Here is a 141,931-nt window from a genome sequence, read left to right as displayed (position 1 = left end):
AAATGCAAATATGGTCAGAAGCAGGAAGAATGCTTGAGTGCTAGCCTGGGTAATATAGCAAGATAGGAGCGGGGGAGGAGGAAGAGAATAAGGAGAAAGAGGAAGAAAATTAATAAAAAAAGAGGGGGGGGATCTGCTTAAAGCCTTTCAAAGGACAAAAAGTACTAATCTATAGTAGCAGAAAGTATATCTGTGCTGGATAGGATGGCACACACCTGTAATCCTAGTGACTCCAGAGGCTGAGAAAGAGGACTGCAAGTTCTAAGCCAGCCTCAGGACTTAGCAAGGCTCTCAACAACTTAGAAAGATCCTTTCTCAAAATAAAAATAAATAAATAAAAAGGGCTGGGGATGTAGCTCAGTGGTGAAGTGCCCCTGGGTTCAATCCCCAGTACCAAAAGAATTTTTAAAAATATATGTTTAAAGCATATTCATAGGAATAGGAGTGAAAGTTTGGGAACTGAATATAAGGAAGCATGAGGTAAATTTCTGGAGATGAAAAATGTTCCATATCTTGATTGTGGTATTTAGGTATGTGGGTATATACCCAATGGGTATATACATTTGTCAAAATGCATGAAACTGTACACTTAAAATTGGTGCGTTTTATTATATGTAAAGTATACCTCAATAAACTTTATTTGTAAAAGGTACCCTTCTATGGCACCAATGGCCTGATGGACAAAATTCAAATTTCATATCCTAGCATATACAATCATATGGCTCCTCTTCTTTCTACTCTCCTCACGTCCCCTAAACACCTTTTATATTAATAGTTTACTGCAGACTACAATGGGCCTCTTCCTTGCCTGCCAGTTCAACTTGTGTCAGCCTCTGTGAACTTATCCCCCACCCCCAAATAACCATTCTTTTGGGCTCGCTGCACTGGCTCTAAATAAATATTTACCATAGAAAGTTTTTGGTTTCACTCCAGTTATGTGTCTCCCTTCCTTCACCAGACCATGTGTGTGATGGCTGGACCTTGTTATTTCATACTTATATCTCCGCTCCTATCACAATCTTTGTGATTGAGCAGCTGCTCAATCTTTGTTAAAGGAACCTGGGCTTCATTATTGCAGTCCAACCCAGGGGGCAACCGGAGAGACGCTGCCCCTCCACTCCTGCAGGAGGCGCTGTGGCAAACGCCATCCGTCGGCCTGCTCTTGACTTCCTTGGGCTACACGCTGGGGGCTCCGCCCCCTCCCTCGTAACATCCCTCTTGCCCATTGGACGAGCGCGGTCGAAGCTGTCCAACGGAGCAAGGCGTTGGTGCGAGGAGGCACCACCATCTTTGAGCAGCTGGGACTCCTACGTTGGTCGGCTACCGCAGGTTGTAGGTAGATAGGTGGGCCAGGCAGTGCCGCCTCCGGTCCCTTAGGCTTGCTTCTCATTCCCATTCCATCCCAGGCCACGATGCCGCAGTACCAGACCTGGGAGGAGTTTAGCCGCGCGGCCGAAAAGCTCTACCTCGCTGACCCTATGAAGGTAAATAGTTGGGCCTCTGCCTCGGGTCCCAACCCGGGATCAGGATGTCTTCCCTGCCGTCCGCTCGAGCTCAGGGGTTTCTTTAGTATTCCCAGGAGGTGGTGGGAGGGAGCCGAGATGGACCCCGCAAAATCTAATTGTACCTGCTGTCCTCTCCCTATCCCCGACTCGAGTGGCCCAGTGAGGTCCTGATGACATCAGTTAGGATCGTTTCATTCATAACCGTCAGTGCAGACGCTTCCAGCCTCTGAACTTCCTCTATGGCTTTGATGGATTTACGTGTCTCTAAGGCCAGGGCTCCTCCCTCTGCAGCTCCGGATTCCTGTACGTAAGGTGTCTTGGTGCCGGTTTCCCCTACTACCAAGATGTAAATAAATGTACCTCGGATATATAAAACAGTGATGTTAATTCTTTTGACAGCCCAGGCTTTCTTTAAAGAAATCTGTTTGGAAGCAGATATGTCCCTGCCCAAAGGGGGTTCTTAATGTTTTGAGGGTCCGTGACCTTTTTTGGGAATGTTTGCACCCTGTTCCAGGAAAACGCACTTATGCATAAATGTTTGCAAAAGGTTTCATTCCCCACCTCAGCATGCCAGATTTACTTCTGTGGGAAACACAAAGGGAAAATGCAGCCTATCCCTTAAGGAGCTGGTATTTTTGGAAGGTACTATGGATAAATGTGAATATATCCTTTGGAGAAGAAAGAAAAAGAAAAGCGGTTATTCTCAAGAAACGGGGCTCAGATTTTACTGAGTGAGATTTTCATTGATCAGTAAATAATATGAACTGTGTTTTAAAGGTATATATTGGGCTGGTAACCTGTAACTCCCACGCCACATGTTGTTATATTGAGCATCATTTAAATGGGGCAGCAAAATGTGTTGATACTATAATTAAAAATAGTATTAGACCCATGGAAAGACCTAAATAACCAAAATACTAAAACATTTTCAGTGCCATTTTTAAACTGATATAACAATACTTTATTAGTTTCATTTGTAAAATATTAAGGTTCTTCATAAAGTGATATAATAAATAATGAAGTGAATTAGATATTTTTGAAATCAAGTACTTACTTGTGACACTAGTGAGTGCTGACTGTTCCATTTCTATGGTTTTCCTTTCCCCTGGTCACAGGGTCAATCTATATACCATGAGATAGTATAAGATTTTTGTCCAAAAGCACCCACAGATGTATATATTCAAATATTTTTGTATTTGAATATATAAATATTCAAATATTTTGAATAAAAATATTCAAAATATTTGAATATTTTGAAAATATTCAAATATTTTCATAAAATATTTGAAAAGACAGTAAAGAATATACAGAGTCACCTCAAGAGGGGCTATATTTCAAGAATGTGGCAGTAGTTACAGGGCAAATGAAAATTAAAATAGTAATTGGAGAACATCACTGTGCAAAAGCATTTCTAGACTAGACAAGAGGGAGAACCTTTCAGTTCTTCACCCAGCTGAATAATTTCAGTGGCCTAAAAACTCCTGCATCCTCATGATGGCTTTCTACTGCCTTTTAACTGACTTTTGGATGGAGAGGATGAAAAGAGTTTTATTGAGTGCGTTCTATGTGACAGGCATCTTTCATATATATGTATAGTTTAGGGCTAGAGATGTGGTTCAGTGGAGAGTACTTGCCTGGTAAGCATGAAGCCTGGGGTTCAAAAGAAAAAACAAAAACAGCAGAATGTATAATTGGAATGTGTATGTATAATTTATTTGAACAACTGCAGCAACTGTGTTAGTTAGCTTTGAGTCATTCGTGTCCATAATACTTAACAAAAGCAGTTTAGAAGAGGGAAAGTTTATGGGTTCAGAGGTCCATGGTAGGCCGATGCCATTTCTCTGAGTGAGGCAGAAGATCATGCCAATGGTGTGGTGGAAGAGAGCTTCTTAGCTCAGGGCAACCAGGAAACAGAGAAGAGGCCAGGGACAGATATAGCCCCTAAGGTCGTGCTTCCAGTGACCCACTTCCTCTAGCTGTGCCCTCCCTGCATATAGTTAGCACCTAGAAGGCCATTCAGATTATTAATTCATCAAATGGATGAGTCTACTGATGAGGTCAGAGCCCTCATGAATCATCATTGCTGCATTGCCCACAACATGAGCTTCTGGGGAAACATTTAAGATCCAAATTATGATAGCAACCCATTGAGGTGGATATTAAACAGTCTTAGATTCCATAAATTGTTTGCCTAATATCTAAGAGATTAAGCTGAAATACAGATTTAGGCTCTGAACTCCAAGTCCATTCTGCTCTTACCAGGGATAAAGAAAAAATTTTGGCCAGGTGCAGTGACACACCCCTGATATCTCAGTGACTTAGAATGCTGAGGCAAGAAGATCACAAGTTCAAAGTCAGCCTCAGCAACTTAGGGAGATTGTCTCAAAAAATAAAAAAGACTGGGGATATAGCTCAGTTGGTAGAGTGCTTGACTCTCATGCACAAGGTCCTGAGTTCAATCCCCAGCACCACAAAAAAAGTAAATTAAAAAAAAAAAAAGGGTTGAGGATATGGCTCAGTGCTTCTGGGTTCAATTCCTGGTACTAAAAGAAAAAGAAAGAAAGAAAGTTGTTTTTTTTTTTTTTTTCAGGACTCTGGAGTCTATTTTCCAAAATCTCTGTCCTCTCATACCAGCAAAATATGCTGGTTGATGATTAGGTTGATGATTGTATCTGTCATCTTTTACCACTTTTACCACTCTCAACATAGCTCTAATTGAAATTGGTATTACTGATAGACTGTATAATAACTTCTTAGTTACTCTGTCTGCCCTTTTTAGTCTCTCCTTCATACCTGCTACAGCTGTCTAAAAAACAAAAATTGAATTGTTCCCTGCTTTAAAAACTTCATTAAACTTCACTAACTCTCAGTCTCTGTCTGACCCTCTTTCCAGTCAGGCATTGTTTACCCCCATTTCCACCATCTTCAACTATAGACTCAATGAAACTACAGAATTCATCAGATCATTATTCAGAATACTTATCCTTTCTCCAACCTTCTTTCTTAGAGGGGGGAAAAATGCATTTTTCTTTTAGTCAACTTTTTGTCCCCCTGACCAAAATACCTGACAAGAACAGATTAGACAAGGAAAGGTTTATTTTGACTTGCTGATGCAGAGATCTCCGTCCATGGTTAGTTGATCCATTGCTTTGGACCTGAAGTGAGTCAGAAGAAAGCTGTGGTGAAAAAAGCTGCTTAGCTCAGGGCAGCCTGGAAGCAGAGCAGAGAGTGAGAAGCCAGGGACAAAATATAATTTCCAAGGTGTACCCCCAGTGACCTCCTTACTCCAGCCTCATCCCACCTGTCTACAGTTACCACCCAGTAATCCATTGAAATTATAAATCCAGTAAATGGACTAATTTCCTTATTAGGTGATAGTTCTCATAACCTAATTATTTCACCTCTGAATGTTCCTGAATTAATTGAGCTTTTTGGGAGGCATCTCATATCTAAACTATAAGACATTTTCAAGGATAGCTCCTAAAAGAAGTGACTCTTTCCCTTCTCCCAATGTAAATTGTTTTCTCTTTTTAGTGGTTTACCTATGTATGCCTTTATAGGACTTAATTAATTCTGTTTTATGTTTTGGTTATTTTGGTTGGTTGAATTCAAAGATCCTAAGAGGGCAAAAATCTTGACTTTTTTCCTCTCCTTTCCTGGCACATGCGTGACACAGTGGCTCAGGTGCCCCTTAAGCTACAAAACAGAACCCTATCTTACAGAACCATATGCCCTTTAACTCTCATTTCTTCTAGTGAAACCAGTGAGTATTCTCTTAACTGAGAGTTAAAACTTTATATAGTTGTCATGCTTAGTATATTTTTAAGTTTTGGTTTCTTTTGTTTTTAAAATTAAATTTTTAAAAATAAGTAAAACAGTTTAATAGTTCAATAAATATTTCACAAACATTCTGGTTATTATTTCTCTCTACTTAAATGCGAGTGAGTTCCTTTTCCTTTATCAAGACACATCTCCAAGAGATGTAACTTTTTTTTTTTTTTTTTTTTTTTTGGCAATCCCAGGAGTACAGAGAGCATAATGGGAAAAGTTGTAGGTTATAGGTGTATTATTAGCCCTTTTTAGTTTCCAGAATTGTTTTGACACTTTTTGTGCTACATTGTAAGCATTTTAAAACTATATTCCTGTTTTGGCTTGTAGATTCTTAGCAGTTTTTGAAACAGCTAGCTAAGCAAGAGTTACTGGTATTGTATAGCAAAAAAAAAAAAAGACCCTGACTGCTGATTATGCTTGCTTGCATCCATCAGTAAAAGAACAAAAAAAAGTTCACAGAATCTGGAAGTTACTGGATATTGTCTTATATTCTAATATCTGAACAATATCTTGGCTACTTAACTAGAATACTGAACAACATCAATGTAGGTTTTTTTGTTTGTTTGTTTTTTACTGCTCTGCTGTAAAATTTTTTTTCTTTTTTTTTTTATTGGTTGTTCAAAACATTACAAAGCTCATGACATATCATCTTTCATACATTTGATTCAAGTGGGTTATGAACTCCCATTTTTACCCCAAATACAAGTTGCAGAATCACATCGGTTACACATCCACATTTTTACATAATGCCATATTAGTGACTGTTGTATTCTGCTACCTTTCCTATCCCCTACTATCCCCCCTCCCCTTCCCTCTCATCTTCCCTCTCTACCCCATCTGCTGTTATTCAATTCTCTCCCTTGTTTTTTTTTTCCCCTTTCCCCTCACAAACTCTTATATGTAATTTTGTGTAACAATGAGGGTCTCCTTCCATTTCCATACAGTTTCCCTTCTCTCTCCCTTTCTCTCCCCCCACTTGTCTCTGTTTAATGTTAATCTTTTCCTCATGCTCTTCCTCCCTGTTCTGTTTTTAGTTGCTCTCTTTATATCAAAGAAGACATTTGGCATTTGTTTTTTAAGGATTGGCTAGCTTCACTTAGCATAATCTGCTCTAATGCCATCCATTTCCCTGCAAATTCCATGATTTTCTCGTTTTTTAGTGCTGCGTAATACTCCATTGTGTATAAATGCCACATTTTTTCAGTGTAGGTTTTTGGAAAAGTTGTTGCTAAGAGACTTCTTTTTGAATCTGCCTTCTGACAGCCATGGAAGGATAGAAACTCTGTCCAGCACTGAAGCACTGTTTCCCTGAAAAATGAATTTGAGCTTTTTGTTTGTTTTTATTTTTGTGGTGGTGGGGATTAAACCCAGGGCTTCAGGCATGCTAGGCAAGTGCTCTACCACTGAGCTATATCTCCAGCACTATAATTGAACTTATTAACCAGCCATTTCTGCTTATTTGTTTTCCTTTTCCTGTTATTTCTCCATGACTAGGTGTGCTGGCATATATTCTCACTGGGGAAAAAAACCAAACTATCTTATAGTCTCACAGACATTCCCTGAGTATGAATATGCTTTGGGAGTTTTCTTTAGACTGGCTGCAATTATAATATCCAAGTTTTTTTAAAAATATATTTATTTTTAATAAAAATAAATAGTGTTGAGGATTGAACCCAATGCCTCACATGTGCAAGGCAAGCGCTCTACCACTGAGCTACAGCCCCAGCCTTCCCACCTTTTTTTTTTTTTTTCAAGTATTTAAAGTGTAGCACAAAGATTGAACTAAAATGACTTCTTTTTTTGAAACTTATAATTTCAGTAATGACAAGACTACAATAAAGATGCCTTTAGATGTTTTGGGTGTTTATTCTAAAAGGATCCTTTCAGCCTACCTGAAGACTAAATTATTTAGAGAAATGACATCTGTTTTTACTATTTCTAAATATGTGTTTTTATTTCAGGCACGTGTCGTTCTCAAATATAGGCATTCTGATGGGAGTCTGTGTATTAAAGTAACAGATGATTTAGTTGTAAGTATACATTTTTATTTGTTGCATACTTTCAGATTTTTCTGAGTTGATCACTTGAAATTATTTATATAGAATTTAAGCAGATTACCCATTAGGATGCTTCTTTTGCCTTTTATTCCAAAATGATGAGCCTCATTCTAGAAGCTACTTTTATAGACATTCAAGAAATAATTTTACTTGCCTCATCATTGCAGCTTGTCAGGTATGGCTTAACAGTTGCTTTCTCTGGACCTTAAGCAAAAGAAACATAGAGACCAAAATTGAATATAGGAGAGGAAAGGTTTCATTTTTGTTTGTGAGAGAAATAAACAATGGGGCTGGGTATATAGGTCAGTGCTAGAGCACTTGCCTCACCTGCATGAGGCCCTGGATTCAGTCCACAGCACCACAAAAAATAAAACAAGTAGTAGTAAACAATGTATTTGAACACAAGTTATAGACTTTGTTATTGTATCTTTCTTCTTTCTTGATGTTCTCACTCTTCTTACTTCCTCCCATCCCATTCCTTCCTTGGCCCTCTGTCATCTGGTTTGTACCACTCACACTGCTCTTGGTGAGAGCTCATGAGCAGCATCTTTTTTTCAAACCCAGTAGTCTCAAAACTTCATATTTTGTTTGATCCTTGCTCATTTTGATACAAAGACTGCTCTCTCATGGAAATTATTATTTTGACACATGTGGCTAAATTTTATCTTGGCTTTCTTTGTTTCTGTCTCATTCTTTGATAATTATTTCTTTGCTGTGTCTCCATAAATATTTGTTTCCCTAGAATTCTCTCCTTTGTTGTCTTTTTCATATTATGACATCTGGAGCAATTCCTTCAGTTGAGTCCAATATTGCTTATATCTGTGTCTCCTTGCAAGTTTGCGTGTTTAGTTCCCATTTTTCTTCTGATGTCCTGATTTAACTCTTAAGTATCTTTGCCTCAAATACTATTCAAAGTAAGTCCCTCCAGAGTGGAGCTTATCAGCTCATTTCTGTCTGGCTCCCTCTCTTCCTACTTGATTGCATTGCCATCCACCTGGTCAGAAACCTTGGGATCATTTCCCTCATTCTCCTGTCCACTCATTGTTTATTTGAAACCTGTTTTGATCTCCTCATAAATCACACACACTTTGCTAGGCATTTGGAGTTACTGATTCAAGAGCTCCTTCCTCATTTTTCCTGCACAGACTCTCCATCTTTGCACTTACTCTCTTTATGTTTAGGATTTTATCTCTTGTCTGGCCTGTTAGAATAGACTTCCAACTATATCCTTTCTTCTTTTGTTCACTCTTTATTGCTGCCACAATCTATCTTTCTTCAATTTCATATTCCCCTATTCTCTATTTTCTATTTTACTTAAGAGCTCCTTTAACATACTGTGATTAGGCCTCTGCTTTTGAACATTTTGTTTCTTCCTTTGCAATATTGAATCCCACCCCCATTCCCAATGTGGGAAGACTTATCATCTTTCAAAATCAGACTCATGAGGATTGTTTCATTTCTTTTTGATTTCTCTTGTGCTGTATCACAATTATCTTTTTAATAGACTTATTGCTGGGCTAGGGTTGTGGCTCAGTAGTAGAGGACTTGCTTCGTGTGTGTGAGGCACTGGGTTCAATTCTCAGCACCACACATAAATAAATGAATAAAATAAAGGTCCATCAACAACTAAAAAACTTTTTTAAAAATAGACTTATTGCTTCAAGATAATAGAGGTAGATGAGTAATATTCTTACCTGTATTCTTACCCTTAGTCTATCTTGATCCAGAGAGTACTCAGTAAACATTTTAAAAATAGATTAATTCTTCTAAAAAATCACTTTTGGTCATATATCATATTTGTGTCTAGGGTTCTATTATGAGGTTGCATGAAGTCAGAACTTTTAATGATTACCATGTTTCCTAAGGACCAGTTGAATCTGGTGGAGTAACTAAAAATGTGGAAAAGGAAGAAAAAATTGAGATGATTCAAGAGGTCTGAACCCTAGCTTAACCATTTATTAGCATTTTGACCTTGGAAAAATTTGCCCTTCTGGATCTCAGTTTCCTCATCTATAAAATGCCATAATAATAGTCTGTTTACCTGATTGTGATGTTATGGAAAGCAAACAAATATGTGAACGTATCTAGCATTAGTGCTTGTGACTTGTTAGATTAAATAAATGTATTCTTGAATCTTGAGCATTCCACATTGAGAAAAATTTTAATTGTGATTATCCCAGAGTGGTTAAGATATACCTGCTGAAGAGAAACAGATATGCCTTGTTTTAAAAACGGGAAGGGGAAATGCAGAATAAATTTTAATACAAAGGCTTTATCTCAAGGTGATTTTTTTGTATGTGTGCCCCTCTGGTCTCAGTTTTGGCCAGAGGGATATCAAAGTCACCAAGAATAATTTGGAGGTTGCCAAGGACTTGTTTAAAAGTTTTTTCAAGTCTGACCGAGAACTCTGACATTTAGAAATAGAAAAGAAGGGCTGGGGATATAGCTCAGTTGGTAGAGTGCTTGCTTAGCATGCACAAGACCCTGGGTTCAATCCCCAGCAACATACACACACACACACACAAAAAAAAAAAAAAAAAAAAAAGAAAGAAAAGAAATAGATAAGGAGAAGTGAATTTTTTTTAAAAAAAAGTCTTTATCTCCAAGTAATAGCTTTTTTTGCCCCTCGTAATTTAAGGATCCATGTTAAGCAATATCAGAAATAATTTATTTGGCATTTTTTTATTCCATTTCCTAAAACTACTAAGAATTAAACCATATCTAGAAATATCCAGAAGGAACTAAAAAAAGTTTGTATACTGCCTTCACTAATTTTAAAAGCTAGTAATTTCATCAGAAAACTTGGTCTTAAACTTTATTCATCATTATCACCACATAGCTTTGATATTTTTTATGATTGCATGTATGTATCATTTTTTCCCTCTAATCCCCCAAATGATTTATAATTTTCTCTTTCTTGGGCACTGGGTATTGAACCCCGGGGTGTTTTATCATTGAGCTATATATTCCCAGTCCTTTTTATTTTGAGACAAGGGCTTTTTAAGTTGCTGAGGCTGACCTCACTTAGGATCCTTTGCTTTATAGCCTCCCAAGTTTCTGGGTTTAATGTAGGCATGTACCACCATGTCTGCTTTAGTATGGCCTTATTACAAGGTTTCCATACAAATTTGTACAGTGTGGGTAATTTTTTTAATTAATTAATTTTTTTTTTAGTTTTAGGTGAACACAATATCTTTATTTTTATTTTTATGTGGTGCTGAGGATTGAACCCAGTGCCTCACGCATGCCAGATGAGCACGCTACCACTTGAGCCACATCCCCAGCCCTAAATTTTTTTTTTAAGTGAGTTCTTTAAAGACTACATGAATTCAGATCAGTTGGGCATGGTGAGGTTGAATTTCCAAGTTATTTAAGTTAATGACTTATTATAGGATCATTAGTTCCTGTTGTATAAAACTCATGTGGACCTTTAGGTGGGTTAAAGAAAAATGGACCTAATTACAAAATGAGAAAAGGCTGCCAACTCAAAGTTGGTGTGTTTGAAGATTTTAGAACAAATGGTTTTATGATTAACTATAAGCATATCTAAGGTTTTGGTTGGTTTAAAAATTATAATAAATACCTTCAGAAAATCAAGATTGGACAGGCTTAGTTGGTTTGATTTAATTATGCACCAGCTAGAAGCAGGGAATTCTAGACTTTGAAGAAAAATATTGTTAAACCCATAATTTCACAGATAGGGAACGGGATCCTAAGATTTTTTTGGCTTTTTTTCCCACTGTAACTCAGTTATTAATGACTGTGTTCCAGGAGAGAATATCTAATTTAAGCCTTGAATTCTTCTCATCAGCCCACAACAGGATTTAATACATTACTAACTGATCATTTTTTAGAAGTTTCTGGTAGATATTGAATAATTTTGAATCCTCAGAAGTGGTATTCAAAATGCCATTCCTAAAGCCAGATATGGTGGTACATTCCTGTAGTCCCACTGACTTGGAAGGCTGAGACAGGAGGATCACTAGTTTGATGCCTGCCCGGCAATTTAGCAAGGCCCTAAGCAACCTAGCAAGCATTCTATCTCAAAATAAAAAATAAAAAGGGCTGTGGAATGTTTCTCAGTGGTAAAGTGACCCTGGGTCCAATCCCCTGTACCAAAATAAATAAATAAATAAATAAAATACCATAACAATGACAAAAAATACCATTCTTAAGGAATGTAATTGCTGGAAGCTTGTGAACTTGAGTACAGTTTGTCCTTTGACTGTAGAGAGAATAGAGCAAAACAATAGTAGGAAGGACTCTCAGAGTTTTTCCTAATTACTGTTTCACAGTGCCAGTATCTGGTTTTATTTAGTTAATGTATAATTTTAAAATTTCTGACAGTGTTTGGTGTATAGAACAGATCAAGCTCAAGATGTAAAGAAGATTGAGAAATTCCACAGTCAACTAATGCGACTTATGGTAGCCAAGGAATCCCGCAGTGTTGCCATGGAAACGGACTGACTGGTTTGAAATGAAGACTCTTTTTGTCATGTTCTTAGGAAGTAAATATCTTTTGAATTTGAGGAAGTGTTGACAAAAAATACTTTATGTAACTAAGTGAGCTATTCAAAAGCTGAAAGATCTTTTTTTTGTATTTTATTTTTAATGTTTACTTTAGAGAGCTAGGAATATAAATGCTTTCTGTTAGAAAGCCATTATTTATCTTTGAAAATTAAATAAGAAATGCATCTGTCTCAGAAACTTTTTGCAGATTATTTGATGTTGGCCAAAATATACAATTATTTCTCTGGTAAATTTATATTAGTAATTTAAAATGAAATACCAAAAAAAGCCAGTTCTTCCTTAAATTTAGTTTGTCTGTCTTTAAGAGAAAATTAAATGTAACCATTGTGCTGGATCATTATATTTCTTTTGGAACATAAAATTTGTGTTATTAATAACCAATAAACTTATAGTAACTGGAATTAACTATACAAAATAGTATGGCTGATTATGTCTCAGTTATATCTAAAAGTAGTTAAGAATAATATATTCTTTACTTTAAGCTTTTCCAATTTAAACTACCTTTTTTTTTTTTGCTAATAAGGATTGGACCCAAGGGTGCTTAACCACTGAGCCACATCCCCAGTCCTCTTTTTATGTTTTATTTTGAGATAGGATCTCACTAAATTGCTTAGAGCGTCGCTCAGTTGCTGAGACTGACTTTGAACTTGCAGTCCTCCTGCCTCAGCCTCCTGAGTCACTGGGTTTATAGGCATGCACCACTGTGCCCAATTAAACTACATAGGGGATTTATAGTATCAGTATCAGCTTGTTAAGCAATGAATGACTGTGATAAAAACAACAGCAGTTATTTGAATACATGATCACTATAATGGACCGGAACCACTGTATTACAGAATATTTGCTACATATTTCCCATGAGAAATATTTCTCAGAAGGGCTAAGGATTATATGAATTGTTTAATATTTGCATACCTCCATGATACCCCTGCCCATTTTCTTTTCTTACCTAAGCTGTTAAACATTGTCATGCTGTTATATGTCTAACCAGAAATATGACATTATTTCATATTTATATTTGTAATTTGATTTTACTATCTAAATGTAATGTTCTTATGTTGATTCCTTGGGTGAAGTGAAGGCACTATATTAAAATACATATATTTTTGTAGTAATTGTCATGTTGAACAACATTTTAGTTTGGAAGGTTCCATTAGCCATAAGAATTTTGGATTGTTTTAGAGGTCAGTAAATAAAAAGCATTACATAGATTTATGTTGTTTTGGTTGAAGTTTTTAACTTCTCAAAAATTATTGATTTCTTGACTATATACTGTATTCACTTAGTCTAAAGTAAGCCTCTAATGATACTGAAAGCATTTTTTGTTATTTTTCTCAGCACTTTTTTATTACATGACTTTTTAAAACTGTATGTTGATGGTTGGATTATTCTCCTGAATTAGAAAAGTAGCATCAAATAATATAGAGGTTTTTAGATTTCCAGTTTTTTCCCTCAAAATTAATGGGGCAATGATGGGGTTTGGCTTTTTTCCTTCTCATTTACAATTTTTCACTTTAACACTACTTTATAGAGACAGACCTGAAAGGGAGGGACTAGTTGCAGTTTATAGATGTTCAAGAGCAGAGGTTTAAAGTTACACAGCCCAAGTTGCAATATTGGCTCTGCTAGCTCCTAACTGTTCCACACAGGATACTTCTCTAAGTCTTTATTTTCTTCTCTGGAAATTGAGCTATCAACAATGCCTTCCTCATTGGTCTTTATGAGGATTAAATGGCATGATCCATTTTAAGATTTTGAGCACAGTGTCTAGAACACAGTAAAGAACAATAAACTGTACTATTTTTATTAGGATGATTATTTTTGAGGAGGAGAAGAAAGAGTATAAGTAACCAGCTCTTTAAGTTTTCTCATGAGGATTTTTGCTCTTTTTGTTCTGTTTTGTTTTGTTTCAGTGATGGTGGTTCAACCTAGGGCCTCACACATGCTAGGCAAGCACTCTGCCCGTGATCCTTTGCCCATTTTATTTTTATTCTGAGACAGGGTCTTGCTAAGTTGCACAGGCTGACTTCAAATTTATGATCTTCCTGCCTCAGCCTCCTGAGTACCTAGTATTACAGGCATGTGCTGCCATGTCCACATTTCTCATAAGTACTAGTTGGTAAGTACTAGATGGGCTGATTCCAGATAAAGATGGAGTAAGTGTGTCCTACTGTATGTCTCCTGCTGTTAATGCATAAGCTATCTCTGGAAAAAAAATAGTAGCAGGTAGATTGGGGAAGACAAGAATTTGAAGTAATACTGACACAGTGGCAAGTCTTCCATTTTCCCCCCCTCTGCTGTCCTGCAGCTTGAACTCAGCACATTAGAAACTAGCATTCAGAGAGTGCCAGGAGCTCTCTAGATCTGGCTCAAGGAGTAGAAAGGGAAATTCTAATATTCAAAGAGAGTGCAGAAACCCTTTTGTTTCATTTTCCTTTCTGTTTTTTACATCCTGTCTTCCATATAGTCCAGTGGTAGTGACACTGTTGACTATTGGCAGTGGGAATCTACAAAAGCCAGCTCTGAGACCAAGGACCCCTTCTTCGGTAGAGTTATGTTTCTGAGAGGATTAAATGGCATGATCCATTTTAAGATTTTTAGCACAGTGTCTGAAAAGCCAGTCCCCATTGTTTTTCCTCTCTGTCCTCCATCCATGTGTCCTTGGACGCAAACACAGTGGCAAAAGTGCACAGTGGCAAAAGTACACAGCCTCAGTCTTTTTGCCAAAGAACAAATAAAAGGAACCAGGAAGTATTGGGAAGATTACAGAGAGGAAGGAACTCTGCCACAGAAAATTGATCCCATTAAGTTGTTTATGAACTCTTCAGTTCACCCCGCCCCCAAAACTATTCATGGATCTTATCTCATGCAGTATACCAGACTTGAAGAGCTGCGCTTAGGAAGACCACCACTCAGATCCCAGGCTAGAAAATGGAATTGGCCCAAATAGCCTTGCCAGAGTTTTAAAAGTTTAACTGATTCTGGAATCACAGCCCATATAAGGTAGGTTGAGCTGGAACCTAGCCAGAGTGCCTTCAGAATCAAACTGAAATTCAATATTCTTTACAGGATTTAAACAAGACCCAGAGCTTAATAACATTATTCAAAATCTTGGAATATAATCCAGAATTACTCAGGACACCAGGAAATGGGAAGATCTCAACTGTTATGGGAAAAGACAACAGATGCCAGCACTGAGATGTCACAGATGTTGAAATGATCTGATAAAGACATTAAAGCAGCTATTTAAAAAGTGTTCCAGCAAGGGCTGGGTTTGTAGCTCAGCGATAGAGCGCTTGTCTCGCATGAGTGAGGCACTGGGTTCGATCCGCAGCACCACATAAAAATAAATATAAATAAATAAATAAACAAATAAAAACAAAATAAAGATATTGTGTCTGTCTACAATTAAAAAAAAAAAATACACACACACCCACACACATGTGCTCCAGCAAGTAATCATGAAAATTTGAAACCAGTGGGATGGGGGGTGGTACATAATCTCAGCAAAGAAAAGATACAAAAAATATCCAAGTGGAAATTTTGAAAAACACAACAACCAAAATTTAAAACTCACTAACTGGTCTCAGAATGGAGGAAAGTCCATGAAAAGTAAAATAAACCAGTTCAACTTACCTAATCTGAAGAGAGAAAAAGATTGGGGGAAAAAAACAACCATGATTTTTTTGAACAGAGCTTTGGAGACCTGTGGGACAGTAATAAAAGATCTAAAATTACACCATCAGGGTTTCAAAAAGAGGAGAAAATGTAGTGCTGAAAAAAAAATTGAAGAAATATTAACTAGAAACTTTGCAAATTTTGTGAGAAACCTTTGTACTCAAGCTCCTGTCCATACCCAGATACATGATAATGAAACTGGGGAAAACTAAAGTGATACAGAAAGCATCCAGATAAAATAACTTATTACCTATAGGGAATCAATGATCTGAATGACTGGATTTCTTAGCAGAAATCATGAAGGCAAAAAAGAAGTAGCACATTTCTAAAATGCTGAGAGAACTGTCGACTCGGGCTTCTTTCTATATCCAGTGAAACCAGCCTTCAGGAATAAAAATTAAATAGAGCCAAATATGGATCAAAGAAAACACAGATAAATCATTATCAGGAGACATTACCTAAAACAAATTATTACAGGGAGTTTCTCCAACAGAAGGGAAATGACACAGAAAAACTGGAATAAAGGAATAACAACAGAAATGGTAATTATCTGGCTTGAAATAGATTTAATTCTTGAGTTCTTAAAATATGTTGAGGACATTCATCCCAACTATTCTGGTGGGGCTGAGGTAGAAGGATCACTTGAGCCCAGGAGTTCATGGTCACCCTGGGTAACACAGGAAGACATGATCTCAAAATAAACAAACATAAAGTAGGTAGGCAAAGAGACTAATACTTTCCAGCATTCCACTGGAAGTGGTGAAATTTATTTTAAGTAGACTGAAAACTCAAGTATATTCAAATCCCTCAACCAACCATGGAAAGAACTATGCAAAAAAGATGTTTAATAAAAAGCCAGAGATGAAATAAAATGGAATGATAAAATGTGTTTAATTCAAAGGGAAACAAGAAACAAACACAAAAATGATTCAATGGTAGACCTAAATGCAAATATATCAGTACTTACATGAAATGCATATAGCCTGAGCAAACAAAGGTGATCACAAAGGATTTTTAAAAATACTGAGCCAAATATATCTTCAGTATAAAAAAATTACTTAAAAAAAAAAAAGATACCAGATAGGTTAAACCTCCAGGAAAAGAGATGACCATGCAAATATGCTAGTCAGAAGAAAACTAGCATGACTGTATTAATATTAGACAAAGTAGAACTCAGAGTAAAGAAACTTTGCAGGGAGAAAAAGGGACAGAATATATTTATAAAAAGGTCAGTTCACCAAGAAGACATAATAATCATGAACGTGATCACACATAAACACCTTCAAAATGCATGGAACAAAGCTGAGACAACCGAAAGAAACAAAAATCCACAATAGCAGCACCACATTTTCTCCTCTTTTTGGAATGGTGGCACACGCCTGTAATCCCAGAGACTCTGGCTGAGGCAGGAGGATCAAACTTCGAGGCCAACCTCAGCAATTTAGTGAGGTCCTAAGCAATTTCGTTAAGATCCTGTCTCAAAATAAAAAAGGGCTGGGAATGTGGCTCAGTGGTTAAGCACCCCTGAATTCAACCTCAGTACAAAAAAAAAAAAAAAAGTTCCACAATAACATTTGAAAGCCAATGTCATTCTGACACTGTAAAGTTAGTCTGGAGTTAACACAGACTTTATAGATTAAGAGCAAAAATTTCAGGACTAGGGATATAGCTCAGTTGGCAGAGTGCTTGCCTTACATGCATGAGGCCCTGGATTCTAATCCCCAGCTCCACAAAAAAAAAAAAAAAAAAAAAAAAAAATTCCATGAGACTCCCTCATTCTACAAGTTATAATCTCTGGTATTCCCAGAAGAAATACATAGTGTAAGGTTTGCAAGGGTCCCAGATGGTGAGTGGCAGTGTTACAGGAACATAATAATAATGTTTTATATCCTCAGCTCAAGTTACTCTCCCAAAGCTCTGATGTGGGATTATCAACCAGGAACCTTCACCCAAGCTTCAGGTACCCAGAGTTCCATTATGTATGAAGGATTGAATCATTGGCTATGTGATTAAATTCAGTCTCCATTCCCCGCTTTTCCTGCTCAGAGGATGGGATGATATCACTTGGTTTAAAACCCCAAGTCTTTAATTTACATGGCTGATCTTTTTGTCATGGCCAGCCCCTATTCTGAGTTATCTCATTAGGTTAAATTCAGACAGTCCCAGGGGCCCACCATGAGTAATAAAGGCACTTTCTATTACTCAAATTCTAAATAAAGATTTAAAGATTGTCTCCTAGAAAACATGGACAAAGACCAGAAAATTCTTTATGTACAATAAATACCTCAACACCCCTTTCAATAACAGTGCTAACAACTAGAAAATTAACAAGGATATAGAAGAATTGAACAATATCATCAACCAACTGAATTGAATACACATTGTCTTCAGTGCTTGTGAAATAGTTTCATCATACGGAAACTAGCCAATGCAACAAGGCAAGAAAAATAAAAGACATTTACTTTGGAAGGGAAAAAAAAAACTGTCTATATTGATAGATAACTGATCACATACATAAAGAATACTATGGGATCCACAAAAAGAACTACTAGAACTAGTGAATCTCTCAAGGTTGCAATTACAATATCAACATATACAACATGTACAGTTTTATTTGTATGATCAACAAACAGTTGGACACTGAAATAAAGAGAAGTACATTTTTAATAATATTGAAAGATATGCAAGACCTGTCAATGAAAGCTATAAGATGTTGATGAGTTCTTTTTTACCATCTGGGACCCTTGCAGACCTTACACTATGTATTTCTTTTGGGAATACCAGAGCTTATAACTTGTAGAATGAGGAAGCCTCATGGAAATTTTTTTTTTTTTTTTTTTTTTTTTTTTTTTTTTTTTTTTTTTTTTGGTGCTGGGGATTAGAACCCACGGCCTCGTGCATGATCCTCAGCAGGATCTTTTTTTTTTTTTTTTTGAAATTGACATGCTGACTGAAATTCATATGGAAAAGCAAAGGACCCTGAATAGCTAAAACAACTTTGCTAGTAGAATTAAAGTTGAAAGACCAACATTACCTCTTTTCAAGTCTTTTTTTTTTTAAAGAGAGAATGAGAGAGGAGAGAGAGAGAGAGAATTTTTTTTAATATTTATTTATTTTTTTTTTTTAGTTATCGGCGGATACAACATCTTTGTTTGTATGTGGTGCTGAGGATTAAACCCAGGCCACGCATGCCAAGCGAGCGCGCTACCGCTTTAGCCACATCCCCAGCCCCTCTTTTCAAGTCTTATTATCAAGCTACAGTTGTTCAAGAGAGCATCAAGATAAACAAATAGATCAGTGGAAAAGAATAAGAGTCCACAAACAGACCCACATGTATATAGAGAGCTAATTTTTTTTTTTAATTGTGCTGGGGATTGAACCCAGGGACTTATGCAAGTTAGGCAAATGCTCTACCACTGAACCACATCACCAGTACTTATATAAATAGCTTTTAACAAAGATTCAAAGACAATTGAATGGAGGAAAGGATAGTCTATTCAATAAATAGTACTGAAGCAATTAGATATCCATCTGTTTTTAAAAAGTGAACTTTTTGATGTCTACCTTGCATTATGGACAGAGATTAACTTAAAAAGATCAGAGTTCTTTTCTAATTGTAAAACCACAGAAAGATGGGGGGGGGGATGTTGAAAAAATGGTTTTTTTAATGTCTATTTTGGGGGGCAAAGGGAACTGAGGCTCAGAGAGGTGATGTCATTTAAAAAATTTTTTAAGACTTAATTAGGTATAGCACCAGAAATACAGTCTATAAAGGGAAAAGAATTAGTAAACTGGACTTCAAAATTAAAATCATCTGCTCTCCTAAAAATACTGCTGAGAGAATGAAACAAGCCACATATTAGAACAAATTATTTGTGAAGCATATATCTGAAATGTTATTTATATCCAGAATTATATAAAGAATTTTTTAAAACTCAATAAGAAAACAACTCTATTAAAAATACCTCAAAAAATTTTATCAGAAATCACTGAATATGTACGTACAGATGTCAAATAAGCATGTGAAAGATATGCAGCACCATTAGTTGTTAGAGAAATGCAAATACAAATCACAAGGTACAGCACACCTATTAGAATGACTAAAATAAAAAAGATTGACCATACTAAGTGTTGACAATGATATAAAACAAAAAATTTTCATACACTGGTGGAACTATAAAACAGTACAACCATTTTGCAAAACAATGAGCAGTTTCTTTAAGTTATACATGGAGGCTGGGGTTGTGGTTCGGTGGTAGAGTGCCCGCCTAGCGCGTTTGAGGCCCTGGGTTCAATCCTCAGCACCACATAAAAATAAACAAATAAAATAAAGGGTTTTTTTTAAAAAAAAGTTATACATAAATCTGCCATATGATACAGCCATTTTCTCCTAGGTATTTATCCCAAAGAAAATTTGTGTCCATACAAAGAATGGATGTAGTGTTTATTTGCAATAGCCCCAAACTGGAGATAACCTCAAAGTTCATGAAGAGATTTTTTTGGGGGGGTAAATATATCGTAGTATATCCATACATAGGAATACTACTCAGCAATGAAAAGTAATGGGCTATTTATTAAACATGACAAGGTAGTCGAAACTCAAAATAAGTATACTTATAAGGGAGCCAAACATAAAAGAATATATGCTGAATGATTTAAGTTATGCAAAATTCTAAAAAGTGCAAACTAATCTATGGTATAGTGACAGCAGATTACTGGCTTCTTTAGGGAAGGGAAATGGAGCTGTGAGGTATTATAGTGGGACCTGAAACTATTGGGGTTATGGATATTTTGATGTTTTAATTATGGTGACAGTCTCATGGGTATACACATATATTAATACATTGTACATTCTGCCATTCACTTTTTAAAGAGGGAAGGAGAACCTGCTGTGATAGCTGCCTTTAGCCAACAACCTGCAGGCCATACCTGTGCAATTTACTGTAGCTCATGCTAAGGTCATGCTTCTCCTGGGCTGCTCCCAGCCAATAACTGATTGTGGCAGGGGCACTTGACCTGGCCCAGACTCAGAGCTGCACTGCAGTTTGAAGCTCTTGGGGTCTTCCTTCCCCATTCTCATTTGAAGGTGTCAGATCTGCATGTGGTCTGAGGGCCTCTCCTACTACTCCTTCCCCTTCTTCTTGCTGTCCATAAATCTCTCACACTCATTCCATCTTGGTATCTACTTTCTGGAAGGTTTTATCATGGTAGTATATCTTCAAGTATTTGTTGCCCATTTGAATTTAAAACTTTTAGCATTTTCTGTTGGGTCACAAGGATCCTGGGACCTTGGACAAGTTATTTAACCTAAGTGCCTCAATTTCCTCAGATGTATTATGGGAAGACTAATAGTATTTATCTCATGGAGTATTTATGAGAATTAAATGAATTAATATTTGTAACGCATTTAGAACAGTGCTTGGCAAACAGTAATTCTATATGTTTATTAAAATTTAAAAATAGCAGTTCTTGGGCTGGGGATGTAACTCAGTGGTAGACCTCTTGCCGAGCATGTGGAAGGCCCTGGGTTCTATTTCCTTATGTATTCAGAATATCCTTTGTTATTATATAATATTATTATATAATATAAGTATATTGCAAACATTTTCTCCTTTCCTGGTACTTATAATTTATCTTTGTGTAAAAATACTTGTTTTGGCTTTCTGGAAACTGTTTCCTATTATAGCCATTTTGCAATTTATTTAATAATAAGTTGCCTCAAATTTAGTGGTTTAAAACAGCACAAGTTTTATTCTCTGATGGGGCCGGATATTTGAAATGAGTGTGACATGGCTAATATCAAGGTGTTCACAGGACTGGTTCCTTTTGGAGTTTTTTTTTGGGGGGGGGGCTGATTCTTGTGTTCTCCAGCCACCCTCATTCCTTGGCTTAGGATTTCATGTGACACCGCCTTTCTTCACTGCATCCTTTGGCTCTCTCGCTGCACTGTCTTCTTCATAGTTTGGTCTTGCCACTCTCTTATCCAGACCCTTTTGATTACATTTAGTGTCAACTAAGGATAATCACCCCATCTTAATCTGCAAAGTTCTTTTTGCCATATAAGTACCGGAACTAGATGATCATGGAGCAATGCCTTCAAGATTCTGAAGGAAACTTCTTCTATCTTGGTATTTTATATCCAGCCAAACTATTCATTAATGGTAAACATTGGATAAAAACATTTTACAAACATTTAAAATTTTACTGAGTCAACAACCCCCAAATCTCACTAAGTCAACAAAAAGATTATTTTTCCACTCAAAGTCCTGCTTCTGCTCCAGTGTTATTCCAGGATCCAAGCTGAAAGATCAGAACTTGAAACAGCTCTGGGTCTGCTTGGATATCACATCATATTCTATTGATGAAAGCAACTCACATGGCCAAGCCTGATGTCAGCTGCAGCAGGAATTATGTGCATCCACAGGGAGGCGCTGGAGGTCCCATGGCAAAGGGCAGGACTATATAAGCAGTGGATCCCTGGACACAGTAATCTACATAATGCTTCAAAAAAATTACAAAGAAGTTATTCAAGGATATGTTCCTTTAAAATAAAGGAGTGAAGTTAGAAAGAATAATTGTGGGAGGAAGTAGGACACCAACGGCAGAGAGTGGAAGGGATCCTCGAGGATGCCAAGAGAAAGTTCAGCATATAGCTCTGCGTCAGGTGGGGCACACCCCAACCAGAACTAGGCAGGTCAGAAGACTCCAGACACAGTCTTTAGGGAAATGAGATTGCTGGGTGCAGTGGCACACTCCTGTAATCCCAGCATTTAGGCTGAGGCATGAGAATTGCAAGTTTGAGGCCAGTCTGAACAACTTAGTGGGACCCTGTCTCAAAATAAAAAATGAAAGAGCTGGGGATGTAGCAGCTGTGGTAAAGCACCCCTGGGTTCAATACCCAGTACCAAAAAGAAAAGAAAAAGTGAAATTGAAGAAAATCAGATGTCACTGAATTTATTATGAAGGGAAAAATTAAACAACTGGTAAAGAAGTTGGTGTTGAGGTAGTGTAGAAAACCAAGAAAAAAAATTTTAAATATTAATTCTAGGGAAAACAAAATATCAGAAAGAAAAATAAACCATAGTTTACTGTGTAGTTCAGTCCTAAATTGCCTTCATTATAATAACACTGAATATTCATATGACTGAAATGAACTATTTTGAGAATATGGAAGAGTATGGGAAATCTAGGTATTAAGGTCAATTGAAGAAAGAGCTGATCTCCAAATTTGTTGAGGCCTTCCATATATAGTGCCTAAAATGAGGTTTTAACAAAACGATGTTTTTGTTTTTGTTTTGCAGTAGAATGCTTGTTAGCATGTGCAAGACTCTGGGTTCAATCCCTAGCACTGCAAAAAATCAAAAAGTAAAAAAAAAAAAAAAAAAAAAAAAAAAACACACAAAAAAAACAACACTACAAGCATGTTATTTAGAGATATGGAGGGAGATGTCAAAAGAATCAGCTAAAGGGCTGGGGTTGTGGCTCAGCAGTAGAGCACTCACTAGCACATGCAAAGCCCTGGGTTCAATACTCAGTACCACATAAAAATAAATAAATAAAATGAAGGGTATTGTGTGCAACTGCAACTAAAAAATAAATATTAAAAATAAAATAAAAAGAGTACAAAGACACTCATTGTGATGTTGTTTAAAAAAAAGAAACAGTTAAAAGGGTTAAATGTGGTTTTTGCTTTTCAAAAAAGGGAATGGGGGTGGGGAGATAAGAATTGTCCTTATTTGATTTGTTTATTTTTATGTGGTGCTGCCTCACGCATGCTAGGCAAGCACTCTACCACTAAGCCACAACCCCAGCCTTAAGAATTATCTTTAAAACTTTGTAGAGCTAGTTGATACTTTGAACAATTGACTCTGATTAAAATATGAAGCTTAAATAACAGTACCCCATCCTCTGCAAACCAAGAACAAGCACATGATTCTCTTAGGGCACAGTCAATGCAGTGCCCAATGCAGGTCCATAGGGGGCTCAAGAGGGCCTTTATTTATTGTGACAAATTGCCACAATTTGCTGCTGTGTTTACAAACTACCAACTACTTCACTTTCTTCAATTGACTTTGATCTTCACATTATTACATTGTTGATCATTGTCCTTGAATTCCTGAGAAGATAATACAGTCAGGGATCTCAAAATTATTATCTATTTGGAGTGATTATATATGGGATACATTATTTTACTTCATCATTTCTGATATCTCCCAAAAGTCTGTGTAACTTATGTAACCCATTTTACATGGGTAAGTTTCTAGGAACTATAGATTCTGCTTAATTTGTGTTTTGGTTGATTGGTTAGCACCATAGGAACACAGGCAGTTGGTAACCACACTTGATCACAGAAATGATGAGCAAACACAGATTTGAGACAATTTTATGCAACTGACATTTTTACAAAATGCTCGTTCCTTAGGACATTTGGTAAAACGCCCATTGGGTATCCCAACCATTTGGTACCCATTCAATCTCCCTGTGGATTTTCAATCTGTTCATTTTAAAGTAGATAGTACTTTTGTAATAAGTAGTAGCTATAGCTGTGCCCTTTTGAGAATCTAAGTTAAAGTCTGGTATAATCCTTGATCTGTTATGTTTCTGTGGTGATAAGGATTGAACCCAGGGCCTCACACAAGCTAGACATGTGCTCTACTACTAATCTTACACCCCTGACTCTCAATGATCTTTAAATTGTCATCTGGTAAGAAATTTATTGGCACATATGGAATGTTTCCAGAAAGGAGAAAATGCAGGCTCAAGCGGTAGCGCGCTTGCCTGGCATGCGTGCGGCCCGGGTTCGATCCTCAGCACCACATACAAACAAAGATGTTGTGTCCGCCGATAACTAAGGGATGAATATTAAAATTCTCTCTCTCTCTCTCCCTTTCTCACTCTCTCTTAAAAAAAATAATACTATTTGAATATGAAATTAATCTTTGAGATCCTGCTTTCAATTCTTTTGGTAAGCATCCAGAAGTGAAATTTCTAGGTCAGATCATAATTCTGTTTAATTTTTTGAGAAAAGGGTCCTACTGTTTTCCACGGTAGCTGCACTGTTTTTACCTTCCCACCAACAATGCACAAGGGCTCCAGTTTCTTTACATTCTCACCTACACTTGATATTTTCCACTGTTTTGATAGTAGCCATCCTACTAAGTATGAGGTGGTAGCTCATGGTTCTCATTTGCATTTCCCTAATGACTAGTGATATTAAGCATCTTTTTAAATGGGTTTAATGACCATTTTTATATCTTCTTTGGAAAATGTCTATTCAAATGTCTATCCTTTGCCCATTTTTAAATCAGGTTGTTTGACTTTTTTTGTTTTAATCCTCCTGTTTTTATCCCCATTATCAAGACCAGTGTCTGGAGATTTTAGTTTATGTCCAAACTAATAAGCCTAGCCTGTTACTGTTGCATGGATAACAGCAGAAGATAAGAGACTCCTAGGTCAGAGACAAAGAACTTTATCATTCATGGAAAAGCAGTAGCCAAAGCTTCATGTTCCTGTTAGTTCTCTTGCCACAAGTCCCACAGGAACAAAGGCCCCCAAATAGATACCTGTACACATAGTGAGTTCTGTTACAGAAGATATCCACTCTTTTTTTGAGGAGATGGGTAGGTTGGCATTGCTCCAACTTCAATGTTGCTTTCTGCAAATACAAGACTAAGAAGAGGTCTGGGTAGGAGTCAGAGAATGCAAGTCAGATTCTTGCATTCTTCAAATGAATACCCAGCATTAATAAGCACGGACCCTTAAGGCCTAAGGCAGATTCCCACTTTCAAACATCTCCCTGCCCCTTGCCTTCACAGCTTCCTGATACCTCTAGTTTCTAAAAATTTTCAGGGCTCTAAAGCAGAAGTTGGTAAGCTTTTTCTGCAAAGAGACAGATAATAAAGATTCTTGAGCTTCAGCGTCAACTACTCATCTCTGCTGTTTTAGTTTGAAAGGCGCCATAGGCAGTATATAAACATGTAAGTGTGAACACAGTGTGTTCCAATAAGACTTTATTTATAAAATAGCCTGTGAGTTGAATTTAGCTCAAGAGTTGTAGTTTGCTGATCCCTACAAGTCTAACATAAGAATCTGCTTGCTTTAACCATAGTAAGTTTTTAGCTTTGTTACGCTAAATTAATCATTCTATCCATCTCCAAAAAATGTGTTGACATCTCTCCTTTTGTCCTAATTACTTTCTGCTAGTAAAATTGATAATGTCCCCACTACCACCTATAATTATTTTCATGGGGTTTTCCTTAGGAAACTAAAATAAATAAATTTTTGATCTGCCAGTATTTAAAACTTCTTACACACACATACACACAGAACCATATCCAAGTAAATTTCAGTCATGATATCCTATCATTCAATATTTAAGTGTATATTTTCTAAGATCAGCAATATTCATATAGGAAACAACTCAAAATCAGGACATTTAAATTAATATAATAATATTGTTTAATCTATAGAACTTCTTAAAATTTTTATAATTGTTTCAATAATTTTATTTATTTATTTATTTTGCAATACTGGGGATTGAACCCAGGCTTCACAAATGCTAGGCAAGTGCTCTCGCACTGAGCTCCTGCCCACATTTTTTTTTTTTTAACAGTACTGGGGATGAATCCAGGAGTCATCTACCACTGAGCACATCTCCATCCCTTTTTATTTATTTTTATTTTTAGTACCGGGGATTGACCTCAGGGGCACTTAACCACTGAGCCACATCCCCAGCCCTTTTTTGTATTTTGTTTAGAGACAGGGTCTCTAAACTCTCACTGAGTTTCTTCAAGCTTCACTTAATTGTTGAGGCTAGCTTTGAACTCCAGATCCTCCTGCCTCAGCCTCCCAAGCCACTGAGATTACAGGCATGCACCACTGCGCCTGGCCCCTTCTTATATTTAAGGCAGGGTCTTGCTAAATTGCCCAGGCTAGCTTCAAACTTGAGATCCTTCTGCCTCAGCCTCCTGAGTACCTGGGATTCTAAGGGTATGCCTCTGCACCCAGACCAATAATATTCTTTTTTTTTTTTTAGATATTTATTTTTTAGTTGTAGTTGGACACAATACCTTTATTTGTTTATTTTTATGTGGTGCTGAAGATCAAACCCAGAGCCTCACTCGTGCTAGGCAAATGCTCTACCACTGAGCCACAACCCCAGCCCCCAATAATATTCTTTATAGAAACGTTTTTTCTGGTCCAGGATTCAGTGTAGAAGAGTATCACTATTAGTTTTCATGATGCTTCAGTCTCTTTCTTTTTTCTTCTTTTTTAGTATTAAGGATTAAACCCAGGGCTTCACACATGCTCTGCAAGTGCTCTGCCACTGAGTCACGTCTTCAGCACTTTTTATTTTGTTTTGAAACAGGGTCTCGCTAAGTTGCTCGGGCTGGCCTTGACCTTGTGATCCTCTTGCTTCAGCCTCAGAAGTAGCTGATATTACAGGTGTGTACCACTGCACCTGGCCTTCAGTCAGGAAGTTTTTCAACTTTCCCTTATCTTTCCTGACACTAACTTTTCTTTTATTGGCAGTGCTGGGGATGGAACCCAGGGCCTCACGTGTGCTAAGCAGACACTCTACTTCTGAGTTACATCCCAACCCGTGACATTGACATTTTTGAAGAGTGCAGGCCAGCTATTTGGTAGAATGTTTCTTAATTTCTTCATGATTAGATTCTTATTGTACATTTTTTGCATAAACAAATTATAATTTCCTTTTTGGTGAATCAGGGGTGAATCTACAATCTTTGTCCAAAATTGTCCCCCACAAGATATATTTTGGCTCATAGTTTTAGAGGTTTCAGTTTGTGATCAGTTTGTCCCACTGCTTTGGACCTGAGTTGGCACATAATGGTGGGCCTGTATATAGAACAAAACTGCTCACCTTATGGTCAGAGACTTTGAAGGAGAGGAAGAAGGCACTGAGGCCCACATCCATTTAAGTGCATGCACCAAAGATCTGAAGACCTCACTGGTTTCTACCACTTCCCAACAGCCTCACGCTGGGGAGCAATCCTTTAATGGGCTTTTAGGGTATGCTCAGGATCCAAACTATAGCACCTGGAAACTCTCTAGAAGTTTATACGGAGGAACAGTCTTTGTTTGGATTGTTTAAAAATGTAACTTATTCTAGAGCTCATGCTATACCTACTCTTGGTCCATAAACCTTTCAATGGCTTTTCACCAAAAATGGGGAAGGCTATCTGGCTTGGTGGCACATGCCTGTTATTCCAGCAGCTCAGGAGGCTGAGACAGGAGGATCATGAGTTCAAAGCCAGCCTCAGCCAAAGCAAGGTGCTAAGCAACTCAGTGAGATCCTGTCTCTAAATAAAATATTATTTATCAATGGCCAATATGTAAGTTGAACTTGGAGATATCTTGAACTATTTTAAATTTTATAGCCTATGCCAAATGGATGGTTAACCAAGGAGGGGGATACTGAAGTGAGAAGTGAGGTTGCCATGTGATGACAGTTTTGTTTTTAAATAAAATAACAGCTTTCTTGAAATGTAATTTACATACCATAAAATTCAGTCTTTTAGCTGGGCACAGTGGCACACACCTGTAATCCCAGCAGCACAGGAGGCTGAGGCAGGAGGATTACAAGTTCAAAGCCAGCCTCAGCAAAAGCAAGACACTAAGCAACTCAATGAGACCCTGTTTCTAAATAAAACACAAAAAAATAGGGCTGGGGATGTGGATCAGTGGTCAAGTGTCCCTGAGTTCAATCACCAGTGTCAAAAAAAAAAAAAAAAAAAAATTCACTCTCTTTATCTATTTATGCAGTGCTAGAGATCTTTGTAGGCCAAGTATTCCACCAATGAGCTACATTCCCAGCCCCAAATTCACCTTCTTAGTTTGTACAATTCTGTGTTTTAGTATATTCACAGTTGTGGTGATGCATCCATCGCCTGCATCTACTTTTAGAATATTTTCATCATCACTTCAGTTTTACTAGTAACAAATTTGAGTTCTTCGGTGAAATGGTCAGAGGCAGAGCTGTCCAAATTGAACAATTTGGAGGGCTGGAAGGAAATTCTCCCAGACTGCAAGATTTGAAGGAATACAGAGATGCCAGAGACTGCAGGTGCAAGAGAAGGCGTATGTGGGAGGGTGTGGAACTAAATCACAGGAGATTCCATGTTTGGATGGAGGAGGGTATCCTGCCCTGAGGCACCATATGAGCAAAGATTGTGGGTAGGAATGAGTTGAATGTATTTGATGGCCCCAAACTGCCTATATTAATTTAAAATGGAGAGTTCTTGGGCTAGGATGAGCAGGAAGGTTGGGGACCAAGGGTGGGTGGCTGCTGGTGGTGGTAAGCTTTATTCTGAAGTTATTTGTGCTGAAGATCAAAGCTTAAAATTGATCACAGGCCCTGTACAAGGCATCCTAGGGGACTGGTTTGTCTGATGAGATCTTGAGAATCTCTGGTTGAAACAACTGTACTTCTGAGTACGTGAGGGTGTTGGCAGGGTATTCAGGAGATATTGAGAGAGGTGAATGGACAAGTTTTCTAACAGTGTCCATCTGGAGATTAAACCAAAGCCAAAGGAGTCCCAAGTCTGGGCCCCGACCTCCTTCTGTCTGGAAGCTGATTCACTCCCAGTTGCTCTCCTATCGCGCAGTGTCCTCACCATCAAGCCCTCAGAGTGGGTCAGACTAGTGCTTCTCAGACTGTGTTGAAAGTCAGACTTGCTTTTATATTCATCACAGACCAGTACCTTTGTAAAATACAAACAACAATGAATTGCTAGAAAGATGAAAGTGCTTACCTAGCATGTAAATAAATAAAATAACTGTCCATCGACAACTTAAATTTTAAATAAATAAATAAATAAGCATTTGTCTCCAGTTCTGTATCGGGTCCCCGGACAGCCCCTTTGAGAAGAGTTTTTCCCAAGCGCAGATGGATGGTCGGGGAGGTGAGACTTCCTGGCGTCGCTCAGGTAACCCGGCGGGGCGGGACAGAACCAGGGTAGGCCTGGCTAGGGAACGCCCCCCTGTGTCAGAGGCCGAGTCTGGGCGGAGACTGTACCCCGGAGGCCAGCCGACAGGCCCAGGAGGAGCTGGGGAGTCGGAGGGACCACACGCTTGCTGCCTCCGGAGCCCGCAATCCGAGACCGTAAGCTCCCGGGACAGCCAGGGCCCGCGCTCCTAGGACGCAGATGCGGATGCCGGTCCGCGCGCGCGCGGGAACCGCAACGGGGGCGGAGGGCGGAGGGCGGAGGGCGGAGGGCGGAGGGCTGGGAATCGCGGTCCGCTTACGCCTTCGCGCCAAGAGTGCAGTAGGACTTGCAGGTCACTTCATACTTCTGGGGCCAGCCACCCCGGCTACCTCCCAGAACCGAAGGGCTTTGCTTGGCGCCCCTCGCACACAGCCATCCGGAGTCTGGCCCGCAAGTGCACGCATCCCGGGGGAAGAGGCCTCAGCCGGTTTGGGACTTTGGGTTAGGAATTCCAGGGCCGGGACGGAGGGTGGCCATCCTAGGGCTGCTGACAGAGGAATGCACACGGGTCCCCTTGCTTCCAGGGGTGCGTCACGCTTCCACAGTGAAATGAACTTGTCACTCAAGTCCTAATACTGATCACATTGAAAGATGTCTAATTGTCATCGCTGTCCAGCACCCGCTCCTCTCCACTTCCCTCGGGAGAGCAGCACAGCGCGCGGCGCAAGCAAGAGGAGACCCGCCGGAGGTTAAGAGTTCTAGTGTCCTAGAAGACAGGGGCTGTGAGCCATCTGTGGAAAGCGCGGCAGAGACCCGAGTTGGGTCTGCCTCCCTCTCTGGCAAGTTCAGGTTTATTCCTAGCCATCCTGCTCAAACTTCTGGCTCGCCCCGCCTCTTCCCCACTCCCCACCTCCGTTGTTTACACTTGAGGCTCCACAAGGCCTAGATCCGCCCCTGAACACTCCCGTCCCCGCTTGCACTAAAGGATCTGGGGGCTCAGCAGGCGGGGTGTGGGTGTGAGAGAAGGGGTACCCAAGCTTCTGGCACATAACCTCAGGGCAGTGCCTCTGTTGCAATTTATGACCTGTACTATGGGAAATTGTTGAGCACGACATTTGAGGATTTATGGTTTTTGTTTTTTTTTCCTGTGCTGCTCTGCAGCCTCCTCGGATTTCTGCAAAATCGAAAATAAACAGTTTCAGGAAGCCACACCACCCCAGAGAGTAACATTGTTTTCTGGTGTGATGGTTGCTTTTTTCAGAGAGGAGGAGCCTTTACTGGCCCCACTTGGGCTGATTTAGTCGGGGGGGGGGGGGGGGGGGGGGGGGGGGACTGTGTGTGTTCAGCAAAATTTTTCTTTCCTAAATTTCAATTTTGAGGAAGGTCATGTGATGATTTCATGTTTTCTTGGGAATTGTGGACAATGCTTAGAAACTGGAGCACAGCAGGGAATGTGCCCTCATTGAGTCTGTAGTGTTTTTGTTTGTTTTGGTGGGGGCAGTAAATAAAATTGTAAGATATAAATTATACTAGAAGATGAAATGTGCTATGGAAAAAAAAATAAAGCATTAAAGATAAAGGGAGTGTTAGGTGAAAAGAGGGCCTTATGTTCCATTATATCTGGGGAGCTAGGGATCTGGGCTGGCTGCAGAAAGCCAAGAGAAGAGTAAGACCCATGAGACACGAGTGTGCCTGGCATGGATGATTTTATGTCCAGGTTTGTAGCATAGCGTATGGGCCAAGCTGGTCTGAATCACCCACGGGATAAACTAGCCCAGCCTGTAAGTGAGGACTCCAAGCTACTACTGCACCCCTCTTTCCAGAAAAAGAAGACCTTCCACAGAAAATAACTGCTCCACAAGGGAGTGAAACCCAACACCATCCACAACAAACTACTTCCATGCTCCCTGGGTGATCCCACTGCCTCTCAGCTATGCCTTAAGCAGGCTGGCTGCAGGCTTACAGATGTGGGGATGTCGTGGTGAGCCCTGAGTGAGGGCTCTGTGGGCAGAGGGACCTTTAGAGAAAGGGCATCCTGACAATGGGAGGAAGTGGAGTGCCTCTCCCGAGCCTCGGGTGGTGCTAGGTTCCTGCCTTACATCCACATTCACGCAAGTGGGACCCACAGGGAGCTCCTCCATCACCATGTGAGTGTTTCTTCACCCATCCATTGAAGAGCAAACATGCCCAGGCATGGTCACTGCTCACCTCTCACCTTGATTCTTTTTTTTCCCTGGTATCTTGGCCCAGGTTCAGATAAGTGAACAATAGAGGCTGTCCTCAGACTATTTCTCAGTTCTCCTGCAGAGAGACTCAAAAGCATGAGCACAGCTGAGTGTAAAAATAAGAGTGGGCAGTATGTGCTGGCCACCGCTGCTGAGGACAGAGCACAGAGCACAGCCACTTGGGACTGGAGTGAGCACTGCTGTGGAGGGCATGCTCTTTGAGGGGCCTCTAGAATCTTGTGCTCAAAGCCCAGCTCTGCTAAGGTCACAGATCCTACCAATCAGTTCAATCCTTTGAGAAGTAACAGAGTGATGGTGATGTTAAAAGAGGAAGGGCCTAGGAAGAAGACTCAGCTCAAGTCTCAGCTCAACAATTAAAATGGGTCCTCTCCCTGGACCTCCTTGGTAAAATGAGGGAGTCAGCCCTGACAATTGGCAAGTTTCCTTGCAGCTGTATTATGGGATGATTCTGTGGTTAAGAAGCCCAAAAGGATAGGAAATGTGTAGGCGGGGAGTGGTCAGTTTGGTTAAGGGCTTTGTGGTCCAACAACCTATTGCACTAAGGACGGCTGCAAATAAAGACCTTGGCTCCGAGTTGGGGTGAGGGACAACAAGCCTGAGACAGAGGTCAAGGGCTCTGGGTAGAGAGAGACAGGAGGGTCACTGCCCAGCCCAGCTGGCTATCCAAGGTCACTGGTTGGTGGTTGTGCAGTCAAGCCTAAGGGCTTTAGCAGAGACTCCTGTGGGCTGCGTGGTAGAGGGGAGGCAGCAACAGGAAGTAGTTCCCCAGCAGTTCCCCCTAAAGGGAACCAAAGCTTTGCCTAGAATTCAGCCATACCCTCTCCTGAGGGGGTGTTGGTGGGTGCCCCAGGAAAAGCTGTATAGTCCTATCCTTGGTTATATAACTAAAAACAGGATTGTGAAATCAGGCTCTCTGCTTCCTCTGCCATCATGGTTTATTTACTTTCTTGGGGGAGGGTCATCCTTTCTCCCTACAGAGATCAGTGTTAACTCTCTCACAGTCTGGCCCTAACCATTCCTTCAGCCAGATCTGGAGGCCCACTGACCCCCTGCCTGTGTCTCTCCTTTTGTTGAATGGCAGGGTAGCCCTTTTTAGTGCATAATCCAGCCATTGCAAAGCCACAAGTTAGGTTGTCCCATGACTAATTGAGGGGGCTCACATTAAGGAAAAAAAAATTAATATTCCTCTATGAGGGGTTAAAAGACTTTCTAGAAAATGCTCTAGTTAACCTACAACTGAGACCATGAATCTTATTCAGGTCAGAAGCAGGCATTTTTGCTGCATTTAGCAATTGGGAAGGTTGATGAACAGACAGAATATGAATGTCTTTTTGGATCTTACTAGCTGGGATAACTGGAACAAACAAAAACTCTCTGAGCTTCATTTTTAATTCTCTTTAAAATAGAAAAAGCTATCTCTTACTTCTGGGCAATTGTATTACACGAAACAATGAGGTAAGGGTCTTCCTCCCCCCGGTGTCACAGTCCAGGGCTTCTCTGGTCTTCCTCACAGAGGTGGTGGCTGTCCAGACACATATCAAAGCCCTGGAAGGGTCGAGTGTCCCTGTGTTGTGCTTGGATATCTGGCTTAGCTGGGCCTTGGGCTCCGCCCCATGACCTGTGAAGGCTGTGAGAAGCCATGACCAGGAGCAGAAGGTTCCTGTGCCTTCATAGAGCATCAGAGAACCATGAAGTACACTTCAGAGAGGCTGGGAGTGGACAGCCTCCAGCCCTCCACCCAACTGAGGAGGTTAGTCCTCTGCAGCTCAGGCTGAGCTTGGCTTTCCCTGTGGAGGAGCAGCCTGGGCTGCACTGGGGCTGATTTTGCAGTCACACGTGTTACTACCTGCTTCTATTAGGGCTGAAGAGACTTAGAGCTTTTGGAAAGTATGAGAAATACTTTGGGCCCAGTGCATATACTTTCCCATTTTTCCAGATAGCATTGAGTTTCCCATTTCCAGAGTTAGCATTGAGGGAAAAGCAGACTTGCCCCCTTCCCTTTATGTGCCCCACAGAACAGGACTTCCAGACTGTCTCTGGAAGGCTGTTCTCAGGGACACAGTGGAACATCTTTATTTCAGAGTTGCCTCAAGAGTTTTTTATTGCGATGCTGGGGATTGAACGAACCCAGGGCCACATAGATGCTTGGCAAATGCTGTACCACTGAGGCACATCACCAGCCTACCTTCAAACTAACCCCCACCAGGATAGCAACAACCCAGAGGGCATTCCTGGGGACTCTGACCCTAGTCCTGAGGGCTGCTGGCCATAAAGCACAGCTAGCACTCTCAATACTGTTCCAGACAAGAAAGCCTGCTCAGGTTGCTCCGTGAGGCCCAGTTACAATAGCTATCTCGTTACACGCTATTGAGGAAGTTTTCAGACCAGCAAGCACATTGTGGGGGGGAAAACCAGCTAGGGCAGAGAGGTGCAGAGTGTGGCTAATGGTGGGAAGGAAATCAAGTAGGTGTATTAGATGGCCCACTCCTATTATCCACAGAAATAGGAGTCTCTGCTCAGAGAGTGCCAAGGATTGAAAGTCCACAGAAAGGAATGCTTTTCCCTGATGGGTCATGAACTTGCTCCACTTGGTTCCCCACCCCACCCCCTGGTAATTTAAAACCGGTGGAAAACAGAGTAGCTCATATTTTAATTGGCAGTATGAGATGAGACAGGGCTTCAAATGAAACTCCAGAGCATTCACACATGAACCTTACAAGTTGGAGTCTCTTACCCTTCTTGCATTATAGGACTTAAAACCTGCATGGAAGTATCAAGGGGAAGAAAATAAAAATGGGGTTTAGGTGTAGCTCAGAGGTAGTGTGCCTAGCATGCATGAGGTCCTGGGTTCTAGCCAAAAAATAATTTTTTTTTTAATGGAGTACTTTGAGGAGCTGGGGTAGTAGCTCAGTGGTAGAGCGCTTGTCTAGTACATGTGAGGCGCTGGATTTGATCCTCAGCACCACATAAAAATAAATAAATAAAATACAGATACTGTGTCTATCTAGAACTAAAAATTTGTGTACAAAAATTGAGTAGTTTTGGTTCAGGCCCTTAAAACAGAGTTGGGAGGCCATTATTAATCAGATCTCAGACACATCTGCAACTAAGCCTTTGAACTAAGCCACAGATATGACCATGTCTGAGTGCCAATTGATCTTTGAAACATTGTTAAACTTTGCTGACCTTCTATACAACAGACACACCCCACCCAGGCACCCACAGATCCAGCCCACACCACTTTGTACATAACAGTTTAACTTCTGACAGCACCAATCCTAATTCCTGACTATCAAATCCTCTAATTTCCAGGCTCCTGTGGTTTAAAGCTATAAATACAGCCACTATTTTATAAAACCCCAAAGCATATTTTCAAGACCTCTTGAATCTATTTTCCTGGATCACAATCCTAATTAGCTCCCAATAAATGTAATCTGTTTCCCCGCCAGGTTGACTTTATCTTAGGTTGTATAAATGAATTTGAGTGGCCTTTAAACACTGTGAAAGTATCTGTCCCCTCTGTAGATGCTGCAGGGCCAGCCAGCCCACCCACGTGGTCCTCCCCTTCCTCCAGCCAGACCCTTCACTTCAGGTGATGGAGACTGAGGCCTGGAGAAGCAGAGTCACTGTCTTGGGGTACCATGGCTGGCAAGTGGCAGGGCTGGGATTCAGAGCAGGCTGTGAAGACCTGGTCACCAGCTATGCTGGCTCCTGATGCCCCACCCATCTTCATCACTGTGCAGTACCAAATTGCGTGCCTTCTATCTGTCCCTCCTGACATGTAGAAGTCAGGGGCACGGGGAGACCCTCCAGAGGAGATGGCAATGTTCCCTTCCCTGAGTCCTCCCTCCCCCAGGAGGTTGTCCCCCACAATGTTTTCACTCTTTTTCACTCCTGTTTGGTTTTGCCTACAAACTTATTTGCACTTTCTCTCCTTTGCTAGCTCTAAGCTGTTCTCCAGGCTTGGCTCCCAGTCCTGCATGGAGATAAACAAGGCCTTTGGCTAGTGCAGAACAATTTCCATGGCCCAGCCACCAAGGTTCAGGGGCAGTGGCTGAGAGGGGAGAGGCTGTTCCCTGGCTGGGTTCTACAGAGTTCCAGGAAGGTCCCCACAGGGTTTGCCTCACCCCTCCTGGGCCAGCTTGTAGCTGGAGCCAGCAGGGCTGTTCTATCAGGAAGTCCCCAGGAGCCCGAGGCTTGGGCAGCTGCTAACAGGGAGTCAGCTGTGGAAACAGTCCTGTTCTGGGTTGTCTTGGCAGGCCAGCCTGGAATGAAGGAGAAGCCATCTGTTTCCCTCTTTTCACTGGGTGTTCCTCTCCTTCCCCCAGGGAGAAGAGGACAGGCTGGGGGGCCAGGGAGGATTGGGAGGAGACAGGCTTGGGGCCTGGGTGAGGAAGCTTTGTAGACCCTCTGAGCCCCACCTTTCTGGCATGGCATCTGAGGGGCATGAGGCGCCACGGATTTTCCTAGCCTCCTTCTGCCCCCACAGTTTCCTACCCCAAAGTGGCAGACATCTCCCAGGAGGAGCACAAGGTTCTGACACTACTGTGAATCTGAGTCACCATCAGAAAATGTCACACCGCTGTACAGAGAGAGGAATCCTCACATGTAGATAGAGCCAGAGCCTGGCCCTGCTCAGCGGTGGCAGGGCTGTGCACCCTCTTGGCCTTTGTTCTGGAAAAACAATTGGGCAGTCAGCCCTGTAAGGTGCTTAGCCAAGACCACATATGTGCTGAGTCATGGTCAGCTAGTACTTTATTAAGATTTTAGGAGCATTTTCCAACTCGTGCCTTGAGGGAGGGGAGTCTCCCTCAGAGGGCAGCTGAGTCTGATCCTCATCTTTTTAGATCAAACCCTGAAATTGGCAGTGGGTCTCCAACACTGGCTGTCTAGTCTTCTTGGGGGAAAACTTGCCACATGCTATCCACTCAAGCTTTTCCTGCATCTTATGATCCTTCTCTATAAAATATACTGAAAAGCAAGCTGTCTATTACTCTTCAAGGAAAATTCAGCCATTTTTTTTTGTACAGAAGTTCTTATAATTTTCTACATTGCTATCCAAAGAAATTTTATATTCATTCAATAAATATTTACTGAGCATCCAAAAAATGCCAGGCCTTGGGGATCCAGAGGGGAGCCAAAGCAGACATGGTCAGTACCCCAATGGCACTTCAGTGTAGTAGGGGAGGCTATATTAGTTACACAGTCACAAAGACAAGTGTGGCAGTGACAACGGCCAGAAATTACAGGTGCATCATGTTGGAATAGGTCAGGAGAAATTGTTCAGAAGGAGAGATGCTTGGTCTGAAATCCGAAGGATGAGTAGAAATTAAGGAGGTTGAGAGGGAACAATCTTTCAGGTGCCCTGTGGTAGGAGGGAGGGAAAAAGCTGAAGGACCTGGGCTGGGGCTGTAGCTCAGTGGCAGAGCTTGCCTAGCATGTGTGAAGCACTGGGTCCGATCCTTAGCACCACATAAAATAAATAAATGAAGGCACACTGTCCATCTACAACTATAAAAAATAAAAAGCCCAAAAACTAAAGGTGCAGTGGTGCAGAGGGGGGTGGCTGGGCCCAGGCCTTGAAGGTCATTTACCAGTATTGCTTCGTCTCAAGGAGATTGGGGAGCTCTCCAAGGATTTTAACTGGGGTGTGACAAGGTCAAGTCCAAAATATGACTCTGGCTGCAGAGTGTTCGAAGGACAAAGCCAGGGTAAGGGGACCAGGCAGGGGGCTTTACAGTAGTCCAGGGGAGAGGCCACAGGCACCTGGATTGGGGTGTGGTGGCAGAGATGAATTCGAGATGTATTTTGGAAATAGAGCTGCAGGAACTTGCTGGTGATATGTGATATATGTGGATGGCATGAAGGAGAAGGGTTTCAAGGATCTCTCCTTGGTCTTGGGCTTGGCACTTGGAGAGAGTCCCAATTGCTGTGAGAGAGAACCCTGAAAGGAAGTACAGTTTAGGGGACAAACGCACAATGCAACTTCAGATGCACCGCAGGTTTGGAGACACTGAGAAAGTCAAGTTAGCAGGTGGGTGTACAGGTGTAAAACTCAAAGGAGGTCCAGGATAGAAACACAAACACTGTCATCTGCAGAGGTGAAAGCAGGAGATTATGGCTTCCACATGGATACTAGTTCTCTGGCGGCCACTGTTTCCCAACAGCCCAGATGGCTTAGTTTACCCAGTTACACATTTTTTTCTGGACTTTTGGTCATCAGGTGGCATGGATTTCTGGATTAACCTTTGTCCCACAGGCTTCTTGGGCGGAAGAAAGTCATGCAGCAGCCGTCCCAGTCTTGGTTGCTGGAGCATGTTCTGTGAGGCTCTGGTGTTGTGAAGTGTCTGAATCACTGAGGAAATGGACTCACAGGAAAAACCCTGTCACCCTTATGATTTTTCATGTTTTAAAAATGTAGAATTATTTGTGCTTGAATAGATTGTTTTTCCACTGGGCAGCTCAGGAGGCTGCGGCAGAAGGATCACAAGTTCAAAGCCAGCCTCAGCAACTTCATGAGGCCCTAAGCAACTTAGCGAGACCCTGTCTCTAAATAAAATATAAAAAGGGCTGGGGATGTGGCTCAGTTGTTAAGTGCCCCTGGGTTCAATTTCCTAGTACAAAAAAACAAAACAACAACAACAAAAAACTAGTTTTCCCAAGGTACAAAAGTTAACTTAACACATTTCCTCCTCTGCAGTGCTAGCGAGGCAACCCAGGGCCTGACATGCTAGGCAAATGCTCTACCATTGAGCTGCACCCCCCACCCCTATTCAGTGCAATTTTGCTCTTACCCTCTCCTTTGTTGCCTGGTTTCCTCTTTGCAGGGGCCACTGTTACCAGTGTCTCAGGTGAACTTCCAGAGATAATCTTCACTGTGGATGTTTGTATTCTTTGCTCCACACAAATGACACCTGTTAACTCTATACATTTTTCTGCACTTGCTTTTTTTCACTTATCTACCATGGTACTCAATGCCTGTGACTTGTCAGGTACCTTTTTATAGAAAGATACAGTGAAGACTTAAGGTTGAAAAGGACATCACCCCTGCCACACAGTTTCACTGCACAGAGAAACCTTCCCCAAGTAACAGAGCATAAAGACTAGAGGTAGCCTAGGGAAGGGTACAGAGTGTGGGTTGTGGCATCTGGCTGGCTAGATTTGAAAGCCTCCCTCACTTATTGGCTATTTGACCTTGAACAAGTGACTCAGCCTTAGTTTTCTCATCTGTAAAATGGGAATGTTTTAAAGATGAAATCAGTTAAACGATACAAAATGCTCAGAGTGGTACCAGAGGAAGCTCTATCCCCTCAGACTCTGCCCACCAAAGCAAAAGGCCTCTGGGTCACAACCCAGAGGAGGATGTAAATACATTCAGCTCAAAGGGTGAGATTTTGCTGGCTACTGAAGAAGTAAGAACAGGACTTTGAGAGGTGGGAAATGAAGGGGATCCTAGGCTTCAGTGGTCTGTTTTGAGGGGACAGAAGGTTGCCCAATGAGGCTTCAGGTTTCAGAGCAGGGCTGCTCCATGTTTCTGACTGAGAGTTTAAATTACAGCATGCAAGCTGTGAGAGAGGGTTAGGGGGTTTATTTGGAGGCTCCTCCTTAGAAAAGAGAGTTGGCAAAAATTGAGGGTTGAGTTGCTAAGCCTTTCACAGTCCTGGCCAGGGGACGAGCAGCAGGTAGCTCTGAAGCTATAGCATTTATTTCACATTTCTGGTGGTATCATAGTGTCGGTGGATCCAGAACCATTGGATCCATCTCCCCAGAGGCTCTGGGATTCTCTACTCTCTGTTACCTGGAGATGGTTTTTCTCTTGCTCCTGCAAAGAAGCCATGTCTTCCCACCTCAGGCACAAATATTCATTCAACAATGGTCAGTGGGATCCTTGCATCTGCCTGAAGTGAGCTGCAGGACAGGTAACCTGGTCTTCTTAAGGCTCATACTCTAATCTAGAGCAGGAATCTCAAAGCGTGGTCCCTAGACCATAGCTCCAATGGCCACTAAGAACTTGTTAAAGCCAGAGCTTCTCCAGCTCCACCCTAGGCCTCCTAAATCAGAAACTTTGGGTTTAATAAGTTCCCTAGGTGATTCTGATGCATCCCAAACTTGAACCATCCATCAAGAACACTGGTACTCAGCTGAGAACAACCTCCACCCCCCAACCCCAATTCCAGGGTCAGTTGGCAATGTCTAGGGAGAGGAAACCACTGGTATCTTAGTGAATAGAGGTCAGAATGCTTGCTAACCACTGTACAAGGCATAGGACGCCCATAGGCAAAGAATTACCTAGTCCCTGGGCCTAAACTGCAGAGGTTGAAAATCCCTGCTCTGGAGCAGTTATACAAGAATGCAAGGATTATGGTGTGATTCTTTTCTCCCTTTATTCCAAATGTGCCACTGCCTGGCCACATGACCTAGAATGACTCCCTAGTTTCTGAACTATGAAGTGAGAGGATTAAACTGGATGCTTATGGCATGACCTTAGCTCCTGGTCAGCTCGGTGGAGCTGGAGGGCTCTGTCATCTGCCTAGTGCCAGCCCCGTGGCTAACCAGAATGGCTTCTAGTTCCCTGTGAACAGTCCCTCTCTTCATATTGGGCGATGTTTGCTTCCACCCACCCCACCTCAAACTGCGCTCTGAGTGTGGTCTACTCTGGACACCTGACCTTCCTAATCGCTCTGGCCCTGGCCTGTGGACATCTGGGGAGCTCAGTCTGGCATAGGGGCGTGTGGGCGGAGCTAGGCAGATTAGGGTAAGAGCTTGACTCTGATTGGTCGGGCTCCAGAGCTCCACCCCTTCTCTTGGCTCATTGAGGGGGAAAAGGTGTTGAGGCCTGGGAGACAGGTTGGAGCCGATGGACGCAGCTCCGGTGCAGTCGTGGCTCACCTGTGCTCTGGGGACGGGGTTCCCAGAGAGCTTATATGAAGGCTCCAGATCCTGCACAGAGTTAAATAAACCAAGGGTGGGAGGAAAGGGGGGAGGGGGGACGAACAACACGTTCAGTGACAACCGAGAAAGCATTCGGCCACAAATCTAATCCTCACAGTTGACTTGGGACAAGGCCTTTGCCTACTCTGATTCATGCCTTAAATGAGTGAAAAGGAAAGTCGAGTTTCATAAGTCGTGGCTCCTTGGCGAATTTGCTTGTACCATGGTTTATCTCATCCTTTGAAATCCCACCAGCAGACAATGCCTGATTTTACTGTGGGCTAATCCGGAACACCTTTCTTTGTGCTCATTCAATACCTGCTATTAAATAAAAGGGCTGTTCCTGGATGGTTAATTAACACACTGCAGTTATGCCTGTTTTATAATCCAAGATCTGTGACTCTAAGGTACAGTCCCAGAGCAAAGTACTAATATTCTTGTTATCTTAATTAGAATGCAAGAGATAGAGCTTTTAATTTTTTTTAATCTATTACTTTGCACTTGACCCGAGCTATACAACAATCTCCCCTTATCTGAGGAGAATGCAGTCCTAGCTCCCTACTCCATGAATGCCTCAAATCAGGGACAGTATTGAACCCTGTATATACTGTTTTTTTTCCTATGTGTACATACTTATGATAAAGTTTATAAATTAGACAGTGAAAGATTAACAGCAATAACTAATAATATAATTTAGCATTTGTAACACAGCAACATAATAAAGTTTCCAGCATCTCTACCTCAGCTTTAGTGTCATTATGAAATGAAATAAGGATTTTTTTTTTTTTGGTGTGTGTGTGTGAGTGTGTGTGTGTGTGTGTGTGTGTGTCACTGAGGATCTGAGGATTGAACTCAAGGGTACACTACCAGTGAGCTACATTCCCATCCCTCCTTTGACTCTTCTTTTTTTAAAAAATATTTATTTATTTATTTTAGTTATACATGAAAAAACAGTACAGTCTATTTTGACATATTTCTACAAACATGGAGTATATCTTATTCTAATTAGGCTACCAGTCTTGTGGGTGTGCATGATGGTGAGATTCACTGTGGTATACTCGTATATCTACATAGGTAATTTATGTCACATTCATTCCACTGTCTTTCCTATTCCTGTCCCCCCTCACTTCCCTTTATTCTCCTTTGTGTAATCCACTGAACTTCTATTCTCTCCCCTTCCCCTTTGATTCTTATTTAATTTTGAGACAGGGTCTTACTAAGTTTAGGAGGCTGGTGTTGCTTGAACTTGTAATCCTCCTGCCTCAGCCTCTTGAGTTGCTGGGATTGCTGACCTGTACCCCTATACTTGGTGAAATAACAGTTTCTTGAACACAAGCCCTGCAATACTGTCACAGTCAATTTGTGTGGTTTTTCTGTTTTGGTTTGGTTTTTGGTACTGGGGATTGAACTCAGGAGCACTCAACCACTGAGCTACATCCCCAGCCCTATTTTGTATTTTACTTAGGAACAGGGTCTTACTGAGTTGCTTAGCACCATGCTGTTGCTGAGGCTGGTTTTGAACTCAAAATCCTCCTGCCTCCCAAGTCGCTGGGATTACAGGCATGCACAACTATGCCCAGACATTACAATTGAAGTCTAAATGACTGAAGGGTGGGCAGCACATTCAGTGTGAATACATGCCTTGGCGTGATGGAGCAAGACAATGGGAGATTTCATCATGCTACTCAGGATGGCACACGATTTAAAACTTATGAACCACTTCGTACTCATTTAATATTTTCAGACTGCAGGTGACTGTGGGTAACCAAAACATATAAAAGGGGGAACAACTGTAATGTCCTGGGCAATGCAGGATGCCCCATTACATTGTCCTTTCTTTGTCCTGGATTCCCCCCATTTAGGTGGGACTCAATCAGTGATCATTCAACACTATGTCTCTGGGGTCAACATGGTTCAGTTTGCTGTTTGAAGTCCAGGTGAGATAACCACACTGTGCACACATGAGCTTAGCTGAGTCATCAGGACTGTGCAATTTTAAAAAGGAGTGGTGGCTGTTAACCTGCCCTACCTCTCCCATAGTCTCTAGACTATCACTGTGTGCAGAGCTCCACAGCTCTGCTTCCCAAGGAGGTGATCAAAGGTGAGAACAGAGCCCAAGCAGACAGGTGAAAGCACTGGAATAACTGCCCAGAAAAGGGAAAGTCGGGCAGTCATATCCCAGAAGGAAGATACCACAGTGCCCTGGGCCTCCTGCTCCTGAAGTCAGGTAAGGAGGGCAGATGGTCAAGTTCACTTGGGAGGTTGATCCTTTATTGTTCATTATGGCTTGCAGTTCCCTTATAACATCCTGCAAAATGTACCTAATTTGCATCCAGTGCCTGTGAAGTTGGTACAAATATTGGTAGAATGTCTCTCTGTATTGTGCTGGGTGCTAGGAGTTGGGACAGTGACCAGGACAGATGTAGTTCCTGCTTTCCAGAACTTTGGTTTATTATGGTGTGATCTGTGTGCCCAGAGAACTATATCCACTTGCTCCTGCTGCTGGGAAAAGCTCTGGTATCTGCTCTCTACCTCCTGCTTGTTCCGCCTGTGCACCACAGCCCCTAAACCCCACCCTGCCTTCAATATCATGAAGGCTAGTGCCTTCAATATCATGGAGGCTAGGCTTCCCCATATTCTCAAAAGGGGAGAACTGCCTGGGATGGACAGAGGGTCTCTCTAAAAATGGAAAAAGTTTATGCAAGTTTTCTTTTCTGAATACCTTAAAATCAGAGGCAGCCGAATGTTTTCTCTGATAAGCAGATGCTGATCCACAGTGGGGTGGGGGGATAGGGAAGAAAGAAGGAACTTTGGTTTGTGTAGAGGGGAGTGAAGGGAGGGGTGGGGCGGTGGGGATGGGAAAGATGGTATAATGAGACAGACATTATTACCCTATATACATGTACAATTATACCACTGTAGTGACTCCACACCAGGTACAACCACAGGAATGAGAAGTTGTGCTCCATTTACATACAATATGTCAAAATGCATTCTATTGTAAATAAATAAATAAATATTCTGTGCCCCCCCCAAAAAATAAAAAAATCAAGGACTCCTCTCCAGCCATCCCTTGTCTTGTTTTAATTGTAGGTGTGCTGGTTCTAGCCACCCATCTGATCAGCTGTCACATACAGGGCACTTTCAGATGGGGACTGCTGGTGCTTGGGATTGAAAGATGAAGCCATGGCTTGTCTTAGCTAGGGATAGAACATGCACCAACATATTCTATTGCAACCCCACATTACATCTCAGGCTGAGATGGTCAATACCTACTACTCTGGCATATCACAGATTTTTAGGAAAACTTCAGAGTTTTATATTCCAGAGAGGAAGATATGTTGAACATTCAAGTATGGTTTCCAGGAAGAAGATTGGAGTGACTTCTAAAAAGTGCACTGGTGGCTAAGATACGGGTTTTGGGTTGTCTCTCTTAAAAGCTTTCCCAGTTTTCTAAATGTGGAGTGATAAGGGCTCTGGCCAAGGAGGGGACTGGGCAAAGAGGGGACTCAATCTGAATGGCATTAGTACCTATGTAGTGATGGATATGAAGGAAGAATCAGATGGCTCCAAGGGACTGATATGAAAGAGCTAAGAGGTAGTAGGGAATAGCCAGTTTTCCAGATTAGTTCCCACTGTGCTAAAGGAAGACAGTAAAGTTGACACCATGGATAGGTCTCTAGGGAAGTTCCATTGCTGGATCTCTGTGGACAGGAATGGCTGCCAGTCGCCAAGTTCTTAGCTGAAAGGGGCAACTCTTGGCAGGAGCAAGCCTCTGCAAACCCCTGGCAGGATCCTGAACATGTAACATGTAGTGACTAAAAGGCACATAAATTGTGGTTTCCTAGCAGGGCCCTCCTCCTGCCTTGAGTTTCCAGGATAGAATCAGGGAGGTGCTGGGGCATCGTGGTAGGTGGGGCATCCTGCCTTTCTTCTAATTGGGTCCTGACCACATTATATCCAATAGAACCTCCTCTGCTCTGGCAAAGGACCATGTTCATGTTCATGTTCATGCAGGTTTCTCTGAACATGAATAGGCCATGAACTTCTTCCCCAGGAAGTTGGAAGATGAGAAGCCAGACCACAGTGCTGGGCTGGTATCTTCCTGGCATTAGTTGGTAGAAAATAAGTTCTTCTTTATTTCTCTTTGAGAAAAAATGCACAGGATTCAGACCAATGGGGATTAAAACACACTTGAATTTATTTGAAACATAATAGGTAAATCTATAGTGACAGAAAGAAGAATAGTAATTGCTTAGGGCCCTGGGGTGGGGGGTGGGGCTGAGGCAATAGAAGAGTGATAGCTACAGGGTAGGGTTTCTCATTGAGGTGACATAAATGCCCTAAAATTGGCTGTGTTAATGGTTGCATAATGGGGGAGCCACAGCCAGAGTTTCATTGGGGGTTCTTCTTCTTGCCGAGGAGGGTGTAAGCCACTGAAAACTAAAGTCTAAAATATAATTAGTGAAGAACAAAAGACTAAGAGTTAGAAATATATTTACAAAAGTGGAGCCCCTGATGCATCCAGTCCAACAAGAGCTGGAACTAGACAAAGGAAAGATGGCTCCGGTGGTTTATTTAAGGGGGTACATCAAAGGTAGGGATAAGGTTTCCAGGGCAGGAATGGCTGCCAGTCACCAAGTTCTCAGCTAGCTTCATGATGTCTTGCAGTCCAGCAGGTTGACTGGCATCTTGGAAGGTCACACCCATCTCAGGTGCTATTTGGGACACAGCAGAGTGAGATAGAAATTTACAATTGTCCCTGGGCAATTGACCAGAGAAAATGTCCATTGGTCATTCCCAGACATCAGATGTTTCTGTCCACTAGGCTTCGATTCGTGGTGACCCACAAGCAACCCATGGATGGCTCATGACAGTTGCACATATCTGTGAACACATCTCAAAACTGCTGCATTGCCCACTTTAAGTGGGAAAACTGTATAATACATGAATTATATTTCATAACGCCATTAAACATACACACAGCCAAGATGTGTGGCCATAGTAGCATTTCTAACATGACCCTCTCACCTAAACTTAATCTTCCAGCACTTCAGACTTCCCCTTTAACCTTTGTATACCATGGGAACAGGCCCCTCTCCCAGAGAGACAGACCAAGGGCTGAACCTCACTTAGCCTTGTGCCTCATCCCTTCTCCCAGGCCCACTGTGCCAGAAAGCTCCTTGTCCCGAGGGGGAGTCAGGAGGTAGGAACAGAGCCTTCTCAGAAGGCCTCTTAGAGGCCTTGAGGCATTAGAAGTACAGCCTTCAGGGCCATGCACAAGCCAAGTTCATGTTTTCCCAATGTGGTCAATGATTTTCATTGCTTGGTAGAATTATAGGTGATTTTTTTTTTCTTTCTCTACTGTTTTCCAATTTTTCTATAATATATACACATGTATATGTGTATATATTATAGAAAATACATATATAGACATATATATCATATACATATATGTATATATTTTTCTTTTTTTAGGATTGTCAACCTAAATTGAAAAACAGGGGCTAGAGGGGCTGGGGTTGTGGCTCAATGGTAGAGTGCTTACCTCACATGTGTGAGGCACTGGATTCAATTCTCAGCACCACATATAAATAAATGAATAAAATAAGGTCCGCCAATACTAAAAAATATTTTTAAAAAATCAGGGGCTAGAGATGCAGCTCCATGGTAGAGCATGTGTTTAGCATGCATGAAACCCTGGGTTCAATCCCCAGCACAAACAAACCAACAAACAAAAAACCACGGGTGTATTCAAAGAAGTTGAGGCAAGGATAAGTTTTAAAGACAAAACCAAGGAGAATCATATCTGTTATTTTGAAACAATAATCCTTGGCCACAATGATTAATAACAAGACTGGTGTCTATCCAAGGTTGTACAGAGAGCTGCTGGGCAGATGTCCTTGTGGAAGTACTTTTTGTATGCAATTGTGGTGGCCTCTGTACAAGATTGTGGTTTTGGCAGAGTCTTTTGTATACCTACTATCAAGCTATCATGCATAAGAATCCTTTCTTCATAATCTCTTAGTTTTATTTATTTATTTATTTTTGGCATGGTTGACACAAGTAATTTTGATTCTGGCAACTTTCACAGGACATATATACATAAAACCAGGGATTGGGTTGAAAGGGAGCTGGGGGCGGTGGGGGTGGGGAGAGAAGCCTGCTGAGAATTGCAGTCTCCCAGTCTCTTGCTGATGGCTGCTCCTTCGTCTTGCAGGAATCATGTGGCTGGAAATTCTCCTTGCCTCAGTGCTGGGCTTCGTCATCTACTGGTTCATCTCCCGGGACAGGGAGGAAATTTTGCCATTTGAAGATGGTTGGTGGGGGCCAGGGGTGAAGACCATAACCAGGGAGGATGAGAGCATCCGCCCTTTCAAGGTGGAAACTTCAGATGAGGAGATCAATGTAAGTAAGGCACATTTTCCTAGTCAGGCTGGACAAAGGGGAGGGTGGGGGCGCTGCTGTGGTTTCTCTGTGATGAGTTGGGCTTAGATAAGGGTTGGGGGAGTAGTCCTCCTTGGAAGTTTTTTCTTTCTAGCTTCTGTCACAGGGCAGGTGCAGGTTGCTCATAAAAGGCATGCCCAGCTCCCCCCTCTGCCCCTTCCCTCCTGCTCCTTTCCCCTCCCCGAGGCCCCACAGTGCCCAGGCAGGAAGCTGCCAACTGGACCAGTTATGTGCATCAAAGGTCACAGAAAGCAGATGTTTTCCCTTCTTCTGGGTCCCAGGTGGAGACATGAAACGCTGTAGCACTCAGAAGGCAGTGCCAGTGTTGGTTAGTGTATGTGTCAGCCATCCACCGTCACCTTCAGTCCCTGCTCACAGTTGTAGAAACTGAAGCTCAGACAGGTAAAGCAATTTGTCCCAGGTGATCAAGCCAACAAGCAGAAGGATTTGAACTTTTGGGTCTAACTCCAAAATCACTGCCCCGTCCCATGAGAACTAGAATCAGGAAGGAAGTGATCAGTAGAGTGGGATCACCTGAGGATGCAGTGAGGCGTGAGCAGGGCCAGGAGGATGGGCCTGCCCATCCCCTGCTCATTCTTTCCTTCATTCTGTGGCACTTGAGCACCTACTGTGTGCAGGTGCTCTGTTGAGTGCTTGAAAGAAACCAGAGACTCTTTCTTCAAATAGCTTACCCCAGTATGTGAGAAAAGGAACATTCACAGAGATATATTAACTAAAACATTAGTAAGGATGATTGTGCTGATAAAAGGTCATTGAGAATTTCAAGGAAGGAATTTAAAAATGGAAACTGGACTAAACCCAAGAGAAACCAACTGGGGTTTCCTTGATAGGACTTGCTATGGTCTTGCTAGTGAGGGCAGAAGCTGAACTCTGAAGATAATAACTCCTTTTGTGGATTCTATATACTAAAGGAGTCTTGAGGTTTTTAAAATCTGTGTGGGGGTAGCCAAAGCACTTGGGAAGAAGCCCTGGAACAGTGACACTTGAGATGATCCATGAACTATCATGAACGTCCCCCAGCAGGGCTGCTGGCCTTTTAGCCTAATACATGTCTAAAGGACTTGCTTCTATCTCCTTGGCAGTATTTTTTTTTTTTTTATCTCAATTGAGTTACAGCATTCAATGCTGCATGTCAAAACTTGGCAAGCCATAGTCCATGGGTCAAATGTAGTCTGCCACCTCTTTTTGCACTGCCCCCATGCCAGGAATTGTTTATGCATCTTTAAATGGCTGGGAGGAGAGAATCAAAAGAATGATATTTAGTGACATGAAAATTATATGGATGGGCTGAGTTTGTGGCTCAGTGGTAGAGCCCTTGCCTAGCATGTGTGAGGCACTGGGTTCAATCCTCAGCACCACATAAAAATAAATTAATAAAATAAAGGTATTGTGTCCACCTACAATTAAAAATATTTTTTTAAATTATATGGATTCAAATTTCAATGCCCACAAATACAGTTTTATTAGAATAGAGCCATACCTGTTCATCCATATATCACCTGTAGCTGTTTTCTCACTACAGAGACAAAATGGAATAGTTGCATCTTGCAAAGTCAAAAACATTCACTCTCTGGGGCTAGGGCTGTAGCTCAGTTGGTAGAGAGTTTGCCTCGTATGCACAAGGTCCTGAGTTCAATCTCCAGCCCCACATTTTAAAAAAAAATGCTATCTGTTTTTTTTTTTTTTACCAATAAAAATGTTGCTAATCCCTGATATATAGAAGTAGAAGTGTTGGTAAATTTAAGATGAATATTATTCATATATTTCAAACATAGAAAATAAGAGCTGGGGATATAGCTCAGTGGTAGAGCACTTGCCTAGCATGTGTGAGACCCTGGGTGCTCTCCCTAGCATTGCCAAAAAAGTAAGAAGGAAAAAGAAAAGAAAGAAAGATGAAAAGGGAATCTGCAGCCTTCAGTGACAGACGCACATGCCTAAAAGTAGGGGGAGCTTTTCTTTGCCACTGCTCTGGTGCAGTGTGGTTGCAGGGTTGGTTTTGTCCTGTAGAAACAAACCTTCTCTTTTGCTTTGTCCTTGGGGCCCTGCATTTCACTCCAGGACTTACATCAGCGGATTGATAAATTTCGCTTAACTCCACCTTTGGAGGACAGCCGCTTCCACTATGGTTTCAACTCTAACTACCTGAAGAAAATCCTGTCCTACTGGAGGAATGAATTCGACTGGAGGAAGCAGGTGGAGTTCCTCAACAAGTACCCTCACTTCAAGACCAAGATTGAAGGTATGTTTCCAGAACACCAGTTCAAAGGGATGTATGTCACGGAGCAGTCATCTTTCATGAGTTGATTCAAAGTCAAATAAAGCTGGGGGGACCTTGAATCCAATTATAAGTCACTGTGACCTTACCAGAGTGCAAAAATATCGCCAGTTCTCAACGAACTGTTGATCTTCAGAGATAAACAGGAAAAACATATAAATAACATAAAAACCAAAGAAATGCAGAATCCAGCTGGGCATGGTGGTACACATCTGTAATCTCAGCAGCTCAGGAATCTGAGGCAAGAGGATCAAGAGTTCAAAGCCAGCTTCAGCAATTTAGCAAGGCCCTAAACAACTCAGTGTGACCTTGTCTCTAAATAAAATATTTAAAAAGGGCTGGGGATGTAGCTCAGTGGTTAAGTACCATTGGGAAGAAAGAGAGAGAGAGAGAGAGAGATTCAAAGTCCAGTCTGACTATGTAGCAATCCCTGAGAAGGAGGGAGAGGATGACTGGGACCTGGGTATGGCCTCAGTCAGCTCAGCCCCTTCTTAAAGTTTGGTACCCCCTGATATTACAACTATTCAAAGATGCTCAGATGGTCAGTTCTTTGAAAAATTTTTCCTGTTTGCAATGCTAGACCTCATGTCCCAATTATGTCACAGATTGTCATACAAATTCTCCAGAAAAAAAAGATCACTTCCAGATTTTTCTTAGGAATGTGACCCCTGGATCATGTGGGATGAGTAATAGTTTCCTAGTGGAAAAGAATTTTCTAACTGAAGAAAGTCTTAAAATCAAATATAGAAACATTTAAGAAATTAGAGACATTTTGTTAACTTAAAACATTTTTTAACTTTTAATTGTGGTAAGATATGCATAACATAAAATTTATCATTGTCACCATTTTTTTTGGGGGGGGGTGGGTACCAGGGATTGAACTCAGGGGCACTCAATCACTAAGCCACATCACTGGCCTCATCTTTGTATTTTATTTAGAGACAGGGTCTCACTGAGTTGCTTAGCGCCTCACCATTGCTGAGGCTGGCTTTGAACTCTCAATCCTCCTGCCTCAGCCTCCTGGCATAACTAAAGTTTTTGAAAAGAACACTGAAGCTGGGCTGAGGATGTGGCTCAAGCGGTAGCGCGCTCACCTGGCATGCGTGCGGCCCGGGTTCGATCCTCAGCACCACATACAAAAACAAAGATGTTGTGTCCGCCGAAAACTAAAATAAATAAATAAATAAATATTAAAAAAAACAAAACAAAACATTGAAGCTAGGCATGATGGCACATGACTGTAATCCTCCTTAATCACAAGGCTAAGGGCAAGAACATCACAAATTTGAGGCCGGACTGAGCAACGCGTAGTGAAACCTTGTCTCAAATTAAATAAAAAAGGTTGGTGATGTAGTTCAGTGATAGAGCACTCACCTAGCATATGTAACGCCTGGGGTTTAATCCCAAGTACCTACCTCTCCCACCAAAAAAATTTGAAATTATACAATATTTAAAGGAGGAGCATCATTAAACAAGTTTAGAAATATAATGAACTAGTAATCAAAGTTCTCTGGAAAGTAACTAACTTCACATTTGCTCATAAATATGTGGCACAAAATTCATAAGCATAACTCAAATGCTTACTGAAAAAATAGTTTTATAAACTTGTAAGTTTAATAAATTGAAGAATAATTTTAAAAAATCAAAGTAATCTCTGAATATTCTCCTCTGTACCCTCAAGACCATTGGAAACTCACAATGTAAGTGGCAGAGCGCACCCTGGTGGTGGGAATGCTGCCCCCAGAGCCAGAGAACTCAAGCTAGGGCTGGTGTCTGAGCCTCTGAGCCTCAAAGGCTTTGTTATATGATGGGGAAATGATGGCTCCCACTTCACAGAGTGGGTGTAAAGATGACAGGATGGGATGGGTGGAAACCCTGGCCCAGAGACGCCTGCTGTTGCCCTCTGAAATGAGGAGACTGGGTCTGAGTAGAATCCTAGTGGATCCTGGACCTGGAACCCTTCCTGGAGCTAAGCCAGCAGCACATAACAAATTCTAAAATGATTTTTGCCTTCTTTCTGATCTCTATTTTGAGATGGGGTCTCGCTATGTTGCCCACAGTGGGCTCAAACAATTCTCCTGCCTCAACCTCCTGAGTAGCTGGGACTATAGGCACATGCCTAGCTTGGGAATTATTATTATTATTATTATTATTATTATTATTATTATTATTTTAATTTTTTCAGTTGCCAATAGATTTTTCACTTTATTTGTTTATTCATATGTGGTGCTGAGGATCGAACCCAGGGCCTCACACTTGCTAGGCAAGTGCTCTATCACTGAGCCACAACCCCAGTCCTGGAATTATTATTATTATTACTATTTTTTGGTCAAATTTGAACTCCTCATTGAGTGCTGCTGTGTCCTTTGGAGGATTCTGGTGTCTTCTGTCATGAGCCTAGCAAGAGGGCCAAGTCCAATCATACACAGGTTGTCATATACAATTTCCAAGGATCGTCATTTAAAACTTTGGTGCCAAATCCTGGCCTTCTGCCTCCTGGAATTTGACTTGGATCCCTCAGTTACCCTCAGCTCTTCAATTCCCCTCTAGCAGATACTGACGGGAAACTTCCAGATCCCACTCTGCTGGGGCTGGGGACACACAGTCACTGAGGAAAGGTCCCTGACTTTGTGTCTTTGTGGCTCATGGGCTCCTCAGGGGTAATTATAGCACATACTAGGGACGCTAGGAGAGAGGAGGCTTCAGGACCTTTGAGAGCCCACATTTCCTTCAAATGTGAGGAAGACTTCCCAGAGAGAGGGCTCCCTCCGCCAAGATGAATAGAAGCTTGCCTTGTATGTGGGGAAGGTGGTCCAAGGAGAAGGGAAGAACAAAGACTTACAGGCAGGAGGCAGTAAAGGGCTGTTTCCCTTCTAGGTGTTTTTTTGTTTGTGTGTTTGCTCCTGGGGATTGAACCAAGGGGACTCTTTACCACTGAGCTACGTTCCCAGTCCTTTTTACTTTTTATTTTGAGACAGAGTCTTGCTAACTTGCTGAGGTCTAAGTTGCTGAGTCTGGCCTAGAACTCTTGATCCTCTGCCTCAACTCCACTGAGCCCCAGTGGCTGGGATTACAAGCAACACCATCACTGTGGCCTCTGTTTCCTTTCTGGAGGCTGTAGGCTTACCCCACCAGACCATCTCAGGGTTTCCCAGGACACCAAGGATATACAGGACAAAACCTCTCTCAGAGCACAAGGCTCTAAAGAGGGCAATTCCTGGCATTGAGTTCATCATGGACAGCGGCCCACTGTGACTTAACCCCTGTGCAGTTCTGGCACACTTCCTAGGGCTGGCAGCCTATTTTTGGCCAGGTCCTTGCAGGATGGAGTCCTTCCCCTGGGTCTGGGTTTTTCTTACCCCACCTCCATAGCACCAGCTGATGGCTTTGGTCCTCAGGCCCAGCAAACCTTCAGCTCATCTCTTTCCCTGGGCTTCCCAGGCTGGGGCTGGTTCAGGAAGGTCCTGTGTCAATCTCTGTTTGTTGCGTTCTTCTCCATGATGCTGGACCTTTTCAGGGTCCTCTCTGACCCCTGTGCTCCTGGCAGTTCATAGCTTCACCTGTGACCTCTACTCCAGTGTTCTGTCCACATCCCCACTGGCTGCGCTGTTCCTGCCACTTACCTTCTAATTCTGTGATGAACTTTCAGATCCAACCCATGTGTGGGGCCTCCTGTGGCTGGAGAACATTGTCTATTCCCAGACAACCTGAGGGTTTGCTGGGCATCAGTTGCTCCTGGGGAAACTCAACTCCATCATGTCCAGAGAGGAGGAAAGAATTATCCAAGACAAAAATGAAGGGCCACAATCCAGCTCTGTAGACTTCTAGCCTGTCCCTTTTCCTTTACCCTATCCACTATCCAGTGGGCTGGAACCCTGTGGCTACAGTGCCCTCCACCCAAGCCCTCCCCTCCCTCCACCTAGCTCGCACTGCCTTTCTGAGCACAGCTCAGCTCCTGGATTCTGACCCGGCAACCTTATCATAGAGCATCCCATGGGTATCAGAGACCTGCAGGAAACCCAGAGAGAGCATTTCCTTCCACAAAAGGAAAGAGGGGCCCACTGGGTGAATGATGAGACAGAGTTTTTTTTTTAAATGTCTTGGGGCAGGATGGGGTGGCACATTCCTATAATTGCGGCTACTTGGAGGCTGAAGCAGGAGGATCACAAATTTAAGACTGCCTTCACAACTTAGCAAGATTCTGTCAGAAAGTTTTAAAAAGAGGCAGGGACCAGAGATGTAATTCAGTGGCAGAGTATGTCCTCGTACATGGGAGGTCCTGGATTTAACCGATAGTACTGCAAAAAAAATTAAATAAATTAAAAATGTCATGGAACTGGGGGTATAGCTCAGTAGTAGAGCATTTGCCTAGTGTGCAGGTATAGCTCTGGGTTCCATTCCCAGCACCAAAAAAAAAAAAAAAAAAAATCAGCATCATGAAAATGTCTTAATTTTTACTATGCAAAAAAAATTTTATATTTAGAAGTACAGAAGGGAATACAGAGAAAAGGAAGTCTCTTTTTCCTCCCTGCCCCCAGCCTGAGATAGCTCCTGCTTTCTGCTTTCCTTATGTACATTTCCAGGGAGAACCCATGTGTACGCAAGCATGTGTGTGGGTTTTTTTTTTTTTTTTTTTTTTTTTTTTTTGCCTATTTTTAAACTCAAATGATAATGTGGTAGAATTTGAATTAAAAATAATCTCACATCATGCAATGTGTCCCCAAAAGGATAAGATTACCTACTAAAATAAACGTTAGGACAGGAATAAATTTAGTAACACAGAAAGATGCCCAGGATATATTGTTAAGTTAAAAAAAATAAATTTCCAAAATAGGATGAATGTAGGGTTCTATTTTTGTTAAAAGAAAGTTATGTTCACTAAGTATTTTTTTAATATTTTATTTTTTTAGTTGTAGTTGGACACAATACCTTTATTTATTTATTTTTATGTGGTGCAGAGGATCAAACCCAGGGTCTCACACGTGCTAGGTGAGCACTCTACCGCTGAGCCACAACCCCAGCCCCCACTAAGTATCTTTTAAAAGTTCAAACTGTCACAACCAAAAGGGGCCTAAGGAGATTTGACAGTTAAATGTAATGTGGGATCCCAGGTGGGATCCTGGGATAGAAAGAGGACACTAGGTTAAAACTAAGGAAACCTGAATAATATTCCATTGACTATATATACAAATATTATCCAGCCTTAACAAGAAGGAAATCCTGCAAAATATGACTACACAGAAGAACCTCAAGGATATTATGCCAAGTTAAATAAGCCAGTCACAGAAGGACAAATACATCAAGACCCCACCTATGTGAGGTGCCTAAAATAGGCAGCACAAAAGAGGAGAGGAGAGGGCAGGTGGTGGCCAGCGGTGGGGAGTAGAGGAAATGAGGAATTGCTAATCAGTGTGGATAAAATTTCAGTTATGCCAGATGAATAAGTTCTAGAGATCTGCTCTAACAATATAGTACCTATAATGAACAGTATTGTAGGGGTGGCAGGGGGTGGAGGGGTGGGGCTTAGTGGTAGCACTGGCCTAGCATACCAGGCCCTGGGTTTCATTCCCAATATTGCAAAAAGGAAAAAAAAAAAAGAATCACAAAAAAATCCCCAATACTATGTTATATACTTCAAAATCTGTTATGAGAGTAATCTCATATTGTGTTCTTACCACAGTAAAATTTTGTGGGTTAGGGGGAGCACTTGCCTAGCATGTATAGTGTGTAGAGCTCTGGGTTCCATTCCCATCATTAAATTAAAAAAAAATTAACAAAGAAAATCTGAATTGGGTATGTTCAGATGCCTGTAATTCCTGCTACTTGAAAGACTGAGGCTGGAAGATCACAAGTTGGAGGCCAGTCCTGGCAACTTAGGGAGACCCTGTCTCAGAAAAATAATAATAAAATAAAAAGGGCTGGGAATGTAGTAAGAATGCCCTTGGGTTTGATCCTCAGCACTGGAAACAAACAAACAAACTAAACTAAAATGCTAAGGAGATCTGAATAAGTATGAACTTCAATTAATAATGTATTATTGACTATAAGGCATGTTAAATAAATTACCATATTAATGTAATATGTCAAGAATAGGGAAGACTGAATCCCACAGCTTGGGAGACTGAGACAGGAGAATCACAAGTTTGAGGTCAGCTTCAGCAACTTAGTGAGGCCCTAAGCAACTTAGCAAGACTCTGTCTCAAAATAAAAAACAAAAATCGAAAAAAGCTGGGGAATGTGGCTCAGAGGTAAAGCACCCCTGGTCCAATACCCAGTACCAAAAAAAAAAAAGGTGGGGGGGGAATCTGGGTATGGGGGCATTCTATGTTCTGCATTTTTTCAACAATTCTAAAACTGTCCCAAAATAAAAAGTTTAAGAAAAATCTGGATGACAACACAATATTCTCTTCTGATACTGGGATTACATGTCCTTTTCCCCCATTTGGTTTATCTGTGTTTTCTAAGTTTTCTGTAGTGGCCATGTATTGTTTGTATCATGAATTAACAGATCAGGTCATTAGCTAGACCGTGCTGTTGTCTCCACCCTCAAGGTGTAGCCTGCGTCCCTGGCACGGCAGCCAATCTGCAGTGTGTGCTATGAATTCTCAGGTGCATAGGGCCACACTCCAGGAAAAGGGCTGCTCTCCTTGGAGACATAAAGACTCAAGGTGACTCTGGGGGGATTGTAAGGTACTCACCTATTCTTAGCTAGGACCACCTTCCAAGTTCACAGCATTCTACTTAAAAAGAAATTCTCCACTTAAATAAAAAGTCATGGGCTGTGTGTGTGTGTGTGTGTGTGTGTGTGTGTGTTAGTGGTAGAGCAATTGCCTAGCATGCTCGAGGCACTGGGTTCCATCCCCAGAAAAAAATATAAATAAATTGTACTACAGAAAAATAACGATAACAATTTTTTTCTTTATTATGCCAGGGGCATAAAAAACTACTGAGCCACCAAAAAAAAAAAAATCCCTTTTTTAATATTTTATTTAGAGACAGGGTCTCACTGAGTTGCTTAGGGCTTTGCTAAATTGCTGAGGCTGGCTTTGAATTCACGATCCTCCTGCCACAGCCTCCCAAGCCACTGGGATTATAGGTGTATACCACCACACCTAGCAACAATGACAATTTTTTTAAATTAAAAAATTATGTTTTATAATTGGCAAAAATAGCGCTCCCCGCCCCCTGTCCCCGGCCGCCGCCCCTTGTCCCCCGGCCGCCGCCCGCCTCTCTCTGCCGGCCGGCCGGCCCTCCTCGGCGGTGCGCTTTCGCCCCGCTCTCAGCTGCCCGTCTACCCCGCAGCAGCCAGCCCCGTTCTCCGCAGCATGTTCAGCTGGGTCAGCAAGGATGCCCGCCGCAAGAAGGAGCCGGAGCTCTTCCAGACAGTTGCGGAGGGGCTGCGGCAGCTGTACGCACAGAAGCTGCTGCCCCTGGAAGAGCACTACCGCTTCCACGAGTTCCACTCGCCCGCGCTGGAGGATGCCGACTTCGACAACAAGCCCATGGTGCTTCTCGTGGGCCAGTACAGCACGGGCAAGACCACCTTCATCCGACACCTGATCGAGCAGGACTTCCCGGGGATGCGCATCGGGCCCGAGCCCACCACCGACTCTTTTATCGCGGTCATGCACGGCCCCACCGAGGGCGTGGTGCCCGGCAACGCGCTCGTCGTTGACCCACGGCGCCCCTTCCGCAAGCTCAACACCTTCGGCAACAACTTCCTCAACAGGTTCATGTGTGCCCAGCTGCCCAACCCGGTCCTGGACAGCATCAGCATCATTGACACTCCCGGGGTCCTCTCCGGAGAGAAGCAGCCCATCAGCAGAGGTTACAACTTCGCTGCGGTCCTGGAGTGGTTCGCCGAGCGGGTGGACCGCATCATCCTGCTCTTTGATGCCCACAAGCTGGACATCTCCGACGAGTTCTCTGAGGTCATCAAGGCACTCAAGAACCACGAGGACAAGATCCGCGTGGTACTGAACAAGGCTGACCAGATGGAGACGCAGCAGCTGATGCGGGTGTACGGGGCCCTCATGTGGTCCCTGGGCAAGATCATCAACACCCCGGAGGTGGTCCGAGTCTACATTGGTTCTTTCTGGTCCCACCCGCTGCTCATCCCCGACAACCGAAAGCTCTTCGAGGCCGAGGAGCAGGACCTCTTCAAAGACATCCAGTCTCTGCCCCGAAACGCTGCCCTCAGGAAGCTCAATGACCTGATCAAGCGGGCCAGGCTGGCCAAGGTCCATGCCTACATCATCAGCTCCCTCAAGAAGGAGATGCCCAACGTCTTTGGTAAAGAGAGCAAGAAGAAGGAACTGGTGAACAACCTGGGTGAGATCTACCAGAAGATTGAGCGGGAGCATCAGATCTCCCCCGGAGACTTCCCGAGCCTCCGCAAGATGCAGGAACTACTGCAGACCCAGGACTTCAGCAAGTTCCAGGCCTTGAAGCCCAAGCTGCTGGACACAGTGGACGACATGCTTGCCAACGACATTGCTCGACTGATGGTGATGGTTCGCCAGGAAGAGTCCCTGATGCCCTCCCAGGCCGTGATGGGCGGCGCCTTCGATGGCACCATGAACGGGCCGTTTGGGCACGGCTATGGCGAGGGGGCCGGTGAGGGCATCGACAACGTTGAGTGGGTAGTGGGCAAGGACAAGCCCACCTACGATGAGATCTTCTACACACTGTCACCTGTCAATGGCAAGATCACAGGAGCCAACGCCAAGAAGGAGATGGTGAAGTCCAAGCTACCCAACACGGTGCTGGGGAAGATCTGGAAGCTGGCCGACGTGGACAAGGACGGGCTGCTGGACGACGAGGAGTTCGCCCTGGCCAACCACCTCATCAAGGTCAAGCTGGAGGGCCACGAGCTGCCCGCTGACCTGCCCCCACACCTCGTCCCGCCCTCCAAGCGCAGGCATGAGTGACCGCCCCGGCCATGTAGGGCCACCCGGATGTCCTGCCCACCCTCTGTGCCTGCCCAGGTGGGCGGGGCCTGGGAGGCAGAGATTGGGGGAGGGGAAGGGTCACCACCTTTCAAGGTCCATAAAGACTGAACGGTGTTTCCTCAGTTCTCAAACAGGAAGACCACCATCTTTCTTTAAGGCTATTCCTGGGCCCGTTGGGGGAGGTGGGGTGACGCTCGGATGTGAATGATGGAATTTTGTGCACAAGAACTATGGATATTTTTAATTAAAAAAAAATAATAATAATAATAATTGGCAAAAATAATAATAAATGTTTATGTCAATGCATATGGTAATTATGCATTGGTAATATGTACTAATTATGCACATAGTATGTGTTTATTGTAGAAGAATTAGAAATACATATAACACAATGAAGAAAATCAAAGCCTTGGTTCTACTGCTCAGGAAGAATGACTTTGTACATTTTTGGAGTTTATTCTCAGACCCTTAAATCCCTATATTCATAGTACAGACTGTCCCTGACTTATGATGGTTCCACTTAAGATTTTTAACTTTTACAATGGTGTGAAAGCAATATACATTCAGTAGAAACCATATTTTGAATTTGGATCTTTTCCCGGGCTAGTGATATGCTATACAGGCACAGCTCCCAGCCTGTCCCACGATCATGAGAGGAAGCCACTGATTCTCTACTGCGGACTGTGTTGCTAAGTTAGGAGTTTAGTAGGTCATGCATATTCAATGCATTTTATTTAGTATTTATTTATTCATTGTGGTGTAGGGGATAGAACATAAATAGGCCTTGCATGTGCTAGGCAATTGCTCTACTGAGCCACATCCCCAATTCTTAGACTTAGAAAAATTTCAGCTTAAGCTGAGTGGTACATGCCTATAATCCCAGCTACTCAGTAGAAGGCTGAGGCAGGAGAATCTCAACTTCAAGCTTAGCCTGAACAACTTATCAGGGGCCTGTCTCAAATAAAAAAATAAAAAGAGTTCAATTCCTAGTACCATTATCAACACACACACACACACACACACACACACCAAGAAATTTTCAACTCAAGTTGAGGAACATCTTCATGAGTATACATGCATACATATAACTGTTTGGGAAAATTGGATCATGTAATGACTATGACTTGATAATTCACTTTTACCAACTAGCAATGAGCTGTTTTCTATGTTAAATAAATACAAATCTTCTCCCTCTCCCCTGATTTTTAAATAAGTGAACAAATATTTGTGGAGTCCCACCATAAGCTGGGAAGTGTTCTGGGGCCTGGGAACCCAGCGGTACACACAGACCCGCTCTACCCTCCCAAGCAGGCAGGCTGTGAAGTCTAAGCAAGGACATCTGCGTCGCTGGGCCATGGTGTGAAACAATGCGTGAACAGTACGTGATGTGGGGGTGCAAAGGTGGCAGCACACACTGCCTGCGCCCTGGAGGGTGCAGAGCCTGCCCAGGTACTCTCAGGACTTCAGCCTCCCCATCTTCTCCCCTCCCTCATAATTGTGCCTCATCCTCCAGGGCTGGACATCCACTTCATCCACGTGAAGCCCCCCCAGCTGCCTTCAGGTCGTACCCCAAAGACCTTGCTGATGGTGCACGGCTGGCCTGGCTCCTTCTACGAGTTTTATAAGATCATCCCACTCCTGACTGACCCCAAGAGCCACGGCCTGAGTGATGAGCATATTTTTGAAGTCATCTGCCCTTCTATTCCTGGCTACGGCTTCTCGGAGGCATCCTACAAGAAGGGTACGGGGTGGGAGGGGTTGCTGCTGGGGGCCATGGAATGCTCTCCTTCCAGGAGGATGAGGTAGGCCGGAGACCAGAGAGGCTGAGAAAAGAGGAGTCCAAGAGGCATTGTCTTATGCTAAAGGGCCAGCAGGTCTTAGGATCTGAATCTGAGGACGTGGTGGGCCATAGGCTGGGTAGAACAGTGGTCAGCACTGTTCAGTGCTGCTCAGGGCTTGGACTCTTGTGTTCTATGAGTTCTTCTCAGGATCAGGTCCACAACTAGGCCCTAGATTGTTCCAGTCCAGAAGACTGACCAAGGGTGGGCCCAGAGACATCTCACAGGGGCTGTCCCAAGCCCCTCTGTGCCCACACTGCTGGGCAGAGCAGTTGTCCATTCACTGTCCCTACACAGAAGTAGGCATAGGGCACACTGTCTTCTGGAACTAGAGGACTCCTCCTTGGCTCTCACCTCAGCCTGGGGGGAGGTGGGCCTGAGGAACTTCACCAACCCAAGGAGTGACCTTCCTCTGACTCCATTCTTTTTTCCCCTTCACAACCAGGCTTCAACACAGTGGCCTGTGCAAGGATCTTTTATAAGCTGATGCTGCGGCTGGGCTTCCAGAAATTCTATATTCAAGGCGGGGACTGGGGGTCCCTAATCTGCACCAACATGGCTCAGCTGGTGCCCAGGTGAGCTCTCATTCAGGTGCATGAGCATGTGCACAACCTCTAAAAGGATCTTTGTTCAGGGCAGGCATCTGGACAGAAGAGTGGTTCATACCAGTTCCTGCCTGGGCATAGTGTCTGAGCCTTGGGGTTCCCCCTTGCCAGGGGCCACCCAGGCAGGGATGCTTGTCAGCCCACGGGAGAGAAGACAGGTTCTGTAATCATTCTGCAGGGCACATGGACATGTTGACCTGGACCCTCCCATTTGGTGTAACACAAAGTTGGTGACTCTGGGCCAGGTATCCAGGCAGAGACTGCCAGTGAGAGTAGGTAAAAGTGGGGGATTATACCTTTCTTGGGGACCACGCTCTGGAGGAGCCCTGAACAGAACTCTCTAGGAACTATTTTCTTCCCCAACCCCTCTGCTCCAACTCATGTGGACACCCCAGAGGGGCAGGTGCTGAAGGAGCCTGGCATGTCAGCCCTGTAGCTGTCTCTTCCTCCTCCATCTCTTCTCTCTCTGCCTTTCTTATACTAGCCTAGCCTCACCTGAGCCCATTTCTCTGCCCTCAGACACGTAAAAGGCCTGCACTTGAACTTGGCTTTTGTTACAAGAAATCTCTCCAACCTGACCCCTTTGTTGGGAAAGCGTTTCGCAAGATTTTTGGGCTTCACTGAGAGAGATGTGGAGTTGCTGTTTCCTTGGAAGGACAAGGTTTTCTATAATATCATGAGGGAGAGCGGCTACCTACACATCCAGGCCACCAAGCCAGACACCGTGGGTGAGCACACCGGGGTGGGGGGACCTCACTACCCCCAGGATGAAAACCCCTTATAAGGAATTAAGAGCTAGTTTTGTTATTGTTGTTTGGGGGATGGGCTGGGTGTTTTGTTTGTTTGCAGTGCTAGGGATGGGACCCAAGGCCTCAGGCATGCTAGGCAAACAGTCTGGCACCGAGTCATGACCTCAGCCCTTCTCAGAACTCTTTAGACCTTTAACCTGGATTTCCCCATAGAACTGAAAAGTTTTATGTATCATCATCAGATTCCCAAGATAATCCAAACTCTGTGTGGTTCACTCAATGTTGGTTAGTAGCTTTAAAGCCCCCCACCCCCTGCCCCTGAGGCAAAGTCCTGTCATAAGAAGCAGAGGGGCCTTGGCAGCTCTAGAGCTATTGGAAAAGGGTATAGGGGGCCCACACTCTGGGGGAAAATTCACCCCAATAGTGAGGGGTGGACCGAGCAATCATTTCTGCCACTAGGGCTCTGTTACGGGATACTTTTCTGAAAAGCAAAAAAATTATGATTCTCATGCAAATATAAAATGAACATGTGTCCAAAATTGTATTTAACTCAGTTTCTAAAGGAACTAGTAAAATGTTAAAACAACAATAGGGGCTGGGGATATAGCTCAGTCGGTAGAGCGCTTGCCTCTCACACACAAGGCCCTGGGTTCAGAGTGATAATTAAATGTCCACCGGACAAAATTTACTTGCTTTTCTATGAACAAAAATGATTTGCATCATTCTCACTGTTCCGTAATGGCAGGGCTTGCCTAGCACATGTGAGGTACTAGGTTCGATCCTTAGCACCACCTTAAAAAACAAATAAAAAAGGCATGTTGTCCATCTACAATTACAAAAAAACTTTTTTTAATTTTGAAAATCACAAAAAAACATAAGACAGAAGACAATCAATCACCTGTAAGCACTCTTCCTCCCTCCCCCTTTCCTTCAGAAGAGCTTTGCTAACATTTCAGTTGATGAATGTTCACAAGCCACTACACTCATATGCCCCACATGACCAGACACCTGTGGAGATCTCTTGCAGGTACTGTCCCCACCAAGGATGGCCTCCCTCCTGACTTTCAATAGTTTGGCTTTGCCTGTTCTCACTCTTCCTAAGAATGGAACCATAGAACATGTCTCATGGGAGTCTGGCTTCTTTTGTTCAATATGGTGTTTGTGAGGTTATTTATGGTATTATCCCAGACATTTTTTTGGTGCTGAAGAGCAAACCCAGGGCCTTGCACATGCCAAGAACATACTCTACCAGTATGAGTTCCACTCCTGGTGCCCTCAGCTTTTTTAAAAATTTTTTGGGGGGCTGGGGGGAGTACTGAGAATTGAACCCAGGGGCACTCAACTGCTAAGCCACATCCCCAGCCCTTTTTTGTATTTTATTCAGAGACAGGGTCTCACTGAGTTGCTTAGGGCCTTGCTAAGTTGCTGAGGCTGGCTTTGAACTCACAATCCTGCCTCAGCCTCCCGAGCCACTGGGATTACAGTTGTGTGCCACCGTGCCCAGACCCTCAGTTATTTTTAATTACTGCACAGGATTTTAGCTAATGGGTATATTGATATTTGTTTGTAACTGATTATCCTATTTTGGATTAAAATTTTAGGTTGTTTCTTGTTTTTCAATATTAGGGCATATGGATCCTCAAAAAACAGAAAAGAAAACCCCCCAAATTTATCTCTTTAAAAACAGTGTCCTGGGCTAGGGAGTAGTATTCAATTAGCAGGCACAAGACCCTAGCTTGATCCCCAGCACTACAAGATAGTTCTCACTTGGGTATCACCAAACCCAGATATAGACCCTTAAGTTTGAAGAAAGGTGCACATATTCCAAACAAATCCACATGAGATCATGGGAAGGAGGACCCCAATCTATCCCATGAAGCTGCCCAGGGTTAAGGATGTGGCATGCATAGCAGTCTGTGGGGCCAGCACCATAGCTCAGTCATGATGGCCAGTGCCCTGGTGCCCAGGTACCCAGGCCTGAGTCCCTCCCTTACCCCTTCCCACCCAGGCTGTGCTCTGAATGACTCTCCCGTGGGACTGGCTGCCTACATTCTAGAGAAGTTTTCCACCTGGACCAATTCGGAATTCCGAAACCTGGAAGATGGAGGCCTGGAGAGGTGAGGTCCCCTCTATCCCCCTGTCAGGGCCCTGGTCCCAGCAGCCACCTTCCTCACTCCACTCACCCTATTGGTCCTCATTTCCAGTTTTTCCATGTGGGGTTCCAGCAAGTTCCAGCTCTCTTTGGCTTCCCCACAAATCCTAACCCTGTGACCAATGTGTCCCCATTTGGGGGATGAGGAAGCATCTCACTGCTGGCTCCAAGCCTCACAGTGGGGTGGTGAGGAACAGGATGCAGGACATACAGCCTCCTCCTGGGATGAGGAAATTGAGGACACTGAACACTTCTTCATTGTCAAGAATAGCCCTGGGAGCCTGGCACCAGGCAGTGTGTGCTGTGTGGAAGCTGATCAGGTTGGGGGCTGCAGGAGGACTAGGGGTGGGGGCAGCGTCCTGTCTCCTGGAGCCTTAGAGGCTACAGCCTTAGAGTGCATGATTCCTCACTCCTGGCCTGACTACCACTTCAGGGTCAGCTCTGACTCACTCTCCAGGGCTCACCCTTTCTTTATTCCTTCAGTGACATACATAGCACCAGACCCAGAACTGGGGGTAGGGAATACAGAGTGAAATGAGACTGGATCTGCCTTGGGGGGCAGGGGCTCTATCTCTGCCATGCTTAGTCCTAGCACCTACAAGAATGCTGGGCTATAGTAGGTGCTCAATAAATAGGTGTTAGATGAATGAGCTCTAAAGATAATATGCAAAGGACTGTGGGAAATCAGAAAAATGAGGGTTCACTTTGTCTAAGGGGGACAGAGAGGAAGTGACTGCTAAAATATATTTGATCTGGGACTTGAAGAATGAGTAGGAGTTCACTGGATGGAGGAATGAAATTCAGGTAACGAGAAAAACAATAAAAAGCAAGGTACACTTAGAAAGGGTGACTTGTCCACAGGCAAGTCATTAGACAGACCTGGAGCTCATTCCTCTAAGCAGGTCCTCCAGGAGCCTCAGCAAACCCTCCCCCTGAGATCTCTTTTTCCCACCTCACACTCTGCAGGACCCAAGGGTGGATGGAGTTTCATCAGGACCACTGTGGCAGGGGGCCTGGCCTGTAGCAGGTGTGGGGCCCCACAAGACCTGGGCAGCTCCTGCAGCATCTGCCCTGGCAACAGGAACACCAAAGCTCTGAGCAGGGGACTGACAGGATGAGATCTGTGTTCTAGAAAAAACACTAACACAGGAAATGGTGGTTGGGTAGTTTTCAAGCTGTGATCAGAACCAAAGGGAGACAGAAGCACTCAGCTCACTTGGCAAAAGCCAGTTCACAGAGCTTACATGTTTGTTTTAATTATACAATCATTGACTGGTTTTTATTTTATCATCAAAATTATATTTAAAAAGACATTCATATAGGGGAAGTGGGTGTAGCTCAGTGGTAGAGCTCGCATATGCAAAGCCCTGAATTCAATCCCCGGCACCACAAAGTTGCATACGCTGCTGGGCACGGTGGTGCATGTCTATAATCCCGGCAGCTCCGGAGGCTGAGGCAGGAGGATTGTGAGTTCAAAGCCAGCCTCAGCAATTTAGTGAGGTCCTAAGCAACGCAGTGAAACCCCATCTCTAAATAAAATATAAAAAAGGGCCAGGGATGTGGTTCCGTGGTTAAGTGCCCCTGGATTCAGTTCCTGGTACCAAAAACAAAACAAAAAAAAAAGTGCATATGATTTCAGTGCAGCTAGTGAAGCCTAAATAGCCAGCCCTAAGTTCATTCCCCCAATTCTGCTCCATGCTGTTGCTGCTAGAGATCAGGGATTTTTAGAGAGGAAGTATTAAGGCCTAAGGAGAACATATTCCTGAATATGAAAATGTCTTAATATGTTCTTTATACCCAAGAAGCCCCTTGTTGCACAAATCCTTCATGTTTTCCTGTTTAATATGAAGGCCTTCCTGAATGCCTCTCTTTTGCCCTCAGCCTCTCCTCCTTCCAGCTTCTAGCTTCAATAGTCAGGAGCAGGGTAGAAGTAAATTGAATATTCCTTAAAATAAATATAGTTCAGAAAGTGAAAATATAATTAACTCAGGCTGAGGCAGTAGCTCAGTGATAAATACTTGCCTAGCATGAGTAAGGCCCTGGGGTTCCATCCCCAGCACCACACACACACACACTGGGTGTGGCGGTGCGTGCCTGTAATCTTAGCTACTTGGAAGACTGAGACAGAGGACTGAAAGTTCGAGGCCAGGCTGTGCAACTTAAAATTATCTCAAAAAGTATCTCAAAATAAAAAAGAAAATAAAAGGACTTGAGATATAGCTCAATAATAAACTGATCTTGGGGCTGGGGATGTGGCTCAAGCGGTAGCGCGCTCGCCTGGCATGCGTGCGGCCCGGGTTCGATCCTCAGCACCACATACAAAGAAAGATGTTGTGTCCGCCGATAACTAAAAAATAAATATTAAAATTCTCTCTCTCTCTCTCTCTCTCTCTCTCTCTCTCCCTCTCTCACTCTCTCTTAAAAAAAATAATAATAATAAACTGATCTAAATGGCTGAGAGAAACAAGTGAACTCAGCCAAGTGTCCGTTTGGAGTGAATTGGCTTCTAATGAATCGACTCATTGCCCTGGAGCGGAGAGCCAGGCAGGAGGCCCAGGAAGTGTTCTGTGATTCAGGGAACAACCACAGGAGCAGGGACAGAGACAGGTGGGAGTGGAGGAATGAGGGCAGCCAGGGCTTAGAGGGAACAGGGACAGGGAAGAGTCCATGAGGACCCAGGCTTCCGGCTCCATGCCGGAATGGGGAATGAGGATGAGAAGGGGAGCCACCGTGTGTGAGTGGGTACAAGTGTGGGGCGGGGCGGGGGGTGCTGGCATCAGGGGAAGGGCTCAGCAGAGATGCCGAGCTCTTTCTTGCTGTGGACTTGGTTGAAAGGCAGTTACCAGAGGGTGTCCAGGTCGAGATGTTCACTTGGTAACTGAACCCGCAGATCTGGAGCGCAGGTGGGGCTGGACCCGAGGAGCTTATTCCGCTGAGTTGGTGGTGGAGTTGGTGGGTAGAGGCAGGGGGATCTCCACAGAGAAAACACAGGCCACAGGATGCGGGGGAAGCCTTATTGGCTACCAACGAGCGGGGAAGTAAAGAGGGAGGGAGAGAAAGAGATGGACAGATAGATCTGGGGGATAAAACCTAGTTGAGAGGCCCCTACCCACAAGGCCTGGGCAGCTTCAGGGTGCAGGATTGAGGAGGGATGAGAGGAGAAAGGGGACAGGAACATGGAAGGAGGGCAGGTGGAGAAAGGACCTTGGGGTGACATGAGACCTTAGACAGGAGGAGGTCATTGGCAGTTGGGCCAAGGAAGCAGATGGAGGCATTCAGGAACCCCCAAAGACAGTTTAGCCCCTGCGACTGCCCTCTGCATTCAGCCTGCTGTCCTTGCCAAGCTAATCTGAGTGAACACCTTCTCCTCATTTTACTCTCCTCTTGAGGCTCAGTGCAGAGGTCACCTCTGAGAAGCCTGCCCTGACTTCTCCCTCCACCTGGGCAAAACTTGTCCCTATTCCCCCCCACACCTCTGTCACAAACTTACCCCCACCTCTGTCACGGGACAGTATAGTCAATGACTTATGACTCAGTCTCCCTGCCAGGCCATAACGCCCCTCCTCCAGGAAAGGCACCCAGCCCCATGCATCTTTGGAGCCTTAGCACCTAGCATACAGTTGGTGCTCGATGAGTGAATCCTCACTGCACTCACTTGGGAGTTCCAACAATCTAGATGAATGGGCTGTCTTATTGATGGACCTGGATTTTGTAGAGTGGTTTTACTTCTGATGCTTCCACATGTTTTCTATGTAGTGGTAATCCTGTTTTTGTCAGAGGAAAAACTGGAGAACCTACAGGATAAACAAGAGTTCACCAGAGTCCCAGGGCTCTTTGGTAATATGGCTATGACCAGAACCTGGGTCCCTTGACTCCTAGCTCATGGCCTCTAGCCAGCTGGATCCTGAGGAAGACTCAGAGGTCAGGCCTCTTCCTGCCTCCTGGGGCTCCAAGTCCAGAAAGCACCCAATGAATACAGAAGTCCCTCAGGATTCTGGGAAGTGAGAAATTCATTGCCCTAGAGAACCCTGGATCCTTGGAACTGGGCTTTCTGGAGAGTGGAATTGGCAGAGTCCACTGTGGGAGAGCTGAGACAGGCAGGACAGGGGCAAGGGCTGTGGAATGGGTATCCTGCCTTGGGTCTGGATTTTCCTCCTAGCAGTAAAACAGATAATAAAACTACCTACATCACATGAGTGATTGAGCAATCAATGGATTAAACACACACTCTTCCTTGTCATTAGCACTCTGCATCAAGGGTCCTCACAATAGCTGGTGACCCTGGACCAAGCCTGTCTGTGGCAGGGGATAATGTTACCTACCTTGAAATGACATCTCAGGGGGGAAGCCAGGGGGCTTGGCTCATGCCTACAGCTGAATGTAGCAGTGCTTTGCTTTTTATACAACTACATTTGGCACCAAGCGTGGACCTTCATGTTCTACTTCCCCAGGAAGTTCTCTCTGGATGATCTGCTGACCAACATCATGCTCTACTGGACGACAAAGACCATTGTCTCCTCCCAGCGCTTCTACAAGGAGAACCTGGGTCAGGGCATGAACCAAAAGCATGAGAGGTGAGCCTGGCTAAGCTGGGAGTAGGAGTCTCTGAGGCTGGGAACAGGGGATTGGCCTGGTTTTTAACTCAAGCAGGGGGAAGTGGGGGAATTGGCATAAAATAAGTGTAGCTGAGGGAACCCCAGGCCTGGCCCCCAGATGTCCCTCAGGGCCTACCCCCTGGCCCAGGATGCTGGCCCATATGCAGACCCTCAGGTGGCAACCAAGGGAAAGGCAAGCAACATGAGGCCTTAGAGGCTGTCCCATGCCCCTGCCTGGGTGGCCTCATAGAAAACACAGGGTCCTTAGTTAGTTGGAATTGAGGGGTGTCGTGGGAGGGTGGTTAAAACCTTGGGTCTTTCTTTATGACTCCATGTGGGCTTGCTGAGCCCTCCTCTCGTGCCCTTAGGGGCCAGAGATTGCACACCACAGGCTCACCCCTCTTGGAATTTGTGTTCTTCTAGGATGAAGGTCTTCGTGCCCACCGGCTTTGCTGCCTTCCCTTGTGAGATCCTGCATGCTCCAGAAAAGTGGCTGAAATCCAAGTTCCCCAAACTCATTTCTTATTCCTACATGGCCGCAGGAGGCCACTTCGCTGCCTTTGAGGAGCCGAAGCTGCTCGCCCAGGACATCCGCAAGTTTGTTACACTGGTAGAGCAACAGTGACACCTGTGGGGACTGACGGTGGCCTCAGAAGCAGCCCTGGCTCCCCAGTCTTATCTTGAAGAAGATGCCCCTTTTCTGAAGATGGGGCTTGCTTTTGTCCCCTGGCCTCTCTGGGAGCCCAGCTTACCCCTCCACTCTCATCCATACCCACTATACAACATGGCTTTCATAATAAATGATTTTACTTCTAAGAGTGGCTGGAACCAAACAGCATGCCTGAAGCGCTCCTTTTAGAGGAGAGCCCGTGGGTCCACATTTGTACAGAGAAGGGCCCCCCTTGTGGCCCTCTGCTGCCCCTCCTCACTCATAAGGGTAGGAGAAGCTTTGGGGGGCCAAGGTCACTGGCCAGGACTACCCTGTAGGAGACAGCCCCAAAGGACAGGTGGTGCTACCCTAGCCCCTCTCAGGATCAATGTCACTCAGCAGAGGCGTGCCTGAGGGGCTCAGTGTGAGATGACCTGGAAAGCCCAGGCCTGGCAGGGACCGTGGGCCAGTGCAGGTGGCGCCTACGGAGCGCCACTGGACTAGAGGAAGCCTTTGTGCACCGAAACTGCCCCACCCACATGGCCCTCCGCAGCGCCCCTGGCCTCTGCTGCATCTTGCCAAGCCCTTGTGCCTCTGGCTCCCTCTAGAGGCAGCATGGAGGAGGTGTCTGGGCAAAAGTTCAGACAGGTCCCAGCCCCCAGATCCTGAAGGAAGGAAAAAGACAAGGTGCTGCCAGTCCTTCCTGCTGGGGTCACATCTCAAGGGCAGCAGACAGTCCTGCATCCAGCCCAGACACCTCCTCCACTCCTCTCTACTTAACCACACTGGCCTCCCTTGGCTCCAAGAAAGACCTGAGCACTGCCCCTACCATCTTGAGCCTGGAGGGAGCCGCCCTGGAGTGAACCCCACACACTTGCCCTGAGACCGGATCTCACCAACCTAGCCCAGTGGGCACTTTATTAGTGACCCTCATTTTCTCTGCCTTTCTCCCCAATCTTGTCTTGAAGAAGATGCCCCTTTTTTGAAAAAGGGGCTCACCTCTGTCCCCTGATCCTCATCATCTCTCCCTTACCGAGTCACAGAATCCCTGGCAACATGATAAAAACCTGCACAGCTGGCAGGAGCCTGCTGCAGCCGGTACTGATGCTCCCACCCCAGCTCCCCACAGCTCACTTCAGGAGCAGCCTGGAGGGCTGCCTGGCTAGGGCCAGCGGGGTGCTGGACTCCCCTCTAGGTTTCATCTCAGACGTGATCGCTGCAGGCTTTCTGGTCACTAGTTGTCCATGAGCCTGTAGAGGGACAGGCTGGGTTGGGTACTCAGAGAGACAATTTCTCCTTATCATCCAACATAATCTTTGCTGGGGAACAAAATTCCAGCACATGATCTTGGCTATAAACCACTGGGACTGCTAGAGCTGGAAGCTTGCTCAGGAGGCGGCTGGGAACATAAATGTGCAGAATTGCAGGTGAGCAAATGAGGGTGGAGAGCCACAGCTGTTCCCCACACTTCTGCTGTGAGCAGAAAAAAAGAGGACCCACTTGATGGCTCTTAACCTGGCCACCCCAACCCTTCCCCCTCAGCTAAGGGCCTGAGTCCCAGGCCCTTCTGGTTCTATATTTTCAGAACAGTGGGGCTTAAAACAGATGGAAAGAAGTCCTGAACTTGGTAGGGGTTGGAGTCAATCTGCTTTTCCACCTGAGTCTTCTCTGGGGCTCCTGAGCCTGGCCAAGACCAGCAGCTTGCCCACCCTCAGGCCTCCTGGTAGGCAGAGACCACATTGTCTGCAGGGCTCTGGGCTAAGTGCTGTCCAGGGAGAGTCCCGCTGATGTTATGGATGGCGCCATAGGTCTGTTGCTGCTGCGGGGTCAGGGCTGTCCTCTCCGAGGCCAAACCACTCAGAATCCGGGGCACATAGGGCTGTCAACAGATAGGGGAGTTAGTGTCTGGGTGGTGGCAGGCATGAGATTCCATACCCATTCCCCTAGGGCCCCTCTTTCCAGCCGAAGGACCCATGCAAAGAAATAACAGCATCACCTTAGGACATCAGGGCACAAAATATGCCAATTGCAGAATTTCCCAGCAGCCAGGGCAAAACAGAAAACACAACCAATGATACAGTTCTCATGATCATATAGAAGGAAGCACAACAGAAAAGTTTTCTGCATTTCTCAGAAGAAACAACTTCCTAACAATGGATTCTAGGAGAACTTTCACTTTATATAGGAAACAAGTCTATCTAGAGGCAAGACTGTAGAAATTATGCATCCTCCCCACCCCAGGCTCCAGCCCACCTCCAATACCCCTCCCCAGTTTTCATTCTCAGCCTGGGTCTGCCCCACCCCTCCCCAGACCCAGGCTGAGAATGAAACACTTACACCCTCCCACTGCCCTGCTCATCCCTTGCCTGGCTTGCATAGCCACAGGTGTCTCTGGGTAATGAATCTCTCTGAAGACCTTTTCCTCTGGGGCTTGTCCAAGGACAGACACTGATAAGAGTGCCTGACATAGAGGAGGCAGACACTGGAAAGAACACTGCTAATGAGATCAGCCACCACCTCGGCCTCACATATGTCAGGATGACCAGCAGTCACAGCTCTGGCATCCTGTGGCTTTGGGATCCTGCCCCACTCTGGGAGGAGGACACTGGAGACCAGAGGCAAGGTGAACTGGCCCAGTAAGAGTCCTGGTATCTTTTGAGCATTATGCCTCACTCTGAGGCAGGTGCATCATCCATTTGTTGAACTCAAGGGGGGATTACATTGACACCTCTTGGTGCCTAGTGGAGGACCACACAGTGGGTGAGTGACTGGTGCTAAAGCTTCGTCCAACCACAGGGCTCCTGATGGCATCACTATGCCCCAGACTCATCAGACATTAGATATGCAGAGAGGGAAAGTGAGCATGGAACTGAACCTAGGGGGATGGGCGAACATCCACTAAGACCAATTATCTTCCCAGTGACTGATGTGGCTTCAGATATGCAGGTTAAAATATCCAGAGGGACTAGGAATTCTTTCTCCATTCACATTAATTCCGAAACTTGCCTGCCATGTGATCAAGGGATTTCTATCCTAACAAGAGACGATCAAAGCACATCAGCCAGAACCTGTCTGAAGGGAACCTCTACCACCAGAGTGAGACAGAGCAACAAGCACTCAGAGGTAAAGATAGATAAAGACAGCTTACTGTGAATGGTAGGGGCACCTGGGCCTCCGTCTCACTTCCTTTGTCACTTGATGATTCTTCTGTCTGCAGATAACAGCAAAGACGAACAATGATAAACAAAACTGATCTCCCTGAACTAGCCCCTCCAAACCAACCTCCAAACAAATGACTTTTAACATACAGAATAACAGTACCCCCTGGCACCAGGCTCCCAGCAGCCCAGCCCCAAGTGGGATAGGGTATGGGTGCTGGGAACAGGGATGAGAGAAAGGAGGGAAGCTTCATATCCCACCCAACTACCCACGCCTTTCCAAGGAATAAATACAATCTGGAGAAGGCTGTTGCTGTGTGGATATGGAAGGGGTGGAGGGGAACCCGCCGTCTTCTCCAGCATCCTCGCTGGGCAGCAGAGGAGGGGGCCCTGTACCTTGTAGTTCAGAGGGCTGAAGTGCTTGAAGCATCCAAAGCAAGTGTAGGCCAGGCAGACCAGGATGGTGAGCAGCACAACCAGGAAGGCGAACAGGGTGGCAGGGGCCTTCAGACCTGGGGACAGAGATGCCAGCCTTGGAGGAAGGGGTGGGGGCCACGCCTGGTGCAGGAATTGTGTGTGAATTCTCCCTAACCTCACCCCACCCCACACTCCAGCAGGTAGAACGGTGTTCTCACAGCCAGGAGCACACAGAGTGACCCGTGGAATGGTGACCATTATCCCTGGTCAGATTTCAGGCACTGGGAGGCCAAGTCAATGGCCATTTACAGCATCCTTAGGAGGGGGACAGTTCCCTCCAGTCTCTGGGAGAGACAACCCTGGGCTAGGCAGGATGGAGGCTCTCCCAGCCTGACTGTGGCAGAGTCACATGTCTTCTTTTTCTTTTTCCTGAAAGGGTCAGTTTTCCCTCCAGCATGCCCCATCTCCTCTGTTTTATAAGTTGTGAGGACCTGGATCCCTCCACAACACCCAAGCAATCTGGACCAGTTTTCCCATACCCTTGAGTTCGGTGCCACCAGAATTGATAAAGGGAATGTCTTCTCCCTAAGGAGGTCTGAGGCAACTGACCAGGCCTTCAGGAGGTTATACGCGAGCTTCAGCTAGCTCGGGGTCTGGGTTGTTAACACCACATTCTAACTGGTTAACCAACCTACCCTCCCCCTGGAGCACCACATTCTGATTGGATGCCCAACCAGCCTCATCCTGGGGCACCATGTTCTGATTGGACACCAAGTTGATACCATTAAAGCAGCGAAGGATCTGAAAGGCTGGTAGGGATGCAGGAATAGGAGGCCAAGGGCTGGGCCCCCAGGTCAGAAAGGCCACTCACCCAGGCGCAGGAAGGAGAAGAAGAAGAGCCAAAAGAGGCAGAGGATGGGAGCAGCCAAGGCCTGGTTCACTGCAGCAAAGTGGATCCTCTTCTCCAGCTTGGCGGGAAGGTAAGCGAAGTAGAGGTTGTGTCGATCCACCATGTGCTTGAGCAGAATGTAGATGAGGCCTGCAGAAGTGAGGCTGTGAGCTGGAGTCCCTGCTAGGCCCCAAGGGCATCTCTGCCCGTCTCCTCAGGATAGCAATTTTTGGCATGGAGTAGTGATCAGGCTGCTGATCTGTGGCTTAAACCTGAAATTCGGCAAAATGTGCAACCTACCTGCTGGTTCTCTATTTCTCTTCTGTCTCTTTCCTCACTTTCTCCTGACCCCCAAAGAATGGCAATGTCTGTGATTCTGTCCCCATGGAACAATGAAATTCTAGAATCATCTTGGGAAAGGCTGTTTCACATGGAGATGCCTGCCTCAGTCTTCCCAGCCTCAGTCTTCCTGGCCCTCCCATACTGAACCCCCATACTTTAGCACCCCATGCCCTCCCGCATCCTCACAGTCTACAGATGCCCAAAGATCGTACTCCAAGGGGAGGACACAGAAGGTGGGTGCTACCTTTCCTACCTGCCAAGTTCTGTTTTTTGTTTGTTTTGCAGTACTGGGCATAGAACCTAGGGCACTAGACATGCTAGGCATGCATCCTGCTAATGAGCTACACCCCCAATCCCTCTTGGTTGATTCTTTAGCAGTAAGTAACACAGTGCAGTAATAACCAAAGTTCTCACTTTGGAGATAAGGTTGTAGCTCTTTGTAGAGCAGGTCTTTGCATGCACAAGGCCCTGAGTTCCATCCCCAGGGGAGTAAAAAAAAAAAAAAAATCAACCAAGAATAATATAGTCTGCTAGCCAAAGAACCTCATACTGGCACAAGTATACTAAGGGATTTCATAGCTGGGAAGCCAGTGGAAGGAATTTATTTAAAGATAAAATGAAATTTGGTGTCCCATGTGGTTCCTTGGCAGCTTTTGGTTCTAATGGCTATAAGAGGTCCATTGTGTCCAGGATCCACAATGTCCTGGTGATGACTTTCTCTAGGAGGCTTGGTGGAATCAGCTGCCCACATACCCTGGAACAGGCCCCAGGGCCACTTACCAAATGGCACGATGATGGGGCAGGTGATGCTGTAGGCCATGATGACAGTGAAGACGCACAGCATCCATGCATACATGGCTCCAAACTCATACTCGAAGGCCTGGTTCTGGGAGGAAGAAGTGGTAAGGAGCTCATGACACCACTCGGTGCAGTCCAAGCGGTGGCCTAAGCTGGGTTAGGGAGGATTTGGAAAGTAGGAGACTTCTGGAAGCCTTTGCTATCCCTCCCCAAACCTGATCCAGTTTCTCTTGTGGTGTTGGGGATCAAACGCAGGCCTTGTGCTTGCTAAGCAGGAGGTCTATCACTGAGCTATATCCCAAGCCCAGGAATTTGTGGATTTTAGTTGTTTGTATGTATGTATATGGGACCAAACTGGTTAAAATGTAAAAATCCTTGCCAGGCGTGGTGGTGCACACTTGAAATCCCAGTGACTTGGGAGGCTAAGACAAGAGGAACACAAATTTGAGGCCAGCCTCATCAACTTAGGAAGTCATTTCAAAATAAAAAGGTCTGGGGGTGTAGCTCAGTGGTAAAGCTCTCCCCTACTCCCCATCCTAAATTTAAACCCTATTACAAAAAGGAAAAAAAAAATCCCAAAGTTCTCTCCTCTAGCCCATGAATTAGAGTGGAATCTAAACGGTGACATTCCAGGTTCCAAAGTAGCTTCTGGCAGAAGTGGCCCTGGATGAGGTTTGAGAAGCCTTTGGCCCAGTGCTTAGCACTAGTAGGTGGCCAAGTAAATCCAGGTCGGGGGCTCTAGCAAGGGAGTCAGAGAGGGGATGGTACCTGCTTGACATTCCGGCGGTCAGCGGCTGTCTTGGCCATGATCATGCGGAAGGTGTAGAGGATGAGGCCTGGCAGCCGCAGCAGCTCCATGCCGTTGCCTATGAAGGCTGAGGCGATGATGTAGTTCACAAAGAAGGCACCCTGGTCTGGCAGGAAGACGCACCTGGGGAACCCAGCAGGGTCTGTAAGCTGGCAGCCAGGGAGCCTCCTTCCCACCAGAGGGAGAGGCAGGAGCCCCTTGGAGGGCTTCAGCCTCATTCTCTAATTCCACATGTATTTGTGGAGCACATCTATATGCCAGGCGCAGAGACTGAAACTCAGCCTTCCACTCTGCTGTCCTTGCATTTACGTGCTGTCTGGGGGATACACACAAATATCCAAATATACTGTATGCCAGGCAAGTGCTCCAGGGGAACTCAAGCAGGGCGGGATGTCTACAATGTTAGCAGGGTGGTCAAAGAGGCCTCTCTAATGAGCCCACACTTGTGCAGACACGCGAAGGAGCAAAACATGTAGATGCCTGAGCAGGGGGCGTTTCAGGCAAAGGGAACCCCAGACAGCCCCACCTCCAAGGAGGTGTGTGCCTGGCATTTCCAAGGAACAGCACAAGGGTGGGGGACCACGCAGACAGCTACTACTGTCATCCTCCCAGCTGCGTGCTGGATGAGGGCAGTGCTGGGAGGAGGGAGATATGGTCATGGGATTCTGGATCTATCTTAGAGATAGATAGACTGGGTGTGGTGTGGGAAAGAAAGGAGATAGGTGAACTCCAAGGGTTTTTTTGCTGCAGAAACTAGAAAGACATTATGGAAGGGCGGGGAACTGTGGGAGGGCAGATTTGGGAATAAAAAGTCAAGCATTTGGTTTTGAGAAAATTAAAATCTGCAATGTCCAGCAGAGATCAGATGGAGTTGAGATAGGGATTGGGATTTGGATAGAAGAGTCTGCAGGTGCAGTGTAGAGTGATTAACGTGGGAGTGTCTGCTCTCTGAGTGTGTGTGCACGTGTGTGCTGAAAGCCACCCTGCCTCAGAGTTACATCCCCAGTAGCACTGAAGTCAGGGATGCACCTGAGGTCACCTAGAGGGGGACTATAGATAGAGAACCAAGTGTGAGCCCTCAGGTAGCTAATGTCTAGGTTAGGGAGATTTGAAGGATCTAGGAAGATGCCACCACTGGACAGGATTGCTGAGAGCAGAGGCCCAGAGCTGAGTGAAGATAGCGTTTCAAGGGAAGGGAGTTAGAATCAAATGTGTCAGATGTTGCTGATAAATCACAGAAGATAGGAACTAAGAGCTGGCCGTTGAATTTGGCAATCTGGAAGTTACTGTCAACCTAGACAAGAGCTGGGTGGGTACAGGCATGGCTGCCAGCTCCTGAATCATTGCTCTACCCAGAAAAACTCACTTAAAATAATTGGCCCCATCCTTACAGGTAGGGGCCAATGAAAACATACCCTTGGAAGAGTTAATCCCAGGCCTCTGGGCCTATATTTAGCCCCAAAGTACAATGCAATAGAGGCTGGGCTTAAATCTCAACTCTGTCTAATTAGCTGGGTAACCTTAAATGAGTTAACCAAAATCTCTGTGTCTCAGTCTCCTCATTTGTAAAATGGAGATAATAATAATAGGTACCTCATAGCTTGTTACGAAGGTTAAATGAGAAAAAGATATATAAAGGAATTAGCACAGCACTTTTGTAATTAACATTATTGTTCAGTGGGTGTGGTATAGGTCAACAATACTAATAAAACACACATCAGCCATAAATTGAACCCCATTTTCCCAACAAAAATAATCCCCAGACCAGACAGTCTCTCCGGCTGCTGTACTTAATTATTATCCTCCTTCCCTGCTCCCTGGCACCACAGAGACCCAGCAGTTCCTTTTCCCTGAGCGGCTCTGTGCTCAGTAAGTAAGAATCAAAGAATAGAAATGACTGTTGCTGAGTTTTGGCCTAAAAGATTAATCACATTTCTGCAAGGGTAGCACAAAGTGGGTCAGTTCCCCTGGTGTGTATCAGGCACCTGTCAGGGGTACTTATAATACCCCAGGCCCTACGTTGGGGGTAGCAAGATGCCTGACTACCACCCCAGCCCTTCCACTGTGGCCCTGGACCAAGGACCTGTGGACCTGGACCCAGGATGGTGGTTCCAGAACTCCATCTGTCTGATACTTACTCCAATCTGATAGAGGTCTCAGAGGAAGTTTTGTCAAAGAGCCACCGGAAGAAAAAATCCAGACTGAAACACAAATGAATCTCAGTTTATTTCTTTTCTTTTTTGTAGTGCTGGGGATGGAACCCAGAGTCTCACAGATGCTCTGCAACTGAACCACTGGGCTACCCACCCCCAGCCCCTAAGAGTTTAGTTCTAACACTCCATGTGACCACGATATATTTTCATCTTGTTCCACTCTAAAAACAGGCCAGATCTTAAGATCTACCTTTGTTCTCTACAATGCCTCTTGCTACAACGTGAGTCATTAGGGCTTTTTAAAAGTTTTTTTTTAAACTTCCCTCCCTCCTTAAGATAATCACAGCTCTGATTAGACCCTCCCTAAGAAGAAGTCCCTAATAAGTTCTGTGTGCAGACTTTTTTTTTTTTTTTTTTTTTTTTTAAGGAAGATGATATTTTCAGGAGAATCAATTAACCAGTACAACTGGAACCCAAGTAAACAGCACAGGCTTAAAAGTTGTTAGGGAGTTGCATCTGCTCCAAAACTATTCACATTCTCCTTGGGGCAAGCCTTCCCAGAGGTGGCCCTAATTCTGAATTTAGGACAGGAGGCAGAGGTGTATACCTGGTGAGGCCCAGGGAGGGCAGAATCAGCACCATGAAGATCAAGAATATGTAGACCTTGGTCATCATGATCCGGTTTTCTCCTGACCTGCAAGAAGTCAGAGATGAGTATTTATGGTCCCCTAAAAGATCCAGGTGCTCCCAACTAAGGCCCTGCTATGTGCCCATTGCTCCGGCTTGGAGTGTCAGAGACGTCCTTTTTAGTGGGGGGACGTTGAGGCTCCGGCACTCACTTGGTCCAGTGAGACTCCAGCAGCGTAGAGTAGTAGACAATGGATGGGAGCAAGGCCGAGAAGGACCAGAGGAGGAGTGTTGGGAAGAATTGGCTGACAATCGGGTTCTGGAAGACAAAGTCCATAGCAGAGAGACTTGGAGGGGCTCTGGGCCACAGGGGTTGACCTGAGGGCATGGTGGCTCAGTAGACTCTTGGGGCAGAGTCTTGGTCATCCTCCAGAATCAATGTTGTGCTGGATACAGGGTAGACAGTTCTCAAATATTGATCAAATAAACAATAATAGCCCCTTATGATTCTATAGCTCTTTATAGCAAAGAAGGCAATTTCACACATAACAGAACTCCATTTATCTGATGGACAACATCTCTGTTCCCTATAGAAAATGAATGGCTGATGCTAAGGAAGACCAAAGCTTAAGACCAGGGCCCCTCTCCAGTTGGCCTTTCCACTCAGCTCCCACTAGTCCAACTGCAGCTTACCAGGACACTGTGCTGTTTGATCCCAATCCTGTTATGCTGGTTATACTTGTTATTGTCATTATATGACTTAACTTATTATTTTCACTGATTAAATGGACATAAAAATAGGAAGAAATTCTCTTTGAATACTAAACTGGGGCTGAGAGTGAGGTTCAATGGCAGAATATTTGCCATCGCCCATGTGAGGCCCTGGTTTCCATCCCCAGCACCTTGAAAAACAAATAAACCAACCAATGAAAGAAAGGGAAAGGAAGAATGAACAAATGAACTAAGCTAGATATTTTGAAAAGATTTATAAAGGCAATTTCTTAAAAGTGCTGTTGAATCAGATAAGAGTAAATTAACTGTAAAAGACCAAGGGATATGAAATCTAGAAGGTTTTATACTTGGAATGGCTTTGCAAGTATCTTTTAAGTCCTTGCTTTGCTTTATTTATCTATTTTTAGGTGCTGGGGTTAGAACCAGGTCCTTGCACATGCTAAGTACTTGCTCTACCACTGAGCTTTGTCACCAGACTAAATTCTTACTGTATTTTAAAGAAACCCAAGCTGGGATCACAAATGATGTGAGTGTAGTTTATGTAAAATAGACAAAGAGGAACCCAACCCAGCAAATCCATCTTCAAAAGAACAGATCTTGTCCCTATAAAAGATTACCAAAGGCAATAAGCATTTACCTGCTGTAAATCTAAATCAAACTGCTGGATGTATACCTAGGTAGCCCTTTTACTACATATAAGTTAGATAAGAGCTCTAACCACACACCAGTTCACTGGATCATTATCACAACCTGAGCATTCTATGGCAGGTATTCCAACCCAGCTCCTGGGTGAAACACTCAGGACCAGAATTCATTACCCAGGGATGATTAGCCCAGTGGAATTGGAAAAAAAGAAAAAGAAAAAAGATCCAGGTAGATATTTTAGCAAAATTAAGTATGGGAAAAATGTTTCTCAATAGATGTCTATTTAGAGGGTGTTCAGGCTGTTATTCTAATGATTCATCTTTGCTTTTTGTTTTGTTTTGTTTTTGAAACATGATCTCACTAAGTTGCTGAGACTGACCTCGAATTTGCAATCCTGCCTCAGCCTTCCAGGTTGCTAGGTTTACAGCTGTGTGCCCACACATCTGGCCATCTAAGATGGGGTTTTTGTTGTTTTGTTGTTTTGTTTGTTTGCTTGCTTTTTATTTGGTACCAGGAATTGAACCCAGGGGTGCTTAACCACTGAACCACATCCCCAGCCCTTTTTATTTTTTATTTTGACACAAGGTCTTGCTATGTTGCTCAGACTGGCCTCAAACTTGTGATCCTCCTGCCTCAGCCCCAAGCCACTGGGATTACAGGCATGGGTCACTGTGCCCCCAGCTAAGGTATTTTGAAAATCATTCATTAACTACATAGAACAAATAACTTTAAAACAAGATTGTGAACATAAAGAAATCATCATCCATGATCCTGCCACCTCAATCAACAAAGTGCTTTTCATTCCTTCCTGTCCCTTCTCCATAGTGTCTACTATTTACACGAATCACTGTTTAGTCCCTGGAACCATTGCTTAGAGATAATTTTACATCCTGCTTTTATCATAAGTCCCTCCTCTGTGCCACAAAATCTTTACAATTTTTATTAGATGCTTAACATTTTATCAGGCTGAATATATCTCATTCTCATTCGGCTCAAATGATCCCTCCTGTTGAGCATTTTTAGATTGATTCCATTTTAACTTAATATATGTATCTACATAGACATATTTACTGTAAAAACACTGTAATAAACATGGCCATGTTAAACCCTTGCTTGGCGTTTAAAAGTGCAGGCATGAGCTGAGTAACTTGGCCTCCTGGTTCAGTCCCCCCAAACCCTTTGACCCTCATTCCTCCCCCACCCATGATGCCCTTCTCTTGCTGGCCCTCCTGGATGGGCCTCGCAGCACAGTCACTCACATTTAATGCATGGATGGGTTTGGTGACATTGAACTTGTCCATGGTGGACAGGATGATGGAGGGTGTGGTCAGGAAAAACAGCACTATGAAGAGGGTGAAGTTGATGCCCAGCCACTGGAGCCACCAGCGGAGGCCCTGGATGGAGAGGTTCTTCCTGCAGAGAGGGGAACACAGGCCCACAGGCTTATCTCCCAGGCACAGGCCAACAGTGCCAACAGTGCTTAGGTGGGTGAGAAGGTCAGATTTAGACATGCCAGGAGACCAGCCTGGGGGCTCTGGCTGAGTGCGTAGTACTTGGCTTTCAGGAGTAAAGGCAAGTTCTCTGCACTGGCCTTCAGCTACAAGAAGGCTGAGTTTCAGTTCCCCAGCTCAGACGGAAAAACACTATTCACTGCTGACGTGGCTCCTGGCCACAGTCTGGGAACCAAAACCTACCAAAGAGGTGTCACGAGCACCCAAACAGACCAAACAAGGCTCCAGCGTGACCTTTTTTCGACATCTGCGATGCCCTGTGACTAGCAACATATTCTTTCCAATGGTACCATAGGTTGGGGTGCAAGGAGGTAACAGGCAGAGAAAAAGGGGCACAGGCACAGCTGGAGCCTGCTCTGGACCCTCATTTCCACCAAGAACAGACCCACAAACCAATCCCAAGGTTGAACCAGGGAGCAAAACTGTCAGAGGCTAAACTTAAATTCAGTGGAGATAGGCATCCAGAACTCCTTCTGTGCAGGTACCAGAGGCCACTCTGGACAGGCAGCCAGGCTGGGCCTCCATCCTCAACATCAACTATACTTAAGTCTCCTCCATGGCTCTGGGGATAGCTTGGCTCACCAGCTGTGCTGTATGTGTAATGTGGTAGCCATAAGCTACATGTGTTAATGAGCACTTGAAATATGGTCTTAACTGAGAAGTGCTAGAAGAATAAAACATGCAATAGCTTTCTAAGACTAAGCATGTAAAAGAGAATGTAAAGAAGTCTCAATTAAAAAATATAATTACCTCTGCCAGTGTTAACATTTTGGGTATATTAGGAGAGATATATTACTAATATTAACTTGAATGGTTTCCTTTTTTAACAGACCTACTAGGAAATTTAAATTACATACAGAGTTCATATTATCTTTTTGCTGGACACTGTTTGAATGCTAGCGAGAAATAGTGGAGGCAAGAACTAGTGTGGCCATCCCAGTTGGGCCATATAGAGTACATCATGGCACCTGGGCCCAGTGAATTACATGAGACATGTGTAGATCTCCACTGAATGTCAGGTTACACCTATGCCCTGGGTGACAGGATGGCCAGCAGGAGCCCAGGTCTCTCTTCCACCGCTTCCCTGGCCTGGGAGCTCACCAGCAGATGTCCTCTGGGTATGAGGCAAAGGTGACTGTCCAGTTGGAGATGCAGAGTTCTCTGCTGCAGGAAGACGGCTGGGGCTCACCTTTGCACCGAAGGCCCTGACACTTGCAGGCGTTGAAGTCTTTCAGGATGCTGCCAGGAAATGCAGAACCAGTCAGGCCCAGCTCAGCTGAGGTACCACATACATCAAACGGTGCCAAGGAAAAGTGGGAGCCGCACGGCACAAGTCTTTCCTTTAACATTCTCTTATTATAGTGAAAGAGGTGTCATGCTTGGCACACTATGTCTTTTTTAAGTTTTTTTTTTTAATCCTTACCCTGCAGCAAAGGATTACTGGTCCCATCTCATACATAAGGAAACAGGCTCACCAAGTTAGCCCACTGTTTGCACTTCCCCGACACAATGCTCCTCCGAGGGCCACTCCCTCCACCTGCCCATGAGGCTGGAGCTCTGATCCGATCCTGCTGCCAGCCCAGGGGATCATATCTTCCCTTCACCCCTAGCCTGACAGCATTAGGCCACATCACACACTGCCTGATCCTAAACTCTCTCCCAGGACACCCACCTGCACCCTCATCATTTCCACTCTTTCCCCCTTTGGCCTCCCATGAAGAACCCAACACCTCTTGACTCCTGTCTCCCTTCCTACTGGCCTCCTCCCACCCCTGGGTCTGAGGCAGGGACCCCAGTGAGTAAAGTCCAAGAGTCTATATCCAAAGTCATCATGCCAGAGTCAGTGAAGGCAGAGGAAGGGACACTGGCGTGGCCTCCTCCTTTCCTCATCCCACTCCCAGCCTACACCCTGCTGTTCCCAAGGCAAGGTGACACCAAGATCTCAGGTGTAGGAGCACTTTATGAGTTTATAGCTCCAGGCTTCCCAAAGCTGTGAATACCATAGTGTCCCCCATGGGTCCTCCCTCCCAGCTACACATTGGGCCTGTGAGCAGAAGCCTCTGCGGTTCTAGAGCAGATGTCTGCAAGGAGGGAGCATCCACTCAGAATGCTAGACACAGAGCCAAAGGGAAGGATCCATGGAGCAGCTGGTGAGAGCCTGGCAGTGGACCAAGCCACATCAGCCCAACAGGGGTCAGCTGAATCACCCCAGGCCAAGCCCTGTCAGCTGTCACACAAACACGGGTTGGGCTCCCTGAAAGAGGAATGGTAGGACGCTCTCTACCCAGAAGAGAAAGCAAGTTATCCAGATGGGGCCTGGGAGTCATCTAAGAAAGGGCCCGGGATGGGCTCCTACTCACTAGGTGGCCATGGACTTCTCCTGGAAGGTGACAAAGGCCATCCCCAGGGGCTGATCCTGGACATGGCATTCCTCTGCCGAGATCCTCTCTATCAGCCTGTCCTTCAGGCGTGTGTAGTAAGAGATGGCATCCTCCTGCCAGAAGACACAACCCCTTGGGGTGATGCGGCCCTGGATAGGTGTCAGGGGCACCCCCACGTCAGTGCCCATGCTCCTGGCTGGGATGTGGGGCCCTCACCCGCTCACAGCCCTGCACTTCACAGCAGCAAAACTGGCCACAGGGCTTGGGGTTGATGAGGGTTGCCCGACCAGTCTTCATCTGCAGATTTGTGTAATAAGTCAGGCTCTTCTCTGTCTTCTTTCTGTAGAGGTGAGAGTGGGGTTGGAGACAGGGCACAAGTTTCAGACTCACAGTTCTATGGACAGGGGTCCCTTGCACACAGTCTGTCACCAGGGCCCCATGCACACTATCTGTCACTAGGACAGAATGGGAGTTGAGTTTTGTGAACCACAAAAGGGAAAGACCACCCTTCTCCCTTCTCAGTGGAGGGATCCCAGGCTAGCAAGGAAGAAGTTGGACATTCAGGGGACAAGGGGTCAGAAAGCTCCAGGACAGGTGAACCAAGGCACACTCCAGCAACCCTCCCTTACCTCTCCCTGCACAGGTAGATGAGCTTGGCCACGTTGTAGCACAGCTGGACATCCACCACCTCACACGTGGGATATGCATCCCTGTGGCCAGGGCGGGCCAAGGCAAAAGACAGTCATTAGAAGAGTGACCAGATCAGGAAGGACAAATTGCCCCCAATCACCAATGGAAAGAATGGTAAAGCATTCAGGCTGCTAGTTTCTGTGCCAGCAGAGACCTCTTTTCTATTTGTCTTTTATTCCCCCAAAGGGGAAAATTTTTGAAATCTGAAATTTCGAAGTTTGAAAAAAATGTTGTTGTTGTTTTTCTTTTGGTGATGCTAGGCTAGAACCCAGGACCTTGCAAATATGATAAGAAAGCATTCTACCCCTGACCTTCATCCCCAGGCCTTTATATTTTTGGAGACAGAATCTCAAAAAATTGCCCAGGTTGGCCTTAAATTTGTGTTCCTCCTGCCTCAGCCTCCCAAGTAGCTGGGATGACAGGTGTGCACTACCACATCTGGTCAAAGAGGCATTTTTTTTTTTTTAATATCCTGAAGGTAATTGTCTTTTTTTTAAAATTTTTATTGTTGGTTGTTCATAACATTACATAGTTCTTGATATATCATATTTGACACTTTGATTCAAGTGGGTTATGCACTCCCATTTTTATCCCGTATACAGATTGCAGAAGGTAACTGTCTTAAAACTGACAAGTTTATATCTACTTGGCTTTCAATCAGCAGGTACTTCTCATGGGGAAATTTGAATACATCAGGGCTGGGGTGTGGCTCAGTGGTGGAACTTGCCCTGGGTTCCATCCTCATCACCAAACAAACAACCAAACAAATCCCACATCTATTATTCCTTCTACCTATCCAAAAGAAGAGATTTATCATTTGTCCTAGGGTAATATCTATCCTGGGCTATCACTGAAATCCTAGTCAGTTCATAAACTTTGTGAAGGTCAGAGACCTTCAGCAGGTCTAATGAAAGCAAAACATTCCAAACAATCAAGTGTCTACACAAGTATCAACAATCAGCAGGGGCTGGGGATGTGGCTCAAGTGGTAGGGAGGTACTGGGTTCGATCCTCAGCACCACATAAAAATAAAATAAAGATGTTGTGTCCATTGAAAACTAAAAAATAAATATAAAAAAACCAATTAGCAAAATATGTACTCAATTATTATTGGCCATGTACTGTTATATATGTTAATATATGTAATCCTCATCATAACCTGTGAGTTTTTGACATTATTCTTTTTTTTTTTGGCAGTACAGGGGATCTAACCTAGGGCCTCGCACATGCTAGGTTAGCACTCTACCACTGAACTGCATCCTCATTCTTTGTCCCCATTTTACAAATGTGTAAACTGAAACCCACAGATTCTAAGTGGCTTTGCCCAAGGTCACATAACTTGTGAGTGGTTGATGTCCATTGCCACCACACAATGTCATCTCACCATACACACAATTGTACTCTTGGGGACATCAAGACCATGTCAATCTCCACCCACTACTCTTCTAAGTAGTGGCAAAAAAAAAAAAAAAAAATCCTGATAAGCTTACATACTAGTGAGAGGACAGCCCATAGATATGGAAATTGTTCAACTAATCAATAGGACTATTTCAGGTCCCAATAAGAGCTTGGAGGAAGAGATGCCCCATTTAAGTATCTCTGCCTCAAGGGAAATTCACACATGGGTTCCCATGGATTGCAATAGCATTCACTAAGAAGGATTCCTAAAATAGGAAAAAGTGTGAGTCATACAATGTTTGCTTGGGAATGAGGGGACCTTTCTTTTCTTCTTTCAGTGTGTACGTGAAGTGGAACTGCTATTTCCAAATGCTGCCTTGCAGGCAATTTGGGGGAATTGTTTCAAGGAATAGAGAAAAATGATTGTGGTGTTGAGACTTTATATGAAATGATTATTTCTAAAATACTTGCAGTTTCTGAAAAAACATTAAATATTCATTCAATAAATTGTAAATATTCCTTTCACAATTCTGTTTATAGTAATAATTTGCTTAGCAAGTGCTTTCTTCATAAAAAGCACAGTTAAACTGTAGCTCACTTTTAGTGCATGCGATAAATTAGTGACTGCTGAATGGATAGGAAAGACCTCAGTAAGGGAGCTTGACCTTCAAGTCCTCCAGCCCTGAGCCTTGGGGGCCTGTTGCTCCACCCCACCCCCTTGCCAGTTGTTCCCTTGGAGGCTCTGGGGCTTTTTCCTGCCTTCGGCTATACTGATCCTCCTGCCTCCACCTACAGGAATTGCACCTGAGGGTCAGCAGGGTCTGTTGGAAAGGAGGTTTTACATGGAAAGCCAGAGCTGGGCAGAGTGCTCCAGCAGAGTGCTCCTTCTGAGTGAGTGGATAAGCCAACAAATGCAGGCACCTGAGATCCTTCTGCCACAGACTGTAGTTCGTGGTTGGCAGAAAAACTCAGCTTACATATCTCTTACTTGGCAAAGTAGACACTCAGACTCCAGGGTGAACAATTTTCAAGATGTTTCTTTGCATCTGTGCCCTGGTCCACACTCTGGACACTATAATCACTGTGGGGCAGCCATGGTTGCTTGCAGAGAATGGGCCCCCCGACCCCATCCCTTGCATAGCACAAACAGAGCCAGCACATAACAGCCATTCAATACCTTTGTGGCAGTGCCAGTCCTTCTCGGATCTCACCTGCATACCCAAGTGGAAGATGTAAGGTGCTCACCTAAGGTACCTGCCTGAGGGTACTATGCTAGGACTATCCTCTGGGACTATCCCAGAGCTTCCCAGACTTGGTTTAGGAAGCCCTGGGATACAGAGAACAGAGCACCTTGACCAGTCCTAGGTTGATGACCATCTAGTCTTTTCAGAACTACACCAACCAAGGCCTCTGCTTGACTCCAGAATGCTCCCTGACAACTTCTCAACATCCTAAACTGTCCCCTGGAGGGACTCAGCTCCCCTTCTGTGTCCCTCAGCCCTGCTTACCGAAAGTGGCTCTCCACTGTCTCTTTTTTGGCATCTCTGGAGAGTCCTGTGATGAATAAGGTCCTTCTCACCTGCCAGAAAAACGACAGGAAGAAAAGTCACTGAGGCAAGCAGGGATCTGAGTGGGCCCAGGTTTGTACCCCATTCAAGCTCCTGAAAGAAAACAATAGAAAATTAGACAGCTTGGGTTTTCTCTTCTCATGGCCTTGGCAAGCCCTGGAGCATGTTATTTATACAGCATCCCCTTCTGGGATACAGAAGAATCCATTTCCAAAGCAACTCTCTGAGCCTCCTTTGCAGGGCAGGAGACTGAGAAAGAACCCAGAGAAGATTGTGATTCAAATGGGTCACACAGAATACAGAGGAAGACCCAGGCCTGGGACCAAGTCACAGAAAGAAGGACTGCCTCAACCTAAACTTTTTTTTTTTTTTTTTTTTTCTGTTTCTGCACTTGAACCAGAGCCTTGTGCATGCTGGCCAATCACTGTACCACTAAGCTACACCCCTAGTCCCTCAAACTAAACTTCTTTACTCAACGTCAGAAAGTACAAGTCCAAACACCAAAGATCAAAGAATGAGTTAGCAAGGGTGTGGATGGAGCAGGGGATTCAATCAGGTCCCTGCTGGAAGGGGAACACCACACAGCTCAGCATGTAAGACAAAAATAGCCAAACACTGACTCTCTCTTGGCCCACTCTATTCTACTTTACAGAGTGTTACTTCTCACTTTCATTTTCAATAAATCTATGCTTTGCCTGTTTAAAAAAAAAAAAAAAGAATGATTTGGGGCAAAATATCCAAATCCTTTATTTTATTTATTTATTTATTTATTTATTTATTTATTTGTTTGTTTGTTTTTTGGTACCAGGGACTGAACTCAGAGTCACTCAACCCCTGGGCCACGTCCCCAGCCCTATTTTGCATTTTATTTACAGAGAAGGTCTCACTGAGTTGCTTAGAGCCTCGCCATTGCTGAGGTTGGCTTTGAACTTGCAATCCTCCTGCCTCAGCCTTTCCCAAGCTGCTGGGGATTACAGGCGTGCACCATCTTGTTTAGCAAAATATCCAAATCTTAAAACAATCCACAGGAAATTAAAACAACAACAACAAAAAGATAATGTCAAGTGAGAGTATAATTATCCAGGCAGATTCTAGAGGCTTCTCCCTGAGCTCATTGCTGTCATGGTCCAATGGCTCAACTGGGAGGCTGTTCCCCTCTGGCTCCCACCCACGCCCCTCCTCACACACGTCCCAGACCCCCTGCCTCACTTACCAGGCTCTCTTCTTTGTACTTGATGGACCGGGTGTGGTGCCGCATGAAGCCCACGGTGAGGATGAGGTAAATGACAGCAAAGATGGTGTGCAGCCAAAGAAGGTCATTGCTAAGGGGGGACACCACCTAACATCAGGGCTGTGCTCCCAGGCAACAGGGTTGGGGGCATGGGCTGAGGCCAGGTGACCTTCAGTGGGCATCATGCTGAGTGCCAATGGTTTCATCACAAGAGAGCATCCAACAGAGGCCATGTAGCCAATGCCCCTTCACCCTCATAAATACTTCAGAGGTCCCTGTCCCTATCCTAAAAAATGAACTCTAGATCCACAGGACCCTCTGTGATTCCTAAACCCCTGCATACAGCAGCTGCCTGCGTCATGTTCACACCTCCAGCTTCAAGAGGCTTCCAGACATAGCCTGCTGCTCTGGACTCTGTCCAGCCTACCCTGGCTCCTCCCCGGTTTCACCCATCAGCACCCCCATACCCAAGGGTCCATACTTACCCAGTCTGCAGGTTTGCTATTGTTGTCCTTCCAAAGCTATAAGGATCTTTGTCTGTGGAGAAGCACAGATAATTAGTTCCAGGTTCACAACAGGGAAGCAGGAAGGGCATAACCAGCCTTGGTTTGGAGCAAGGGCACCTGGCCCAGTCCTAGGATGATGTCCATCTAGTCTTTTCAGAGCTACCCCAACCAAGGCCTGACTCCAGAATGCTCCCTGACAACTTCTCAATCTAACGTGCAGGTAAAGCCAGAATTTTAATTCATCTTGCTTTGAGATTTACAAAAACAGAAATACTTTGAGAAAACTAGAAACATCCTAAACTGTCCCCAAAACTGAGATTGGGAATCGCTGGTGTTATAGGTGGATTCGTGATGGCATCTTGGAAGCTGGGGAGACATGATTCCACACTGACTTCGACTAAGCATCTTCCAGATCTTCAACAGTCGCCTCCTGATTTGGGTGAGGGCAGGAAAGTATAAAACACTTTCTAAAATTCCCTGATCCGATTCCATAAATGTTTGGGTCTTTTTTCCCTTCTTTTTAGATAGATCCAGAAACTGATATTTAAGGGGTCTCAGTTTTTGACCCACATTTGGAGCAGATTCTCCTCTAGATCTTCAGTCAGATAGAAAAATTTTCAAAAGTCACCTCAAGGCTGTCTCACATCTGAACAGAGGCCTGACTCCTGGGCCTGGACTATCACAATGAACCCTTTCCCCAGGGCCACTCCTCTGCACCATCCCAACACAGACAAGGATGAGAAGGGGTGTTACCTAGCAAGTCTCCTGAGAGGTTGACAGGCAGGATGACACACAGGGACAAGAAGCTGACCACCACCAGCAGGAAGATGATGTGCCTCTGGAAAGACAGGTAGTGGATGGCATCCTCCCCACACCACTCCAGGATCTGGTCATCACTGGCCAAGACACACATGGAATCTTAATAAGTAGTGATAACAGCTGGGCCCCGGCATGGATTGGCTTATCTAATCCTTATGACAATCCTGTGAGATACTCTGCTGTTATTCCTCCTTTTTTTTTTTTTAAATATGTGTGGATACAAAGGTACAGAAAATTGCATAGCTTTCAGACCTACACAGTTTGTAACAGTAGAGCTACGTCATAATATTCAGGACCTACCCTCTTACTAGTGGGGCAAAGGTACTGCTGCAGCCCCACTTCATATTGCCAGAAACATCTGTGCCCATGTTATGCAAGTGTGAGGTATGTAGACACACAGACCCTTTTTGCTGCTGGAGGTCACATTTGGATTTGGAGTGTGCCCAGGCCCATGGTCCCACCCTTTCTCCTGTCTGCCCTGCAGGTGAGGTGACAGAGAAGGTAAGCCAATGTTCATCCAACTGCACCTGCCACCTCCCTGTGTCCCTGGCCATGGCCCCAGAGACAGGGAGGTGGTAGTCTGCTCCACCATTTTCCACCCTCTGAAGTGCCGCATTAAGAAGCTCTGGGTCAGCTGGGAAACTGGAAAATTCTAGGCTCAGACAGCCAGAATTCCTTGCTGCAGAGGGAAAAGGGGCAGGTGCTCCACTTGTACTCACTCTCCTGACAGGAAGGGATCCCAAGACCCTCCCTTCCAGAAGGCCTGGAAAGCAATGCACTGGAAGAGCTCAAAGAAGCAAGTATAGCATAAAGAACCAGTCAGAAAGGTGTCAGTGTGGGCTTTGCCGTCAGAAACCCAGTTCAAGCCAGGCAAAGTGGTGCATGCCAATTATCCCAGTGGCTTAAAGGCTGAGGCAGGAGGATCGCAAGTTCAAAGCCAGCCTCAGTAACCACTGAGGCACTAAGCAACTCAATGAGACCCTGTCTCTAAATAAAATGCAAAATAGGGCTGGGGATGTGGCTCAGTGGTTCAGTGACCCCAAGTTCAATTCCCAGTACAAAAAAAAAAAAAAAAAAATCCAGTTCAGCCACCTCTGTCTGAGAGCAGATCCTACGGCCTACCTGAGCCTCCGCCCAGAACAGGAAACTGTCCACTACCTACTTCATCAGCCTAGTAAGATTCAAAAAGACAGTGATCACCAAGTACCAAATGCTGCAACTGAGCACCAGAGGATGCTTAGAAATATGCATGTGAATGTGACTTCTGCTTCCCCTCCACCTCCAGGACAAAGCTTGGCAATGACTACATGCTTTCACTTCTAAATAAGCCACCCCTCCTCTATATTTTAACATCACTGAAATGGGGTGTGCCCTACAGTTATAGTTGATGGTAGCTTAAATGGCAGCATTTTCTTGCTTTTAGTGTTATAGCAAAATAATATATAGCTTCCAATGATGGCTTCTTAGACTCAAGTGGCAGAGCAAAGATTTCTCCAGCCCCAGTAATCCCAGCTCCTTTTACATGAGAGGTGATAAACCAGTTCTTAATCACCAAGAACCTCTCTTAGATTTCTCTCCATGGGCTCCAAGTTTTTTAAAACAGAAAACTTTTAAACAAATGAGCCAAATGTATTTTACTTATCTACTTTTCACTCATTCAAAAATATGTACACCTGCCTAACAAAGCGTTTACCCACATCTAGACAGTGTTAAATATTAACTAGAATAATTCCTGCTTAAGGGGAAAAAATAACGTTAGCTATGTAGCAACATGAAGAAAAGGACATCATGGAATTGATGAAATATAGTGGCTGCAGAACATTGAGTAAGTTCCTCTTTCTGGGCCTCTGATATAACACAGGTCTGGCCCAATTCAAATGTACTACACGTGAGAGATAAATTGTTGACTTTGGTGGGAGTTGTTCCCAGAGACACTGGCAGGAGACAGAGCCATGTGATGCCAGTGAACTCTGGCCTGCATCAGGAGGAGAGGTGGCTTATTTAGAATATTTTGAAATTCCATGGATTATTCTGGGGAAAAAAAAAAAAAAAAAAGTTCATCGCTACTTTAAGAAACCTTGGGGAGGCTGGGTTGTGACTCAGTAGTAGAGTGCTCACCTAGCATGCATGAGACTCTGGATTTGCTGCTTAGCACCACATAAAAATAAAATAAAGATATTGTGTTCACCTAAAACTAAAATAAAGAAAGAAAGAAACTTTGGGGTCCAACTGCAGTTTGGAAACCCTGAACGGTGTACCTCCAACAGAACTGTGTACCCTCCAGCATCTAGGCTTCAGTCCTACAGGCCTCCCTGTGACCCTGATTCAGGAGCCTCAAGGGCCACCTTTATTTTTAGTCCCCACATATTGCTTTGGACCTGAACTGAAAAGTATCTAAGAGATCACATCCCAGGATCAAGCACCTTGGCTTTTTCCTCCTGATTGATCAAACACCTGAACAAAGAAGCCCAAACAAAGCCACCTGCCCCCAGCAGCTGCCCTCTAGTGTACTCACTGCAGGCGGAAGATCGCAGTCAGCCAGGGGCAGCATCCCTGGAAACAGAGAGAACAGGGATTGGCATCCAACATCTGTGTCTTGGGGGAGGTAGATGTAATCATTATCCTTGAGATTATGTTCTTTGCAAGATGTTCCCCATGCCTGGAATTCTTGCTGAAGTCTATCAAATTTTGACAATTAGTGTTACCACATAAGCTCCAGGGTCACATCACAAAACATGGACCAAGAGCAATAATGACAGGCAGAGTGGGTCACAACTATAATCCCAGCTTCTCAGGAGGCGGAAGTAGGAGGATAGAGTATGAGGTTGGGGAAACTTAGCAAGACCTTGTCTTTAAAAAAGAAAAAGAAAACAAACAAACAAAAAAAAAGAAGTGCTAATGAAAGCTCAGGGCAGATGCAGAGAAAGTGATATGGGCTTCCATTAGACCGTTTCAAAGTGACCTAATGAGGTAGGACAATGAGAGGAAACAAGCCTAATAAATTGAACAATCCCCTGGAGTGAGATTTAGAGAGAGAAAGGGGTGTGTATGTGGGTTTTACTGTCCTTCACATCTTTTAAACTTAACACCCCCTAAAGCTGGACTGTTATCCAGCTGGAAAAGACAAATATTTGTTCACCATTTATTCAACAATGACTGAGCACCTCCCAGGTACCCGGTGCAGGGGAACAAGGACAGATAAGGCAGGGTTCCTACCTACATCTGGCTCACAATCTAGCAGATAAGTCAATAATTAACTGTAATACCAAGCCATAAGTATATGAGACAAGTACTGGGCGGGGCACAGTGGTGCACACCTGTGATCCCAGTGGCTCAGGAGGCTAAGGCAGGAGGATTGTGAGTTCAAAGCCAGCCTCAGCAAGGGTGAGGCGCTAAGCAACTCAGTGAGACCCTGTCTCTAAGTAAAATATAAAAAAAGGGATGCTGGGGATGTGGCTCACTGGTCAAGTACCCCTGGGTTTGGGTTCAATCCCCAATACGAGAGAGAAAGAGAGAGAGAGAGAGAAGTGCTGGGACACCCCAGAGGATTCCATTGCCCTTTCTGCTTGAGAGTTGATCAAGCTTCACAATGCCAGGTCTCCATCCAGCTGCCATCTTCCCTGTGGTACTTCCAAATTCAGGTGCCTTGGTTAATGTAGAGAAGAGCTTTCTCCAGCACCAGCCACCCAGGAACCACAGGAGGTAGTTAGCCACTGAACCAAGATTACAACTGCCCCCACCCCACTAAGCATTACTGCAGGTTCCCACCCCTAGCCACACTCCAATTGTCCTTTGGATACCAACCAGCTCATTTTCAAAGTCATGTTGCCCTGAAGAGGAAGTCGATGACAATCTCTGGAATCTGGACTCACTAGGGACACAAAAGGAAAAAAGAAATACATGATTCTAAAAAAATTAAAAGTCAAAAAAATTATATCCAGGATTTTGCTGCCCAATCTTAAAGGTCTGTCCCTCACAATCTAGCAGATAAGTCAATAATTAATTGTAATAACAAGCCATAAGCCAAAGCTACTATCCCTCAATGGTTCTGAAAAATACAGTCAAAGATAACACCCATTCCCAAATACAGCATAAAACTTTGTTATGTGAAATTAATAACATGGGGTCAGGGCATCAATAGACCATCCCTGTGTGCTCACAACCTCCAAGCTCAGCACAGGACTCATCCACCTAAAGGGACTTCAAAATGCCACCTGTTTATAAGAGACCCCCTAAAATATCAAATAAAATTGGGAATAAATACTGTCTTTGGTCCTACCCTGGTGACCTAGAATGACAGAGAATCAGAGTTCAACTCTGGAGAGGGGACCTGAGAAACAGACACTCCACAGAAGGCAGCAGACTGCACACTCTACCCAGGGAGGTAATACCAGAAAGGAGGAATGCAGGACCTTTCAGGGCCCTGTAACTGGAGTGAGGGGGAGGGAGAAGAGGAAGCAGAGGAAAGGGGGATGGGAAAGAGAAGAAGGGGGAAGGAGAGGGGGGGGAGCAAGAAGGTGAAGAGAAGGAGGGGGAAAAGAGAAAGAGGAGGAGGAAAAAGAAGAGGAAGAGGAGGAAAAAGAAGAACTACAGAGCCAGGCACAGGGGCATATACCTATAATCCCAGTGACTCCAGAGGCTGAGGCAGAAGGACCACAAGTTGGAGACTAGCTTAGTCAACTCAGCTAGACCCTGCTTCAAAAAAAAAAAAAAAAAAAAGGGCTAGGGAGCTAGGTGCAGTGCACACCTGTAAGGCCAACAACTTGGGAGGCTGAAACAGGAGTATTGCAAGTTCAAGGCCAGCCTCAGCAACTTAGTAAGGCCCTAAGCAATTGAAATAAAAAATAAAAAGAACTGGGGATGTGGCTCTGTGGCAAAGCATCACTGAGTTCAATCCCCAGGACCCCAACCCCTACACCCTCAAAAAAAGCCTAGCTATGCCCTGGAGCCATGCTATTAATTTCATATAACACAAGTTTCATTCCATACCTAGGAATGGGTACTGCCTTTGTCTTCATTTTTCAGAGTGAAATGGGTATTGCCATCTTTATTTTTTCACAGCCATTGAGAGTCAGTAGGTTTAGTCCCAAAAATACATGAATAAATAAATAAATACTATATTTTATGAAATCTAAAATATCACTGGTTGTCAGTTGCATAATTATTTCATGAACCACTAAAAAAGAAACAATGTTGCCAATCAAACTGTGACCATCATTGATAAGACACATCTCAATTTCAGACCTGAGAAAATATCAAAATGTGTGTTCTAGGTAGATGAACTGTTATTTTATATTGTGCATTTTAGTCAGATCCTTTGTTTTGAGTACCCCACATTCATAGTGAATTGGAGGTGTCAGCAGTAGGTAAATTTTTGCTTTTCTCCCACTCCTGGACCACTGTCCCACTTTTAAGAGCCTAAAACACGATGAAACTTAACTTTCAAACCATTTACACAGATAGTCTCATTTGACCTTCACACCATGGGGAAGAGAAGGCAGGAGGAGACCCTGATTAGCCTGGACCAGGCTCACACAGCTCTGGAAGTGGCAGGGCCTCCTGATCCCTCGCACTCTCTTCTACTGTAGAGCGCAGCCACACTCAGGGCTTAATGTGCCTGGAAGGTATCAGATGTTCCTCAAAACTCTTTCCTTGCTTTCACAAATGCCAGGGGAGAGACAATCTTCTTGTCAGGAAGATGCATTTACAGAGACTCCTCTTCCTAGCCCAGAGGACCTCCACACACACACAAAAGACCACATGTCAAGAGGGGCTGCGGAGTGGAGGGGCTGCCCAGAAGAGAGGCTCTGGGCAGGTGGCTGGTGGGTCCCTGAGTTCCCACTCTCTTCTGGTTGCCACATCTTACCCAAGATTCAGGGATATGCAAAGCCCAGCTGGATTTGGGAAACCCAGGTTACCGCTGAGAACTCATCACCACCCCTCATGTTAAAGGAACTGGAGGGGCCTGAGGTCTGAGTGGGGGGAGCTGTGTTTGTTTGTTTGTTTAAATATTTTTTAGTTGTCAATGGATCTTTATTTTTATTTATTTACATGCAGTGCTGAGAATCAAACCAAGTGCCTGACACATGCTAGGCAAGTGCTCTTTCTCTGAGCCACAACCTCAGCCTGAGCCTGTGCTTTCTAATGAGCTCCTTCAAAACCAGTGCTGACCCAGAAAGAGGGCCAGGAGGTTCCCTGGCAGCCCTGCTGCCCTTTCTGATTATTAGCCTAAGCTAATAATGAAGATGACACGTTAAAAATATTCAAAGACAAAAGAAAGCAGGCATCTTGCTCCACAGACAGCAAAAGCCTTAAAAGCAGCAGGGTTTCCCAGGTGGTCATGGCGGTTCCAGCAGCAGAGGTAGCTAAGGCAGTGGCAGAAGGTTTTAATACTGCCAGGAAACAAAATGTAGCAGGAGAGGAGAGCCGGAGAAGTGACAGGGACGGATTGTGAACCCAGCCAAGCACCATGGTGGCAGGTCCTCACTGCTACAAAAAAGACCTGGTTCAGACAATACTCATGGGTATGGGCAAAGAGCCTTGAGGTCTATGTTGTGGCTGACCAGACACAGGTTATTTTAGTTTCTGTTCTATGGAAAGTGTTGAGCATGCCAATACGGGGTTTTCATGTAGATTTTTAAAAAAATTTTTGGCCCCCATGCTGTTGATCGCTAAATGTAATAGTCTGATCATGATGCTGAATAAGTGTCTTTAAAAAAAAAAGTATTGGGGTTTCTTCCATAGGCAGAAGCCAACAGGGCTCATGGCCATGGCCCAGCAAGAAGCCCCAAAATAAAGTGGGTGCCTGGGCCTTGATTTTCTCTTGAACACAGTTATTGTGTAATAAGAGGCTGATCTCATGGATCTGTGGTGATGAGCAGAGAGAACACAGCTTATTGTACAGGCCTGGCAGATAAGCCCAATGAACACAATCTAATACCAACATCACTGGTGGGCCCTGCCCCCTGCCCATTCCAGTGTCTCTCTCTCTCTCTCTCTCTCTCTCTCTCTCTCTCTCTCTCTCTCTCTCACACACACACACACACACACACACTCTCACACATACATGTACACACAAGGTCATATTCTAGGTGATGTATCTTTTTTACCTGTCTGTTTCTGACACCAGGGCAATGCGGCCATAATCCCAGAATCTTCTTCTTATGATGGAAAACACCAATATTAAACACTAAAGTAGAAAAGACACCATGTAAAAGTATATTGGGTGGATTCAGGAGCAAAGCCCACCCTCTCAGACTCAGCAAGGTAAGAAGAAAATCAACTCGGCCACGAGATGGCACGAAGCTACCCAATGTCACACAGCTCAGTGTCCCAATGCTCTGTTTGCCTTCTTCACTAGCTCCCATCACCTGTGCCCAGGTCACCCAGGCTGTCAGACCGATGCCAAACACAGCCTGGAGCCCTTCCAGTCAAGAACACCAGTCCTAACCTTTGTCTTCAAGGTAGTATTAATGCCACAAGGCTCTGATCTCAGCCAGGATCTGCTTCAGTGGCTTCAACAACAAGGTCTGGCCTTGCAGCAGCTCTGGGAACCCGCTTCCTTCCTAACTTTACGTAGAACTTCTTTTTTTGTTTGTTTGTTTTTTAATTTATTTTTTGAGATAGGCTCTCCCTATATTACCCAGGTTGACCTTGATTATTCCTTGGCTGAAACAATTATCCTGCCTCAGCCTCCTGAGTAGCTGGGGCACATATGTCACCTTGCCCAGATTTAGAGCTTCATTTTAAACTATAGAACCACAAGCTGGGCACAGTGGCATATACCTACAGTCCCAGCAATTCAGGAGGCTGAGGTAGGAGGATCGTAGGTTCAAGGCCAGCCTGAGCAATTTAGTGAGGCTCTAAGCAACTTAGTGAGACCTTGTCTCAAAATAAAAAATAAAATATTAGGGATGTAGCTCAGTGGTAAAGCGCCCCTGGGGTGGGGGGTTCAATTCCCAGTACAAAAAAAAAAAAAAAATTTACAGAACCATAGCAACAAAGCCACCCCAGGCTGAGCCAGAGATGGTCAGGTTTCTCCTTTAAGTCTGGTTCTCCTGAAAGCAATCTATGTGGAAACTGAGCGCTCGGGGTGCGCTCAGCCTCAGTGAGCTGGGACAATCAGCAGGCCTATGTGTCCCACAGCAGCATAAGGAGAGGACTGAGGACCGCTGAAGGACTCTCTTGACTTTTGCTGGCTCTAGATAGCTAAGAATTCTAGACCTCCTTACACCTTACATGTACAGAGAAACTGGCAGGGTCTTTGATGGGTCCCTGACTTTCCCTAGGCAGGCTCCCTCCCTTCAAGATTCATGGAGGTGGAGAGATACACCTCAATTAGCACACTATTGCTAATCAGACATTGGAGTTTTGTTTCTTTTATTGTTATTTTATGTATAGATGGTGCCAGGGACAGACCCCAAGGCCTTGAACTTGCTAGGGAAGCATTCTACTTTGAGCTACACACCCCCAGCCCAGACCAGATTTTAAAGGCAGGTTTCCCAAAGGGCCTGAATGAACTCCAGAAACCCCGAGTTCCTGTGGTGTTTTCTCAAGGTGAATCAGGAAGTTAGGGATATACTTCCAAAGATGAGTGAGTCACGCTGTAACATGAAAGTCACTCAGCAAGCGCCTGCCCTCTATCTGCAGCTGTTTCTACCTTGGTATGTATGGTATGGACATCTCCCACATATCCATGATTTCCAGGGCCCTCTGACTTCTATATGTCCCCACTCACTGTATACTTCCTGCAATAAAAACTCACCCCCAGAATGGGCTGGAGGTAAGGCTCAGTGGTAGGGCATGTGCTTAGCATATGTGAAGCCCTGATCAATTCCCAGCACCAAACAAACAAATTCAACCCCATAAGGCCAGGCACAGTGGTATACGCCTATAACCCAGTTACTCAGGAGTTCAAGATCACTTGGGCAACATAGTGAGACTCTGTCTTAAAACAATAACAAAATCTATACCATCATCACCACCATCATCACCACCATCATCACCACTACCCCGCCCAATATGCTCCAATAGAATATCTTTCTTCCCAATAAGCTACCCAGACTGATTGGAGCCCCTGCCCAGACTTCAGAATCCTCACCTCAGGCAAACTTCCCACCCTGAAGATCCAGGGCCACCTGCTTCCATTAATCCCACAGGCTCTCCATCAACTGTCTATCCCTCCCTCTCAACCAAGGCTAGTAGGCATGACAGTGCTTTCCACCTACAAATGGGTCCTAGCTCTAAGAAATGGTTACTTGGGCCTGACATGGTGGTGCATGTCTATAATCCCAGGGACTCAGGAGGCTGAGGGAGGAAGACCACAAGTTCCAGGTCAGCCTCAGCAACTTGGTGAGGCCCTAAGTAACTTAGCAAAATCCTGTCCCAAAAAATAAAGGGCTTGGGATATGACTCAATGGTATACTGGCTCTGGGTTCAATCCCCAGTACCAAATAAATAAATAGAAAGAAAGAAATGGTTACTTGTTACTTAGAGAGCCCTTTTTCTGAAAGCTAAGAGGACTAAGTAATGTAGCAAACCTCTTGTGCAACAATGTAGACCTTGATCCTAGGATCAACAACAACAACAAAAAAAAAAAAAAAAAAAGAGGAAGAGAGGAAGTCCCTCTCTCCTTCCAATGAACATATTTTGTACCAGCAAACTTGGGTTTGGGACCCTCACCTCCTACCATTCAGGGCCCCTTCCAACTCCCCTCTCAGCTTTCTCATTAAATCTAGCCTCCAGGCCTAGGTGGTCCAAGGGTGTCTTGTCAATCTGTCCCCATCCACCTAGATGGCCTCTGTTAGATATTAGGAGATGGCATCAAGAGGGGCCCAGTATCCCACGTGCATTTGTAAAAACAAGGTGCATGATAAGCCAAATGAATTTTAACTAGCTGGCCTGGGGGCCTGGCTCAGTGGTAGAGTACTTGCTTAACATGTGGAAGACCCTGGGTTCCATCCCCAGCATTGCAAAAAAGAAAAAGGCCTCGTGTTGAGGGTTGATTCTGAGAATCACTTTATGGTCCTCTAAAGCCACAAGAATTCCACAAGAAGCAGGGCGCAGTGGCACACACCTATAATCTCAGTGGCTCTGGAGGCTGAGACAGGAGGATTGCAAGTTCAAAGCCAGCCTCAGAAATGATGAGGCACTAAGCAACTCAGTGAGACCCTTTCTCTAAATAAAATACAAAATAGGGCTGGGGATGTGGCTCAGTGGTTTAGTACCCCTGAATTCAATCCCTGGTACCAAAAATAATAGGGCTAAGGATGCATGTGGCTCAGTGGTTGAGTGCCCCTGAGTTTAATCCCTGGTATCAAAAATAAAATAAAAGAAGAAGAATCCCAGAAGGGGACAGCAGGTGACCCTAATGAACTTGGAATTGCACCTAGTCTACTCTAGTTCACAACTTCTCTTCCCATCTCTCATCCCTCTGAGACTTGCCCCTCCCAAGGACCATGAAGACAAATTAGGCACGTAGCTCTACAATCAGGGTCAGAAAAAAACAGCAGCTCTGTGTGCTCTATATGTGCATGGCCTCGTCCAATCTTCTCCAAAATTTTCTGAGGGAGGAATTATTCCAGATCAGAAACCTGAGGCCCAGACAAACTATATCACACGCTCAAGGTCACAGAGCTGGTATGGTAAGCAGAAAACTGGGATTCAAACCAGGATCTGAAACTTCATCTGAGTCTCCCTGAAGGCTCTGGGGGGATTAGTTAAACATGGAACTGAGAGGGGACATGTTCATGAGGGATCTCACCAGGAAGCAGCTGACGTCTATGAGCAGGACAGTAGGGATGCCTCCAAAAGTGACCCCCTGGAGCACGGTGCTGTTTTTGGCTGAGTTGTAGCAGTAGGAGTCATTGGGCTGGTCCCCAAGGCCCAGTTGCTCTCGGATGGACACAGTCTTGGGCTGCCACAGCTCCAGGAATGGGGAGGTGGTCATCGCACTTGCCGTCCCTGGGGAACAGGACAAGACAGGCAGTGAGGGTGCAGACTCTCCCACAGTTTTCCCAGGCAATTGCTAGCAGAGCCAGAGATGGGTGCTCCTCAGGGGCTGGTGGGGCACAGGGAGCCAACAGGAATCAGGGATAGCTGGACACTGGGCCCTCTGGTGCCTGGCAGAGTCTGCAGAGAATAGTCCCATTGTGGAAACAGCCCTGGAAGGTCAGATGGTCCCAGTGGACAGCTCATCCAGGAACTTGGCGGGTGATGCGCCAGAGGAGGGGGGCTGGGGAGAAAGGAGGGACAGAATTTATTGTGGCTGGTGGCTAAAGAGGTACTAGCTTCTAAGTACAACTGCTGGGAAAATAATTCCTATGGAGTCCCCAAGAGATCCAGGCAAGGGAGAGGAGAAAGGGACACAAAGGCAGAGAAGAAGAAAGTACAAAGACAGGCAAATGGGGAAGAAGGGAAGAGCCAAGGACACACCCCAGTCTACCCATCTGAGCCACAGATGAGACTTCATTCCCACTATTCTCAGAATGTCAGAGCTGGCACCTCAGAGATGGGCCCAGGTGACACACTTGGAAGTAGAGGCACAGAGGATTTGAAGGCCTGCCCTGAGACTAGGAAGCTGGCTGATGCAGGATTGAGTCTCCTGACTCCCCAGCTCTTTTTTTTTTTTTTAATTGATTGATTCATTGATTGTTCCAGGGATTAAAAACAGAGGCACTTAATCACTGAGCCACATCCCCAGCCCCCCTTTTTTTTAATCTTGGAGACAGGGTCTCACTGAGTTACTTAGGGCCTCTCTTTGAACTCATGATCCTTGTGCCTCAGCTTCCTGAGCCACTGGGACCAACTCTTTTTGTCTAGGCCACACTACCACAAGCTAATCCACTGAGAGACAGAAGGCAGGAAGGGCAGCCAGAGGGGGAAGACAAAGGGGGTGGTCTAGTGGATGTGTGGTCAGGGGAGTGTCTCAGAACCTCTAAAGACCCCTCAGCTCTGTCCTCTCAGCCATGTCTCCTAGGTACCTTTGACTTAACAGAAGCCTCGGCCTTTCCAAAACAAATACCACTATAGGCTGGGTTCCTGGCATTCCTGGTGAAGCTAATAGAAAGCTTCAATGTCTGTCCTCTGGCACCAAAGACTAGGGATTTGGTACCCAAGTTCTGGCCTGCTCATACTGCCTGTGGCTAAAGAACAAGAAATGCTCATCCCTCCCTTCCTTGAGTTTCTCCCACCCCCACATCTAGCTAAATTAGAATTCTCACAGGACATCTAGCCTTTCTACCTGCTAGAAAGAAAAAACTCTAGGAGACGAGAAAAAAAAAAGGCATGGAGAACCCAAACCACATGTTCAGACTACCTGGAAGTACTGATGTGCTGCTCATGGTGGGGTGTGTGGAGGGGGATGATTCTCAGTTCAAACTCCTGGGATTGCCATGATAGGGATAGTCAATCTCTCTCTCCTTCCCTCCCTCCCTCCCTCTCTCACTCTCTCTCTCTCTCTCTCTCATACATACTCACACATGCACACACACACACACACCCCGCCCCTGCCCCAGAAGTGTGGGAAGGATGGGTGGATGGCAGGCCCCAGACAAGGGGGGATTGCCTGGAAAGCCACGTCATTTTCTCACCCTGGTAAGAGACTTGGCAATGGCTGGAGGTATTAGATGTTTTCATGTCACACCCATGAATTTGTGGCTCTGAACAGACTCACAAAAGCTATGTCTAGGAGCAAATATTTTTGACTTCTCTCCTTTGAACCGCACCCATGGGCACTACCCCAACAGAACACCCCAGTGGACACTGAAGGCCAATGTCCACCCCTCTTTCCTGTCTCCGCACTTACCAGACACCAAGGTAGGGGGATTATTAGAGAGTTCTCAGCTGAAATTGTCTCCAGACAGGGCAAAGGCAGTCCCCATCCCCATACACACAGCCCAAACTGCAGGTGGGCCAGGCCTGGACCTGCCACTCCCTTCCTGCCAGGCTTTCCTGACCACAAGACCCACCCCGAGGCCCGCCCTGGGAGACCTGGGCACAGGCCTTTATAGACTCTCCTGCAGCAATGAAGATCACAGTACCACAGGAGAGCTGCCCTCTTCCAGTTTAGGGGTTCTATTTTGGGGGGGTTTTGTTGTTGTTATTGTTTTTGGTACTGGAGATTAAACTCAGGGGCACTCAACCATTGAGCCACATGCCCTATTTTGTATTTTTTAATTTAGAGACAGGGTCTCACTGAGTTGCTTAGCACCTTGCCGTTGCTGAGGCTGGCTTTGAACTCACCATCCACCTGTCTCCTCCTCCAGAGTTGCTGGGATTACAGGCATGAGCCACCACACCCGGCCCAGTTTAGGGATTCTGGACAGAAACCTTTCACCATTTTTCCCCTAAACACATACCTGCTCAGATGTCTCTGAACCCATTTGGAGCTTCTGGTTCTGCCTTCCTGCTCTGGATTTCCCCTAAACTCCCAGAATTGGGGCTTCCAGTCCAATCACAGACTGTCCCTGCCCATTAGACCCATGAGTCAGACCCTGATGAAACATCTCCCATCTCTGACTTTTAGTGGGCCAGGCCCCTCTGTGTTTTCCCAAATAGGCATGCTTGGAGAGGACAGCTAGGGAACACACCCATCACGAGGTATTCCTGCCAGCTGAAGAGAAGGTTGTGAAGGGTGTGGAAGGACAGCTGGCAGTTATGGGGAGGGAGCCAACCCAGCAAATTGGGGTTGGGGGTATGGGGCCCTGGGTTCCATCCCCAGCACCATAAAAAATAAAATCAAATCAGTTCACTGCTCAGGAAGATCACAAATTTGAGGCCAGCCTCAGCAACTTAGTTGCTATCAAAAATAAAAAAAGAACTGGGGATGTAGCTTGGTGTGAGAAGACTACAGGGTTTAATCCCCAGTGCCAGAAACACACAACACATACACACAAACAAACAAAATCCCAGCAACTGGAACTGGCTGCATACTACTGACAGTATTTGGTCATCTCATATTTGTTATACACATATAGACAAATGCTTGGCACTTATCCATGACTTTGAGAAAGGTCTTCATTTATTCTCTCATTCCTATCCAACACCTAAGATTATGAAAGGCAAAAATTACCAATAAGACCCAGAATCCAGGTGAGCTACATGTGACAAAGTTAAGCCCACAAACACCCAAAAAGTCTGGTTGTGGTCAGTGAACATGGCTTTGTCCAACAGGTGGTCTCAAAATTGCCAAAGTTAATCACAATACTAACCCACTGCTCACCTGAGTTTGCAGCAAGGACCAGCCTCCTGTAGCAGGACTTTGAAGAATACTAGGCCTCCCAGAATTAGGGCCTCATGTGCCAGCACTCCAGTGTATTCCACTATACCTCTCTCCTCACCCAGAAGAAGGCCCCAGAAAGTGTGTGAATATTGTTGGTTCTTGCAAGCAAAGAGGGTGCAAATTCAGAGTCCTTACATCATCACTAAATCTTTCAATTTTGTTATGATAACAAGACTTCAAATGACTTTAGCTCTTCAGTTTATCATTAGCTAACTTGGATCTTCCAGGTGCAGACAAAGTCATACAAACACAAACTATTTTTTTTTTTTTTTTTTTTTTTTTTTTTTGGTACTGGGGATTGAACTCAGGGGCACTTGACCACTGAGCCACCTCCCCAGCCCTATTTTTATTTAGACACAAGGTCTCACCGAGTTGCTTAGGGCCTCCCTTTTGCTGAGGCTGGCTTTGAACAGGCCATCCTCCTGTTTAGCCTCCCTAGCTGCTGGGATTACAGGCAAGCACCACCACACCTGGCCAAACACAAACTTCTTATGGCCCCACCAAACAGGGCCCAGGGACCTGGACAACTATTTACCTCTACAGACATCAGCCCTGGAGCACAAAGAGGATTTCAGCCACTGAAATATGAGAAGTCTCCAGAGCTGGGGTCCTACCACCATGGAGATTAGATGTTTAGCCACTCTGTGCCTTGGTTAAAATAGGGGCAGTGACGCTGTTTCTCTCATAGGGCTGCTGGGAGGCACACACATGGGCCAATGCCTGAAAAGCACTCAGCCTAGAGCCTGGCCCTAGTGACCACTCAAAAGCTGTTTGTTTCATTTTAAGTCACTTTCCAAAGAATGCAAAACATAGTAGCAGGTCTCCACCTGTCTTCCCTGTTAGAGCCAGATGAACAGCTAGGAGAGACTTTTGTCCCAACACTGAGCAAAGGAGGCCTCAGCTTCTGTTTTGAGGGCACAGAAGATTTGAGGACATCTGGCAGGTGGCAGAGGAAGGAAGTAGGGAGGAAGACAATGGAGGCAGGAGTGTTTCTCCACTAAGGATGACCTGTCTTCCATTATCCCCAGTCAGTGGTGGTCTTCAACTCTGCCAGAGCTAGCAACAGAAAAGCCCCAGGATGCCTCCTACATCGCCTTTGATCCCACAGGGCTTGTACTGGTGACCACCATCCAATGGCTTAATCCCAAACCCTCAACAGAGTTGGAGTGGGTCAGAGAAAAAGCTTCAGGGCTAGAAGGAAGCTGAGAGGCCATTGGCTCCATCAAGCTCTTGGCCCCTGCCTTTGAGGACACAACCTGGGGCTGAAAGACAGAGGCCACCCCAGGGTCTCAGGTAGCCAGTCTTATCAGGTACTAGAACCTTGGAGGATTTGGTTTCTTTGCTCTGGCCACCCTCCTTGCCCCCCCCCCCCACCCAAGTCCCTAGCCTCTCTCATCAGGATGCCACCAGGGCAGCAGGGAGTGATCACCTGGGGCTGATTTCCTTGGACACCTGGCCCTTTCCCAGTCTTGCCTCAAAGAAATGAAGAAAAGCCCTCCTCGTTAATCCGAAAGAATTAATCCGAGAGAGCTCCCGCTGCCAACAAATTGCAAAGAGAAAGGTGGAAAGGAGGAAAGGATCCGCCACTGGGTGAACAGCTGGAGCCGGGAGAGGGAGGTCTGGTAAAGCTGTCAGGAAGTCCGGAGGAATTCGAGGCTGGAATGAGTCGTAGGGTCCCCCAGACCGATCCTCTCCTCCCACCCACCCCGCTATCGGCCCCCCCTGCTAGGGGGTGGGAGCCGCAGAAACTGGGAACCGCGCCCGGGAAGTGGACAGTTGGCGTGGCACCTCAGTGTAGACCCTCAGTCGCGCAGTCCCGACAACCACGGAGGGCCCCCTTCGCCCTCCTCAAAGCCCCCTTCCCACTTTACCTGCGACGGCGGCGCGGCTGACGCGGCCTGGGGGAGTGGTCTGGCTCCACCTGGCCGGGCGGGGCGACGTCCCGACCTCTTAAAAGTTACAAAGTGAAACTCTGGCGCTTCCTGCACATGCGCAGAGCTGCGTCCACGGGTTGCCCAATTTGGAGTTTTCGCCTGCGCCGGCGCGGGCCACAATGCCACCAACTGCGCCCTAGGTTCTGCGCCCCTCCTCTGTCCTCCGCAGCAGCCTGGGCCACCTGTCGCTGTTCGGCCCTCGCAGTCCTGGCCTGCTTGCAGGCCCCAGGGGCCAAGGAGGGCTCCACCGGACTTTCTTCAGTAGCGCTGGACGTCGCGTCTGCCCGGACACTTTGTGGGGAACTGGGCAGAACACAGGGTGGTCGCGGCGCGCGGAGAGCATCTGCAGACGTTCGTGTGCGGCCGGGTGTTGCTTGGGGTTCCCCCCTCGAGCTCTTAGGCCCGCCCAGGGAAGTGGGGATGGGGTGGGGTGGGAGTTCGCGGAGCTCAGCCTGAGCCTGCCCCACAACTCCAGGCAGCCTGCGGCTACACAGAGCCCCTCTACAAAAGGCCATGAAAGTTCACCTGGATCTCCGTTCGAACCCAAATGGAGGTCGCAGCATTTTCAGCCCTTCCCGAGGCTAAGCCGGGTACAGCCCCTGCCAGGGCTCTCTGGGGCGCCAACCCCTCCGCAGCTCGCTGGGCTCTAGGCGTCTCCTGGCGGGGAAACCAGGTGTTTCCAGGGAGTCAGTGACCTCCGCAACTGGTCTGCCAGCTCTCCGAGGGCAGGACCCGCGCGAGGTGGGCAAGGTGGTGTGACTAGGACGGCTCGCCGACCGCAGCCAACTGTCCCCCTTCTCGGGCCTGAGTTTCCGCATCTGCGAAGCAAGGCTGTTGAACTAAAGCATGCTCTCGGGGTCCTTTTGCAGCACCATCTCTGCGTCCTGAACTGTTTTGCACTCCCCAATGTACAAGGCTTTGCAAGTTCTCTGACCTCTCTTCCATTTCTGGGCTTTCATCTTGTACTGTAATGATAAAAATATCCTCCTAACCTCCCTGTCCCTGATTCTAGCACCAGCCCATGGCTGCCTGGGCAAGGTGGGGGTGTCTTGTCCTTCCTGTCTCAGTTCTGGGACCCATCTGGCTTCCATCTCTCCCCTGAAACTCTTAGCCACTAGTTATTTCCCAGAGTTTTCCTCTGCCACAGAACTCTGCCCTTGTCGTCTCCTCGTGGTCGTCCCCCCCCCCCGCCCCCTTACCTCTGCCTTTTATGACCCCTCCTGCTCTGGTATCTGCTGTTGCCAAGAACCCCACATCTGATCTTGCCAGGTTCCTGCTGATGGTCCCCTGGACATCCCTCTAGCTCCTCATACTGCTCCTATCCAAACTCCTTCCTCCTCTCATCCCCCAGCTGTGTGGCTTCATCTCTGCCTAAGATGATGATGACTCCACCTGCCTGGTCTGTGCCCTGGGACCAGGGAAGTACAGGTTCTAGCCCCAGTTATATTAGAATGGCGAAGCCACTGATGAAAAGAAAATTTAGGATCCTCATTTTAGGGGTTGGGGATTTAGCTCAGTGGCAGAGCGCTTGCCTAGCACCTGCAAGGCCCTGAGTTCAGTCCTCAACCCTGGGGGATAGGGAGGGAAGGAGGATCCTCAATTAAATTTATTTCAAAATTAAGAGAAGTCTGTTGTGAATCAGAATGTGAGTCGAGATAACCATAACCCTCCTTATGCCATGTGTGAAGTGGTTATAAAACCAGTATATCCTTAAATCAAGAGTATGAAAGTTGGGAATTGTTCCTACTTTATAGAGAAGGAATGAAAATTTAAAGGCTATTGAATTTACAGCTAACAGAAGCTGTGGAGACTGGTAAAGAACCTAGAATGTCAAGGTTACAGCTTAAAAGGCCCTGTAATCTTGGCATTCGAAAATATTATATCCAACATTGTGAACATTTGCTCTCTTTATTTGCCTAAGATCTGAAGGAGTGACCCACATTCTTGTAGTATCAGTGATGATTTAGATAGCAGCTTTTTTTATTTTCATGCAACTAGAATTGAAATAAAAACCCAATCACTGCCCAAAAAAGTTTAAATGTCAACAACAAAAAGATCTCTGTCCCAATTCTGAAAAAAAGACATCACAGATACTAGAATCTGAATGCATTTAATTTTGAATTCCGAAATTACTTAAGACCTTAACCAAATATTAGCCAGCTCTTTCCTTAGTATTCCAATCAAGTTGACCTCTGTAGAATTTTCTGTTCTCTCATCAATTTGCAGAACTTTGGTTAAAACAGAGAAATATAAAATATCAGAATAAATGTGTTTTATTTGGGTCTTGCAAAGTCCTGATTATCTGGGTTGGTGATGCATAAATTAAACCTTAAATTCAGGTCTTAGGTTAAGAGTAGAGACTGGAGCTCAGCCCAGACCCAGTGACAGGTCAAGGAAACAATGAAAATTTGTGGGTTTCTGCCTATATGTTACAGTATCTACACATGTAAGTGCTTAGAATACAGTGCAAGGGCTACCCAGCAGCCAGGGAGTCCGATTCCTGGGAAGCAAATTTTAGAAAGTAAGCTGAATTGTCAGAGGAAGCAAAGCCAGAGCTCAGTTGAGAGCACAGAGCATTTGTTCTTCAGGGTTCAGTCTCTCTGGGGCCCTAAAACACTTCAGACACACACAGAAGCCAAGTCCTTTTATGGCTACACCAGGGCCTATGGCTCGAGCCCCCTTGGCACAGGAGCCCCATCTGAGGCACAGCTGCACTTCTGCACCCTCATGTTGGGCAGGCTGACCACCTGGGGCCTGGTCCTGCCTCCTTCCTTGATGTTCACAATCATGGGCAGCGAGGTTGTCTCTGAGGCGATGCACTGTCTTGGCCCCAGATATGGCCACTTGAAGGTCAGGGACTCTGGGGGCTGCAAGCAGCTGCCCACACATTCATAGACCAGGAAGCCTGGGGGCTCCAGGACCCAGTTCTCAGCCCACTTCATTCCCTGAAGGTCCAAATACATCTGCTGGCGGCAGCAGCGGGTGCCCTGGGTCACTGGTGCCTCAGGGTCACAATTACCTTGAGCTCTGTGGGGACAAAAAGAGATAAGTCAGAGATGAGCTGGAAGAGCTGAGGTCAAAAGCACTGAAAGTTTATGATCCATCTCAATATGTTCAAAAAGTTGGATACTGAACTGAGGGTGTAGCTCAGTGGTAGTGTGTTTGCTTAGCATGCACAAGGCCTTGGGTTCCATCCCCAGCATTATAATAATAAAGAAAGAAAAACGCAGGATATTTGTGTCAGACACTGGATAACTAAAAATAACTATAAAATAAATAACTGATATTTACTGAGAGCCTCCACTTAAGAGTCACAGGGAGAATTTATAAATGTTCTCATTCATTTACACACTCTGAAAAGTTGCCCATTTCAAAATCAATTTAATTCCCTTTTTGTCTCTCTACTTGAGCTCATCAGTTTGACCCACAACGCCTACCCATAGTCCTTGAGATCCAGCGTGTGCAACTCCAGCTGGGGCTCGCTCTGTTCAGCTCCCAGTGCCCCCTGCACAGCGAAGCGGACCAGCTGGGGTGCGCCCCAGGCCCCAGGGCCCAGGTGCTCCCTCTGGACCGACACCTGCAGCAGCAGGGGCTGCCGGGGCCGGCTCAACTGCTGCCAGAAGTTCACAGCCTCGGTCACATCGAAGGCCTTCCAGCCGCTCTCGTGGATGGACACCAGCCTGGACAGAGACCCGCATGAGGGGTGAGGACTGGGACACCCGTCTGGAGGGCCCTGGGGGAAAGCTACCCCTCCTCCGCCTCCATCCGTGACCCCGCCCTTTCCTGCTCTCCTGGACAAAGCTGCCTCCTTCCTGCCTGTCCCTTCCCCTCCCCCAGCGCAGAGCAGCTGGAATCCCCACCTGGAGTCTATGAGAGAGGTGCGGTTGGAGCCGTCGTCGCGAAAGCGCAGCCACTCAATGGTGACCCGAACCCAGGCGTTTCGCTCGTGTCTGAGGAGGGCAGCCTGAGGGACCGGTTCCTGGAAGAGCCGCAGCACAGCCTGCACCAGTTCGCTGTTGGCCGGCAGCCGCTGCTCCATGCCAAACACCAGCAGGTACGTGGAAGCCTCGGACACCAGGAACTTGCCAGCCACCTCTGGAGACAAGAGCAGGGTTAGTTGGGCCTCTCGGGGCACCAGGAGAGCTCAGAGGGTTGCAGGGCTCAGGGTCCATAACCAGAATTTCCTGGTAATCCAAAGGAAAAGTTTGGAGCCTGGGAAACTGGTGGACCAGGAAAGAAGCATTCTTCCCCATCCCCCAATAAAAAAATAATTTAAAAAATTTGCAGTCAGGCTTTGTGTTCTAAAACAATCACATGGAACTGGGGCTTGTTTACTAGCAACCTCCACCTTGAGAGGGTATTGGCAGCTTTGGGACTCTGTGCAGAGGACTGGGCCCTCAAGTGTGCAGCAATGCTGACTTCCTTAGGAAAAGGGAGTAGGGTGTCATAGAAGGGAAACGGAGAGGGGGCTACAGAGAACCTGGAATATGGAAATCTGTGGTCACCAGTTGAACTGTACTTTTCTTAAATTCAGAGAGAGGGTCCTCCTGAATTTACTCTCATTTCCTCCTGTGGTGAGGGAACTCATGCTCAGCTAAATGTCCCGAAAGGGAGGAACAGGGAGCCAAGTGCTTCTAAAGAACTTTGGCAGGGCTACTGAGCCTTGAGGAAGATGCTTGGGACATTTATAACACTGTCCTCAGAGGCACCCATCAACCTGTCACTAACACCTGAGGCTCCAGGTTTGCAGGATGATCACCCGACAGGCCACATTTGCTGCCAACAGTCACCTCAGCTACCTGTTCTGGATCCTCATCTCCCTAGGCATGGCAGGAGAGGAGAAAGGAGGTGGGTGAAGCTGGGGCATAAGGGGGTGATTCTAGCTCTGGGGGTAAAAGGCTGCACTAGGATAGAGGTACAGCTGGAACCCTGACACTGGACACTTCTGCTGTCACACTTAAGTATTTCCAGCTACCCAAGCAGCTTCTACCCACATCCACTCACCCATGCTGGGAGGCAGACAGGTGAGACATAGTTGTCCACTGTTCCAGGTGAGCAAATGGTTGAGAAAAGTTTTTAAGGCAATTTGTTCTAGGTCACCCTCAAACCAGAGTGGCAATGAGGAAACAGGCCCCAGGAAATCTTGCCTGTACCCTACCTAGCTTTCTGGGAGAACCTGGTCCTAGCTACACCTACCCAAGCCTAGTGGCTCTGCTTTCCTCTGCCTCCTCCTCTTCTCTGGGGCCTGGGTTTTGCCAGCAGGTCTAACCTGGCACCTTAAGTGGTCCCTCAGTGCATAGCCAGAGCCTAAGGGCCCAGGCCCAAACACCCTCCTCACTGCCTCTTGGACCACAGCCTCCACACATCCTCTTAACAGAGCACCACAAAACAGAGGTGAAAACCAATCCGTATCTTCCCCACAAGGACCAAGATGCAGAAAGAGGAAGGCTCACCTGGAAAGCTCTGGCTGAACCTCTTTCCACGGGATCGGTCCCCATGGCTGCGCTGCAACAGGGTCACATATTGGGCCTGGACTTCAGCAGGGATGGTCAACCCCTCCACATCAGCCTTGTCCAGGACTGGCACTTGGTTGAGCCTCAGCTGCCTCAGCAGGCTTCCCAGGACCTGCTGTTCGGTCAGGGCCTCCCCAGGCCTGGTCAGGGGCAGCACCCAGAGAGCCCAACAGAGCCACAGAGGTCGCATGGTTCTGCTCGGGAGCAGCAAGGAGTCTGTGGATGTGTCTTCAAGGAGGCTGCAGAAGGGTCTTGGGTCCAGGCGCTGGGTGTGCTGAGAGTCAGAGCTGGCTAGCTTTATAGCCGGCCCTGGGGTGGAGAGGGAGGGGGTAAGTCACACCCCTTGGACCTCCTGGGAGCTCAGCAGCTAGACAGTCTCTTGAGCCTTGAGGAGGGGGATGTCTAGAAAGGGCACAAAGGGCTGTCTGGACTGAGGATAGCTGATTGTTGCTGTCTGCCTCATGGCAGTGGACCTCTACCTTGGCTTAGTTAAATTTAAAAAAAAAAAAAAAAACAAGTTTGGGCTAGAGATGTGGCTCAGCGGTAGAGCTCTGGCCTGGCATACTGGAGGCTCCGAGTATGACCCCTGGCCCCGGAGGTGGGGGGAGTTTTTTTCCTGGAGAAGAGGCTTTCATTTCCTACAGGAGGCCAGTTTCCCAACTGCTGGAATTTGGACTTAGAATGCTGTTCTAGGACTCTCTGAGGACCAATCCTGCCCAGTCCTCTGAGGTCCATGCTTCAGAGGGTGCCGGGGGTTAACGAAATCCAGGGTTTGTGATTAATAGTTGGGAAACCTGGTGCTTCCCACTGTTGGGGGTGGGGGGGCTTACTTGGCCAGGGATTCTGGGAGACTAGTACCAGTGGGGTTTGTCCAAGAAGGAGTTCTAACCTCTCCCTCTTTCTTAGAGCTGAAAGTCCACCCTTACACACACACACACACACACACTTTTTTTTTTTTTTTGAGACCTGGTCTTGCTAAATTGCTGAGGCTGGCAGCTAGCCGGGAATTTGTGATCCTCCTGCCTCAGCCTCTGGAGTTGCTGAGATTACAGGTATGCACCACCATACCCAACTCCTCTCTCCCAATTTACGAGCCAAGAAAATTGAGACTCAGAGAGGTGACAACCTCCTCTGGCTTTGAGTTGAAGAGTGAGACCCTGAATAAAGTCAGGTCTTTCAATTCCCAACCTGAAGTTCTTTCTACACCACAAAAGTACTTGTAAGCAGAGTCCTATCCTGGGGGCCTTGAGGGGAGCCAGGTGGACTCAATTCAGATGATCAGGTCTGGGAAGGCATGGTGGCAATCCCCCAGTCTCCTGAGGCTTCCCCAAGACACAGGAATGTGGATTTGATTGAAGAATTATACTGAGGAAATAAAATTGGGCAATCAGCCCTGGAAAGCCCTGCCAGATAGAATACAGAATGCAATTTGACATATATTAAGCATTCATTGCTTGTCTGTGCTTCAGATTTTCACCAGTCCTATGTTTTATTTGCGGAATATGGCAACCCTACCCAGAAGTCAAAAGAAAAAAGCCAATGTGGATTGGGAGACTTGTCAACCGGCTGGACTGTTGCCCAGTGGGAGGTCAACCCCACCCTTTGTTATGCAGAAGAGGAGCCTGGCTATCCCACCACCCCCACCTGTGTCTGGCCCAGGTCCGGCAGCTGGAAGTGGTAAAGTGACCTTAGAAAAACATCTTCTGTTCTGAGCAAAGAGTCAGGGTCACTGGAATGAGACTCAGTACCCCTAACTCAGGTCCCATTTTGACTGTGGCCCTAGGTTCAAATCTAAGGACACTGGAAAGGGCAGTGATCTGACCGTCGTGGGGAAATGAGTAACAAAAGGGGCTGGGGTACAAGTGGAACCCTCACTACCACCCTCCTTTCCCTGCAAGGACAGGATTTGACCCCAAACAGAAGTCAGGCTGCCAGTTGAGGGCCAGGAGAAAACAGTCAGAGGTCATCAGGGAGCCTCTGTGAGTAGGAATCAGCTGAACCCAGACTTAGAACCAAGGAGGACTCAGAGGTCAAAAAAGATCGGATCCAGGAGTGGAGCCCAGCGTCTGGGGGTTTCCAGGGTGGCTGCTGTCCCCTTCCTATGCAGGAACAGGCACTGCTGTGAGTTCTTAGGTGCTCCAGGCTATCCCAACCCCACCTTCAACCTCTTGACTCCATGCGGCTTCTGGGGTCTTTAGACACCCCCTGGATGAGCCCTTATTGTTCTCCCAGAGCAGCTCAGCCTTCCCTGGGGCTCTCTGGGAGCTGAGGAAGGTGGGACAAGGCAGGAATAAGAATTAACTTGCAATGGTGCATGCCTGCAATCCCAGTGGCTCCGGAGGCTGAGACAGAGAATCAGGAGGCGCTAAACAACTCAGTGAGACCCTATCTCTAAATAAAATACAAAATAGGGCTGGGGATGTGGCTCAGTGGCTAAGTGTCCCTGAGTTCAATTCCTGGTACTGAAAAAAAGAAAAGAAAAAAAAAAAGAATTGTGGGGTATTTTTTGGTACCGGGAATTGAACCCAGGAATGCTTAACCACTGAGTCATGTCCCCAACACTTTTTTTTATCTTTTAACACAGGGTCTCACTTAATTGCTTAGGGCCTCATTAAGTTGCTAAGTTGCTCTGGAACTTGTGATCCTCCTGCCTCAGCCTCCCAAGTTGCTGTGCCACCATCACACCCTGCAGGATTCACGTTTAAGTTCATATAGCCCCTTCTGCCTTCATGGCAAGTGTGAGTTCAAACTGTAAGCACACTAGCTGTGTGCTTTCTCTGTGTGTTTTCTGCCATCTTTAATATGAGTCTCTCTCTCTAGAAATAGGGATAATGTCTTTTTCTTTCTCTCCCTCTCTCTCTCTCTCTCTCTCTCTCTCTCTCTTTTTCTGACACTGGGGATTGCCCTACTACTGAACTATATCCCTGGTGTTTTTCATTTTTTATTTTGAGACAGAATTTCTCTAAATTGCCAAGGCTGGCCTTGAACTTGCAGTCTCCCTGCTCAGCTCCCAAGTTGCTGGGATTACAGCTAGCAGACCCACTGAGCTAAATAATGGGCTTTTTACAGTAAATTTGTCCACACTAATGGAGGTATTTGTAGGCCTCCTGATAACAATAGGTACTTAATACATAGTAGGAGACTTTCCCACTGTTATTAAGTATTTAAATGTTTAACTTTTAAAATATAGATAGATTAAAAACCAAATATAGGGGCTGGGGATGTGGCTCAAGCAGTGGCGTGCTTGCCTGGCATGCGTGTAGCCCAGGTTCGATCCTCAGCACCACATACAAACAAAGATGTTGTGTCTACCGAAAACTAAAAAATAAATATTAAAAAAATTTAAAAAAAAAACAAATACAGTTTAACATTTCTAAAATTTTTTGATAAATAATTCAAATAGTGCAACATTCAAATATATGGAAGGAAATAAGAAAATGTCATTCTCCCTTCATTCCTGTTATTGTTCCCACCATATGCATATAATTCTTTTCAAAATTATAATTTATCTTTTTTTTAATACACATTCTCTTTTTTTTTTTTTTTTTTGAGAGAGAGAGAGAGAGAGAGAGAGAGAGCATTTTTAATATTTATTTATTTTTTTTAGTTCTCAGTGGACACGACATCTTTGTTTGTATGTGGTGCTGAGGATCGAACCTGGGCCACACGCATGCCAGGCGAGCGTGCTACCGCTTGAGCCACATCCCCAGCCTCTATCTTTTTTCTTTTTTTTTTTTTTTTAATATTTATTTTTTAATTTTTGGCGGACACAACATCTTTGTTTGTATGTGGTGCTGAGGATCGAACCTGGGCCGCACGCATGCCAGGCGAGGCGAGCACGCTACCGCTTGAGTCACATCCCCAGCCCATCAAAATTATAATTTATCTTTATGATTTTTTTTTTTTTTTTTTTTTTTGGTATCCAGGATTGAACCCGGGGGCTCTTAACCACTGAGCCACATCCCCAACCCTTTTCTATATTTATTTAGAGACAGGGTCTTGCTGAGTTGCTTAGGGCCTTGCTAAATTGCTGAACTCTCAATCCTCCTGCCTCACCCTCTGAGCCACTGGGATTACAGGTGTGTGCCACTGCGCCTGGCATCTTTATAATTTTTTGCATTTTTGGAGATCAAACTCAGAACCTGGGAGATGCTCAGCACAGACTGTACTACTAAGCTATACCTCCACCCCCAACTTGTTGTTGTTTTTGTTGTTGAGGTGAGATGAGGTCTCACTATGCCGTCCAAGACGGACTTGAACTCACCACTCTCCTGCTGCAATCTTCAGAGTAGCTGGGGTTAATAGCCATGTACCACTACACCCAGTTTTTTTCCTTCCCTTTCCTCTGTTCCTTTCTCCTTCCTACCTCTCCCCTCCCCTCTCCTCTTCATTTCTTTCCTTTCCTCTGTTTTTATGGTGCTAGGATTAAACCCAGAGCCTCACACAGGCCAGGCAAGTGCTCCATCTCTGAGCTCTACCCCCAACCCCTCCTCTGGTTTTTTCCTGTTGTCTAATTTCATTAGCTAGTATCTTTAGAACAATTTTAAATAAAATTAGTGATAGGAGATATCATTGTTTTGCTCTTGATTTTAATAGGACTCCTTTACTGTTTCTTCATTAAGTTATGAGCTTTACAGTTGAGGTAAATATATTTTATCATGTTAAGGAGGTATCTATAATAGCTTTAAGAAACTTTGTTTTTGTTTTCTTGTTCGGTGCTATGAATTGAACCCAGGGCCTCAGGCATGCATGTACTCTACCACTATGCTACACCCTGAACCCAATAATAGGAGGATTAAAAAAAAATCAAGAATAGATGTTGAATAATACTAATTTGGTAACTATCTGGAGGAAGGAGAACTCTTATATATTGCTAGCAAGAATATAAGCATACTAGAGAACTCTTTGACAGTATTTATAGCAGTTCAAGTTATCTCATTACCCAAAGACCCAACAATTCCATCCAGTCAGACAGATATTCATGCACAAGAATGATTATCACAGCATTGTTTTATGAATCCAAACAGGCCGAAGGGGTATCTCAGAGGTAGAATGTGTGCTTAGTATGGATGAAGCCCTGGAATTCAATCCTCAGTACCACACACACACACACACACACACACACACACACACACACATACACACACAAAGAATCTGGGACTGGGATTGTGGCTCAGTGGTACAGCACGCGCCTAACACGAGCGAGGCCCTGGGTTCAACCCTCAAACCACATATATATAAATACAATAAAGGTATTATATCCAACTATAGCTAAAAAAATAAATATTCTTTAAAAAACTGAATTGAAGCAACCACCAACAGTGTAAAAGAAGACAATGAACCAGAGTTGTATAAAAGTAGGAGTAGCCAAACACAAAGGATGTAAATGATTCCATGTATTTAAAATCCAAAATGAGGGCAGAACTAAGCTAGAGTATTTAGAGATAATATTCCTTTACTTGGGAAAGGGAAAAAAATATTTGCTAATAAAAAATATTTCCTAATATTTGCTAAAAAGAAACAATAAATGTTTCTTTTTCTAATATTTACCTCTCTGATTGCCTTCTATATGTACTCACTGAAGGATCTGCAATCATAGTGCACAATTTTTTTTTAGGAAATACCCTCAGGCTTGCAGAGAGCCTGAGGTGGAAACTATAGGATCCCCTTTGTCCCCCCATCAAGGGCCCACCTGAGTCCTAGGGAGGCTGCAATCCCTGCTCTTGACCTATCCACCAATACCCTGCCCACCCTGCCCTCCCAGCCCCACAGCCTCATCTTCACCCACCATCTGATTCCCACCCAAGGCCACAGCCCAGCCCAGGGCTCCATTGCTATCCTGCTGTTGCTAAGTGGTCCTCCAGCAGATAAAGTGGGACTGCCACTGGCCTCGCAACTCCCCCTGGATTCAGGCCTACCAGTGTGTGTGTGCTGAGACCACCAGCCCTCATGTCATACAGAGGACAACTGGACCCACATCCGACTCAGTGAGTGCATGTGTGGACAAATGTGGGTGCACAGTGACTTGGCTACACACATTTCTCAGGGCCATAAGTCCTCCATTATTTCTGCAGTTTGTGCAGTAGAAAAGGCAGGTGACTGTGCCCAGAATACCAAAGCCAGGCATGGTGGTGCACAACTATAAGCCCAGGGGCTCAGGAGGCTGAGGCAGGAAGATTGAGAGTTCAAAGTCAGCCTCAGCAATTGAGTGAGGCCCTAAGCAATTTAGTGAGATCCTGTCTCTGAATAAAATATACAAAAGGACTGGGGATGTGGCTCAGTGGGAAAGTGCTCCTGGATTCAATCCCTGGGACCTAAAAAAAAAAAAGGACACCAGAGTCACCAGCTGCTTCCTCAGGATTAGCTCTGTTCCACCCATCTTTTCCCTAATTTTAAAGGGTATCTCAACAGTTTGTCCTATCTTTTCCTTATTGTGGGCTTCTCTGGGGAACCTCTTACTTACTTAGCCCAGAAGAAAACCAGCCTGAAACTTGGTTGGAATTGGAATCAGTTAAACATATGCAAAAGTGAACGGAATATATTATTTTACATCAACATGAAAAGAAAGAATTTCACACACCACCCCCCACCCTTTTTTGATTTTTACAGAAAAAAAATCGCTATCTTTCTCTCTCTCTCTCTCTCTCTCACATACACACATACACACACACACCATACAAACATACCCATACATACACACCTTTTTTTTTTTTTTTCTTTTTTTTTTTTTTTAAGGGGACAAAATAGTGAAACCTCAGGGACTAGACTGGAACAAAATAAAATAAGTGTAGCTTAATATTCTGATAGCTCTCAAGACAACAGTAATTAAAAAATAATCGAACAGCCTTGAAAAATAATCGACAATCATCAAACTCTCCTATTATAGGGAATACACAAATAATGTAGCAGTCATTTTTTTTTTTTTTTAATAGAGTCCTGCAATGGACTCCTCTGCAGCAAAGGTCCTCTACACCTCAGCATTTATACTAGTATCTGTTCCTATGCAGGAAAGGGACAGCGGCCACCCTGGAGACCCCCAAATGCTGGACTCCAACCTGTATTGACTCCACTCCTGGACTCAACCTTTTTGACCCCCTTGGTTCTGAGTCTGGGTCCAGTTGATTCCCACCCACAGTTTTTAAAACTGGTTTACTGAACACAAAGGGATAAACTCAAACAGACTTGGTTTCATTTTGTTTTGTTTGTTCCCTTTAGGGCTTTAGTCACACCTGGGCTCCACCTGCCTGTGAATCACTTCCAGATGGGGAAACCACCTGGGAGGCCAACGGCCTGGGTGTGTGTCTTGGCCACATTTCCCATCTGTGGCAGCATCGACTTGCAGCAGGCCCTTGTGCCCTGAGTAAAAACCACTGATGGGGCTGGCCTGGCTGCTCTCTCGCCAGGGCTGCAGCCTGGAGCTTCCCACTCCTCCTTCCATAGCTGTGATCTGCCTCATCCCAGAGCCAAGCTCAAATCCTTCCCCTCCCTTCTTAAAGGAAAGACTTCAGGATTCAGAAAGATCACATTGGCTGGGATTGTTGCTCAGTGTTAGAGTGCTTGCTTAGCTCACCCAAGGTCCTGGGTTTGATGCCCAACACTGCAAAATAATAATAATAATAATGAAAACACTGGAGACAGGTTTTTTGAGGGGGGTGGGAATTGTTAGCAGTATTATTCTCTTATTTGCCCACCCCAATAAAAAATGTTCATGAAAAGCCAAGTGCGTTAGTTTCACAAGCTCAAAGCCAGTCTCAGCAACTTAATGAGGCTCTAAGAACTTAGTGTGATCCTGTCTTAATAAATAAATAAATAAATAGGGCTGGGGATGTGGCTCAGTGATTAAGCACTCCTGGGTTTGATCCCTGGTACCAAAAAAGAAAAACAAAGGTTCATGAAAGAAGAGACTCATGTAAACTAGCCTCTTTTCCCAAATCTAGAAACCGTTCATTTCCATAAGTTCGTCTTCCTGCTTTCCTGTCTCTTCAATTAATTTATGATGATTTTGACCCTTTTCGGTGTCCTGAGGGGACATAAAGGCAACTGGTACAATAGGAAGCTCAGGTGCAGGAAGGCACTTTGCTAAGGTGGCCCAAATGCTGCTGCAGGGTTCCAGTGTCCCCAGGAGGGAGGCACCCTCTCATCCTTGGGCAACCTTTCCTTTGTGTGCTTTTACTTACCTCATGTGTCCTCCTCATCATCAAGAAGGCTCTGTTGCCATTCCACAGAGGAGGCACAGAGCAGTCCAGACCCTGAGGTCACATGTTGTCCACAAGAGTACCAAGGTGACAGGTTGTTCATGGGAGCAACACCAGATGCCAATCCTGGCTGGGTGACCTTGGACACCTTTATCGGCTATGGGCATCTGGGTTTCTTTATCTGTGAAATGGGGACAATAATAGCATGGATGCTTGGAGCCAGGATTTGCCTAATCTGCACCTGGCTGCCAAACTTCCTCCCCACCCTCCTTTTAGAGTCCTGCCTGTCCTGACCTTACCTAACTGATGAGCACACAGCCTGTCAGAAGGAGCTGCCTAGATTTGTCCAGGGCCATGCATCTGGTAAGTGGCACACAAAGGACTGAACTATCCAGGAAGGGGCCAGATGGACTGAAATGTGGGTTCTTATTCCTGCATTGTCCCCTACCCTCCTTAGCTCCAGAGAGCCCCAGGGAAGGCTGGGCTGCTCTGGGAGAACAATGAGGGGCTTATCTAGGGGACATTTGGAGACCCCAGCCACCACATGGACCCCAGGCTGGCATCAGGGAGGTTGAAGGTATGGGCTTGGGGCAGCCCAGGGCAGGAAAGGGACAGTGGCCACCCTGGAGACCCCCAAATGCTGGGCTCCAACCTGTAGTGATTCCACTCCTGGACTCAACCTTTTTGATCCCCTTGGTTCTGGGTCTGGGTCCAGTTGATTCCCACCCACCGAGGCTCCCTGATGACCTCTGACCTTATGTTTTCCCCTGGCCCTCACATGGCAGCCTGACCTCTGTTTGGGGTCAAATCCTTTCCTTGCAGGGGCAGAAGGGTGATGGGTAGACACCAGGCCTCACTCCTGATGTTCACTTATCACAGACTCCCTCACCTACCTCATCCCCCACCCCAGGTCCTCAAAAACCTGGCTTTGGGATAACTTCCCCACCTCACCCAATCTGACTCTGCAAGGCCAGATCCCCTCCCCCAGCCTGCTGGAAGCTGGGCTACTTCTTCTGCTTGACACAGGGCGGGGTCTTCCTCCTGCCTGACAACTAATCAGCCCATTGTGAAAAGTCTCCCAATCCACATTCGCTTTCTTCTGGTTGATTGGCCAATTACTTTATTTCCCCAGCAAAACATTTGAACCTACCTAGAATCCACATTCAGGAAAGAGGCCTGTGTTTGCAAAGGGATATTTGCCCTCTGTCTGGGGGATTTGCCCTCTGTCTGCCTCTACTGATCCTCTCTCCAGCCCCTAGCTAGAAAGCCCCAGGGCCTGAATTGCAGGTTGCAAACAGCCCGAGGTCAGGGAAAGAGCTTGGACCAGCTTCCCTTTTTTGAGTCAGAACCCTCCAAAAATGAACTAAAAAATGAATCATGGACCTAAATATAAAAGACAAAACTATAAAATTCCCAGAAGATAACCTAGAAGAAAATCTAGATGACCTTGGGTTTGGCATTGACTTTTTAGTTACAACACCAAATCACTGTCCATAAAAGAAGTAACTGATAAATTGGACTTCACTAAAATTAACTTCTGCTGTGCAAAAGACACTGTCAAGAGAATGAGAAGACAAGATACAGGCTGGAGAAAATATTTGAAAAAAAAAAAAAAAAAAATCTGGCCAGATGAGATGTCACATGAATATAATCCCAGCAACTCAGGAGACTGAGGCAGGAGAATTGCAAGTTCAAGGCCAGCCTTAGCAATTTATTTGGATGCTGTCTCAAAATAAAATAGAAAATGTAAATGGTCTGGGGATTTAGCTCAGTGGTATAACCCCAGTACTACAAAAAAAAAAAAAAAAAAAAAAAAAATATATATATATATATATATATACACACACACACACACACACACACACGAGATAAAGGTCTGTTATTCAAAATAAAAACAAACAGTGTGTGTGTGTGTGTGTGTGTGTGTGTGTGTGTGTTGCAGCTGCTTCTGTTGCTGGGCATCAGCCCAGGGTCTACTACAAGCCAGTCAAACACTTTACCATTGAATTACATCGCCAGCCCCCTATAAAGAACTCTTAAAACTCAACAATAAGCCTGGGAACAGTGGCACATACCTGTAATTCCAGCAGTCCAGGAGGCTGAGGCAGGAGGATCACTAATTCAAAGCCAGCCTCAGCAATGGTGAGGTACTAAGCAATTCAGTGAGACCCCGTCCCTAAATAAAATACAAAAAAAAAAAAAAAAAAAAAGAGCAAAAGACCTGAATAGACACTGCACTAAAGAAGATGTACAGCCAGGCACAGTGCTGCATGCCTATAATCCCAGTACTTTAGGAAGCTGAGGCAGGAGGATAGTAAGTTGGAGGTCAGCCTCAGAAACTTTGTGAGACCCTCTCTGTCTCAAAAGAAAAAAATAAAAAGAACTGGACAAGGGGCTGGGGCTGTAGCTCAGTGGTAGAGTGCTTGCCTAGTACTTGTGAGGCATTGGGTTTGTTCCTTGGCATTATGTACAACTATAATGTGCCAATAAAAAAAATGTGGGGAAAAAAGGACTGGGGATGTAACTCAGTGGTAAAAGGCTCCTGGGTTCATCCACAGTACTAAATAAATAAGAATAAGCTATACAGGTTGCAAATAAGCATATGAAGAAATGATCCACATCATCATTATTATGAGATACTATTTTACAACTACTAGAATGACCAGTATATCCAAAATACTGAGAAAACCAATGCTGGTGAGAATGTGGAGCAATTTTTTATATTTTTTGTGTGGTGCTTGGGATTGAACCCAGGTTTACCACTTTACCGCTGAGCTACATCCCCATTTCTGTTTGTTTATATGTATGTGTACAGATGAGGCCTTGCACATGCTAGCACTCTAGTACTGGGCTACATCATCAGTGCCTCTGCTCTTTCAATTTTATTTTGAGACAGGGTCTCATTAAGTTGTCCAGGCTAGTCTTGAACTTGCAACCCTCCTGCCTCAGCCTCCTTAGTAGCTGGGATTACAGGCATGCATCCTGTGCCAAGCTTGAACTCCTATTCATTGCTGGTGGGAATGCAAAATGTTACAGCCACTTTAGAAAATAGTTTGGCAATTTCTTAAAAACCTAAATATATTCTTTTTTTTCTTTTTTCTTTTTTTTTCTTTTTTGGTACCTGGGATTGAACTCAGGGACACTCAACCACTGAGCCACATCCCCAGCCCTATTTTGTATTTTATTTAGGAACAGGGTCTCACTGAGTTGCTCAGCACCTCACTTTTGCTGAATCTGGCCTTGAACTTGCTATCCTCCTGTCTCAGCCTCCTGAGTGGCTGGGATTACAGGCGTGCACCCCTGCACAAAACTTATACATATTCTTATAATATCCAGCAGCTGCCCTCCTTGGTATTTACCTAAATGAATGGAAGACTTCTGTTCACATAAAAACCTGCACATGATTGTTTACAGCATTGCCAAGACTTGGAAGATGCCCTTCTGTAGGCAAATGGGTAAATAAACTGTGGTAACCCAGACAATTAAATATTTGACTCTAAAAAGAAATGAGCTATCAAGTAAAAAATGGACATAAAGAAACTTAAAAGTATATTACTAAGTGACAAAAGTTACTTTGAAATGGCTGCCTGATTCCAACTCTGTGACATTCTGGAAATGTCAAGACTGGAGACAGTAGAAAGACCTGCAGCTTTCCAGAGGTCAAGGGGAGAGGGATGAGTAGGCCGAGCACGGAGGATTTTTATGGCAATGGAATTACTCTGTATGGTACTCTAAGAGTGGATAAATGTTATTATACACTTGTCCAAACTCATAAAACATACAACATCAAGAGTGAACCAAGTACAGGAGTTGTGGTTGTGGCTCAGAGGTAGAGTGCTTACCTAGCATGTGTGAGGCACTGGGTTCAATCCTCAGCACCACATATAAATAAATATATAAAATAAAGTTATTGGGTATAATTACAGCTAAAAAAAAAAAAGAAGAAGGAGGAGGAGGAGGAGGAGGAGGAGGAGGAGGAGGAGGAGGAGGAGAACCAAATACAGACTCGGGATGCTAGCGATGTGCCAGTATAGGGTCAATTGTAACACATGTACCACTCACACGTATGAGGCAAGCACTTTACCACTGAGCCCCACATGTACCACCCTTGATGGGGGATTAAGTATCAGAGGGCTTCTTTCTGTGTGGGAAATTCTGTACTTCTCCCTAAATTTTCTTATTAATTTAAAACTGCTCTAAAAAACTAAAACATATAGGGGCTGGGATTGTGGATCTGTGGTAGAACACTCGCCTAGCACTTGTGGGCACTGAGTTCGATCCTCAGCACCACATAGAAACAAATAAATAAAATAAAGGTATTGTGTCCATCTACAACTAAAAAAGTTTTAAAAGTAAACTATATAGATAGATAGATAGATATAGATATAGATATAGATATATAGATAGATAGATAAACAAATCTCCAAAGGCTTCTTATTACATTTTGGAAAAAAATTCAAATTAATTTCCATATACTTAAAGCTCAGGCTGACCTGGGCCAGGCTCCCCTTCTCTATCTCACTTGCTTTCTGAGAGCCAGCCACACAGGCCCCTCTTTCCCCATGCCAGTCCCACCTCAGTGTCTTTAGCCACTGTCTTTGCCTTCAAGAACCTGCATCCAGAGCTTTACAGGGTTAGTTAATTCTTTCTCTTTTTTGGGGGGGATTGAATCCAGGAGTGCTTAACCACTGAGCCATCTCCTCAGCCCTTTTTTGTATTTTATTTAGAAATAGGATCTCATTGACTTGCTTTGGGCCTCCCTAAATTGCTGAGGCTGGTTTTGAACTCACAATCCTCCGGCCTCAGCCTCCCAAGACACTGGGATGACAGGTGTGTGCTACCGCGCCCAGCATGATTAGTTAATTCTTATCATTCAGGATTTAGCACAATTGTCAGCTCCTCAGAAAGCCCTCTCTTGCCTATGCAGTCACAGTCTCTCTAATCATCCTGGCCTATCTTCTTCCTGGTACTTAGTAAATAAAATTCCCTTCCTCAACTCTTTGTTTAACCTTTTATTGACTGCCTTCCCAGTAAAATGCAGCATCTAGGAACTCAGTGACTTTTCCTGGCCTATTTACTGCTATTCCCCGTGCCTAAAACAATGCCCAGTGCTCAAGGTAGCTACTTCAGCAATATTTGTTGAATGCAAATGAAGAGATGGGAGTTTAAGAGCTGGCTGAGGGCCTGGGTACAGTGGCACATGCCTGTTAATCCCAACTCCTCAGGAGGTTGAGGCAGGAGGATCACAAGTTCAAGGCCAGCCTGGGCAACTTAGTAAGACTCTGTCTCAAAATGTTTAAAAATAAAAATGAAAAGGGGTGGGGATGTAGCTCAGTGGTAGAGCACTTATCTAGCGTGTGTGAGAACCTTCTTCAATCCCCTTACTAAAAAAAAAAAAAAAATTAATTAATTAAAAATTTTTTTACAAAGCTTCATGAACTTCTCTGGATCTCAATTTCTTTGTGAGATGAGAGATATGACCTTGATAGTTCCTTCCAGCTCTAACCACCAGAAGAGAGAAAAGGGGTGCACTTGGCTTCTCTCTAGATAAACCCCTACTTGGTCTTCAGTGCTGCCAGGTTCCCGCCAAGGAAGGTCTCCCCAGGACCAGGAAGAGTTGTCAGTCCGTCCCCCCCCCCACCCCCCTCAGAGGGGCAGGTCCGGACATTCCTCAGTCAGTGAGCCCCATGTGGATTGGGGAGTTACTGGATCTGTCCAGGGCTCTGGTTCCATCCAGGAGCAAGATTCTGGATTCCCATAGGGTTCCCAACTGGTTCTACCTGTAGGATGTGTCTTAGTGAGCAGAGGGCCCCACTTTATCTCCTCCAATGAAAGATAAGCTTTAATTACATTGTTTGCAGCTACTCAGGAGACTAAGGCAAGAGAATCACAAGTTCAAGACCAGCCTGGGTAACTTGGTGAGAACCTGTCTCAAAATAAAATTAAAAGGGCGGGGAATGCAATTGGGAATGTACAGTGCTTGCCTAGCATGCCTGAGGCCCTGGGTTTAATCCTCAGTACCACAATAAACAAACAAATAAAAAGAAGTGTTTGGTCTCCCCAGATCCAGGAGGGGCTCTGGCCACCCAGGAACTCTTAGAATGTCTCATGGCAGGAGATTACTTTTTTTTTTTTTTTTTTTAACTTAGTCCATTTTTTGTGGGCTTATCAGTTAAGAGACAGTTCCAGAGACCTATAACAGCAGGTCTTTCCTAAAGCCAGCCAGAGTCCCATGGAGCTCCCAGCAAGTCTAGATTTTGGAGGTTAGGAAGAGACATGACACGAACTCAGGAGACCCTGAGGCAAGAGTCTGGAGACCTGGATTTGGCCTGGCTCCATTATCAACTCATAACTAGGACACTCCTATACCCCTGACCTGGGGGGTCAACAGAAGTCCTGAAATTTTGAAAAAGAATATCTGTCCCATCATTTTGAAGCAAGGAAGATGCACTGTGTGGCAGAGAAGAGAGTGGAACAGGCTACTGGGGGGAGAGTGAAAAGAGGAACCTTCTCTGCCCTAAACTGAAGCCCACCCTCCTGGTCCCAGGGCCAGAAACCTGCATTTCCCTGGAACCAGGGCATAGATCAGGCAGGTGGGGGCACCAGCATCCGAGGCAGAGATGAGAACATACAGGAGGGGGATGAGAGGAGGAAGGTGGTTTGGACAGTATCAGTTTGGGGAGCCAGAGGGATTCCTGCCAGAAGCCTGGGGAGGTCAGGTGTGGGCTTCTTGGCAACAGCAGGTATCAGGGCAGAAGGGGTCATGACAGGGAGGTAGGAGGGACAAGGGCAAAGCTCTGGGGCAGAGGAAACCTCTGGGAAATAACTAGTGGCTAAGGGTTTGAGGGAAGAGAAGAAAATCAGATAGGACAGAGAAGAACTGAGATAGGAAGGAGAAGACACCCCCACCCTGCCCAGGCAGCCATGGACTGGTGCTAGAATCAGGGACAGGGAGGTTAGGAGGATATTTTTATCATTACAGTACAAGATGAAAGCCCAGAAATGGAAGAGTGGTCAGAGAACCTGCAAAGCCTTGTACATTGGGGAGTGTGGGGCGCTTCAGGATGTAAAGATGGTTAGTGCCGACAGCAAGCTTTGGTCCAAGCCAGCATCTCACAGCTGGGGAAACTGAGGCCAACCAAGGTCCACCCCAAGGCTGATGGTGGGACCAGGCTGGAGATAAGCAAGTGGGTCACAGGATCCATCCACATCCCCAAGGCCCAGGCCTCCTGCCACCCCTGGCTTCCTCGCTCTTCCATGGATCTGTGAGGTTCTCCTTTGGGAAAACAAAAAGTGAATTAAAAAGTCGACTGTTTCTGGCTCAGCCTGGGAAGCTCTGTTACCTTAGTTCTGTAATTAAAAATGAAATAACATGTAAAGTGAGGAAGGGAGCTGGTTCCCAGGGCTGCTGTGGGGCCAGCCTCTCATCTTCCACACCTGGCTTCATCTTCCTGCTCATGGGTCCCTCCCTGAAAGCAAATAGGGGCTATGAGAGCTGGTTGGAGGTTGGCCACAGTCACCTTTGGGGCAGGGAAAGCTCCACCTTGGATCAAAGCACCAGCTGCTGGGCCGAGCAAAGGAGTTTCGTGGATCAGCGTTGACAAGGGAGGCCAGGACTGACTTTGTTAACTTGACCATGAGCTAAGGGAGACTAGAGGAGTGGACACAGCACAGTGACATGAACTGTGTGACTCTGGGCAGCCTAGGGATCTCTCTGGATAGTGAGGGATTTGACCTGCATATCCCTCCAGGGTCTCTGGCTCTAGATCATAGCTGTCTCCAGTAATTACCATCATCTACGATGGATGAGCTTCTGTTTTATCTCTACTTTTTGTTTTTACCATCAGGGTTTTCCATAAGAATATTCTAAGATGGATTAGTTTTGTGTTAGTAGCAATGGAGTAAAACAGAAGCATCCTCTGGGGTAATTGTGACTGTGGAAATGTTTACAACCCTGTTGCTGACCATGGCAGCTCTTGGGGCAAGGTAGGCTATGTGACAACGCCAACGCTATGTGACAACACTGACCAGCCTCATCATGGTCCAAGGAAATGTGGGTTCGCTTCTGTTGATGTGTAAAAATATTGGTTCCTGAGAAGGTTTGGTCCTCTTGGCTGGTACCCTGAGGCCCCCAGAATGTGTCCCATAATAGGATCCAGGCTTTACCTATCTTACAACCTAATGTCCCTCAGCCACCAGATGGACATAGCTAAAGGCAGATTCCACACAGCAGGGCTACGGAGAAGGAAAAGAACAAAACAGGCCCCTCTGGAGGTGGGGGAGATGAGGAGAGTTCATTACTCCATAAATGTAGGTCGGATGGAAGCTCTGGGCCTGTGGTTTGTTGGTACTTATGACTGCTGTTGTCCAAAGTGGGAAGTGTGGCCTGGGGCACACTTGAGGCAGATCCTGTGTGCTGAGGAGGAAGGGAAGGACACACATGGAGGAGTTGGTTTCCCTGAAGCCTGGACTGGTTTTCCAGCTGGTCAGCCCAGCAGGAAATTGGCCAGTACAGCACAACCCCCGTCCCATGCAGGTCTGGGAAGCAGTCTTCACTCTCCCTGAAGGAGACACCACAGGTCTGGTTGGCGATGACCAGAGGCCTTCACCTTGGTCTGACACCAGTCTGACTGACTGCTACTCTTGCAGATGGAGGTGGCCATTCAGCCTCACCCTTATCCTGATCATGCCCCCAGATTCTAGGTTCAGGCTCTACTCACCCTGTCCCTTCCCACCTGGATGGCCTGAGGTGCCCTCATTTGCTGACCCCAGACCCTCTATTCTACTCTCATCCTACGAGCTCCCCTCTGCTTTCCCAATCCTCTCTGTCCTTCCCTACTCATCTTTGAATATTAAAAATCCTCAGATTCTGCTTGTCTTTGACTGAATCTTGTCTGGCGCCAATTCATATGTTGAAGCCCTAACTCCCAGCTCCTCAGATGTCACTATTTGGACATAGGGCCTTTAAAGATATTAACTAAATTCAAATGAAGTCATGAGGGTGGTCCCTCATCTAATATGGCTAGTGTTCTTTCTCTCTCTCTCTTTTTTTTTTGTACCAGGATTTGAATCCAGGGACACTTAACCCCTAAGCTACATTCCCAGCCCTTTTCATATTTTATTTAGAGACAGTTTTACTAAGTTGCTGAGGCTAACTTTGAACTTGCCATCCTTCTGCCTCAGCCTCCTGAGCCACTAAGATTACAGGTGGGTGCCACCATGCCTGGCTGGCTGGTATCCTTTTGAGGAGATCAGGACACAAACACATATGGAAACCATGTGTAAAGCCAGAAGAAAGGACCCAGAAGAAACCAACCCTGCCTAAATCTTGATGTCAGACGTCCAGAGTCCAGAACCATGAAACCATATGTTTCTGTTGCTTAAGACCCCCAGCCTGAGGATCTTTATGATGCTGGGTTGCAAACCCTCATCTGAGCCCCCTGCCTCTTGTGAGGCTGTCCCCACCTCACCCCAAGTGGATCCCTGGATGATGGCATGTGGTGAGCATAGGCTCTGACCACTGCTCCTCACTATGGCCCTGGACAAACTAGCGAGCCTCAGTCTCCTCATTTGTAAACTTGGGATGAAAACATCTACTTGTCAGGATTGTTGGCGAGGATCATGGAAGATGGTGTAAAGGGCCCAGACTTAGTTGGACATATACCAGGCATGCCACCAATGGAAGTTGACATTTTTATTGCTTTTTTTCCCTCAAACATGATCTTCCAGTATGTATCCCTGCATTAAAAAAAGTAAAATGGAGGGGCTAGGGATGTGGCTCAAGTGATAGCGCGCTCACCTGGCATGCATGAGGCACTGGGTTCGATTTTCAGCACCATATAAAAATAAAGATTTTTTTTTCTAAAAAAAAAAGTAAAATGGAGACATGGAGCCATAGCTTTGCTTGGTCCAGTTTCCACACCTGCTTCTCCCTCAGCTGTCCCTACCCCATAGATCAACAATCTCCATTAAGCACCTACTAAATATCAGTTGTGCTCTGGCTAAGCATACAATGGTGAATCCTGTAGACAGGAAGAGGTTTCAACTTATTTGTGCATTAAACAAATTGACTTTTAAACAATAAATTGCGGTGGGAGGTGTATTCTGTGAAACCATTATGGGTCAGGCTATATGGGCAATGACCAAACAGACTCCATTTTACCCTGAGACTCCATATCATGTCAGAAATGCTTCTCCTGTGGGAAAGCCCCACCTCTGTACCCATTAATCGTAACCTAGCATAACATACTTGGCAATGCAAAATAGCAATTCTTACACAATGGAAAATTGTTCTCTTTACTTTCCCTTTTTCTTGGGCAGTGTTCCTTGTTAGAAATTGGTTGTCTAGACTTAGTAACCATTCTCTAACTTATACTCAACTAGGGTAATTTTGACCCACTTCCTTCTGCTTACTTGCTGCTATGCCAACCTGGAAGTCCTGTGGGAAATACCAATGTACCCATTGCATTGTCTCGCTCACTGCCCAATTCAGCTTCTGTACCTGCTTGCTTGCAGCTACATCAACCCAGATGTGGTTTTTGCCTTTAAATCTCCTAAAATGCTCAGGCTTGGGGCTATTCCTTGCAGAGACAGTTATGGGTCCTGCAGGGAGCAGTCGCTGGCTGACCAGTTAAATAAAAACTCTTCAATTTGGACAAAACTGAGACTTGGTGTGTTTTCTGAGCAATCTACCCCACAGCAAAACCAAGGGTCCTTAAACTTTGTGGATTACCCTCTTCCACTGGCCTCCCTCCTCTTGTACCCGGGTGGCTGTAAGACTCCAGTTATTGATTTCCAAAACTTCCAGAGTTTTCTTTCTTTAGCAAATATTAGGTCTGATCTCTGTTTTTAAAAAACCTCCTGTAGCTGCTCCTGCCTTCCAATGGGCCAAGTCTAGCATCTTCATGATCCAGGCTCTCCTGTCACCCAGTCACCTCCACACCATTCACTCTTCAATCTTTACCAGATGAAAGATTTTACCCACATTGGTCACAGTTTGCCCGCTGCACCTACACACAGGCAGTGCCATCCCTGGGGGTCATTCTTAGACTCATTCCCCTGTACTACTTTTTTTCTAGCTGAAAAACTCCCTCTTATCTTTCCAGACCCCAACCGACACCACCTCCTTTGCCAAGCCTCTGAGGGCAGAGCCAGGCAGTGGCTCCCACATCTGGCTGAGGGGCAGATTCTCTTATGGAACTTTCAGAGATTCTGATTCTGCATTTTGGGGTGGGAGATGAGGGTCTGATGCACTTTGCACAGAAGATAAGGTGAAAGTGTCTCTGGTGGAAAAAGAGGGGTGAGCAAAAATTGGGGATGTACAGGTAAAGAGGGGTCTGGGGTTTAGACTGAGGGAGCATTTTAAAGAATGGAGGATAATAAGGTTAGAAATGGAGCTCAACAAATGCTTGCTTCCCTTTATTTCCCTTAATTAAAGAAAGTAGGTGGGGCTGAGGATGTGGCTCAGTGGAAGAACTCTTGCCTAGCATGCATGAGGCCCTGGGTTGTACTCCAAGTCCCCCAGCCAGTACCCCAAGTCCCCCAACTAAGACCCCAAGTCTGGAGCCAGCAGTGCTGCAGGGAACAAGGGCCATGGGCCCAGCCAGATCAAGGTCTTGACTGGTTCCTTTGAGACCTGGCTCTGGGACCTGACAAGTTAGTCTCTCTGAGCCTCAGATTCCTTAATGATGATATTAACACCAGCAACTTTAGGTTATTAGATCTCACTCCTGCCAGACATCAAGCCAAGTACTTTATCTCATTTAATTCTCAGCACCCCCACCCCCAGGTGGGGACTCACCCTCAATTTACAGATAAGTTCCTGGAGGCTGAGGAATTCACTCAAGGTCAAGGGTAGTAAGTGATCTGACTTTCAAAGTTGCTTCCTGAGAAAGACTTGTGTGTATTGCATCAGATGATCTATGAGAGTTCTGGGCACCATGGATACTTGATGGTGCTCTTGTCCCTGAGCTAGCAGGTACTCGGGAAAACGGACCCAGGTCTGTGGACAGTCAGGAAAGTTGCCCTCCTGCTTTGCCTGCTGGAGACTGGGAGGGTATCGGCAAAGGCTGCTGACAGGGAGCAGATAATTCATTCAGGAGCTTACCTCTCTGACCAGCACTGACAGATCTGGCACCTAGCCCAACTGTCTGATCTTTCTCCCAGGCTTCTGGAAATTTGTGGCTACAGCCAGGTTCAGTGGTTGGCGCCTGGTGCCCCCTAGTGGCAAGAAAATTTCTCCGTGGCGGCAAGGAAGCAGGTATCCACCAGGCTGGGCAGCAGTGATCCATCTAACCTTACCTCCTACTTCTGCTGGTCGCCTAAGTGGCATTTTTATGCTGTCCTCGAGAACTCGTCGTGAATTTAGTGGGGGAAAATTGGAAAGAGGATTTGGATCTGGACTCTGAAGTTTTGTTGCTAGCTCCCCAGTAACCTTTGAAAACCATATTGGGCTCTTCATGTGTGATATGGGAATACCAACCCCTGTCCTTACCTCCTAGAATCTTTGTGGGAATCCTAGTGGATGCAATGGATGACAGATTCTTGTCAACTCAAAAACTCTACTATACAGTAAAGTATTGTGTTCCACCACTGAGCCAAACCCCCAGCCTTGGTGGGGAAGACAGGAGGGGAAGTTCTTTCATGCTGAGACAGCCTGGCAGGTGTTCCAAATGTATTTTGTGACCAGGTAATACCTTCATATGATTCCTAAAATCAATATAGTACCAAAAGAGATATAATGAAAAGTCTTGTTCCAGTCCTTCCCCAACATACCATATTCCTGAGCCCCACACCACCACCCTGCTGAAGGAAGCCCCTTTTTATTGATTGGTTTATTATGTATCCTTCTAGAATTTTCTTATACAATGTTGTACTTCCCATCACTTTTGAAATATATTTTATTTATTTTTATGTGGTGCGGAGGATCGAACCCAGTGCCTCACATGTGCTAGGCAGTGCTCTACCACTGAGCCAAAACCCTAGCCCCCCTTTCCCCCCTTTCCTATATAAGGTAGTATAATACCCACACTGCCTTGGACCTTGAAATGAAATGCATTTCATCTTCAAAATGCTACTAATTTAACAGCCACAATATCCATTGTTTTCTCCCAGTGCTGGGGATTGAACCCAGGACCTCCTACATGTTGTTGAGCATGCGTTCTACCACTGAACTACACCCCAGCCCTCACAAAATCCACTTCTATGTTCTGTCTATTTTATTGGTAAAAGTGGAGCACAGGTCAAGGCTTCGCAAGTTTTTTGATTAGATACACAAAAAGGCCTGAAATAGTGAGGGAAAGTGCAGCCAGGCACTTGGGCTCAGGAGACTCTCCAGCAGCTCTCTGGAGAGCGTTGCCTAGTAACAAACACGTTGGGATGCAGGGAGGTGGGTGTGTATGTGTTCCCGAATAGTGTACAGAGTAGAGAGCCATGGAAAAAATTGTCCAATCTTTTAACTACCTTCTCATGTCTGCTTATTATAACCAACAAATGATCTAAAATAAAATAAATAAGTCATGAGATCAGATGAAAAAAAAAATCATGTGAGAAGTCAACCTCAATTCCATGTCCCAAAGGAACTATCAGTAAAAGATGAATGCAGAAGTTTTTATCCCTGCATACAGGAGATTAAAATGGATACTCTCCTGTAATATATAATACACAATGGATCAGAAAATGTTTTTCTGGGGCTCTGAGAGGAAGTCCACCATGAAATAGGGATGAGGGCTGCTCTAGGCCTGCCTGTCTAGGAGTCCAGAGAGGAAGAGGAATCAGAGAACTGGGAACAGAGAGGGTGGGCAGGGAGGGAACAGGTGGCCAGTCAGGGTTAGGCAAGTGCTACCTGTTATTAGGAACAGAAATCCTAGCATTTCTTTTTTTAAAAATATTTATTTTTTAGGTGTAGATGGACACAACACAATGCCTTTATTTTTATGTGGTGCTTAGAATCGATCCCGGGTCCCGCCTGTGCTAGGGGAGCACTCTACCGCTGAGCCACAATCTCAGCCCAGAAATCCTAGCATTTCTACTCACTGCCTCTTGTTCTTGAATTTGTCAAGGAAAACACAACTAGTCAAGAACTGGCTAGAACACGGCCTGGCTTTACTCATGGATAAGACAGGGTACAATCAGTTTTGGTGGTGGGCATTGGTCCCTCCTGGCCAGAGACTTCTTCCCAGCAACCATCCAGGGACACTGGCCTGCACTCATCCCTCTATGCCACAGGAGGACCCTGCTCCCTCATCCCAGGGAACTGATATAGCAGTGGGGTTGGCCATGTGTCATACAATACATATACTTAACCAAAGAAATATACACAATAAGGCTTAAACAGGAATTGTGTTCCCACACAAGGTAACAAGTCCAGCTACAACTGTGAACACTCTGTCTTGGTAAGGAAATGTTCCAGGCCCAGAGCCCATTCTCATGTGGCCAAGATGGGGTGAAAAGACAAAAACACTTCCTTACTCTCTTGGCCCTCTGCATGCTGCCTTCACTCATTCCCATGGGTGCCACATCTCCTGTGTGTCCACATCTGTTTTTGGGTCTTGTGCAACTTTTAACTGGGACAGTCTTACCAACTAGGCCACACCCTGGCGCCACAGGGCACTTGCCACAGAGGAGCATTCAGCACATACTTAGCAGAAAGACTGTGCTAGGTCCCAATGCCAGCTCTTGTAGGAGATATCCAGGGGGTTCCTGGTGGCTCAGGTTTCTAGTGGGACTGAGATAAGCTCTAGAACCTCTGTCCAGGCCTAACAAATTGTGGGCTCCCTTGACTACCTCAGAAAGTTGCCACCCTGACTAGGTCAGCTATGTGAGGTGTGCAGCTGGGAGGGGAAGTCCTGAGTGCTTGTCAGCACCTCCAGGCAGACCTGAAGTCCTGGGTAGACCGAAAATGGTCCTCTCTCATCTCTCCCTGAAAAGGACCAGGGCACCAGACACCTTCAGTCAAATTTGGCCCTGACCATACCAGGTGGAAGCTTGGACGCTTCCACTCCCCACTATGTGCCAAGACATAAGCTTGCTGTTAGTAGGTCCTCAGTAAATCTATGTTGGTGGATTTAGGCCAAGGAAGTGGGTGATTTTGCAGGGATTGAAGGAAAGGAAGATGAAGGGGACAAATTTCTGTCATCCTGGATAGCTTACCAGCAGGCCAGATGCAGAGGACAGAATTTGGCATCAGATGTGGACCTCAGTAAGTAGAATCATAAAGTAACTGTCCTTTTTTAAAATTAATTAATGTATTTTAATTAGGTATAATTGTCCTTTGTAATTGGCTTCTTTCACCCATCCTTTCTTGAGTTTCTATATGTAGCACATATCAAATGACATTTCATTATACAGATTTTTTTTTTTTTTTGGTACTGGGGATTGAACCTAGAACCACATCCTCAGACCTTTTTATTGAGACGCTAAGTTGCTGAGACTCACCTCAAACTTGCCCCTCAGCCTCTTGAGTTGCTGGGATTATAGGTATGTGCCACCATGCCTGGATTTCTTTTTTCTACCTTTTAGCATTTTTTTTCCTCAGTGCTGGGATCAAACCTAGGGCCTCATGCATGCTAAGAAAGTTTTCTACCACTGAATGATACCTCCAACCCCTTTTGGCTATTATTAATAAAGCTGCCATGAATATTCATGTGCAAGTTTCTTTAAAGACATGTTTTTATTTCTATTGGTTATATACCTCGGAGTGGAATTGATGGGTTCTATGGTAGCTCTGTTTAATCACCAAGGAACTGTCAGACAGCTTTCCAAAGTGGCCGCACCATTTCACAACCCTAACAGCAATACACAAGAATTCTAATTACTCCACATCCTTTCCAACACGTTATTGCCATTTCCTATTTTCTTTTTGGCCACACTATGGACTAAAACCAGGGCCTCACACGTGCTAGGTAAGTGTTCTGCCACTGAACTACATTCCTAGCCGTTTTTATTTTGAAACAGGCTCTCAAGAGTTGCCCAGGCTGGACTCAAAATTTCCCATTCTCCTGTCTCGGCCTGCTGAGCAATTCTAAGCTGATGATAATTGCCAATGCTTGCACTTTTCAAAAAAAAGGAAGATTGTTCCTAGGAGCCCTTATACAGGGCTCAGTATGTGAGCCACAGACAACAGGCTGTAAGCTGCAGGCTCAGTTTGGTTGTGTAGATGGCATAACCAGCCCCAGCTTCTGGGAGACTGGAGAGTCAGTGGCTAAGAACAAAAGACCCACTGTTGACCAGCAGCACAACTAGGAATAAGGAGCTTCTCCCCTGTAGACCTCAGCATCTCCTACCAAGTGAAGAAAAGGAGTCCCTGTCTCAGAGGACAGTGGCAGGGATCACAGGCTTAGCATGGCTCCTGACCCACAACTTCCACAGCTTTCTCCTTTGTGTCTAGGACTGTTGCTCACACCCCACCTGGTCCACTGGTTCTTCTCTACCATTAACTTTGCCCATCCTAGAACACAACATCTTGTCCCTGACCCTGGGACCAGGGCTGGAGTAATCATTATACTTATTACTTCTCATCTGCAACTCTTGCTCTTGGACAGTACAGGCAGGGACTAGTAATGGCCTCACATTCTCTAGAACAAAATAAGACTAAGCAAAAGAAAAACAGAATAATATAAAATAAACTTTATTACAGCACTTAGAACTGAATAACACTTTCTAAATGGCACATCTATGAAGCTATAGTTAAATATAAGTATCATCTAATACTATACATTTCTTTTTTAAAATTCTTTTTGTGATGCTGGGGATGGAACCCAGGGCCTCACCATTACTGGTCAAATGCTCTACCACTGAACTACACTCCAGCCCCTAATACCACAACTTCTGATTAACTGTAATAATTTTAAATTGCTCATTTCCTTTCCATGTATCAATTCAGATGGGCCTTTCATGTTTTTTTTCTCGCTTCTTTGTCTTGATATCAAACTCCAGAAGGACACCAACTGAAGTCCTCCCCAGACCTTCCCCCTCAGCTAAGCACTGACTCAGGAATCAGCTACTCTATGAGCAGAGGTGTACAGGAATGTGTCTGGCTTCCAGCATTGACCACCACCCCTCAGAGCATCTTCCCCCATAGCACAGGAGAGGCAACTAGTGCAGCTTAGTCTGAATAGATCTAAGGAGTTTATCAGAGGGACCTGAAACCACCTGAGCTGGCCCCTCCCTGCAGCTGAAGGAGGGAATAGGGGTCAAGACCCGTCAGGCAAGCTCTGGGATCACAGAGATGAAGGCAGATAATGCCTTAGTCCTTCTTGCCTCCCAGGGCTGGGCTTCTTGTCAGGAGCTTTCCTGGGCTGGAGGGGGTTTGTGTGGACACTGTGGAAGACTCCAGCTTCACTCTGTCTAGGAGGGTCTTCTTAACGGCAGCCGGAGAGATCTTTTCTTTGTCAGCCATGGACTGCAGCTCTCTGCAGACAAAATCCCAAAAGGGTTGAAAGAAGGCAATAAATCTTAAAGCAAGAGCTTTATGAAATCTTCCCTATCCATAGAGCCTCAGACCCGAAATTTGATAAACCAAATATTAGAACCCTAAACCAAATGCTCCCCTCAGCCTCTTAGTATTTAACTAAGTAGGGGTTTGTCTTATTTACCTCATTTGATCCAAGCTAAACATAGCACTCCAGTGGTATCCATGACCATACGGAGAGGGAGAAAGTGTGAAAAATTACAGGGCTTAAGAATCACAGATGGGGCTGTGGTTGTGGCTCAGTAGTAGAGCACCTGCCTAGCGTGTGTAAGGCACTGAGTTCGATTCTCAGCACCACATATAAATAAATGAATGAAATAAAGGTCCATCAACATCTTAAAAAAATTAAAATAAAAAAGAGTCAGAAATGACTGGAGACTATCATGCTAAATGAAATAAGCCAGTTCCAAAAAACCAAAGGCTGAATATTCTCTCTGATATGGGGATGCTAACACACAATAAGGGGTGAGTGAGGGAAGAATACAAGTTCACTGGATTAGACAAAGGGCAAAGAAGGGAAGGGAGATGGAAATAGGAAAGACAGTAGAATGAATCAAAGGTATTCATATATGAACACATAACGAGTAAAACCCCAAGTCATGCACAACCACATACACAACCACAAGAACGGGGAGTTATATTCCATGTATGTATAATATGTCAAAATACATTCTACTGTCATGTATAACTAAAAAGAACTAGACATTTTTTAAAAAGTCAGAGATGAAGCTGAATACTGCCTCCATCACTTATTAACTGTTTGATCTTAAACTTCCCCATCTATAAATTAAAGTTAATCCCAGTTATCAAAACTGTGGTAAGAATTAAGTGAAGTGAGGCATGCAGACACTTGGCTAAGTCTAATAAGTCATGGTCTAATAAGTGCATTCTGGCACTGCTGATAAGACCTAAGACAGAAGGACTGCAAGACGCAGTCCAGCCCAGCCCAGCCCTGTCCAGGGTAGGCTGAGAGTGGAGAGCCTGGGGCAGAGGACAGCAAGACATACCCACCGTGTTCGGATACAAGAAGCCTCAACTGCATTGATGAGCAGAGAGCGGAAGCCCCCACTCTCTAGGAAGTGCAGGGCATGGATGGTAGCCCCGCCAGGGGAGCACACATTGTCCTTGAGCTGGCCTGGATGGTCCTCTGAATCCAGTAGCATCTTGGCAGCGCCCTACAGCATGAAAGAGCATGAGGGTAGGAAACTGCTGGTATATGGTGGGACAGACCTCCCCACACCCACTATTCATTGCCAATCCCTATGCCAACTTCCAAACCAGCCCATCCCCAGCTCAGTGACCCATAAGAACCTCCGTTGCACACCCTGGTCCCAAATGTGCAGAGAAAAAGACACTGACCAGTAAGGCCTGGGCTCCTAATCGAACTGCGAGTCGCCGTGGCACACCCATCTTCACCCCACCATCCGCCAATGCATCCAGGGCCATGAACGCCTGTGGAGATACTCACTGAGCCCTGGGTAGCAGACACAAGGCCCTCCCCAGGGTCTATTTTTTTGTGATGATTGGAACTAGCTCCAGTGGTCAGCTTTCTTCATCAGTCAGCCATGCCCAAGATGTAGGCACTATTCCCCAGCCTGAGACTGCCTGCCAGCCCATTTAGCTGCCTAGGTTCCCTGAAGGTCGACTGAGCAGATAGGGCCTCACATAGGCAGGTCCACTGCCACTAAGGCCCGTGATGGCATCGATCAGGTCCTCTTCCACCTCAGTACAGAAGCCCACACTGCTCATGAGCTGCTCCAGGAGCTGCCCATCCTCCACCAGGGCGTGGGTGCCAGTGGCATATACTGTGGCACCCTCCCGCACCACCACAGGTGTGTTGGTCATGCAGCGAATCACTTTGGGGGCCTGCTGGAACGCCATCAGCTTCTGCAACAAGACAGAGGGCCATAATTTCCACCAGCACCCACCCTTTAGTTGCCATTCCCAGGCCACCCTTTCCTCACACAAAGGGCATCAGGAGTGAGACAGGTACCTTTTCCACAGAGCTGATGGTGACACCAGCTGCACAGGAGACCACAATATGCCTGGCCTGTACACTGGCCCCAATCTCATCCAGGACAAAGGGGATGATGTGTGGCTTCACAGCCAGGAACAGGACATCACTGTGCCTAACGGTCTCCTTGTTGCTGCGGGTTATGTTCACGCCCATCTTCTGTAAGAGGAGACAGCAAAGCTAACAGTGCTGGGGAGCCTGGCTAAATCCAAGCCCTCCAAGGAGAAGCTGAAACCCTGCTAAGCCCACTCTGCCAGCTGCAGCCCTGAATTCCTTGCCCTGTCCCCTCAGGATTCCACCCCAATTGACATAAAATTTTCCATTCTGCTACTGGACAAGTAAGCACAGGAATTGGACATGCAAAGTTTCACCAAGGTAGCCAGGAAGTGGCTGTCCCCTCAACCTCACCAATCTTCTGGCATCCAAGGCACCCCCTTGCCAGGTGAGAATGCTCCATGGTGAAAAGTGTCACAGTAAAACGGGAAAAGTGAAATCTAGTCCCAGGGGTTGGGAGCAGAGCTGGGTCAGGTCCTATTCCAACCCCAGCCACTTTGCACATATTCACCAGATTGCACAGCCTCTACGTGGTGGTTCAGCGGTGGCTAGAAGACACTCATCACACAGACACTGCCTAGACACTGTAGGCCACCTGTCTCCTCAGCCATCCATTACCATGCTGCCAAGGTCTTGGAAGAAGACAGGCTATTATGCTTTGTGAGAGAGAAACTTCTAATTCCCCAGGTTCTTTGCTAACATGTTCATTCATGTCTTAGGACAGCAGCAAAGCAACTACTATAAATGAGGAAGGAGAGATTCACAGTCATTGCTTACTTTAAATCACAGGACTAATTGATAAAGAAAAACAAGTCTTTCTTGGGCACCTACTATATGTGTATATATATGCACCCATGTATAATTACCTCAGCTAATCCTCTAACACCTGCCTCTAGCACTCAGGGTCTGGATTTGACCCCAAGTCTCCCAGCCTAGGGGCTCCCACTGAAACTGGGACAAAAGGACAGTCAGTGTAGATAATGAATGAATGAATTGGAAGATGGAGCTGATTCAAAAGGAAATAAAATGCTAATACCCCCTTCTCCAACCAGCTGCCAAAGTCACCTGCCTACAGGGGATTGTTCTTCCCAGCAAGGAGTGGTTAATGGATGTCCCTTGGGCAGCTCCTTTCCAGATCCTTGGTCACTGCACCTTTTGGTCTCACAGGCAAGGTAAGAGGAGGAGGGGGCATGAGCAGAAAGGAAACCTAAAATGTTTAAAATTGGCAGGACACCCCCATTCCTAGGGGGCACCAGCTTTAGAACCCCTCCTCTCTGGAGGAGTCTCTCTCTCTCTCTCTCTCTCTCTCTCTCTCCCTCCTACCCCTCAAATAAAACTTTTTTCTCCTGCCTTGCAACACTGGGGAAACCGGACCGATCCTGATTTTCAAGACTAGTTTCACCAGTACCCTAAGCTGCTCCACAGAAGATGGAAGGATTGAGATGTTCCTGGGAACCCAAAGACCAGCGCAGAGGCTCAGGGGCAGCCTGACTCAGTTCATTTCAGGTTATCCTTTTCCTGAGTCTCCACCCTCCTCCCCACAGCCCTCCATCCCACTTACCCTGAGCACAGACACCGTCGGCAGGTCCATTTCCGGGGAGCTGGCTATTATCTTGTGAGCCGACAAGATGCCTGCAGAAGACAAGACTTTTCAACGGACTCATTGTCCACCCCGTGGCCATGCTTTTCCTGGGATCAGATCACAACGCACAGCTGTTCTCACAGTGCCAGTCTCCGACACCAACTTAATCCCTTACGCGGATGGATATAAAATGACTCGCCACTTAAAAACAGTCTCATCGACCCCATGATACGCAAATTCTCGCATTCACTCATTCATTCATGCTGGTGGGGTGAAGGGCGGTTCCCAGCCCAGTCCTCCCGGGAATGAATCCGCCTCCCGCCTCCGCGCGCTCACCTGCGGCGGTAAAGCCCCGCGCCAGGGCACAGGTCAACTGGCCAGCGCCGATAAAACCCACGCTCATGGTGGCTGGCTCCCGAGTCCCAGCGGCCGCCGCACAAACCCAGTAAGACCCAGGTGACGCTGCTGACGGAAGGACAGGAGTAAGAAGCCGGATCCTGAGAGTTCCCGACAGTTTCCGGAACCGGATAGTCGCCGGGGTGGCTCCTAGGCGGGACCCCGCAGGCCCCCTCACTCACACCGGAGGCGCTGGCAGAGGCCTTGCTGTAGGCCACGTGGCCCGGGAGGCCAATCCGCGGCTGGGAGCTCCGGCAGACCAATCCGCGGCCAGGATCGCAGGGAGAGCCAGTCCGCGGTCGTTCTGGGCCGTGTGCCCGCCCCCGCCGGCGCTCTCAACCTCTGGTGCAGCTCCGGGGCTGGTCCTGTGCGCATCCGGCGCGGCGACGTGAACTCGGAGTCTCCGGTCCCCGCGTGGTGTGGGACTCAGAACCCAGATCTCGCGGAGGCCTGGCCAATGTTGTTTCTGGCGCTGGCCGTCAGCCGTCCCTCATGACCAAGAGGGATCCTCCAGATTGCCGATTTTATAGGAATGAGGCCCTTCTGGCGGGGCTCAGACCGGATGGTGCAAACCTGGGGGGCCCAGACCGAGCGCATCAGTGCCACCCGGGTTTAGCAGGATCCGCTCTTCGAAACCCCTACTTTCTGCCGGCTCCCTCCCGGCCCCAAGTTGTGTGGCAGCGGGGCAGCTGCGGTTTATTCGCTTGTACTTGCGTGGTTCGCGTGAATTTCTTTTCTTGACTAGATCGCAAGCGGGACCAGTTCCTTTGTTGAGGAATGATTGGCTCCCAGACTCCCCTTCTGCAATTGG

General features: G+C 45.4%; 5 protein-coding genes and 1 pseudogene across 9 annotated transcripts; 3 read left to right on the top strand and 3 right to left on the bottom strand.

Moving 5' to 3' along the window:
* Window positions 1–1,248: 1,248 nt before the first annotated feature.
* On the top strand, window positions 1,249–15,327 carry Srp9 (signal recognition particle 9). 2 transcript variants are annotated; one of them, XM_076831830.2, is made up of 3 exons: window positions 1,249–1,484; window positions 7,298–7,366; window positions 14,993–15,327. In XM_076831830.2, the coding sequence occupies exons 1-3, from the start codon at window positions 1,413–1,415 to the stop codon at window positions 15,119–15,121; spliced, it is 270 nt and encodes an 89-aa protein (XP_076687945.1). In that variant the 5' UTR covers window positions 1,249–1,412; the 3' UTR covers window positions 15,122–15,327. The 2 variants fall into 2 exon arrangements, with proteins under 2 accessions (XP_076687945.1, XP_076687946.1); XM_076831831.1 differs by lacking the exon at window positions 14,993–15,327 and adding an exon at window positions 11,741–13,241 and having other exon boundaries at window positions 1,251–1,484.
* A 14,300-nt stretch (window positions 15,328–29,627) lies between these two features.
* Window positions 29,628–69,176, top strand: Ephx1 (epoxide hydrolase 1). 2 transcript variants are annotated; one of them, XM_076831468.1, is made up of 9 exons: window positions 29,628–29,726; window positions 46,948–47,135; window positions 49,254–49,434; window positions 59,935–60,162; window positions 60,705–60,834; window positions 61,384–61,592; window positions 63,622–63,730; window positions 68,217–68,339; window positions 68,784–69,176. In XM_076831468.1, the coding sequence occupies exons 2-9, from the start codon at window positions 46,953–46,955 to the stop codon at window positions 68,983–68,985; spliced, it is 1,365 nt and encodes a 454-aa protein (XP_076687583.1). In that variant the 5' UTR covers window positions 29,628–29,726; window positions 46,948–46,952; the 3' UTR covers window positions 68,986–69,176. The 2 variants fall into 2 exon arrangements, with proteins under 2 accessions (XP_076687583.1, XP_076687584.1); XM_076831469.1 differs by lacking the exon at window positions 29,628–29,726 and adding an exon at window positions 29,763–29,781.
* On the top strand, window positions 56,676–58,705 carry LOC143379105 (EH domain-containing protein 1 pseudogene; annotated as a pseudogene).
* Tmem63a (transmembrane protein 63A) lies at window positions 67,232–105,920 on the bottom strand. 2 transcript variants are annotated; one of them, XM_076831466.1, is made up of 23 exons: window positions 105,834–105,920; window positions 100,444–100,643; window positions 96,791–96,870; window positions 93,486–93,552; window positions 92,197–92,234; window positions 89,616–89,758; window positions 88,842–88,893; window positions 88,339–88,447; window positions 87,066–87,136; window positions 84,100–84,180; window positions 83,687–83,810; window positions 83,450–83,583; window positions 82,191–82,328; window positions 80,838–80,991; window positions 78,414–78,520; window positions 78,182–78,268; window positions 77,560–77,622; window positions 75,382–75,544; window positions 74,596–74,701; window positions 73,456–73,623; window positions 72,564–72,679; window positions 72,158–72,220; window positions 67,232–70,888 (listed from the first exon to the last, which is right to left on the bottom strand). In XM_076831466.1, the coding sequence occupies exons 2-23, from the start codon at window positions 100,627–100,629 to the stop codon at window positions 70,721–70,723; spliced, it is 2,418 nt and encodes an 805-aa protein (XP_076687581.1). In that variant the 5' UTR covers window positions 100,630–100,643; window positions 105,834–105,920; the 3' UTR covers window positions 67,232–70,720. The 2 variants fall into 2 exon arrangements, with proteins under 2 accessions (XP_076687581.1, XP_076687582.1); XM_076831467.1 differs by lacking the exons at window positions 100,444–100,643; window positions 105,834–105,920 and having other exon boundaries at window positions 89,616–89,700; window positions 96,791–96,812.
* A 2,190-nt stretch (window positions 105,921–108,110) lies between these two features.
* On the bottom strand, window positions 108,111–111,599 carry LOC143379112 (left-right determination factor 2-like). 2 transcript variants are annotated; one of them, XM_076831479.1, is made up of 5 exons: window positions 111,350–111,599; window positions 109,963–109,991; window positions 109,757–109,860; window positions 109,334–109,576; window positions 108,111–108,923 (listed from the first exon to the last, which is right to left on the bottom strand). In XM_076831479.1, the coding sequence occupies exons 1-5, from the start codon at window positions 111,597–111,599 to the stop codon at window positions 108,560–108,562; spliced, it is 990 nt and encodes a 329-aa protein (XP_076687594.1). In that variant the 3' UTR covers window positions 108,111–108,559. The 2 variants fall into 2 exon arrangements, with proteins under 2 accessions (XP_076687594.1, XP_076687593.1); XM_076831478.1 differs by having other exon boundaries at window positions 109,757–109,991.
* Window positions 111,600–136,748: 25,149 nt separating this feature from the next.
* On the bottom strand, window positions 136,749–141,324 carry Pycr2 (pyrroline-5-carboxylate reductase 2). Its single transcript, XM_076873025.1, has 7 exons — window positions 141,061–141,324; window positions 140,704–140,774; window positions 139,068–139,247; window positions 138,740–138,961; window positions 138,434–138,526; window positions 138,086–138,249; window positions 136,749–137,015 (listed from the first exon to the last, which is right to left on the bottom strand). The coding sequence occupies exons 1-7, from the start codon at window positions 141,125–141,127 to the stop codon at window positions 136,850–136,852; spliced, it is 963 nt and encodes a 320-aa protein (XP_076729140.1). The 5' UTR covers window positions 141,128–141,324; the 3' UTR covers window positions 136,749–136,849.
* Between the last annotated feature and the right edge of the window lie 607 nt (window positions 141,325–141,931).

Source organism: Callospermophilus lateralis, chromosome 13, assembly GCF_048772815.1.
Source record: "Callospermophilus lateralis isolate mCalLat2 chromosome 13, mCalLat2.hap1, whole genome shotgun sequence".
Taxonomy (NCBI): domain Eukaryota; kingdom Metazoa; phylum Chordata; class Mammalia; order Rodentia; family Sciuridae; genus Callospermophilus; species Callospermophilus lateralis.
This window is presented reverse-complemented; position numbering and strand designations above follow the sequence as displayed.

Coding starts and splice junctions, on each gene's coding strand:
- Tmem63a (XM_076831466.1), bottom strand. CDS start 100,629: ATGACCACCTCCCCATTCCTGGAGCTGTGGCAGCCCAAGACTGTGTCC. Junction 80,992..82,190: donor TACCCAGAGGACATCTGCTG/GTGAGCTCCCAG, acceptor CCCTCTCTGCAG/GAAGAACCTCTCCATCCAGG. Junction 73,624..74,595: donor CCCCATCATCGTGCCATTTG/GTAAGTGGCCCT, acceptor TCACTTCTGCAG/GCCTCATCTACATTCTGCTC.
- Pycr2 (XM_076873025.1), bottom strand. CDS start 141,127: ATGAGCGTGGGTTTTATCGGCGCTGGCCAGTTGACCTGTGCCCTGGCG. Junction 140,775..141,060: donor GCGGGGCTTTACCGCCGCAG/GTGAGCGCGCGG, acceptor TGTCTTCTGCAG/GCATCTTGTCGGCTCACAAG. Junction 137,016..138,085: donor GCTTCTTGTATCCGAACACG/GTGGGTATGTCT, acceptor TTTTGTCTGCAG/AGAGCTGCAGTCCATGGCTG.
- LOC143379112 (XM_076831478.1), bottom strand. CDS start 111,599: ATGCGACCTCTGTGGCTCTGTTGGGCTCTCTGGGTGCTGCCCCTGACC. Junction 109,992..111,349: donor GTTCAGCCAGAGCTTTCCAG/GTGAGCCTTCCT, acceptor TCTTGTCTCCAG/AGGTGGCTGGCAAGTTCCTG. Junction 109,577..109,756: donor ACCTCTCTCATAGACTCCAG/GTGGGGATTCCA, acceptor GTCTCTGTCCAG/GCTGGTGTCCATCCACGAGA.
- Ephx1 (XM_076831468.1), top strand. CDS start 46,953: ATGTGGCTGGAAATTCTCCTTGCCTCAGTGCTGGGCTTCGTCATCTAC. Junction 47,136..49,253: donor CTTCAGATGAGGAGATCAAT/GTAAGTAAGGCA, acceptor ATTTCACTCCAG/GACTTACATCAGCGGATTGA. Junction 60,163..60,704: donor GGAGGCATCCTACAAGAAGG/GTACGGGGTGGG, acceptor CTTCACAACCAG/GCTTCAACACAGTGGCCTGT.
- Srp9 (XM_076831830.2), top strand. CDS start 1,413: ATGCCGCAGTACCAGACCTGGGAGGAGTTTAGCCGCGCGGCCGAAAAG. Junction 1,485..7,297: donor ACCTCGCTGACCCTATGAAG/GTAAATAGTTGG, acceptor TTTTTATTTCAG/GCACGTGTCGTTCTCAAATA. Junction 7,367..14,992: donor AAGTAACAGATGATTTAGTT/GTAAGTATACAT, acceptor TATTCTTTACAG/GATTTAAACAAGACCCAGAG.